The following is a 136,498-nucleotide window of genomic DNA, read 5'->3' as shown; positions in this document are numbered from 1 at the left end:
AGAGCTGGAAGCAAGATGCTGTGGGGCCCAACTCGCCCTTTGGAAAGAAGCCTGCACGTTGTGCCTTTCAGCTCTAGGGCAAAGTAGCACACCCAGAGCAGAAGTCCTACTTCAGCCAGATCAGGCTTGCAAAGAAAGTGCATTTCACAGGCCTTTGGAAGAGATGTTCCCGGTAGGCTGTAAGAGCACTGTGCAGAGCGAGTTGTTTCTTAGCTTCGCAAAGAGCTGGAAGCAAGATGCTGTGGGGCCCAACTCGCCCTTTGGAAAGAAGCCTGCACGTTGTTCCTTTCAGCTCTAGGGCAAAGTAGCACACCCACAGCAGAAGTCCTACTTCAGCCAGATCAGGCCTGCAAAGAAACTGCGTTTCACAGGCCTTTGGAAGAGATGTTCCCGGTAGGCTGTAAGAGCACTGTGCAGAGCGAGTTGTTTCTCAGCTTCCCAAAGAGCTGGAAGCAAGATGCTGTGGGGCCCAACTCGCCCTTTGGAATGAAGCCTGCACGTTGTGCCTTTCAGCTCTAGGGCAAAGTAGCACACCCAGAGCAGAAGTCCTACTTCAGCCAGATCAGGCCTGCAAAGAAACTGCGTTTCACAGGCCTTTGGAAGAGATGTTCCCGGTAGGCTGTAAGAGCACTGTGCAGAGCGAGTTGTTTCTTAGCTTCCCAAAGAGCTGGAAGCAAGATGCTGTGGGGCCCAACTCGCCCTTTGGAAAGAAGCCTGCACGTTGTGCCTTTCAGCTCTAGGGCAAAGTAGCACACCCAGAGCCGAAGTCCTACTTCAGCCAGATCAGGCCTGCAAAGAAACTGCGTTTCACAGGCCTTTGGAAGAGATGTTCCCGGTAGGCTGTAAGAGCACTGTGCAGAGCGAGTTGTTTCTCAGCTTCCCAAAGAGCTGGAAGCAAGATGCTGTGGGGCCCAACTCGCCCCTTGGAAAGAAGCCTGCACGTTGTGCCTTTCAGCTCTAGGGCAAAGTAGCACACCCAGAGCAGAAGTCCTACTTCAGCCAGATCAGGCCTGCAGAGAAACTGCGTTTCACAGGCCTTTGGAAGAGCTGTTCCCGGCAGGCTGTAAGAGCACTGTGCAGAGCGAGTTGTTTCTTAGCTTCCCAAAGAGCTGGAAGCAAGATGCTGTGGGGCCCAACTCGCCCTTTGGAAAGAAGCCTGCACGTTGTGCCTTTCAGCTATAGGGCAAAGTAGCACACCCAGAGCAGAAGTCCTACTTCACCCAGATCAGGCCTGCAAAGAAACTGCGTTTCACAGTCCTTTGGAAGAGATGTTCCCGGTAGGCTGTAAGAGCACTGTGCAGAGCGAGTTGTTTCTTAGCTTCGCAAAGAGCTGGAAGCAAGATGCTGTGGGGCCCAACTCGCCCTTTGGAAAGAAGCCTGCACGTTGTGCCTTTCAGCTCTAGGGCAAAGTAGCACACCCAGAGCAGAAGTCCTACTTCAGCCAGACCAGGCCTGCAAAGAAACTGCGTTTCACAGGCCTTTGGAAAGGATGTTCCCGGTAGGCTGTAAGAGCACTGTGCAGAGCGAGTTGTTTCTTAGCTTCCCAAAGAGCTGGAAGCAAGATGCTGTGGGGCCCAACTCGCCCTTTGGAAAGAAGCCTGCACGTTGTGCCTTTCAGCTCTAGGGCAAAGTAGCACACCCAGAGCGGAAGTCCTACTTCAGCCAGATCAGGCCTGCAAAGAAAGTGCGTTTCACAGGCCTTTGGAAGAGATGTTCCCGGTAGGCTGTAAGAGCACTGTGCAGAGCGAGTTGTTTCTTAGCTTCCCAAAGAGCTGGAAGCAAGATGCTGTGGGGCCCAACTCGCCCTTTGGAAAGAAGCCTGCACGTTGTGCCTTTCAGCTCTAGGGCAAAGTAGCACACCCAGAGCAGAAGTCCTACTTCAGCCAGATCACGCCTGCAAAGAAACTGCGTTTCACAGGCCTTTTGAAGAGATGTTCCCGGTAGGCTGTAAGAGCACTGTGCAGAGCGAGTTGTTTCTCAGCTTCCCAAAGAGCTGGAAGCAAGATGCTGTGGGGCCCAACTCGCCCTTTGGAAAGAAGCCTGCACCTTGTGCCTTTCAGCTCTAGGGCAAAGTAGCACACCCAGAGCAGAACTCCTACTTCAGCCAGATCAGGCCTGCAAAGAAACTGCGTTTCACAGGCCTTTGGAAGAGATGTTCCCACTAGGCTGTAAGAGCACTGTGCAGACCGAGTTGTTTCTTAGCTTCCCAAAGAGCTGGAAGCAAGATGCTGTGGGGCCCAACTCGCCCTTTGGAAAGAAGCCTGCACGTTGTGCCTTTCAGCTCTAGGGCAAAGTAGCACACCCAGAGCAGAAGCCCTACTTCAGCCAGATCAGGCCTGCAAAGAAACTGCGTTTCACAGGCCTTTGGAAGAGATGTTCCCGGTAGGCTGTAAGAGCACTGTGCAGAGCGAGTTGTTTCTTAGCTTCCCAAAGAGCTGGAAGCAAGATGCTGTGGGGCCCAACTCGCCCTTTGGAAAGAAGCCTGCACGTTGTGCCTTTCAGCTCTAGGGCAAAGTAGCACACCCAGAGCAGAAGTCCTACTTCAGCCAGATCAGGCCTGCAAAGAAACTGCGTTTCACAGGCCTTTGGAAGAGATGTTCCCGGTAGGCTGTAAGAGCACTGTGCAGAGCGAGTGGTTTCATAGCTTCCCAAAGAGCTGGAAGCAAGATGCTGTGGGGCCCAACTCGCCCCTTGGAAAGAAGCCTGCACGTTGTGCCTTTCAGCTCTAGGGCAATGTAGCACACCCAGAGCAGAAGTCCTACTTCAGCCAGATCAGGCCTGCAAAGAAACTGCGTTTCACAGGCCTTTGGAACATGTGTTCCCACTAGCCTGTAAGAGCACTGTGCAGAGCGAGTTGTTTCTTAGCTTCCCAAAGAGCTGGAAGCAAGATGCTGTGGGGCCCAACTCGCCATTTGCAAAGAAGCCTGCACGTTGTGCCTTTCAGCTCTAGGGCAAAGTAGCAGACCCAGAGCAGAAGTCCAACTTCAGCCAGATCAGGCCTGCAAACAAACTGCGTTTCACAACCCTTGGGAAGAGATGTTCCCACTAGGCTGTAAGAGCACTGTGCAGAGCGAGTTGTTTCTTAGCTACCCAAAGAGCTGGAAGCAAGATGCTGTGGGGCCCAACTTGCCCTTTGGAAAGAAGCCTGCACGTTGTGCCTTTCAGCTCTAGGGCAAAGTAGCACACCAAGAGCAGAAGTCCTACTTCAGCCAGATCAGGCCTGCAAAGAAACTGCGTTTCACAGGCCTTTGGAAGAGATGTTCCCGGTAGGCTGTAAGAGCACTGTGCAGAGCGACTTGTTTCTTAGCTTCCCAAAGAGCTGGAAGCAAGATGCTGTGGGGCCCAACTCGCCCTTTGGAAAGAAGCCTGCACGTTGTGCCTTTCAGCTCTAGGGCAAAGTAGCACACCCAGAGCAGAAGTCCTACTTCAGCCAGATCAGGCCTGCAAAGAAACTGCGTTTCACAGGCCTTTGGAAGAGATGTTTCCGGTAGGCTGTAAGAGCACTGTGCAGAGCGAGTTGTTTCTTAGCTTCCCAAAGAGCTGGAAGCAAGATGCTGTGGGGCCCAACTCGCCCTTTGGAAAGAAGCCTGCACGTTGTGCCTTTCAGCTCTAGGGCAATGTAGCACACCCAGAGCAGAAGCCCTACTTCAGCCAGATCAGGCCTGCAAAGAAAGTGTGTTTCACAGGCCTTTGGAAGAGATGTTCCCACTAGGCTGTAAGAGCACTGTGCAGAGCGAGTTGTTTCTTAGCTTCCCAAAGAGCTGGAAGCAAGATGCTGTGGGGCCCAACTCGCCCTTTGGAAAGAAGCCTGCACGTTGTGCCTTTCAGCTCTAGGGCAAAGTAGCACACCCAGAGCAGAAGTCCTACTTCAGCCAGATCACGCCTGCAAAGAAACTGCGTTTCACAGGCCTTTTGAAGAGATGTTCCCGGTAGGCTGTAAGAGCACTGTGCAGAGCGAGTTGTTTCTCAGCTTCCCAAAGAGCTGGAAGCAAGATGCTGTGGGGCCCAACTCGCCCTTTGGAAAGAAGCCTGCACCTTGTGCCTTTCAGCTCTAGGGCAAAGTAGCACACCCAGAGCAGAACTCCTACTTCAGCCAGATCAGGCCTGCAAAGAAACTGCGTTTCACAGGCCTTTGGAAGAGATGTTCCCACTAGGCTGTAAGAGCACTGTGCAGAGCGAGTTGTTTCTTAGCTTCCCAAAGAGCTGGAAGCAAGATGCTGTGGGGCCCAACTCGCCCTTTGGAAAGAAGCCTGCACGTTGTGCCTTTCAGCTCTAGGGCAAAGTAGCACACCCAGAGCAGAAGTCCTACTTCAGCCAGATCAGGCCTGCAAAGAAGCTGCGTTTCACAGGCCTTTGGAAGAGATGTTCCCGGTAGGCTGTAAGAGCACTGTGCAGAGCGAGTTGTTTCTTAGCTTCCCAAAGAGCTGGAAGCAAGATGCTGTGGGGCCCAACTCGCCCTTTGGAAAGAAGCCTGCACGTTGTGCCTTTCAGCTCTAGGGCAAAGTAGCACACCCAGAGCAGAAGTCCTACTTCAGCCAGATCACGCCTGCAAAGAAACTGCGTTTCACAGGCCTTTTGAAGAGATGTTCCCGGTAGGCTGTAAGAGCACTGTGCAGAGCGAGTTGTTTCTCAGCTTCCCAAAGAGCTGGAAGCAAGATGCTGTGGGGCCCAACTCGCCCTTTGGAAAGAAGCCTGCACCTTGTGCCTTTCAGCTCTAGGGCAAAGTAGCACACCCAGAGCAGAAGTCCTACTTCAGCCAGACCAGGCCTGCAAAGAAACTGCGTTTCACAGACCTTTGGAAGAGATGTTCCCAGTAGGCTGTAAGAGCACTGTGCAGAGCGAGTTGTTTCTTAGGTTCCCAAAGAGCTGGAAGCAAGATGCTGTGGGGCCCAACTCGCCCTTTGGAAAGAAGCCTGCATGTTGTGCCTTTCAGCTCTAGGGCAAAGTAGCACACCCAGAGCAGAAGTCCTACTTCAGCCAGATCAGGCCTGCAAAGAAACTGCGTTTCATTGGCCTTTGGAAGAGATGTTCCCGGTAGGCTGTAAGAGCACTGTGCAGAGCGAGTTGTTTCTTAGCTTCCCAAAGAGCTGGAAGCAAGATGCTGTGGGGCCCAACTCGCCCTTTGGAAAGAAGCCGGCACGTTGTGCCTTTCAGCTCTAGGGCAATGTAGCACACCCAGAGCAGAAGTCCTACTTCAGCCAGATCAGGCCTGCAAAGAAACTGCGTTTCACAGGCCTCTGGAAGAGATGTTCCCGGTAGGCTGTAAGAGCACTGTGTAGAGCGAGTTGTTTCTTAGCTTCCCAAAAGGCTGGAAGCAAGATGCTGTGGGGCCCAACTCGCCCTTTGGAAAGAAGCCTGCACGTTGTGCCTTTCAGCTCTAGGGCAAAGTAGCACACCCAGAGCAGAAGTCCTACTTCAGCCAGATCAGGCCTGCAAAGAAACTGCGTTTCACAGGCCTTTGGAAGAGATGTTCCCACTAGGCTGTAAGAGCACTGTGCAGAGCGAGTTGTTTCTTAGCTTCCCAAAGAGCTGGAAGCAAGATGCTGTGGGGCCCAACTCGCCCTTTGGAAAGAAGCCTGCACGTTGTGCCTTTCAGCTCTAGGGCAAAGTAGCACACCCAGAGCAGAAGCCCTACTTCAGCCAGATCAGGCCTGCAAAGAAAGTGTGTTTCACAGGCCTTTGGAAGAGATGTTCCCACTAGGCTGTAAGAGCACTGTGCAGAGCGAGTTGTTTCTTAGCTTCCCAAAGAGCTGGAAGCAAGATGCTGTGGGGCCCAACTCGCCCTTTGGAAAGAAGCCTGCACGTTGTGCCTTTCAGCTCTAGGGCAAAGTAGCACACCCAGAGCAGAAGTCCTACTTCAGCCAGATCACGCCTGCAAAGAAACTGCGTTTCACAGGCCTTTTGAAGAGATGTTCCCGGTAGGCTGTAAGAGCACTGTGCAGAGCGAGTTGTTTCTCAGCTTCCCAAAGAGCTGGAAGCAAGATGCTGTGGGGCCCAACTCGCCCTTTGGAAAGAAGCCTGCACCTTGTGCCTTTCAGCTCTAGGGCAAAGTAGCACACCCAGAGCAGAACTCCTACTTCAGCCAGATCAGGCCTGCAAAGAAACTGCGTTTCACAGGCCTTTGGAAGAGATGTTCCCACTAGGCTGTAAGAGCACTGTGCAGAGCGAGTTGTTTCTTAGCTTCCCAAAGAGCTGGAAGCAAGATGCTGTGGGGCCCAACTCGCCCTTTGGAAAGAAGCCTGCACGTTGTGCCTTTCAGCTCTAGGGCAAAGTAGCACACCCAGAGCAGAAGTCCTACTTCAGCCAGATCAGGCCTGCAAAGAAGCTGCGTTTCACAGGCCTTTGGAAGAGATGTTCCCGGTAGGCTGTAAGAGCACTGTGCAGAGCGAGTTGTTTCTTAGCTTCCCAAAGAGCTGGAAGCAAGATGCTGTGGGGCCCAACTCGCCCTTTGGAAAGAAGCCTGCACGTTGTGCCTTTCAGCTCTAGGGCAAAGTAGCACACCCAGAGCAGAAGTCCTACTTCAGCCAGATCACGCCTGCAAAGAAACTGCGTTTCACAGGCCTTTTGAAGAGATGTTCCCGGTAGGCTGTAAGAGCACTGTGCAGAGCGAGTTGTTTCTCAGCTTCCCAAAGAGCTGGAAGCAAGATGCTGTGGGGCCCAACTCGCCCTTTGGAAAGAAGCCTGCACCTTGTGCCTTTCAGCTCTAGGGCAAAGTAGCACACCCAGAGCAGAAGTCCTACTTCAGCCAGACCAGGCCTGCAAAGAAACTGCGTTTCACAGACCTTTGGAAGAGATGTTCCCAGTAGGCTGTAAGAGCACTGTGCAGAGCGAGTTGTTTCTTAGGTTCCCAAAGAGCTGGAAGCAAGATGCTGTGGGGCCCAACTCGCCCTTTGGAAAGAAGCCTGCATGTTGTGCCTTTCAGCTCTAGGGCAAAGTAGCACACCCAGAGCAGAAGTCCTACTTCAGCCAGATCAGGCCTGCAAAGAAACTGCGTTTCATTGGCCTTTGGAAGAGATGTTCCCGGTAGGCTGTAAGAGCACTGTGCAGAGCGAGTTGTTTCTTAGCTTCCCAAAGAGCTGGAAGCAAGATGCTGTGGGGCCCAACTCGCCCTTTGGAAAGAAGCCGGCACGTTGTGCCTTTCAGCTCTAGGGCAATGTAGCACACCCAGAGCAGAAGTCCTACTTCAGCCAGATCAGGCCTGCAAAGAAACTGCGTTTCACAGGCCTCTGGAAGAGATGTTCCCGGTAGGCTGTAAGAGCACTGTGTAGAGCGAGTTGTTTCTTAGCTTCCCAAAAGGCTGGAAGCAAGATGCTGTGGGGCCCAACTCGCCCTTTGGAAAGAAGCCTGCACGTTGTGCCTTTCAGCTCTAGGGCAAAGTAGCACACCCAGAGCAGAAGTCCTACTTCAGCCAGATCAGGCCTGCAAAGAAACTGCGTTTCACAGGCCTTTGGAAGAGATGTTCCCACTAGGCTGTAAGAGCACTGTGCAGAGCGAGTTGTTTCTTAGCTTCCCAAAGAGCTGGAAGCAAGATGCTGTGGGGCCCAACTCGCCCTTTGGAAAGAAGCCTGCACGTTGTGCCTTTCAGCTCTAGGGCAAAGTAGCACACCCAGAGCAGAAGCCCTACTTCAGCCAGATCAGGCCTGCAAAGAAACTGCGTTTCACAGGCCTTTGGAAGAGCTGTTCCCGGTAGGCTGTAAGAGCACTGTGCAGAGCGAGTTGTTTCTTAGCTTCCCAAAGAGCTGGAAGCAAGATGCTGTGGGGCCCAACTCGCCCTTTGGAAAGAAGCCTGCACGTTGTGCCTTTCAGCTCTAGGGCAAAGTAGCACACCAAGAGCAGAAGTCCTACTTCAGCCAGATCAGGCCTGCAAAGAAACTGCGTTTCACAGGCCTTTGGAAGAGATGTTCCCGGTAGGCTGTAAGAGCACTGTGCAGAGCGAGTGGTTTCATAGCTTCCCAAAGAGCTGGAAGCAAGATGCTGTGGGGCCCAACTCGCCCTTTGGAAAGAAGCCTGCACGTTGTGCCTTTCAGCTCTAGGGCAAAGTAGCACACCCAGAGCAGAAGTCCTACTTCAGCCAGATCAGGCCTGCAAAGAAACTGCGTTTCACAGGCCTTTGGAAGAGATGTTCCCGGTAGGCTGTAAGAGCACTGTGCAGAGCGAGTTGTTTCTCAGCTTCCCAAATAGCTGGAAGCAAGATGCTGTGGGGCCCAACTCGCCCTTTGGAAAGAAGCCTGCACGTTGTGCCTTTCAGCTCTAGGGCAAAGTAGCACACCCAGAGCAGAAGTCCTACTTCAGCCAGATCAGGCCTGCAAAGAAACTGCGTTTCACAGGCCTTTGGAAGAGCTATTCCCGGTAGGCTGTAAGAGCACTGTGCAGAGCGAGTTGTTTCTTAGCTTCCCAAAGAGCTGGAAGCAAGATGCTGTGGGGCCCAACTCGCCCTTTGGAAAGAAGCCTGCACGTTGTGCCTTTCAGCTCTAGGGCAAAGTAACACACCCAGAGCAGAAGTCCTACTTCAGCCAGACCAGGCCTGCAAAGAAACTGCGTTTCACAGGCCTTTGGAAAGGATGTTCCCGGTAGGCTGTAAGAGCACTGTGCAGAGCGAGTTGTTTCTTAGCTTCCCAAAGAGCTGGAAGCAAGATGCTGTGGGGCCCAACTCGCCCTTTGGAAAGAACCCTGCACGTTGTGCCTTTCAGCTCTAGAGCAAAGGAGCACACCCAGAGCAGAAGTCCTACTTCAGCCAGATCAGGCCTGCAAAGAAACTGCGTTTCACAGGCCTTTGGAAGAGATGTTCCCGGTAGGCTGTAAGAGCACTGTGCAGAGCGAGTTGTTTCTTAGCTTCCCAAAGAGCTGGAAGCAAGATGCTGTTGGGCCCAACTCGCCCTTTGGAAAGAAGCCAGCACGTTGTGCCTTTCAGCTCTAGGGCAATGTAGCACACCCAGAGCAGAAGTCCTACTTCAGCCAGATCAGGCCTGCAAAGAAACTGCGTTTCACAGGCCTTTGGAAGAGATGTTCCCGGTAGGCTGTAAGAGCACTGTGCAGAGCGAGTTGTTTCTTAGCTTCCCAAAGAGCTGGAAGCAAGATGCTGTGGGGCCCAACTCGCCCTTTGGAAAGAAGCCTGTACGTTGTGCCTTTCAGCTCTAGGGCAATGGAGCACACCCAGAGCAGAAGTCCTACTTCAGCCAGATCAGGCCTGCAAAGAAACTGCGTTTCACAGGCCTTTGGAAGAGATGTTCCCACTAGGCTGTAAGAGCACTGTGCAGAGCGAGTTGTTACTTAGCTTCCCAAAGAGCTGGAAGCAAGATGCTGTGGGGCCCAACTCGCCCTTTGGAAAGAAGCCTGCACGTTGTGCCTTTCAGCTCTAGGGCAAAGTAGCACACCCAGAGCAGAAGTCCTACTTCAGCCAGACCAGGCCTGCAAAGAAACTGCGTTTCACAGGCCTTTGGAAAGGATGTTCCCGGTAGGCTGTAAGAGCACTGTGCAGAGCGAGTTGTTTCTTAGCTTCCCAAAGAGCTGGAAGCAAGATGCTGTGGGGCCCAACTCGCCCTTTGCAAAGAAGCCTGCACGTTGTGCCTTTCAGCTCTAGGGCAAAGTAGCACACCCAGAGCAGAAGTCCTACTTCAGCCAGACCAGGCCTGCAAAGAAACTGCGTTTCACAGGCCTTTGGAAAGGATGTTCCCGGTAGGCTGTAAGAGCACTGTGCAGAGCGAGTTGTTTCTTAGCTTCCCAAAGAGCTGGAAGCAAGATGCTGTGGGGCCCAACTCGCCCTTTGCAAAGAAGCCTGCACGTTGTGCCTTTCAGCTCTAGGGCAAAGTAGCACACCCAGAGCAGAAGTCCTACTTCAGCCAGACCAGGCCTGCAAAGAAACTGCGTTTCACAGGCCTTTGGAAAGGATGTTCCCGGTAGGCTGTAAGAGCACTGTGCAGAGCGAGTTGTTTCTTAGCTTCCCAAAGAGCTGGAAGCAAGATGCTGTGGGGCCCAACTCGCCCTTTGGAAAGAAGCCTGCACGTTGTGCCTTTCAGCTCTAGGGCAAAGCAGCACACCCAGAGCAGAATTCCTACTTCAGCCAGATCAGGCCTGCAAAGAAACTGCGTTTCACAGGCCTTTGGAAGATATGTTCCCCGTAGGCTGTAAGAGACTGTGCAGAGCTAGTTGTTTCTTAGCTTCCCAAAGAGCTGGAAGCAAGATGCTGTGGGGCCCAACTCGCCCTTTGGAAAGAAGCCTGCACGTTGTGCCTTTCAGCTCTAGGGCAAAGTAGCACACCCAGAGCAGAAGTCCTACTTCAGCCAGATCAGGCCTGCAAAGAAACTGCGTTTCACAGGCCTTTGGAAGAGATGTTCCCGGTAGGCTGTAAGAGCACTGTGCAGAGCGAGTTGTTTCTCAGCTTCCCAAAGAGCTGGAAGCAAGATGCTGTGGGGCCCAACTCGCCCTTTGGAAAGAAGCCTGCACGTTGTGCCTTTCAGCTCTAGGGCAAAGTAGCACACCCAGAGCACAAGTCCTACTTCAGCCAGATCAGGCCTGCAAAGAAACTGCGTTTCACAGGCCTTTGGAAGAGATGTTCCCGGTAGGCTGTAAGAGCACTGTGCAGAGCGAGTTGTTTCTTAGCTTCCCAAAGAGCTGGAAGCAAGATGCTGTGGGGCCCAACTCGCCCTTTGGAAAGAAGCCTGCACGTTGTGCCTTTCAGCTCTAGGGCAAAGTAGCACACCCAGAGCAGAAGTCCTACTTCAGCCAGATCAGGCCTGCAAAGAATCTGCGTTTCACAGGCCTTTGGAAGAGATGTTCCTGGTTGGCTGTAAGAGCACTGTGCAGAGCGAGTTGTTTCTTAGCTTCCCAAAGAGCTGGAAGCAAGATGCTGTGGGGCCCAACTCGCCCTTTGGAAAGAAGCCTGCACGTTGTGCCTTTCAGCTCTAGGGCAAAGTAGCACACCCAGAGCAGAAGTCCTACTTCAGCCAGACCAGGCCTGCAAAGAAACTGCGTTTCACAGGCCTTTGGAAAGGATGTTCCCGGTAGGCTGTAAGAGCACTGTGCAGAGCGAGTTGTTTCTTAGCTTCCCAAAGAGCTGGAAGCAAGATGCTGTGGGGCCCAACTCGCCCTTTGGAAAGAAGCCTGCACGTTGTGCCTTTCAGCTCTAGGGCAAAGCAGCACACCCAGAGCAGAAGTCCTACTTCAGCCAGATCAGGCCTGCAAAGAAACTGCGTTTCACAGGCCTTTGGAAGAGATGTTCCCGGTAGGCTGTAAGAGCACTGTGCAGAGCGAGTTGTTTCTTAGCTTCCCAAAGAGCTGGAAGCAAGATGCTGTGGGGCCCAACTCGCCCTTTGGAAAGAAGCCTGCACGTTGTGCCTTTCAGCTCTAGGGCAAAGTAGCACACCCAGAGCAGAAGTCCTACTTCAGCCAGATCAGGCCTGCAAAGAAACTGCGTTTCACAGGCCTTTGGAAGAGATGTTCCCGGTAGGCTGTAAGAGCACTGTGCAGAGCGAGTTGTTTCTCAGCTTCCCAAAGAGCTGGAAGCAAGATGCTGTGGGGCCCAACTCGCCCTTTGTAAAGAAGCATGTACCTTGTGCCTTTCAGCTCTAGGGCAATGGAGCACACCCAGAGCAGAAGTCCTACTTCAGCCAGATCAGGCCTGCAAAGAAACTGCGTTTCACAGGCCTTTGGAAGAGATGTTCCCACTAGGCTGTAAGAGCACTGTGCAGAGCGAGTTGTTACTTAGCTTCCCAAAGAGCTGGAAGCAAGATGCTGTGGGGCCCAACTCGCCCTTTGGAAAGAAGCCTGTACGTTGTGCCTTTCAGGTCTAGGGCAATGGAGCACACCCAGAGCAGAAGTCCTACTTCAGCCAGATCAGGCCTGCAAAGAAACTGCGTTTCACAGGCCTTTGGAAGAGATGTTCCCACTAGGCTGTAAGAGCACTGTGCACAGCGTGTTGTTACTTAGCTTCCCAAAGAGCTGGAAGCAAGATGCTGTGGGGCCCAACTCGCCCTTTGGAAAGAAGCCTGCACGTTGTGCCTTTCAGCTCTAGGGCAAAGTAGCACACCCAGAGCAGAAGTCCTACTTCAGCCAGATCAGGCCTGCAAAGAAACTGCGTTTCACAGGCCTTTGGAAAGGATGTTCCCGGTAGGCTGTAAGAGCACTGTGCAGAGCGAGTTGTTTCTTAGCTTCCCAAAGAGCTGGAAGCAAGATGCTGTGGGGCCCAACTCGCCCTTTGGAAAGAAGCCTGCACGTTGTGCCTTTCAGCTCTAGGGCAAAGTAGCACACCCAGAGCAGAAGTCCTACTTCAGCCAGATCACGCCTGCAAAGAAACTGCGTTTCACAGGCCTCTGGAAGAGATGTTCCCGGTAGGCTGTAAGAGCACTGTGCAGAGCGAGTTGTTTCTTAGCTTCCCAAAGAGCTGGAAGCAAGATGCTGTGTGGCCCAACTCGCCCTTTGGAAAGAAGCCTGCATGTTGTGCCTTTCAGCTCTAGGGCAAAGTAGCACACCCAGAGCAGAAGTCCTACTTCAGCCAGATCAGGCCTGCAAAGAAACTGCGTTTCACAGGCCTTTGGAAGAGATGTTCCCACTAGGCTGTAAGAGCACTGTGCAGAGCGAGTTGTTTCTTAGCTTCCCAAAGAGCTGGAAGCAAGATGCTGTGGGGCCCAACTCACCCTTTGGAAAGAAGCCTGCACGTTGTGCCTTTCAGCTCTAGGGCAAAGTAGCACACCCAGAGCAGAAGTCCTACTTCAGCCAGATCACGCCTGCAAAGAAACTGCGTTTCACAGGCCTTTGGAAGAGATGTTCCCGGTAGGCTGTAAGAGCACTGTGTAGAGCAAGTTGTTTCTTAGCTTCACAAAGAGCTGGAAGCAAGATGCTGTGGGGCCCAACTAGCCCTTTGGAAAGAAGCCTGCACGTTGTGCCTTTCAGCTCTAGGGCTAAGTAGCACACCCAGAGCAGAAGTCCTACTTCAGCCAGACCAGGCCTGCAAAGAAACTGCATTTCACAGACCTTTGGAAGAGATGTTCCCAGTAGGCTGTAAGAGCACTGTGCAGAGCGAGTTGTTTCTTAGGTTCCCAAAGAGCTGGAAGCAAGATTCTGTGGGGCCCAACTCGCCCTTTGGAAAGAAGCCTGCACGTTGAGCCTTTCAGCTCTAGGGCAAAGTAGCACACCCAGAGCAGAAGTCCTACTTCAGCCAGATCAGGCCTGCAAAGAAACTGCGTTTCACAGGCCTCTGGAAGAGATGTTCCCGGTAGGCTGTAAGAGCACTGTGCAGAGCGAGTTGTTTCTTAGCTTCCCAAAGAGCTGGAAGCAAGATGCTGTGGGGCCCAACTCGCCCTTTGGAAAGAAGCCTGCACGTTGTGCCTTTCAGCTCTAGGGCAAAGTAGCACACCCAGAGCAGAAGTCCTACTTCAGCCAGATCAGGCCTGCAAAGAAATTGCGTTTCACAGGCCTTTGGAAGAGATGTTCCCGGTAGGCTGTAAGAGCATTGTGCAGAGCGAGTTGTTTCTCAGCTTCCCAAATAGCTGGAAGCAAGATGCTGTGGAGCCCTACTCGCCCTTTGGAAAGAAGCCTGCACGTTGTGCCTTTCAGCTCTAGGGCAAAGTAGCACACCCAGAGCAGAATTCCTACTTCAGCCAGATCAGGCCTGCAAAGAAACTGCGTTTCACAGGCCTTTGGAAGAGCTATTCCCGGTAGGCTGTAAGAGCACTGTGCAGAGCGAGTTGTTTCTTAGCTTCCCAAAGAGCTGGAAGCAAGATGCTGTGGGGCCCAACTCGCCCTTTGGAAAGAAGCCTGCACGTTGTGCCTTTCAGCTCTAGGGCAAAGTAGCACACCCAGAGCAGAAGTCCTACTTCAGCCAGATCAGGCCTGCAAAGAAACTGCGTTTCACAGGCCTTTGGAAGAGATGTTCCCGGTAGGCTGTAAGAGCACTGTGCAGAGCGAGTTGTTTCTTAGCTTCCCAAAGAGCTGGAAGCAAGATGCTGTGGGGCCCAACTCGCCCTTTGGAAAGAAGCCTGCACGTTGTGCCTTTCAGCTCTAGGGCAAAGCAGCACACCCAGAGCAGAAGTCCTACTTCAGCCAGATCAGGCCTGCAAAGAAACTGCGTTTCACAGGCCTTTGGAAGAGATGTTCCCGGTAGGCTGTAAGAGCACTGTGCAGAGCGACTTGTTTCTTAGCTTCCCAAAGAGCTGGAAGCAAGATGCTGTGGGGCCCAACTCGCCCTTTGGAAAGAAGCCTGCACGTTGTGCCTTTCAGCTCTATGGCAAAGTAGCACAGCCAGAGCAGAAGTCCTACTTCAGCCAGATCAGGCCTGCAAAGAAACTGCGTTTCACAGGCCTTTGGAAGAGATGTTCCCGGTAGGCTGTAAGAGCACTGTGCAGAGCGACTTGTTTCTCAGCTTCCCAAAGAGCTGGAAGCAAGATGCTGTGGGGCCCAACTCGCCCTTTGTAAAGAAGCATGTACCTTGTGCCTTTCAGCTCTAGGGCAATGGAGCACACCGAGAGCAGAAGTCCTACTTCAGCCAGATCAGGCCTGCAAAGAAACTGCGTTTCACAGGCCTTTGGAAGAGATATTCCCACTAGGCTGTAAGAGCACTGTGCAGAGCGAGTTGTTACTTAGCTTCCCAAAGAGCTGGAAGCAAGATGCTGTGGGGCCCAACTCGCCCTTTGGAAAGAAGCCTGTACGTTGTGCCTTTCAGCTCTAGGGCAATGGAGCACACCCAGAGCAGAAGTCCTACTTCAGCCAGATCAGGCCTGCAAAGAAACTGCGTTTCACAGGCCTTTGGAAGAGATGTTCCCACTAGGCTGTAAGAGCACTGTGCAGAGCGTGTTGTTAATTAGCTTCCCAAAGAGCTGGAAGCAAGATGCTGTGGGGCCCAACTCGCCCTTTGGAAAGAAGCCTGCACGTTGTGCCTTTCAGCTCTAGGGCAAAGTAGCACACCCAGAGCAGAAGTCCTACTTCAGCCAGATCAGGCCTGCAAAGAAACTGCGTTTCACAGGCCTTTGGAAGAGATGTTCCCGGTAGGCTGTAAGAGCACTGTGCAGAGCGACTTGTTTCTTAACTTCCCAAAGAGCTGGAAGCAAGATGCTGTGTGGCCCAACTCGCCCGTTGGAAAGAAGCCTGCACGTTGTGCCTTTCAGCTCTAGGGCAAAGTAGCACACCCAGAGCAGAAGTCCTACTTCAGCCAGATCAGGCCTGCAAAGAAACTGCGTTTCACAGGCCTTTGGAAGAGATGTTCCCGGTAGGCTGTAAGAGCACTGTGCAGAGCGAGTTGTTTCTCAGCTTCCCAAAGAGCTGGAAGCAAGATGCTGTGGGGCCCAACTCGCCCTTTGGAAAGAAGCCTGTACGGTGTGCCTTTCAGCTCTAGGGCAAAGTAGCACACCCAGAGCAGAAGCCCTACTTCAGCCAGATCAGGCCTGCAAAGAAACTGCGTTTCACAGGCCTTTGGAAGAGATGTTCCCGGTAGGCTGTAAGAGCACTGTGCAGAGCGAGTTGTTTCTTAGCTTCCCAAAGAGCTGGAAGCAAGATGCTGTGGGGCCCAACTCGCCCTTTGGAAAGAAGCCTGCACGTTGTGCCTTTCAGCTCTAGGGCAATGTAGCACACCCAGAGCAGAAGTCCTACTTCAGCCAGATCAGGCCTGCAAAGAAACTGCGTTTCACAGGCCTCTGGAAGAGATGTTCCCGGTAGGCTGTAAGAGCACTGTGTAGAGCGAGTTGTTTCTTAGCTTCCCAAAAGGCTGGAAGCAAGATGCTGTGGGGCCCAACTCGCCCTTTGGAAAGAAGCCTGCACGTTGTGCCTTTCAGCTCTAGGGCAAAGTAGCACACCCAGAGCAGACGTCCTACTTCAGCCAGATCAGGCCTGCAAAGAAACTGCGTTTCACAGGCCTTTGGAAGAGATGTTCCCACTAGGCTGTAAGAGCACTGTGCAGAGCGAGTTGTTTCTTAGCTTCCCAAAGAGCTGGAAGCAAGATGCTGTGGGGCCCAACTCGCCCTTTGGAAAGAAGCCTGCACGTTGTGCCTTTCAGCTCTAGGGCAAAGTAGCACACCCAGAGCAGAAGCCCTACTTCAGCCAGATCAGGCCTGCAAAGAAACTGCGTTTCACAGGCCTTTGGAAGAGATGTTCCCGGTAGGCTGTAAGAGCACTGTGCAGAGCGAGTTCTTTCTTAGCTTCCCAAAGAGCTGGAAGCAAGATGCTGTGGGGCCCAACTCGCCCTTTGGAAAGAAGACTGCCTGTTGTGCCTTTCAGCTCTAGGGCAAAGTAGCACACCAAGAGCAGAAGTCCTACTTCAGCCAGATCAGGCCTGCAAAGAAACTGCGTTTCACAGGCCTTTGGAAGAGATGTTCCCAGTAGGCTGTAAGAGCACTGTGCAGAGCGAGTGGTTTCATAGCTTCCCAAAGATCTGGAAGCAAGATGCTGTGGGGCCCAACTCGCCCCTTGGAAAGAAGCCTGCACGTTGTGCCTTTCAGCTCTAGGGCAATGTAGCACACCCAGAGCAGAAGTCCTACTTCAGCCAGATCAGGCCTGCAAAGAAACTGCGTTTCACAGGCCTTTGGAACATGTGTTCCCACTAGGCTGTAAGAGCACTGTGCAGAGCGAGTTGTTTCTTAGCTTCCCAAAGAGCTGGAAGCAAGATGCTGTGGGGCCCAACTCGCCATTTGCAAAGAAGCCTCCACGTTGTGCCTTTCAGCTCTAGAGCAAATTAGCAGACCCAGAGCAGAAGTCCAACTTCAGCCAGATCAGGCCTGCAAACAAACTGCGTTTCACAACCCTTGGGAAGAGATGTTCCCACTAGGCTGTAAGAGCACTGTGCAGAGCGAGTTGTTTCTTAGCTACCCAAAGAGCTGGAAGCAAGATGCTGTGGGGCCCAACTCGCCCTTTGGAAAGAAGCCTGCACGTTGTGCCTTTCAGCTCTAGGGCAAAGTAGCACACCAAGAGCAGAAGTCCTACTTCAGCCAGATCAGGCCTGCAAAGAAACTGCGTTTCACAGGCCTTTGGAAGAGATGTTCCCGGGAGGCTGTAAGAGCACTGTGCAGAGCGACTTGTTTCTTAACTTCCCAAAGAGCTGGAAGCAAGATGCTGTGGGGCCCAACTCGCCCTTTGGCAAGAAGCCTGCACGTTGTGCCTTTCAGCTCTAGGGCAAAGTAGCACACCCAGAGCAGAAGTCCTACTTCAGCCAGATCAGGCCTGCAAAGAAACTGCGTTTCACAGGCCTTTGGAAGAGATGTTCCCGGTAGTCTGTAAGAGCACTGTGCAGAGCGAGTTGTTTCTTAGCTTCCCAAAGAGCTGGAAGCAAGATGCTGTGGGGCCCAACTCGCCCTTTGGAAAGAAGCCTGCACGTTGTGCCTTTCAGCTCTAGGGCAAAGCAGCACACCCAGAGCAGAAGTCCTACTTCAGCCAGATAAGGCCTGCAAAGAAACTGCGTTTCACAGGCCTTTGGAAGATATGTTCCCCGTAGGCTGTAAGAGACTGTGCAGAGCGAGTTGTTTCTCAGCTTCCCAAAGAGCTGGAAGCAAGATGCTGTGGGGCCCAACTCGCCCTTTGGAAAGAAGCCTGCACGTTGTGCCTTTCAGCTCTAGGGCAAAGCAGCACGCCCAGAGCAGAAGTCCTACTTCAGCCAGATCAGGCCTGCAAAGAAACTGCATTTCACAGGCCTTTGGAAGAGATGTTCCCGGTAGGCTGTAAGAGCACTGTGCAGAGCGAGTTGTTTCTCAGCTTCCCAAAGAGCTGGAAGCAAGATGCTGTGGGGCCCAACTCGCCCCTTGGAAAGAAGCCTGCACGTTGTGCCTTTCAGCTCTAGGGCAAAGTAGCACACCCAGAGCAGAAGTCCTACTTCAGCCAGATCAGGCCTGCAGAGAAACTGCGTTTCACAGGCCTTTGGAAGAGATGTTCCCGGTAGGCTGTAAGAGCACTGTGCAGAGCGAGTTGATTCTTAGCTTCCCAAAGAGCTGGAAGCAAGATGCTGTGGGGCCCAACTCGCCCTTTGGAAAGAAGCCTGCACGTTGTGCCTTTCAGCTCTAGGGCAAAGTAGCACACCCAGAGCAGAAGTCCTACTTCAGCCAGATCAGGCTTGCAAAGAAAGTGCATTTCACAGGCCTTTGGAAGAGATGTTCCCGGTAGGCTGTAAGAGCACTGTGCAGAGCGAGTTGTTTCTTAGCTTCGCAAAGAGCTGGAAGCAAGATGCTGTGGGGCCCAACTCGCCCTTTGGAAAGAAGCCTGCACGTTGTTCCTTTCAGCTCTAGGGCAAAGTAGCACACCCACAGCAGAAGTCCTACTTCAGCCAGATCAGGCCTGCAAAGAAACTGCGTTTCACAGGCCTTTGGAAGAGATGTTCCCGGTAGGCTGTAAGAGCACTGTGCAGAGCGAGTTGTTTCTCAGCTTCCCAAAGAGCTGGAAGCAAGATGCTGTGGGGCCCAACTCGCCCTTTGGAATGAAGCCTGCACGTTGTGCCTTTCAGCTCTAGGGCAAAGTAGCACACCCAGAGCAGAAGTCCTACTTCAGCCAGATCAGGCCTGCAAAGAAACTGCGTTTCACAGGCCTTTGGAAGAGATGTTCCCGGTAGGCTGTAAGAGCACTGTGCAGAGCGAGTTGTTTCTTAGCTTCCCAAAGAGCTGGAAGCAAGATGCTGTGGGGCCCAACTCGCCCTTTGGAAAGAAGCCTGCACGTTGTGCCTTTCAGCTCTAGGGCAAAGTAGCACACCCAGAGCCGAAGTCCTACTTCAGCCAGATCAGGCCTGCAAAGAAACTGCGTTTCACAGGCCTTTGGAAGAGATGTTCCCGGTAGGCTGTAAGAGCACTGTGCAGAGCGAGTTGTTTCTCAGCTTCCCAAAGAGCTGGAAGCAAGATGCTGTGGGGCCCAACTCGCCCCTTGGAAAGAAGCCTGCACGTTGTGCCTTTCAGCTCTAGGGCAAAGTAGCACACCCAGAGCAGAAGTCCTACTTCAGCCAGATCAGGCCTGCAGAGAAACTGCGTTTCACAGGCCTTTGGAAGAGCTGTTCCCGGCAGGCTGTAAGAGCACTGTGCAGAGCGAGTTGTTTCTTAGCTTCCCAAAGAGCTGGAAGCAAGATGCTGTGGGGCCCAACTCGCCCTTTGGAAAGAAGCCTGCACGTTGTGCCTTTCAGCTATAGGGCAAAGTAGCACACCCAGAGCAGAAGTCCTACTTCACCCAGATCAGGCCTGCAAAGAAACTGCGTTTCACAGGCCTTTGGAAGAGATGTTCCCGGTAGGCTGTAAGAGCACTGTGCAGAGCGAGTTGTTTCTTAGCTTCGCAAAGAGCTGGAAGCAAGATGCTGTGGGGCCCAACTCGCCCTTTGGAAAGAAGCCTGCACGTTGTGCCTTTCAGCTCTAGGGCAAAGTAGCACACCCAGAGCAGAAGTCCTACTTCAGCCAGACCAGGCCTGCAAAGAAACTGCGTTTCACAGGCCTTTGGAAAGGATGTTCCCGGTAGGCTGTAAGAGCACTGTGCAGAGCGAGTTGTTTCTTAGCTTCCCAAAGAGCTGGAAGCAAGATGCTGTGGGGCCCAACTCGCCCTTTGGAAAGAAGCCTGCACGTTGTGCCTTTCAGCTCTAGGGCAAAGTAGCACACCCAGAGCGGAAGTCCTACTTCAGCCAGATCAGGCCTGCAAAGAAAGTGCGTTTCACAGGCCTTTGGAAGAGATGTTCCCGGTAGGCTGTAAGAGCACTGTGCAGAGCGAGTTGTTTCTTAGCTTCCCAAAGAGCTGGAAGCAAGATGCTGTGGGGCCCAACTCGCCCTTTGGAAAGAAGCCTGCACGTTGTGCCTTTCAGCTCTAGGGCAAAGTAGCACACCCAGAGCAGAAGTCCTACTTCAGCCAGATCACGCCTGCAAAGAAACTGCGTTTCACAGGCCTTTTGAAGAGATGTTCCCGGTAGGCTGTAAGAGCACTGTGCAGAGCGAGTTGTTTCTCAGCTTCCCAAAGAGCTGGAAGCAAGATGCTGTGGGGCCCAACTCGCCCTTTGGAAAGAAGCCTGCACCTTGTGCCTTTCAGCTCTAGGGCAAAGTAGCACACCCAGAGCAGAACTCCTACTTCAGCCAGATCAGGCCTGCAAAGAAACTGCGTTTCACAGGCCTTTGGAAGAGATGTTCCCACTAGGCTGTAAGAGCACTGTGCAGACCGAGTTGTTTCTTAGCTTCCCAAAGAGCTGGAAGCAAGATGCTGTGGGGCCCAACTCGCCCTTTGGAAAGAAGCCTGCACGTTGTGCCTTTCAGCTCTAGGGCAAAGTAGCACACCCAGAGCAGAAGCCCTACTTCAGCCAGATCAGGCCTGCAAAGAAACTGCGTTTCACAGGCCTTTGGAAGACATGTTCCCAGTAGGCTGTAAGAGCACTGTGCAGAGCGAGTTGTTTCTTAGCTTCCCAAAGAGCTGGAAGCAAGATGCTGTGGGGCCCAACTCGCCCTTTGGAAAGAAGCCTGCACGTTGTGCCTTTCAGCTCTAGGGCAAAGTAGCACACCCAGAGCAGAAGTCCTACTTCAGCCAGATCAGGCCTGCAAAGAAACTGCGTTTCACAGGCCTTTGGAAGAGATGTTCCCGGTAGGCTGTAAGAGCACTGTGCAGAGCGAGTGGTTTCATAGCTTCCCAAAGAGCTGGAAGCAAGATGCTGTGGGGCCCAACTCGCCCCTTGGAAAGAAGCCTGCACGTTGTGCCTTTCAGCTCTAGGGCAATGTAGCACACCCAGAGCAGAAGTCCTACTTCAGCCAGATCAGGCCTGCAAAGAAACTGCGTTTCACAGGCCTTTGGAACATGTGTTCCCACTAGCCTGTAAGAGCACTGTGCAGAGCGAGTTGTTTCTTAGCTTCCCAAAGAGCTGGAAGCAAGATGCTGTGGGGCCCAACTCGCCATTTGCAAAGAAGCCTGCACGTTGTGCCTTTCAGCTCTAGGGCAAAGTAGCAGACCCAGAGCAGAAGTCCAACTTCAGCCAGATCAGGCCTGCAAACAAACTGCGTTTCACAACCCTTGGGAAGAGATGTTCCCACTAGGCTGTAAGAGCACTGTGCAGAGCGAGTTGTTTCTTAGCTACCCAAAGAGCTGGAAGCAAGATGCTGTGGGGCCCAACTTGCCCTTTGGAAAGAAGCCTGCACGTTGTGCCTTTCAGCTCTAGGGCAAAGTAGCACACCAAGAGCAGAAGTCCTACTTCAGCCAGATCAGGCCTGCAAAGAAACTGCGTTTCACAGGCCTTTGGAAGAGATGTTCCCGGTAGGCTGTAAGAGCACTGTGCAGAGCGACTTGTTTCTTAGCTTCCCAAAGAGCTGGAAGCAAGATGCTGTGGGGCCCAACTCGCCCTTTGGAAAGAAGCCTGCACGTTGTGCCTTTCAGCTCTAGGGCAAAGTAGCACACCCAGAGCAGAAGTCCTACTTCAGCCAGATCAGGCCTGCAAAGAAACTGCGTTTCACAGGCCTTTGGAAGAGATGTTTCCGGTAGGCTGTAAGAGCACTGTGCAGAGCGAGTTGTTTCTTAGCTTCCCAAAGAGCTGGAAGCAAGATGCTGTGGGGCCCAACTCGCCCTTTGGAAAGAAGCCTGCACGTTGTGCCTTTCAGCTCTAGGGCAATGTAGCACACCCAGAGCAGAAGCCCTACTTCAGCCAGATCAGGCCTGCAAAGAAAGTGTGTTTCACAGGCCTTTGGAAGAGATGTTCCCACTAGGCTGTAAGAGCACTGTGCAGAGCGAGTTGTTTCTTAGCTTCCCAAAGAGCTGGAAGCAAGATGCTGTGGGGCCCAACTCGCCCTTTGGAAAGAAGCCTGCACGTTGTGCCTTTCAGCTCTAGGGCAAAGTAGCACACCCAGAGCAGAAGTCCTACTTCAGCCAGATCACGCCTGCAAAGAAACTGCGTTTCACAGGCCTTTTGAAGAGATGTTCCCGGTAGGCTGTAAGAGCACTGTGCAGAGCGAGTTGTTTCTCAGCTTCCCAAAGAGCTGGAGGCAAGATGCTGTGGGGCCCAACTCGCCCTTTGGAAAGAAGCCTGCACCTTGTGCCTTTCAGCTCTAGGGCAAAGTAGCACACCCAGAGCAGAACTCCTACTTCAGCCAGATCAGGCCTGCAAAGAAACTGCGTTTCACAGGCCTTTGGAAGAGATGTTCCCACTAGGCTGTAAGAGCACTGTGCAGAGCGAGTTGTTTCTTAGCTTCCCAAAGAGCTGGAAGCAAGATGCTGTGGGGCCCAACTCGCCCTTTGGAAAGAAGCCTGCACGTTGTGCCTTTCAGCTCTAGGGCAAAGTAGCACACCCAGAGCAGAAGTCCTACTTCAGCCAGATCAGGCCTGCAAAGAAGCTGCGTTTCACAGGCCTTTGGAAGAGATGTTCCCGGTAGGCTGTAAGAGCACTGTGCAGAGCGAGTTGTTTCTTAGCTTCCCAAAGAGCTGGAAGCAAGATGCTGTGGGGCCCAACTCGCCCTTTGGAAAGAAGCCTGCACGTTGTGCCTTTCAGCTCTAGGGCAAAGTAGCACACCCAGAGCAGAAGTCCTACTTCAGCCAGATCACGCCTGCAAAGAAACTGCGTTTCACAGGCCTTTTGAAGAGATGTTCCCGGTAGGCTGTAAGAGCACTGTGCAGAGCGAGTTGTTTCTCAGCTTCCCAAAGAGCTGGAAGCAAGATGCTGTGGGGCCCAACTCGCCCTTTGGAAAGAAGCCTGCACCTTGTGCCTTTCAGCTCTAGGGCAAAGTAGCACACCCAGAGCAGAAGTCCTACTTCAGCCAGACCAGGCCTGCAAAGAAACTGCGTTTCACAGACCTTTGGAAGAGATGTTCCCAGTAGGCTGTAAGAGCACTGTGCAGAGCGAGTTGTTTCTTAGGTTCCCAAAGAGCTGGAAGCAAGATGCTGTGGGGCCCAACTCGCCCTTTGGAAAGAAGCCTGCATGTTGTGCCTTTCAGCTCTAGGGCAAAGTAGCACACCCAGAGCAGAAGTCCTACTTCAGCCAGATCAGGCCTGCAAAGAAACTGCGTTTCATTGGCCTTTGGAAGAGATGTTCCCGGTAGGCTGTAAGAGCACTGTGCAGAGCGAGTTGTTTCTTAGCTTCCCAAAGAGCTGGAAGCAAGATGCTGTGGGGCCCAACTCGCCCTTTGGAAAGAAGCCGGCACGTTGTGCCTTTCAGCTCTAGGGCAATGTAGCACACCCAGAGCAGAAGTCCTACTTCAGCCAGATCAGGCCTGCAAAGAAACTGCGTTTCACAGGCCTCTGGAAGAGATGTTCCCGGTAGGCTGTAAGAGCACTGTGTAGAGCGAGTTGTTTCTTAGCTTCCCAAAAGGCTGGAAGCAAGATGCTGTGGGGCCCAACTCGCCCTTTGGAAAGAAGCCTGCACGTTGTGCCTTTCAGCTCTAGGGCAAAGTAGCACACCCAGAGCAGAAGTCCTACTTCAGCCAGATCAGGCCTGCAAAGAAACTGCGTTTCACAGGCCTTTGGAAGAGATGTTCCCACTAGGCTGTAAGAGCACTGTGCAGAGCGAGTTGTTTCTTAGCTTCCCAAAGAGCTGGAAGCAAGATGCTGTGGGGCCCAACTCGCCCTTTGGAAAGAAGCCTGCACGTTGTGCCTTTCAGCTCTAGGGCAAAGTAGCACACCCAGAGCAGAAGCCCTACTTCAGCCAGATCAGGCCTGCAAAGAAACTGCGTTTCACAGGCCTTTGGAAGAGCTGTTCCCGGTAGGCTGTAAGAGCACTGTGCAGAGCGAGTTGTTTCTTAGCTTCCCAAAGAGCTGGAAGCAAGATGCTGTGGGGCCCAACTCGCCCTTTGGAAAGAAGCCTGCACGTTGTGCCTTTCAGCTCTAGGGCAAAGTAGCACACCAAGAGCAGAAGTCCTACTTCAGCCAGATCAGGCCTGCAAAGAAACTGCGTTTCACAGGCCTTTGGAAGAGATGTTCCCGGTAGGCTGTAAGAGCACTGTGCAGAGCGAGTGGTTTCATAGCTTCCCAAAGAGCTGGAAGCAAGATGCTGTGGGGCCCAACTCGCCCCTTGGAAAGAAGCCTGCACGTTGTGCCTTTCAGCTCTAGGGCAATGTAGCACACCCAGAGCAGAAGTCCTACTTCAGCCAGATCAGGCCTGCAAAGAAACTGCGTTTCACAGGCCTTTGGAACATGTGTTCCCACTAGGCTGTAAGAGCACTGTGCAGAGCGAGTTGTTTCTTAGCATCCCAAAGAGCTGGAAGCAAGATGCTGTGGGGCCCAACTCGCCATTTGCAAAGAAGCCTCCACGTTGTGCCTTTAAGCTCTAGGGCAAAGTAGCAGACCCAGAGCAGAAGTCCAACTTCAGCCAGATCAGGCCTGCAAACAAACTGCGTTTCACAACCCTTGGGAAGAGATGTTCCCACTAGGCTGTAAGAGCACTGTGCAGAGCGAGTTGTTTCTTAGCTACCCAAAGAGCTGGAAGCAAGATGCTGTGGGGCCCAACTCGCCCTTTGGAAAGAAGCCTGCACGTTGTGCCTTTCAGCTCTAGGGCAAAGTAGCACACCCAGAGCAGAAGTCCTACTTCAGCCAGATCAGGCCTGCAAAGAAACTGCGTTTCACAGGCCTTTGGAAGAGATGTTCCCGGTAGGCTGTAAGAGCACTGTGCAGAGCGAGTTGTTTCTCAGCTTCCCAAATAGCTGGAAGCAAGATGCTGTGGGGCCCAACTCGCCCTTTGGAAAGAAGCCTGCACGTTGTGCCTTTCAGCTCTAGGGCAAAGTAGCACACCCAGAGCAGAAGTCCTACTTCAGCCAGATCAGGCCTGCAAAGAAACTGCGTTTCACAGGCCTTTGGAAGAGCTATTCCCGGTAGGCTGTAAGAGCACTGTGCAGAGCGAGTTGTTTCTTAGCTTCCCAAAGAGCTGGAAGCAAGATGCTGTGGGGCCCAACTCGCCCTTTGGAAAGAAGCCTGCACGTTGTGCCTTTCAGCTCTAGGGCAAAGTAGCACACCCAGAGCAGAAGTCCTACTTCAGCCAGACCAGGCCTGCAAAGAAACTGCGTTTCACAGGCCTTTGGAAAGGATGTTCCCGGTAGGCTGTAAGAGCACTGTGCAGAGCGAGTTGTTTCTTAGCTTCCCAAAGAGCTGGAAGCAAGATGCTGTGGGGCCCAACTCGCCCTTTGGAAAGAACCCTGCACGTTGTGCCTTTCAGCTCTAGAGCAAAGGAGCACACCCAGAGCAGAAGTCCTACTTCAGCCAGATCAGGCCTGCAAAGAAACTGCGTTTCACAGGCCTTTGGAAGAGATGTTCCCGGTAGGCTGTAAGAGCACTGTGCAGAGCGAGTTGTTTCTTAGCTTCCCAAAGAGCTGGAAGCAAGATGCTGTTGGGCCCAACTCGCCCTTTGGAAAGAAGCCAGCACGTTGTGCCTTTCAGCTCTAGGGCAATGTAGCACACCCAGAGCAGAAGTCCTACTTCAGCCAGATCAGGCCTGCAAAGAAACTGCGTTTCACAGGCCTTTGGAAGAGATGTTCCCGGTAGGCTGTAAGAGCACTGTGCAGAGCGAGTTGTTTCTTAGCTTCCCAAAGAGCTGGAAGCAAGATGCTGTGGGGCCCAACTCGCCCTTTGGAAAGAAGCCTGCACGTTGTGCCTTTCAGCTCTAGGGCAAAGCAGCACACCCAGAGCAGAATTCCTACTTCAGCCAGATCAGGCCTGCAAAGAAACTGCGTTTCACAGGCCTTTGGAAGATATGTTCCCCGTAGGCTGTAAGAGACTGTGCAGAGCTAGTTGTTTCTTAGCTTCCCAAAGAGCTGGAAGCAAGATGCTGTGGGGCCCAACTCGCCCTTTGGAAAGAAGCCTGCACGTTGTGCCTTTCAGCTCTAGGGCAAAGTAGCACACCCAGAGCAGAAGTCCTACTTCAGCCAGATCAGGCCTGCAAAGAAACTGCGTTTCACAGGCCTTTGGAAGAGATGTTCCCGGTAGGCTGTAAGAGCACTGTGCAGAGCGAGTTGTTTCTCAGCTTCCCAAAGAGCTGGAAGCAAGATGCTGTGGGGCCCAACTCGCCCTTTGGAAAGAAGCCTGCACGTTGTGCCTTTCAGCTCTAGGGCAAAGTAGCACACCCAGAGCACAAGTCCTACTTCAGCCAGATCAGGCCTGCAAAGAAACTGCGTTTCACAGGCCTTTGGAAGAGATGTTCCCGGTAGGCTGTAAGAGCACTGTGCAGAGCGAGTTGTTTCTTAGCTTCCCAAAGAGCTGGAAGCAAGATGCTGTGGGGCCCAACTCGCCCTTTGGAAAGAAGCCTGCACGTTGTGCCTTTCAGCTCTAGGGCAAAGTAGCACACCCAGAGCAGAAGTCCTACTTCAGCCAGATCAGGCCTGCAAAGAATCTGCGTTTCACAGGCCTTTGGAAGAGATGTTCCTGGTAGGCTGTAAGAGCACTGTGCAGAGCGAGTTGTTTCTTAGCTTCCCAAAGAGCTGGAAGCAAGATGCTGTGGGGCCCAACTCGCCCTTTGGAAAGAAGCCTGCACGTTGTGCCTTTCAGCTCTAGGGCAAAGTAGCACACCCAGAGCAGAAGTCCTACTTCAGCCAGACCAGGCCTGCAAAGAAACTGCGTTTCACAGGCCTTTGGAAAGGATGTTCCCGGTAGGCTGTAAGAGCACTGTGCAGAGCGAGTTGTTTCTTAGCTTCCCAAAGAGCTGGAAGCAAGATGCTGTGGGGCCCAACTCGCCCTTTGGAAAGAAGCCTGCACGTTGTGCCTTTCAGCTCTAGGGCAAAGCAGCACACCCAGAGCAGAAGTCCTACTTCAGCCAGATCAGGCCTGCAAAGAAACTGCGTTTCACAGGCCTTTGGAAGAGATGTTCCCGGTAGGCTGTAAGAGCACTGTGCAGAGCGAGTTGTTTCTTAGCTTCCCAAAGAGCTGGAAGCAAGATGCTGTGGGGCCCAACTCGCCCTTTGGAAAGAAGCCTGCACGTTGTGCCTTTCAGCTCTAGGGCAAAGTAGCACACCCAGAGCAGAAGTCCTACTTCAGCCAGATCAGGCCTGCAAAGAAACTGCGTTTCACAGGCCTTTGGAAGAGATGTTCCCGGTAGGCTGTAAGAGCACTGTGCAGAGCGAGTTGTTTCTCAGCTTCCCAAAGAGCTGGAAGCAAGATGCTGTGGGGCCCAACTCGCCCTTTGTAAAGAAGCATGTACCTTGTGCCTTTCAGCTCTAGGGCAATGGAGCACACCCAGAGCAGAAGTCCTACTTCAGCCAGATCAGGCCTGCAAAGAAACTGCGTTTCACAGGCCTTTGGAAGAGATGTTCCCACTAGGCTGTAAGAGCACTGTGCAGAGCGAGTTGTTACTTAGCTTCCCAAAGAGCTGGAAGCAAGATGCTGTGGGGCCCAACTCGCCCTTTGGAAAGAAGCCTGTACGTTGTGCCTTTCAGGTCTAGGGCAATGGAGCACACCCAGAGCAGAAGTCCTACTTCAGCCAGATCAGGCCTGCAAAGAAACTGCGTTTCACAGGCCTTTGGAAGAGATGTTCCCACTAGGCTGTAAGAGCACTGTGCACAGCGTGTTGTTACTTAGCTTCCCAAAGAGCTGGAAGCAAGATGCTGTGGGGCCCAACTCGCCCTTTGGAAAGAAGCCTGCACGTTGTGCCTTTCAGCTCTAGGGCAAAGTAGCACACCCAGAGCAGAAGTCCTACTTCAGCCAGATCAGGCCTGCAAAGAAACTGCGTTTCACAGGCCTTTGGAAAGGATGTTCCCGGTAGGCTGTAAGAGCACTGTGCAGAGCGAGTTGTTTCTTAGCTTCCCAAAGAGCTGGAAGCAAGATGCTGTGGGGCCCAACTCGCCCTTTGGAAAGAAGCCTGCACGTTGTGCCTTTCAGCTCTAGGGCAAAGTAGCACACCCAGAGCAGAAGTCCTACTTCAGCCAGATCACGCCTGCAAAGAAACTGCGTTTCACAGGCCTCTGGAAGAGATGTTCCCGGTAGGCTGTAAGAGCACTGTGCAGAGCGAGTTGTTTCTTAGCTTCCCAAAGAGCTGGAAGCAAGATGCTGTGTGGCCCAACTCGCCCTTTGGAAAGAAGCCTGCATGTTGTGCCTTTCAGCTCTAGGGCAAAGTAGCACACCCAGAGCAGAAGTCCTACTTCAGCCAGATCAGGCCTGCAAAGAAACTGCGTTTCACAGGCCTTTGGAAGAGATGTTCCCACTAGGCTGTAAGAGCACTGTGCAGAGCGAGTTGTTTCTTAGCTTCCCAAAGAGCTGGAAGCAAGATGCTGTGGGGCCCAACTCACCCTTTGGAAAGAAGCCTGCACGTTGTGCCTTTCAGCTCTAGGGCAAAGTAGCACACCCAGAGCAGAAGTCCTACTTCAGCCAGATCACGCCTGCAAAGAAACTGCGTTTCACAGGCCTTTGGAAGAGATGTTCCCGGTAGGCTGTAAGAGCACTGTGTAGAGCAAGTTGTTTCTTAGCTTCACAAAGAGCTGGAAGCAAGATGCTGTGGGGCCCAACTCGCCCTTTGGAAAGAAGCCTGCACGTTGTGCCTTTCAGCTCTAGGGCAAAGTAGCACACCCAGAGCAGAAGTCCTACTTCAGCCAGACCAGGCCTGCAAAGAAACTGCATTTCACAGACCTTTGGAAGAGATGTTCCCAGTAGGCTGTAAGAGCACTGTGCAGAGCGAGTTGTTTCTTAGGTTCCCAAAGAGCTGGAAGCAAGATTCTGTGGGGCCCAACTCGCCCTTTGGAAAGAAGCCTGCACGTTGAGCCTTTCAGCTCTAGGGCAAAGTAGCACACCCAGAGCAGAAGTCCTACTTCAGCCAGACCAGGCCTGCAAAGAAACTGCGTTTCACAGGCCTTTGGAAAGGCTGTTCCCGGTAGGCTGTAAGAGCACTGTGCAGAGCGAGTTGTTTCTTAGCTTCCCAAAGAGCTGGAAGCAAGATGCTGTGGGGCCCAACTCGCCCTTTGGAAAGAAGCCTGCACGTTGTGCCTTTCAGCTCTAGGGCAAAGTAGCACACCAAGAGCAGAAGTCCTACTTCACCAGATCAGGCCTGCAAAGAAACTGCGTTTCACAGGCCTTTGGAAGAGATGTTCCCGGTAGGCTGTAAGAGCACTGTGCAGAGCGAGTGGTTTCATAGCTTCCCAAAGAGTTGGAAGCATGATGCTGTGGGGCCCAACTCGCCCGTTGGAAAGAAGCCTGCACGTTGTGCCTTTCAGCTCTAGGGCAATGTAGCACACCCAGAGCAGAAGTCCTACTTCAGCCAGATCAGGCCTGCAAAGAAACTGCGTTACACAGGCCTTTGGAACATGTGTTCCCACTAGGCTGTAAGAGCACTGTGCAGAGCGAGTTGTTTCTTAGCTTCCCAAAGAGCTGGAAGCAAGATGCTGTCGGGCCCAACTCGCCATTTGCAAAGAAGCCTGCACGTTGTGCCTTTCAGCTCTAGGGCAAAGTAGCACACCCAGAGCAGAAGTCCTACTTCAGCCAGATCAGGCCTGCAAAGAAACTGCGTTTCACAACCCTTGGGAAGAGATGTTCCCACTAGGCTGTAAGAGCACTGTGCAGAGCGAGTTGTTTCTTAGCTACACAAAGAGCTGGAAGCAAGATGCTGTGGGGCCCAACTCGCCCTTTGGAAAGAAGCCTGCATGTTGTGCCTTTCAGCTCTAGGGCAAAGTATCACACCAAGAGTGAAGTCCTACTTCAGCCAAATCAGGCCTGCAAAGAAACTGCGTTTCACAGGCCTTTGGAAGAGATGTTCCCGGTAGGCTGTAAGAGCACTGTGCAGAGCGAGTTGTTTCTTAGCTTCCCAAAGAGCTGGAAGCAAGATGCTGTGGGGCCCAACTCGCCCTTTGGAAAGAAGGCTGCACGTTGTGCCTTTCAGCTATAGGGCAAAGTAGCACACCCAGAGCAGAAGTCCTACTTCAGCCAGATCAGGCCTGCAAAGAAACTGCGTTTCACAGGCCTTTGGAAGAGATGTTCCCGGTAGGCTGTAAGAGCACTGTGCAGAGCGAGCTGTTTCCTAGCTTCGCAAAGAGCTGGAAGCAAGATGCTGTGGGGCCCAACTCGCCCTTTGGAAAGAAGCCTGCACGTTGTGCCTTTCAGCTCTAGGGCAAAGTAGCACACCCAGAGCAGAAGTCCTACTTCAGCCAGATCAGGCCTGCAAAGAAACTGCGTTTCACAGGCCTTTGGAAGAGATGTTCCCGGTAGGCTGTAAGAGCACTGTGCAGAGCGAGTTGTTTCTTAGCTTCCCAAAGAGCTGGAAGCAAGATGCTGTGGGGCCCAACTCGCCCTTTGGAAAGAAGCCTGCACGTTGTGCCTTTCAGCTCTAGGGCAATGTAGCACACCCAGAGCAGAATCCCTACTTCAGCCAGATCAGGCCTGCAAAGAAAGTGCATTTCACAGGCCTTTGGAAGAGATGTTCCGACTAGGCTGTAAGAGCACTGTGCAGAGCGAGTTGTTTCTTAGCTTCCCAAAGAGCTGGAAGCAAGATGCTGTGGGGCCCAACTCGCCCTTTGGAAAGAAGCCTGCACGTTGTGCCTTTCAGCTCTAGGGCAAAGTAGCACACCCAGAGCAGAAGTCCTACTTCAGCCAGACCAGGCCTGCAAAGAAACTGCGTTTCATAGGCCTTTGGAAGAGATGTTCCCGGTAGGCTGTAAGAGCACTGTGCAGAGCGAGTTGTTTCTTAGCTTCCCAAAGAGCTGGAAGCAAGATGCTGTGGGGCCCAACTCGCCCTTTGGAAAGAAGCCTGCACGTTGTGCCTTTCAGCTCTAGGGCAAAGTAGCACACCCAGAGCAGAAGTCCTACTTCAGCCAGATCAGGCCTGCAAAGAAACTGCGTTTCACAGGCCTTTGGAAGAGATGTTCCCACTAGGCTGTAAGAGCACTGTGCAGAGCGAGTTGTTTCTTAGCTTCCCAAAGAGCTGGAAGCAAGATGCTGTGGGGCCCAACTCGGCCTTTGGAAAGAAGCCTGCACGTTGTGCCTTTCAGCTCTAGGGCAAAGTAGCATACCCAGAGCAGAAGTCCTACTTCAGCCAGACCAGGCCTGCAAAGAAACTGCGTTTCACAGACCTTTGGAAGAGATGTTCCCAGTAGGCTGTAAGAGCACTGTGCAGAGCGAGTTGTTTCTTAGGTTCCCAAAGAGCTGGAAGCAAGATGCTGTGGGGCCCAACTCGCCCTTTGGAAAGAAGCCTGCATGTTGTGCCTTTCAGCTCTAGGGCAAAGTAGCACACCCAGAGCAGAAGTCCTACTTCAGGCAGATCAGGCCTGCAAAGAAACTGCGTTTCACAGGCCTTTGTAACAGATGTTCCCGGTAGGCTGTAAGAGCACTGTGCAGAGCGAGTTGTTTCTTAGCTTCCCAAAGAGCTGGAAGCAAGATGCTGTGGGGCCCAACTCGCCCTTTGGAAAGAAGCCTGCACGCTGTGCCTTTCAGCTCTAGGGCAATGTAGCACACCCAGAGCAGAAGTCCTACTTCAGCCAGATCAGGCCTGCAAAGAAACTGCGTTTCACAGGCCTCTGGAAGAGTTGTTCCCGGTAGGCTGTAAGAGCACTGTGTAGAGCGAGTTGTTTCTTAGCTTCCCAAAAGGCTGGAAGCAAGATGCTGTGGGGCCCAACTCGCCCTTTGGAAAGAAGCCTGCACGTTGTGCCTTTCAGCTCTAGGGCAAAGTAGCACACCCAGAGCAGAAGTCCTACTTCAGCCAGATCAGGCCTGCAAAGAAACTGCGTTTCACAGGCCTTTGGAAGAGATGTTCCCGGTAGGCTGTAAGAGCACTGTGCAGAGCGAGTTGTTTCTTAGCTTCCCAAAGAGCTGGAAGCAAGATGCTGTGGGGCCCAACTCGCCCTTTGGAAAGAAGCCTGCACGTTGTGCCTTTCAGCTCTAGGGCAATGGAGCACACCCAGAGCAGAAGTCCTACTTCAGCCAGATCAGGCCTGCAAAGAAACTGCGTTTCACAGGCCTTTGGAAGAGATGTTCCCACTAGGCTGTAAGAGCACTGTGCAGAGCGAGTTGTTACTTAGCTTCCCAAAGAGCTGGAAGCAAGATGCTGTGGGGCCCAACTCGCCCTTTGGAAAGAAGTCTGCACGTTGTGCCTTTCAGCTCCAGGGCAAAGTAGCACACCCAGAGCAGAAGTCCTACTTCAGCCAGACCAGGCCTGCAAAGAAACTGCGTTACACAGGCCTTTGGAAAGGATGTTCCCGGTAGGCTGTAAGAGCACTGTGCAGAGCGAGTTGTTTCTTAGCTTCCCAAAGAGCTGGAAGCAAGATGCTGTGGGGCCCAACTCGCCCTTTGGAAAGAAGCCTGCACGTTGTGCCTTTCAGCTCCAGGGCAAAGTAGCACACCCAGAGCAGAAGTCCTACTTCAGCCAGACCAGGCCTGCAAAGAAACTGCGTTTCACAGGCCTTCGGAAAGGATGTTCCCGGTAGGATGTAAGAGCACTGTGCAGAGCGAGTTGTTTCTTAGCTTCCCAAAGAGCTGGAAGCAAGATGCTGTGGGGCCCAAATCGCCCTTTGGAAAGAAGCCTGCATGTTGTGCCTTTCAGCTCTAGGGCAATGTAGCACACCCAGAGCAGAAGTCCTACTTCAGCCAGATCAGGCCTGCAAAGAAACTGCGTTTCACAGGCCTCTGGAAGAGATGTTCCCGGTAGGCTGTAAGAGCACTGTGTAGAGCGAGTTGTTTCTTAGCTTCCCAAAAGGCTGGAAGCAAGATGCTGTGGGGCCCAACTCGCCCTTTGGAAAGAAGCCTGCACGTTGTGCCTTTCAGCTCTAGGGCAAAGTAGCACACCCAGAGCAGAAGTCCTACTTCAGCCAGATCAGGCCTGCAAAGAAACTGCGTTTCACAGGCCTTTGGAAGAGATGTTCCCACTAGGCTGTAAGAGCACTGTGCAGAGCGAATTGTTTCTTAGCTTCCCAAAGAGCTGGAAGCAAGATGCTGTGGGGCCCAACTCGCCCTTTGGAAAGAAGCCTGCACGTTGTGCCTTTCAGCTCTTGGGCAAAGTAGCACACCCAGAGCAGAAGCCCTACTTCAGCCAGATCAGGCCTGCAAAGAAACTGCGTTTCACAGGCCTTTGGAAGAGATGTTCCCGGTAGGCTGTAAGAGCACTGTGCAGAGCGAGTTGTTTCTTAGCTTCCCAAAGAGCTGGAAGCAAGATGCTGTGGGGCCCAACTCGCCCTTTGGAAAGAAGCCTGCACGTTGTGCCTTTCAGCTCTAGGGCAATGTAGCACACCCAGAGCAGAAGTCCTACTTCAGCCAGATCAGGCCTGCAAAGAAACTGCGTTTCACAGGCCTTTGGAACATGTGTTCCCACTAGCCTGTAAGAGCACTGTGCAGAGCGAGTTGTTTCTTAGCTTCCCAAAGAGCTGGAAGCAAGATGCTGTGGGGCCCAACTCGCCATTTGCAAAGAAGCGTGCACGTTGTGCCTTTCAGCTCTAGGGCAAAGTAGCACACCCAGAGCAGAAGTCCTACTTCAGCCAGACCAGGCCTGCAAAGAAACTGCGTTTCACAGGCCTTTGGAAGAGATGTTCCCGGTAGGCTGTAAGAGCACTGTGCAGAGCGAGTTGTTTCTTAGCTTCCCAAAGAGCTGGAAGCAAGATGCTGTGGGGCCCAACTCGCCCTTTGGAAAGAAGCCTGCACGTTGTGCCTTTCAGCTCTAGGGCAAAGTAGCACACCCAGAGCAGAAGTCCTACTTCAGCCAGACCAGGCCTGCAAAGAAACTGCGTTTCACAGGCCTTTGGAAGAGATGTTCCCGGTAGGCTGTAAGAGCACTGTGCAGAGCGAGTTGTTTCTTAGCTTCCCAAAGAGCTGGAAGCAAGATGCTGTGGGGCCCAACTCGCCCTTTGGAAAGAAGCCTGCACGTTGTGCCTTTCAGCTCTAGGGCAATGGAGCACACCCAGAGCAGAAGTCCTACTCCAGCCAGATCAGGCCTGCAAAGAAACTGCGTTTCACAGGCCTTTGGAAGAGATGTTCCCACTAGGCTGTAAGAGCACTGTGCAGAGCGAGTTGTTTCTTAGCTTCCCAAAGAGCTGGAAGCAAGATGCTGTGGGGCCCAACTCGCCCTTTGGAAAGAAGCCTGCACGTTGTGCCTTTCAGCTCTAGGGCAAAGTAGCACACCCAGAGCAGAAGTCCTACTTCAGCCAGACCAGGCCTGCAAAGAAACTGCGTTTCACAGGCCTTTGGAAGAGATGTTCCCACTAGGCTGTAAGAGCACTGTGCAGAGCGAGTTGTTTCTTAGCTTCCCAAAGAGCTGGAAGCAAGATGTTGTGGGGCCCAACTCGCCCTTTGGAAAGAAGCCTGCACGTTGTGCCTTTCAGCTCTAGGGCAAAGTAGCACACCCAGAGCAGAAGCCCTACTTCAGCCAGATCAGGCCTGCAAAGAAACTGCGTTTCACAGGCCTTTGGAAGACATGTTCCCGGTAGGCTGTAAGAGCACTGTGCAGAGCGAGTTGTTTCTTAGCTTCCCAAAGAGCTGGAAGCAAGATGCTGTGGGGCCCAACTCGGCCTTTGGAAAGAAGCCTGCACGTTGTGCCTTTCAGCTCTAGGGCAAAGTAGCATACCCAGAGCAGAAGTCCTACTTCAGCCAGACCAGGCCTGCAAAGAAACTGCGTTTCACAGACCTTTGGAAGAGATGTTCCCAGTAGGCTGTAAGAGCACTGTGCAGAGCGAGTTGTTTCTTAGGTTCCCAAAGAGCTGGAAGCAAGATGCTGTGGGGCCCAACTCGCCCTTTGGAAAGAAGCCTGCATGTTGTGCCTTTCAGCTCTAGGGCAAAGTAGCACACCCAGAGCAGAAGTCCTACTTCAGGCAGATCAGGCCTGCAAAGAAACTGCGTTTCACAGGCCTTTGTAACAGATGTTCCCGGTAGGCTGTAAGAGCACTGTGCAGAGCGAGTTGTTTCTTAGCTTCCCAAAGAGCTGGAAGCAAGATGCTGTGGGGCCCAACTCGCCCTTTGGAAAGAAGCCTGCACGCTGTGCCTTTCAGCTCTAGGGCAATGTAGCACACCCAGAGCAGAAGTCCTACTTCAGCCAGATCAGGCCTGCAAAGAAACTGCGTTTCACAGGCCTCTGGAAGAGTTGTTCCCGGTAGGCTGTAAGAGCACTGTGTAGAGCGAGTTGTTTCTTAGCTTCCCAAAAGGCTGGAAGCAAGATGCTGTGGGGCCCAACTCGCCCTTTGGAAAGAAGCCTGCACGTTGTGCCTGTCAGCTCTAGGGCAAAGTAGCACACCCAGAGCAGAAGTCCTACTTCAGCCAGATCAGGCCTGCAAAGAAACTGCGTTTCACAGGCCTTTGGAAGAGAAGTTCCCACTAGGCTGTAAGAGCACTGTGCAGAGCGAGTTGTTTCTTAGCTTCCCAAAGAGCTGGAAGCAAGATGCTGTGGGGCCCAACTCGCCCTTTGGAAAGAAGCCTGCACGTTGTGCCTTTCAGCTCTAGGGCAAAGTAGCAAACCCAGAGCAGAAGCCCTACTTCAGCCAGATCAGGCCTGCAAAGAAACTGCGTTTCACAGGCCTTTGGAAGACATGTTCCCGGTAGGCTGTAAGAGCACTGTGCAGAGCGAGTTGTTTCTTAGCTTCCCAAAGAGCTGGAAGCAAGATGCTGTGGGGCCCAACTCGCCCTTTGGAAAGAAGCCTGCACGTTGTGCCTTTCAGCTCTAGGGCAAAGTAGCACACCCAGAGCAGAAGTCCTACTTCAGCCAGATCAGGCCTGCAAAGAAACTGCGTTTCACAGGCCTTTGGAAGAGATGTTCCCGGTAGGCTGTAAGAGCACTGTGCAGAGCGAGTTGTTTCTTAGCTTCCCAAAGAGCTGGAAGCAAGATGCTGTGGGGCCCAACTCGCCCTTTGGAAAGAAGCCTGCACGTTGTGCCTTTCAGCTCTAGGGCAATGGAGCACACCCAGAGCAGAAGTCCTACTTCAGCCAGATCAGGCCTGCAAAGAAACTGCGTTTCACAGGCCTTTGGAAGAGATGTTCCCACTAGGCTGTAAGAGCACTGTGCAGAGCGAGTTGTTACTTAGCTTCCCAAAGAGCTGGAAGCAAGATGCTGTGGGGCCCAACTCGCCCTTTGGAAAGAAGTCTGCACGTTGTGCCTTTCAGCTCCAGGGCAAAGTAGCACACCCAGAGCAGAAGTCCTACTTCAGCCAGACCAGGCCTGCAAAGAAACTGCGTTACACAGGCCTTTGGAAAGGATGTTCCCGGTAGGCTGTAAGAGCACTGTGCAGAGCGAGTTGTTTCTTAGCTTCCCAAAGAGCTGGAAGCAAGATGCTGTGGGGCCCAACTCGCCCTTTGGAAAGAAGCCTGCACGTTGTGCCTTTCAGCTCCAGGGCAAAGTAGCACACCCAGAGCAGAAGTCCTACTTCAGCCAGACCAGGCCTGCAAAGAAACTGCGTTTCACAGGCCTTTGGAAGAGATGTTCCCGGTAGGCTGTAAGAGCACTGTGCAGAGCGAGTTGTTTCTTAGCTTCCCAAAGAGCTGGAAGCAAGATGCTGTGGGGCCCAACTCGCCCTTTGGAAAGAAGCCTGCACGTTGTGCCTTTCAGCTCTAGGGCAATGGAGCACACCCAGAGCAGAAGTCCTACTCCAGCCAGATCAGGCCTGCAAAGAAACTGCGTTTCACAGGCCTTTGGAAGAGATGTTCCCACTAGGCTGTAAGAGCACTGTGCAGAGCGAGTTGTTTCTTAGCTTCCCAAAGAGCTGGAAGCAAGATGCTGTGGGGCCCAACTCGCCCTTTGGAAAGAAGCCTGCACGTTGTGCCTTTCAGCTCTAGGGCAAAGTAGCACACCCAGAGCAGAAGTCCTACTTCAGCCAGACCAGGCCTGCAAAGAAACTGCGTTTCACAGGCCTTTGGAAGAGATGTTCCCACTAGGCTGTAAGAGCACTGTGCAGAGCGAGTTGTTTCTTAGCTTCCCAAAGAGCTGGAAGCAAGATGTTGTGGGGCCCAACTCGCCCTTTGGAAAGAAGCCTGCACGTTGTGCCTTTCAGCTCTAGGGCAAAGTAGCACACCCAGAGCAGAAGCCCTACTTCAGCCAGATCAGGCCTGCAAAGAAACTGCGTTTCACAGGCCTTTGGAAGACATGTTCCCGGTAGGCTGTAAGAGCACTGTGCAGAGCGAGTTGTTTCTTAGCTTCCCAAACAGCTGGAAGCAAGATGCTGTGGGGCCCAACTCGCCCTTTGGAAAGAAGCCTGCACGTTGTGCCTTTCAGCTCTAGGGCAAAGTAGCACACCCAGAGCAGAAGTCCTACTTCAGCCAGATCAGGCCTGCAAAGAAACTGCGTTTCACAGGCCTTTGGAAGAGATGTTCCCGGTAGGCTGTAAGAGCACTGTGCAGAGCGAGTGGTTTCATAGCTTCCCAAAGAGCTGGAAGCAAGATGCTGTGGGGCCCAACTCGCCCTTTGGAAAGAAGCCTGCACGTTGTGCCTTTCAGCTCTAGGGCAATGTGGCACACCCAGAGCAGAAGTCCTACTTCAGCCAGATCAGGCCTGCAAAGAAACTGCGTTTCACAGGCCTTTGGAACATGTGTTCCCACTAGCCTGTAAGAGCACTGTGCAGAGCGAGTTGTTTCTTAGCTTCCCAAAGAGCTGGAAGCAAGATGCTGTGGGGCCCAACTCGCCATTTGCAAAGAAGCCTGCACGTTGTGCCTTTCAGCTCTAGGGCAAAGTAGCAGACCCAGAGCAGAAGTCCAACTTCAGCCAGATCAGGCCTGCAAACAAACTGCGTTTCACAACCCTTGGGAAGAGATGTTCCCACTAGGCTGTAAGAGCACTGTGCAGAGCGAGTTGTTTCTTAGCTACCCAAAGAGCTGGAAGCAAGATGCTGTGGGGCCCAACTTGCCCTTTGGAAAGAAGCCTGCACGTTGTGCCTTTCAGCTCTAGGGCAAAGTAGCACACCAAGAGCAGAAGTCCTACTTCAGCCAGATCAGGCCTGCAAAGAAACTGCGTTTCACAGGCCTTTGGAAGAGATGTTCCCGGTAGGCTGTAAGAGCACTGTGCAGAGCGACTTGTTTCTTAGCTTCCCAAAGAGCTGGAAGCAAGATGCTGTGGGGCCCAACTCGCCCTTTGGAAAGAAGCCTGCACGTTGTGCCTTTCAGCTCTAGGCCAAAGTAGCACACCCAGAGCAGAAGTCCTACTTCAGCCAGATCAGGCCTGCAAAGAAACTGCGTTTCACAGGCCTTTGGAAGAGATGTTTCCGGTAGGCTGTAAGAGCACTGTGCAGAGCGAGTTGTTTCTTAGCTTCCCAAAGAGCTGGAAGCAAGATGCTGTGGGGCCCAACTCGCCCTTTGGAAAGAAGCCTGCACGTTGTGCCTTTCAGCTCTAGGGCAATGTAGCACACCCAGAGCAGAAGCCCTACTTCAGCCAGATCAGGCCTGCAAAGAAAGTGCGTTTCACAGGCCTTTGGAAGAGATGTTCCCACTAGGCTGTAAGAGCACTGTGCAGAGCGAGTTGTTTCTTAGCTTCCCAAAGAGCTGGAAGCAAGATGCTGTGGGGCCCAACTCGCCCTTTGGAAAGAAGCCTGCATGTTGTGCCTTTCAGCTCTAGGGCAAAGTAGCACACCCAGAGCAGAAGTCCTACTTCAGCCAGATCAGGCCTGCAAAGAAACTGCGTTTCACAGGCCTTTGGAAGAGATGTTCCCGGTAGGCTGTAAGAGCACTGTGCAGAGCGAGTTGTTTCTTAGTTTCGCAAAAAGCTGGAAGCAAGATGCTGTGGGGCCCAACTCGCCCTTTGGAAAGAAGCCTGCACGTTGTGCCTTTCAGCTCTAGGGCAATGTAGCACACCCAGAGCAGAAGTCCTACTTCAGCCAGATCAGGCCTGCAAAGAAACTGCGTTTCACAGGCCTCTGGAAGAGATGTTCCCGGTAGGCTGTAAGAGCACTGTGTAGAGCGAGTTGTTTCTTAGCTTCCCAAAAGGCTGGAAGCAAGATGCTGTGGGGCCCAACTCGCCCTTTGGAAAGAAGCCTGCACGTTGTGCCTTTCAGCTCTAGGGCAAAGTAGCACACCCAGAGCAGAAGTCCTACTTCAGCCAGATCAGGCCTGCAAAGAAACTGCGTTTCACAGGCCTTTGGAAGAGATGTTCCCACTAGGCTGTAAGAGCACTGTGCAGAGCGAATTGTTTCTTAGCTTCCCAAAGAGCTGGAAGCAAGATGCTGTGGGGCCCAACTCGCCCTTTGGAAAGAAGCCTGCACGTTGTGCCTTTCAGCTCTTGGGCAAAGTAGCACACCCAGAGCAGAAGCCCTACTTCAGCCAGATCAGGCCTGCAAAGAAACTGCGTTTCACAGGCCTTTGGAAGAGATGTTCCCGGTAGGCTGTAAGAGCACTGTGCAGAGCGAGTTGTTTCTTAGCTTCCCAAAGAGCTGGAAGCAAGATGCTGTGGGGCCCAACTCGCCCTTTGGAAAGAAGCCTGCACGTTGTGCCTTTCAGCTCTAGGGCAAAGTAGCACACCCAGAGCAGAAGTCCTACTTCAGCCAGATCAGGCCTGCAAAGAAACTGCGTTTCACAGGCCTTTGGAACATGTGTTCCCACTAGCCTGTAAGAGCACTGTGCAGAGCGAGTTGTTTCTTAGCTTCCCAAAGAGCTGGAAGCAAGATGCTGTGGGGCCCATCTCGCCATTTGCAAAGAAGCGTGCACGTTGTGCCTTTCAGCTCTAGGGCAAAGTAGCACACCCAGAGCAGAAGTCCTACTTCAGCCAGACCAGGCCTGCAAAGAAACTGCGTTTCACAGGCCTTTGGAAGAGATGTTCCCGGTAGGCTGTAAGAGCACTGTGCAGAGCGAGTTGTTTCTTAGCTTTCCAAAGAGCTGGAAGCAAGATGCTGTGGGGCCCAACTCGCCCTTTGGAAAGAAGCCTGCACGTTGTGCCTTTCAGCTCTAGGGCAAAGTAGCACACCCAGAGCAGAAGTCCTACTTCAGCCAGACCAGGCCTGCAAAGAAACTGCGTTTCACAGGCCTTTGGAAGAGATGTTCCCGGTAGGCTGTAAGAGCACTTTGCAGAGCGAGTTGTTTCTTAGCTTCCCAAAGAGCTGGAAGCAAGATGCTGTGGGGCCCAACTCGCCCTTTGGAAAGAAGCCTGCACGTTGTGCCTTTCAGCTCTAGGGCAATGGAGCACACCCAGAGCAGAAGTCCTACTCCAGCCAGATCAGGCCTGCAAAGAAACTGCGTTTCACAGGCCTTTGGAAGAGATGTTCCCACTAGGGTGTAAGAGCACTGTGCAGAGCGAGTTGTTTCTTAGCTTCCCAAAGAGCTGGAAGCAAGATGCTGTGGGGCCCAACTCGCCCTTTGGAAAGAAGCCTGCACGTTGTGCCTTTCAGCTCTAGGGCAAAGTAGCACACCCAGAGCAGAAGTCCTACTTCAGCCAGACCAGGCCTGCAAAGAAACTGCGTTTCACAGGCCTTTGGAAGAGATGTTCCCACTAGGCTGTAAGAGCACTGTGCAGAGCGAGTTGTTTCTTAGCTTCCCAAAGAGCTGGAAGCAAGATGTTGTGGGGCCCAACTCGCCCTTTGGAAAGAAGCCTGCACGTTGTGCCTTTCAGCTCTAGGGCAAAGTAGCACACCCAGAGCAGAAGCCCTACTTCAGCCAGATCAGGCCTGCAAAGAAACTGCGTTTCACAGGCCTTTGGAAGACATGTTCCCGGTAGGCTGTAAGAGCACTGTGCAGAGCAAGTTGTTTCTTAGCTTCCCAAAGAGCTGGAAGCAAGATGCTGTGGGGCCCAACTCGCCCTTTGGAAAGAAGCCTGCACGTTGTGCCTTTCAGCTCTAGGGCAAAGTAGCACACCCAGAGCAGAAGTCCTACTTCAGCCAGATCAGGCCTGCAAAGAAACTGCGTTTCACAGGCCTTTGGAAGAGATGTTCCCGGTAGACTGTAAGAGCACTGTGCAGAGCGAGTGGTTTCATAGCTTCCCAAAGAGCTGGAAGCAAGATGCTGTGGGGCCCAACTCGCCCCTTGGAAAGAAGCCTGCACGTTGTGCCTTTCAGCTCTAGGGCAATGTGGCACACCCAGAGCAGAAGTCCTACTTCAGCCAGATCAGGCCTGCAAAGAAACTGCGTTTCACAGGCCTTTGGAACATGTGTTCCCACTAGCCTGTAAGAGCACTGTGCAGAGCGAGTTGTTTCTTAGCTTCCCAAAGAGCTGGAAGCAAGATGCTGTGGGGCCCAACTCGCCATTTGCAAAGAAGCCTGCACGTTGTGCCTTTCAGCTCTAGGGCAAAGTAGCAGACCCAGAGCAGAAGTCCAACTTCAGCCAGATCAGGCCTGCAAACAAACTGCGTTTCACAACCCTTGGGAAGAGATGTTCCCACTAGGCTGTAAGAGCACTGTGCAGAGCGAGTTGTTTCTTAGCTACCCAAAGAGCTGGAAGCAAGATGCTGTGGGGCCCAACTTGCCCTTTGGAAAGAAGCCTGCACGTTGTGCCTTTCAGCTCTAGGGCAAAGTAGCACACCCAGAGCAGAAGTCCTACTTCAGCCAGATCAGGCCTGCAAAGAAACTGCGTTTCACAGGCCTTTGGAAGAGATGTTCCCGGTAGGCTGTAAGAGCACTGTGCAGAGCGACTTGTTTCTTAGCTTCCCAAAGAGCTGGAAGCAAGATGCTGTGGGGCCCAACTCGCCCTTTGGAAAGAAGCCTGCACGTTGTGCCTTTCAGCTCTAGGCCAAAGTAGCACACCCAGAGCAGAAGTCCTACTTCAGCCAGATCAGGCCTGCAAAGAAACTGCGTTTCACAGGCCTTTGGAAGAGATGTTTCCGGTAGGCTGTAAGAGCACTGTGCAGAGCGAGTTGTTTCTTAGCTTCCCAAAGAGCTGGAAGCAAGATGCTGTGGGGCCCAACTCGCCCTTTGGAAAGAAGCCTGCACGTTGTGCCTTTCAGCTCTAGGGCAATGTAGCACACCCAGAGCAGAAGCCCTACTTCAGCCAGATCAGGCCTGCAAAGAAAGTGCGTTTCACAGGCCTTTGGAAGAGATGTTCCCACTAGGCTGTAAGAGCACTGTGCAGAGCGAGTTGTTTCTTAGCTTCCCAAAGAGCTGGAAGCAAGATGCTGTGGGGCCCAACTCGCCCTTTGGAAAGAAGCCTGCACGTTGTGCCTTTCAGCTCTAGGGCAAAGTAGCACACCCAGAGCAGAAGTCCTACTTCAGCCAGACCAGGCCTGCAAAGAAACTGCGTTTCACAGGCCTTTGGAAGAGATGTTCCCGGTAGGCTGTAAGAGCACTGTGCAGAGCGAGTTGTTTCTTAGCTTCCCAAAGAGCTGGAAGCAAGATGCTGTGGGGCCCAACTCGCCCTTTGGAAAGAAGCCTGCACGTTGTGCCTTTCAGCTCTAGGGCAAAGTAGCACACCCAGAGCAGAAGTCCTACTTCAGCCAGACCAGGCCTGCAAAGAAACTGCGTTTCACAGACCTTTGGAAGAGATGTTCCCGGTAGGCTATAAGAGCACTGTGCAGAGCGAGTTGTTTCTTAGCTTCCCAAAGAGCTGGAAGCAAGATGCTGTGGGGCCCAACTCGCCCTTTGGAAAGAAGCCTGCACGTTGTGCCTTTCAGCTCTAGGGCAAAGTAGCACACCCAGAGCAGAAGTCCTACTTCAGCCAGATCAGGCCTGCAAAGAAACTGCGTTTCACAGGCTTTTGGAAGAGATGTTCCCGGTAGGCTTTAAGAGCACTGTGCAGAGCGAGTTGTTTCTTAGCTTCCCAAAGAGCTGGAAGCAAGATGCTGTGGGGCCCAACTCGCCCTTTGGAAAGAAGCCTGTACGTTGTGCCTTTCAGCTCTAGGGCAATGGAGCACACCCAGAGCAGAAGTCCTACTCCAGCCAGATCAGGCCTGCAAAGAAACTGCGTTTCACAGGCCTTTGGAAGAGATGTTCCCACTAGGCTGTAAGAGCACTGTGCAGAGCGAGTTGTTACTTAGCTTCCCAAAGAGCTGGAAGCAAGATGCTGTGGGGCCCAACTCGCCCTTTGGAAAGAAGCCTGCACGTTGTGCCTTTCAGCTCTAGGGCAAAGTAGCACACCCAGAGCAGAAGTCCTACTTCAGCCAGACCAGGCCTGCAAAGAAACTGCGTTTCACAGGCCTTTGGAAAGGATGTTCCCGGTAGGCTGTAAGAGCACTGTGCAGAGCGAGTTGTTTCTTAGCTTCCCAAAGAGCTGGAAGCAAGATGCTGTGGGGCCCAACTCGCCCTTTGGAAAGAAGCCTGCACGTTGTGCCTTTCAGCTCTAGGGCAAAGTAGCACACCCAGAGCAGAAGTCCTACTTCAGCCAGACCAGGCCTGCAAAGAAACTGCGTTTCACTGGCCTTTGGAAGAGATGTTCCCGGTAGGCTGTAAGAGCACTGTGCAGAGCGAGTTGTTTCTTAGCTTCCCAAAGAGCTGGAAGCAAGATGCTGTGGGGCCCAACTCGCCCTTTGGAAAGAAGCCTGCACGTTGTGCCTTTCAGCTCTAGGGCAAAGTAGCACACCCAGAGGAGAAGTCCTACTTCAGCCAGATCACGCCTGCAAAGAAACTGCGTTTCACAGGCCTTTTGAAGAGATGATCCCGGTAGGCTGTAAGAGCACTGTGCAGAGCGAGTTGTTTCTCAGCTTCCCAAAGAGCTGGAAGCAAGATGCTGTGGGGCCCAACTCGCCCTTTGGAAAGAAGCCTGCACGTTGTGCCTTTCAGCTCTAGGGCAAAGTAGCACACCCAGAGCAGAAGTCCTACTTCAGCCAGACCAGGCCTGCAAAGAAACTGCGTTTCACAGACCTTTGGAAGAGATGTTCCCGGTAGGCTGTAAGAGCACTGTGCAGAGCGAGTTGTTTCTTAGGTTCCCAAAGAGCTGGAAGCAAGATGCTGTGGGGCCCAACTCGCCCTTTGGAAAGAAGCCTGCATGTTGTGCCTTTCAGCTCTAGGGCAAAGTAGCACACCCAGAGCAGAAGTCCTACTTCAGCCAGATCAGGCCTGCAAAGAAACTGCGTTTCATTGGCCTTTGGAAGACATGTTCCCGGTAGGCTGTAAGAGCACTGTGCAGAGCGAGTTGTTTCTTAGCTTCCCAAAGAGCTGGAAGCAAGATGCTGTGGGGCCCAACTCGCCCTTTGGAAAGAAGCCGGCACGTTGTGCCTTTCAGCTCTAGGGCAATGTAGCACACCCAGAGCAGAAGTCCTACTTCAGCCAGATCAGGCCTGCAAAGAAACTGCGTTTCACAGGCCTCTGGAAGAGATGTTCCCGGTAGGCTGTAAGAGCACTGTGCAGAGCGAGTTGTTTCTTAGCTTCCCAGAGAGCTGGAAGCAAGATGCTGTGGGGCCCAACTCGCCCTTTGGAAAGAAGCCTGCACGTTGTGCCTTTCAGCTCTAGGGCAAAGTAGCACACCCAGAGCAGAAGTCCTACTTCAGCCAGATCAGGCCTGCAAAGAAACTGCGTTTCACAGGCCTTTGGAAGAGATGTTCCCGGTAGGCTGTAAGAGCACTGTGCAGAGCGAGATGTTTCTTAGCTTCCCAAAGAGCTGGAAGCAAGATGCTGTGGGGCCCAACTCGCCCTTTGGAAAGAAGCCTGCACGTTGTGCCTTTCAGCTCTAGGGCAAAGTAGCACACCCAGAGCAGAAGTCCTACTTCAGCCAGATCAGGCCTGCAAACAAACTGCGTTTCACAGGCCTTTGGAAGAGATGTTCCCGGTAGGCTGTAAGAGCACTGTGCAGAGCGAGTTGTTTCTTAGCTTCCCAAAGAGCTGGAAGCAAGATGCTGTGGGGCCCAACTCGCCCTTTGGAAAGAAGCCTGCACGTTGTGCCTTTCAGATCTAGGGCAAAGTAGCACACCCAGAGCAGAAGTCCTACTTCAGCCAGATCAGGCCTGCAAAGAAACTGCGTTTCACAGGCCTCTGGAAGAGATGTTCCCGGTAGGCTGTAAGAGCACTGTGCAGAGCGAGTTGTTTCTTAGCTTCCCAAAGAGCTGGAAGCAAGATGCTGTGGGGCCCAACTCGCCCTTTGGAAAGAAGCCTGCACGTTGTGCCTTTCAGCTCTAGGGCAAAGTAGCACACCCAGAGCAGAAGTCCTACTTCAGCCAGATCAGGCCTGCAAAGAAACTGCGTTTCACAGGCCTCTGGAAGAGATGTTCCCGGTAGGCTGTAAGAGCACTGTGCAGAGCGAGTTGTTTCTTAGCTTCCCAAAGAGCTGGAAGCAAGATGCTGTGGGGCCCAACTCGCCCTTTGGAAAGAAGCCTGCACGTTGTGCCTTTCAGCTCTAGGGCAAAGTAGCACACCCAGAGCAGAAGTCCTACTTCAGCCAGATCAGGCCTACAAAGAAACTGCGTTTCACAGGCCTCTGGAAGAGATGTTCCCGGTAGGCTGTAAGAGCACTGTGCAGAGCGAGTTGTTTCTTAGCTTCCCAAAGAGCTGGAAGCAAGATGCTGTGGGGCCCAACTCGCCCTTTGGAAAGAAGCCTGCACGTTGTGCCTTTCAGCTCTAGGGCAAAGTAGCACACCCAGAGCAGAAGTCCTACTTCAGCCAGATCAGGCCTGCAAAGAAACTGCGTTTCACAGGCCTCTGGAAGAGATGTTCCCGGTAGGCTGTAAGAGCACTGTGCAGAGCGAGTTGTTTCTTAGCTTCCCAAAGAGCTGGAAGCAAGATGCTGTGGGGCCCAACTCGCCCTTTGGAAAGAAGCCTGCACGTTGTGCCTTTCAGCTCTAGGGCAAAGTAGCACACCCAGAGCAGAAGTCCTACTTCAGCCAGATCAGGCCTGCAAAGAAACTGCGTTTCACAGGCCTCTGGAAGAGATGTTCCCGGTAGGCTGTAAGAGCACTGTGCAGAGCGAGTTGTTTCTCAGCTTCCCAAAGAGCTGGAAGCAAGATGCTGTGGGGCCCAACTCGCCCTTTGGAAAGAAGCCTGCACGTTGTGCCTTTCAGCTCTAGGGCAAAGTAGCACACCCAGAGCAGAAGTCCTACTTCAGCCAGATCAGGCCTGCAAAGAAACTGCGTTTCACAGGCCTTTGGAAGAGATGTTCCCGGTAGGCTGTAAGAGCACTGTGCAGAGCGACTTGTTTCTTAGCTTCCCAAAGAGCTGGAAGCAAGATGCTGTGGGGCCCAACTCGCCCTTTGGAAAGAAGCCTGCACGTTGTGCCTTTCAGCTCTAGGGCAAAGCAGCACACCCAGAGCAGAATTCCTACTTCAGCCAGATCAGGCCTGCAAAGAAACTGCGTTTCACAGGCCTTTGGAAGAGATGTTCCCGGTAGGCTGTAAGAGCACTGTGCAGAGCGAGTTGTTTCTTAGCTTCCCAAAGAGCTGGAAGCAAGATGCTGTGGGGCCCAACTCGCCCTTTGGAAAGAAGCCTGCACGTTGTGCCTTTCAGCTCTAGGGCAATGGAGCACACCCAGAGCAGAAGTCCTACTCCAGCCAGATCAGGCCTGCAAAGAAACTGCGTTTCACAGGCCTTTGGAAGAGATGTTCCCACTAGGCTGTAAGAGCACTGTGCAGAGCGAGTTGTTTCTTAGCTTCCCAAAGAGCTGGAAGCAAGATGCTGTGGGGCCCAACTCGCCCTTTGGAAAGAAGCCTGCACGTTGTGCCTTTCAGCTCTAGGGCAAAGTAGCACACCCAGAGCAGAAGTCCTACTTCAGCCAGACCAGGCCTGCAAAGAAACTGCGTTTCACAGGCCTTTGGAAGAGATGTTCCCACTAGGCTGTAAGAGCACTGTGCAGAGCGAGTTGTTTCTTAGCTTCCCAAAGAGCTGGAAGCAAGATGTTGTGGGGCCCAACTCGCCCTTTGGAAAGAAGCCTGCACGTTGTGCCTTTCAGCTCTAGGGCAAAGTAGCACACCCAGAGCAGAAGCCCTACTTCAGCCAGATCAGGCCTGCAAAGAAACTGCGTTTCACAGGCCTTTGGAAGACATGTTCCCGGTAGGCTGTAAGAGCACTGTGCAGAGCGAGTTGTTTCTTAGCTTCCCAAAGAGCTGGAAGCAAGATGCTGTGGGGCCCAACTCGGCCTTTGGAAAGAAGCCTGCACGTTGTGCCTTTCAGCTCTAGGGCAAAGTAGCATACCCAGAGCAGAAGTCCTACTTCAGCCAGACCAGGCCTGCAAAGAAACTGCGTTTCACAGACCTTTGGAAGAGATGTTCCCAGTAGGCTGTAAGAGCACTGTGCAGAGCGAGTTGTTTCTTAGGTTCCCAAAGAGCTGGAAGCAAGATGCTGTGGGGCCCAACTCGCCCTTTGGAAAGAAGCCTGCATGTTGTGCCTTTCAGCTCTAGGGCAAAGTAGCACACCCAGAGCAGAAGTCCTACTTCAGGCAGATCAGGCCTGCAAAGAAACTGCGTTTCACAGGCCTTTGTAACAGATGTTCCCGGTAGGCTGTAAGAGCACTGTGCAGAGCGAGTTGTTTCTTAGCTTCCCAAAGAGCTGGAAGCAAGATGCTGTGGGGCCCAACTCGCCCTTTGGAAAGAAGCCTGCACGCTGTGCCTTTCAGCTCTAGGGCAATGTAGCACACCCAGAGCAGAAGTCCTACTTCAGCCAGATCAGGCCTGCAAAGAAACTGCGTTTCACAGGCCTCTGGAAGAGTTGTTCCCGGTAGGCTGTAAGAGCACTGTGTAGAGCGAGTTGTTTCTTAGCTTCCCAAAAGGCTGGAAGCAAGATGCTGTGGGGCCCAACTCGCCCTTTGGAAAGAAGCCTGCACGTTGTGCCTGTCAGCTCTAGGGCAAAGTAGCACACCCAGAGCAGAAGTCCTACTTCAGCCAGATCAGGCCTGCAAAGAAACTGCGTTTCACAGGCCTTTGGAAGAGAAGTTCCCACTAGGCTGTAAGAGCACTGTGCAGAGCGAGTTGTTTCTTAGCTTCCCAAAGAGCTGGAAGCAAGATGCTGTGGGGCCCAACTCGCCCTTTGGAAAGAAGCCTGCACGTTGTGCCTTTCAGCTCTAGGGCAAAGTAGCAAACCCAGAGCAGAAGCCCTACTTCAGCCAGATCAGGCCTGCAAAGAAACTGCGTTTCACAGGCCTTTGGAAGACATGTTCCCGGTAGGCTGTAAGAGCACTGTGCAGAGCGAGTTGTTTCTTAGCTTCCCAAAGAGCTGGAAGCAAGATGCTGTGGGGCCCAACTCGCCCTTTGGAAAGAAGCCTGCACGTTGTGCCTTTCAGCTCTAGGGCAAAGTAGCACACCCAGAGCAGAAGTCCTACTTCAGCCAGATCAGGCCTGCAAAGAAACTGCGTTTCACAGGCCTTTGGAAGAGATGTTCCCGGTAGGCTGTAAGAGCACTGTGCAGAGCGAGTTGTTTCTTAGCTTCCCAAAGAGCTGGAAGCAAGATGCTGTGGGGCCCAACTCGCCCTTTGGAAAGAAGCCTGCACGTTGTGCCTTTCAGCTCTAGGGCAATGGAGCACACCCAGAGCAGAAGTCCTACTTCAGCCAGATCAGGCCTGCAAAGAAACTGCGTTTCACAGGCCTTTGGAAGAGATGTTCCCACTAGGCTGTAAGAGCACTGTGCAGAGCGAGTTGTTACTTAGCTTCCCAAAGAGCTGGAAGCAAGATGCTGTGGGGCCCAACTCGCCCTTTGGAAAGAAGTCTGCACGTTGTGCCTTTCAGCTCCAGGGCAAAGTAGCACACCCAGAGCAGAAGTCCTACTTCAGCCAGACCAGGCCTGCAAAGAAACTGCGTTACACAGGCCTTTGGAAAGGATGTTCCCGGTAGGCTGTAAGAGCACTGTGCAGAGCGAGTTGTTTCTTAGCTTCCCAAAGAGCTGGAAGCAAGATGCTGTGGGGCCCAACTCGCCCTTTGGAAAGAAGCCTGCACGTTGTGCCTTTCAGCTCCAGGGCAAAGTAGCACACCCAGAGCAGAAGTCCTACTTCAGCCAGACCAGGCCTGCAAAGAAACTGCGTTTCACAGGCCTTTGGAAGAGATGTTCCCGGTAGGCTGTAAGAGCACTGTGCAGAGCGAGTTGTTTCTTAGCTTCCCAAAGAGCTGGAAGCAAGATGCTGTGGGGCCCAACTCGCCCTTTGGAAAGAAGCCTGCACGTTGTGCCTTTCAGCTCTAGGGCAATGGAGCACACCCAGAGCAGAAGTCCTACTCCAGCCAGATCAGGCCTGCAAAGAAACTGCGTTTCACAGGCCTTTGGAAGAGATGTTCCCACTAGGCTGTAAGAGCACTGTGCAGAGCGAGTTGTTTCTTAGCTTCCCAAAGAGCTGGAAGCAAGATGCTGTGGGGCCCAACTCGCCCTTTGGAAAGAAGCCTGCACGTTGTGCCTTTCAGCTCTAGGGCAAAGTAGCACACCCAGAGCAGAAGTCCTACTTCAGCCAGACCAGGCCTGCAAAGAAACTGCGTTTCACAGGCCTTTGGAAGAGATGTTCCCACTAGGCTGTAAGAGCACTGTGCAGAGCGAGTTGTTTCTTAGCTTCCCAAAGAGCTGGAAGCAAGATGTTGTGGGGCCCAACTCGCCCTTTGGAAAGAAGCCTGCACGTTGTGCCTTTCAGCTCTAGGGCAAAGTAGCACACCCAGAGCAGAAGCCCTACTTCAGCCAGATCAGGCCTGCAAAGAAACTGCGTTTCACAGGCCTTTGGAAGACATGTTCCCGGTAGGCTGTAAGAGCACTGTGCAGAGCGAGTTGTTTCTTAGCTTCCCAAACAGCTGGAAGCAAGATGCTGTGGGGCCCAACTCGCCCTTTGGAAAGAAGCCTGCACGTTGTGCCTTTCAGCTCTAGGGCAAAGTAGCACACCCAGAGCAGAAGTCCTACTTCAGCCAGATCAGGCCTGCAAAGAAACTGCGTTTCACAGGCCTTTGGAAGAGATGTTCCCGGTAGGCTGTAAGAGCACTGTGCAGAGCGAGTGGTTTCATAGCTTCCCAAAGAGCTGGAAGCAAGATGCTGTGGGGCCCAACTCGCCCTTTGGAAAGAAGCCTGCACGTTGTGCCTTTCAGCTCTAGGGCAATGTGGCACACCCAGAGCAGAAGTCCTACTTCAGCCAGATCAGGCCTGCAAAGAAACTGCGTTTCACAGGCCTTTGGAACATGTGTTCCCACTAGCCTGTAAGAGCACTGTGCAGAGCGAGTTGTTTCTTAGCTTCCCAAAGAGCTGGAAGCAAGATGCTGTGGGGCCCAACTCGCCATTTGCAAAGAAGCCTGCACGTTGTGCCTTTCAGCTCTAGGGCAAAGTAGCAGACCCAGAGCAGAAGTCCAACTTCAGCCAGATCAGGCCTGCAAACAAACTGCGTTTCACAACCCTTGGGAAGAGATGTTCCCACTAGGCTGTAAGAGCACTGTGCAGAGCGAGTTGTTTCTTAGCTACCCAAAGAGCTGGAAGCAAGATGCTGTGGGGCCCAACTTGCCCTTTGGAAAGAAGCCTGCACGTTGTGCCTTTCAGCTCTAGGGCAAAGTAGCACACCAAGAGCAGAAGTCCTACTTCAGCCAGATCAGGCCTGCAAAGAAACTGCGTTTCACAGGCCTTTGGAAGAGATGTTCCCGGTAGGCTGTAAGAGCACTGTGCAGAGCGACTTGTTTCTTAGCTTCCCAAAGAGCTGGAAGCAAGATGCTGTGGGGCCCAACTCGCCCTTTGGAAAGAAGCCTGCACGTTGTGCCTTTCAGCTCTAGGCCAAAGTAGCACACCCAGAGCAGAAGTCCTACTTCAGCCAGATCAGGCCTGCAAAGAAACTGCGTTTCACAGGCCTTTGGAAGAGATGTTTCCGGTAGGCTGTAAGAGCACTGTGCAGAGCGAGTTGTTTCTTAGCTTCCCAAAGAGCTGGAAGCAAGATGCTGTGGGGCCCAACTCGCCCTTTGGAAAGAAGCCTGCACGTTGTGCCTTTCAGCTCTAGGGCAATGTAGCACACCCAGAGCAGAAGCCCTACTTCAGCCAGATCAGGCCTGCAAAGAAAGTGCGTTTCACAGGCCTTTGGAAGAGATGTTCCCACTAGGCTGTAAGAGCACTGTGCAGAGCGAGTTGTTTCTTAGCTTCCCAAAGAGCTGGAAGCAAGATGCTGTGGGGCCCAACTCGCCCTTTGGAAAGAAGCCTGCATGTTGTGCCTTTCAGCTCTAGGGCAAAGTAGCACACCCAGAGCAGAAGTCCTACTTCAGCCAGATCAGGCCTGCAAAGAAACTGCGTTTCACAGGCCTTTGGAAGAGATGTTCCCGGTAGGCTGTAAGAGCACTGTGCAGAGCGAGTTGTTTCTTAGTTTCGCAAAAAGCTGGAAGCAAGATGCTGTGGGGCCCAACTCGCCCTTTGGAAAGAAGCCTGCACGTTGTGCCTTTCAGCTCTAGGGCAATGTAGCACACCCAGAGCAGAAGTCCTACTTCAGCCAGATCAGGCCTGCAAAGAAACTGCGTTTCACAGGCCTCTGGAAGAGATGTTCCCGGTAGGCTGTAAGAGCACTGTGTAGAGCGAGTTGTTTCTTAGCTTCCCAAAAGGCTGGAAGCAAGATGCTGTGGGGCCCAACTCGCCCTTTGGAAAGAAGCCTGCACGTTGTGCCTTTCAGCTCTAGGGCAAAGTAGCACACCCAGAGCAGAAGTCCTACTTCAGCCAGATCAGGCCTGCAAAGAAACTGCGTTTCACAGGCCTTTGGAAGAGATGTTCCCACTAGGCTGTAAGAGCACTGTGCAGAGCGAATTGTTTCTTAGCTTCCCAAAGAGCTGGAAGCAAGATGCTGTGGGGCCCAACTCGCCCTTTGGAAAGAAGCCTGCACGTTGTGCCTTTCAGCTCTTGGGCAAAGTAGCACACCCAGAGCAGAAGCCCTACTTCAGCCAGATCAGGCCTGCAAAGAAACTGCGTTTCACAGGCCTTTGGAAGAGATGTTCCCGGTAGGCTGTAAGAGCACTGTGCAGAGCGAGTTGTTTCTTAGCTTCCCAAAGAGCTGGAAGCAAGATGCTGTGGGGCCCAACTCGCCCTTTGGAAAGAAGCCTGCACGTTGTGCCTTTCAGCTCTAGGGCAAAGTAGCACACCCAGAGCAGAAGTCCTACTTCAGCCAGATCAGGCCTGCAAAGAAACTGCGTTTCACAGGCCTTTGGAACATGTGTTCCCACTAGCCTGTAAGAGCACTGTGCAGAGCGAGTTGTTTCTTAGCTTCCCAAAGAGCTGGAAGCAAGATGCTGTGGGGCCCATCTCGCCATTTGCAAAGAAGCGTGCACGTTGTGCCTTTCAGCTCTAGGGCAAAGTAGCACACCCAGAGCAGAAGTCCTACTTCAGCCAGACCAGGCCTGCAAAGAAACTGCGTTTCACAGGCCTTTGGAAGAGATGTTCCCGGTAGGCTGTAAGAGCACTGTGCAGAGCGAGTTGTTTCTTAGCTTTCCAAAGAGCTGGAAGCAAGATGCTGTGGGGCCCAACTCGCCCTTTGGAAAGAAGCCTGCACGTTGTGCCTTTCAGCTCTAGGGCAAAGTAGCACACCCAGAGCAGAAGTCCTACTTCAGCCAGACCAGGCCTGCAAAGAAACTGCGTTTCACAGGCCTTTGGAAGAGATGTTCCCGGTAGGCTGTAAGAGCACTTTGCAGAGCGAGTTGTTTCTTAGCTTCCCAAAGAGCTGGAAGCAAGATGCTGTGGGGCCCAACTCGCCCTTTGGAAAGAAGCCTGCACGTTGTGCCTTTCAGCTCTAGGGCAATGGAGCACACCCAGAGCAGAAGTCCTACTCCAGCCAGATCAGGCCTGCAAAGAAACTGCGTTTCACAGGCCTTTGGAAGAGATGTTCCCACTAGGGTGTAAGAGCACTGTGCAGAGCGAGTTGTTTCTTAGCTTCCCAAAGAGCTGGAAGCAAGATGCTGTGGGGCCCAACTCGCCCTTTGGAAAGAAGCCTGCACGTTGTGCCTTTCAGCTCTAGGGCAAAGTAGCACACCCAGAGCAGAAGTCCTACTTCAGCCAGACCAGGCCTGCAAAGAAACTGCGTTTCACAGGCCTTTGGAAGAGATGTTCCCACTAGGCTGTAAGAGCACTGTGCAGAGCGAGTTGTTTCTTAGCTTCCCAAAGAGCTGGAAGCAAGATGTTGTGGGGCCCAACTCGCCCTTTGGAAAGAAGCCTGCACGTTGTGCCTTTCAGCTCTAGGGCAAAGTAGCACACCCAGAGCAGAAGCCCTACTTCAGCCAGATCAGGCCTGCAAAGAAACTGCGTTTCACAGGCCTTTGGAAGACATGTTCCCGGTAGGCTGTAAGAGCACTGTGCAGAGCAAGTTGTTTCTTAGCTTCCCAAAGAGCTGGAAGCAAGATGCTGTGGGGCCCAACTCGCCCTTTGGAAAGAAGCCTGCACGTTGTGCCTTTCAGCTCTAGGGCAAAGTAGCACACCCAGAGCAGAAGTCCTACTTCAGCCAGATCAGGCCTGCAAAGAAACTGCGTTTCACAGGCCTTTGGAAGAGATGTTCCCGGTAGACTGTAAGAGCACTGTGCAGAGCGAGTGGTTTCATAGCTTCCCAAAGAGCTGGAAGCAAGATGCTGTGGGGCCCAACTCGCCCCTTGGAAAGAAGCCTGCACGTTGTGCCTTTCAGCTCTAGGGCAATGTGGCACACCCAGAGCAGAAGTCCTACTTCAGCCAGATCAGGCCTGCAAAGAAACTGCGTTTCACAGGCCTTTGGAACATGTGTTCCCACTAGCCTGTAAGAGCACTGTGCAGAGCGAGTTGTTTCTTAGCTTCCCAAAGAGCTGGAAGCAAGATGCTGTGGGGCCCAACTCGCCATTTGCAAAGAAGCCTGCACGTTGTGCCTTTCAGCTCTAGGGCAAAGTAGCAGACCCAGAGCAGAAGTCCAACTTCAGCCAGATCAGGCCTGCAAACAAACTGCGTTTCACAACCCTTGGGAAGAGATGTTCCCACTAGGCTGTAAGAGCACTGTGCAGAGCGAGTTGTTTCTTAGCTACCCAAAGAGCTGGAAGCAAGATGCTGTGGGGCCCAACTTGCCCTTTGGAAAGAAGCCTGCACGTTGTGCCTTTCAGCTCTAGGGCAAAGTAGCACACCCAGAGCAGAAGTCCTACTTCAGCCAGATCAGGCCTGCAAAGAAACTGCGTTTCACAGGCCTTTGGAAGAGATGTTCCCGGTAGGCTGTAAGAGCACTGTGCAGAGCGACTTGTTTCTTAGCTTCCCAAAGAGCTGGAAGCAAGATGCTGTGGGGCCCAACTCGCCCTTTGGAAAGAAGCCTGCACGTTGTGCCTTTCAGCTCTAGGCCAAAGTAGCACACCCAGAGCAGAAGTCCTACTTCAGCCAGATCAGGCCTGCAAAGAAACTGCGTTTCACAGGCCTTTGGAAGAGATGTTTCCGGTAGGCTGTAAGAGCACTGTGCAGAGCGAGTTGTTTCTTAGCTTCCCAAAGAGCTGGAAGCAAGATGCTGTGGGGCCCAACTCGCCCTTTGGAAAGAAGCCTGCACGTTGTGCCTTTCAGCTCTAGGGCAATGTAGCACACCCAGAGCAGAAGCCCTACTTCAGCCAGATCAGGCCTGCAAAGAAAGTGCGTTTCACAGGCCTTTGGAAGAGATGTTCCCACTAGGCTGTAAGAGCACTGTGCAGAGCGAGTTGTTTCTTAGCTTCCCAAAGAGCTGGAAGCAAGATGCTGTGGGGCCCAACTCGCCCTTTGGAAAGAAGCCTGCACGTTGTGCCTTTCAGCTCTAGGGCAAAGTAGCACACCCAGAGCAGAAGTCCTACTTCAGCCAGACCAGGCCTGCAAAGAAACTGCGTTTCACAGGCCTTTGGAAGAGATGTTCCCGGTAGGCTGTAAGAGCACTGTGCAGAGCGAGTTGTTTCTTAGCTTCCCAAAGAGCTGGAAGCAAGATGCTGTGGGGCCCAACTCGCCCTTTGGAAAGAAGCCTGCACGTTGTGCCTTTCAGCTCTAGGGCAAAGTAGCACACCCAGAGCAGAAGTCCTACTTCAGCCAGACCAGGCCTGCAAAGAAACTGCGTTTCACAGACCTTTGGAAGAGATGTTCCCGGTAGGCTATAAGAGCACTGTGCAGAGCGAGTTGTTTCTTAGCTTCCCAAAGAGCTGGAAGCAAGATGCTGTGGGGCCCAACTCGCCCTTTGGAAAGAAGCCTGCACGTTGTGCCTTTCAGCTCTAGGGCAAAGTAGCACACCCAGAGCAGAAGTCCTACTTCAGCCAGATCAGGCCTGCAAAGAAACTGCGTTTCACAGGCTTTTGGAAGAGATGTTCCCGGTAGGCTTTAAGAGCACTGTGCAGAGCGAGTTGTTTCTTAGCTTCCCAAAGAGCTGGAAGCAAGATGCTGTGGGGCCCAACTCGCCCTTTGGAAAGAAGCCTGTACGTTGTGCCTTTCAGCTCTAGGGCAATGGAGCACACCCAGAGCAGAAGTCCTACTCCAGCCAGATCAGGCCTGCAAAGAAACTGCGTTTCACAGGCCTTTGGAAGAGATGTTCCCACTAGGCTGTAAGAGCACTGTGCAGAGCGAGTTGTTACTTAGCTTCCCAAAGAGCTGGAAGCAAGATGCTGTGGGGCCCAACTCGCCCTTTGGAAAGAAGCCTGCACGTTGTGCCTTTCAGCTCTAGGGCAAAGTAGCACACCCAGAGCAGAAGTCCTACTTCAGCCAGACCAGGCCTGCAAAGAAACTGCGTTTCACAGGCCTTTGGAAAGGATGTTCCCGGTAGGCTGTAAGAGCACTGTGCAGAGCGAGTTGTTTCTTAGCTTCCCAAAGAGCTGGAAGCAAGATGCTGTGGGGCCCAACTCGCCCTTTGGAAAGAAGCCTGCACGTTGTGCCTTTCAGCTCTAGGGCAAAGTAGCACACCCAGAGCAGAAGTCCTACTTCAGCCAGACCAGGCCTGCAAAGAAACTGCGTTTCACTGGCCTTTGGAAGAGATGTTCCCGGTAGGCTGTAAGAGCACTGTGCAGAGCGAGTTGTTTCTTAGCTTCCCAAAGAGCTGGAAGCAAGATGCTGTGGGGCCCAACTCGCCCTTTGGAAAGAAGCCTGCACGTTGTGCCTTTCAGCTCTAGGGCAAAGTAGCACACCCAGAGGAGAAGTCCTACTTCAGCCAGATCACGCCTGCAAAGAAACTGCGTTTCACAGGCCTTTTGAAGAGATGATCCCGGTAGGCTGTAAGAGCACTGTGCAGAGCGAGTTGTTTCTCAGCTTCCCAAAGAGCTGGAAGCAAGATGCTGTGGGGCCCAACTCGCCCTTTGGAAAGAAGCCTGCACGTTGTGCCTTTCAGCTCTAGGGCAAAGTAGCACACCCAGAGCAGAAGTCCTACTTCAGCCAGACCAGGCCTGCAAAGAAACTGCGTTTCACAGACCTTTGGAAGAGATGTTCCCGGTAGGCTGTAAGAGCACTGTGCAGAGCGAGTTGTTTCTTAGGTTCCCAAAGAGCTGGAAGCAAGATGCTGTGGGGCCCAACTCGCCCTTTGGAAAGAAGCCTGCATGTTGTGCCTTTCAGCTCTAGGGCAAAGTAGCACACCCAGAGCAGAAGTCCTACTTCAGCCAGATCAGGCCTGCAAAGAAACTGCGTTTCATTGGCCTTTGGAAGACATGTTCCCGGTAGGCTGTAAGAGCACTGTGCAGAGCGAGTTGTTTCTTAGCTTCCCAAAGAGCTGGAAGCAAGATGCTGTGGGGCCCAACTCGCCCTTTGGAAAGAAGCCGGCACGTTGTGCCTTTCAGCTCTAGGGCAATGTAGCACACCCAGAGCAGAAGTCCTACTTCAGCCAGATCAGGCCTGCAAAGAAACTGCGTTTCACAGGCCTCTGGAAGAGATGTTCCCGGTAGGCTGTAAGAGCACTGTGCAGAGCGAGTTGTTTCTTAGCTTCCCAGAGAGCTGGAAGCAAGATGCTGTGGGGCCCAACTCGCCCTTTGGAAAGAAGCCTGCACGTTGTGCCTTTCAGCTCTAGGGCAAAGTAGCACACCCAGAGCAGAAGTCCTACTTCAGCCAGATCAGGCCTGCAAAGAAACTGCGTTTCACAGGCCTTTGGAAGAGATGTTCCCGGTAGGCTGTAAGAGCACTGTGCAGAGCGAGATGTTTCTTAGCTTCCCAAAGAGCTGGAAGCAAGATGCTGTGGGGCCCAACTCGCCCTTTGGAAAGAAGCCTGCACGTTGTGCCTTTCAGCTCTAGGGCAAAGTAGCACACCCAGAGCAGAAGTCCTACTTCAGCCAGATCAGGCCTGCAAACAAACTGCGTTTCACAGGCCTTTGGAAGAGATGTTCCCGGTAGGCTGTAAGAGCACTGTGCAGAGCGAGTTGTTTCTTAGCTTCCCAAAGAGCTGGAAGCAAGATGCTGTGGGGCCCAACTCGCCCTTTGGAAAGAAGCCTGCACGTTGTGCCTTTCAGATCTAGGGCAAAGTAGCACACCCAGAGCAGAAGTCCTACTTCAGCCAGATCAGGCCTGCAAAGAAACTGCGTTTCACAGGCCTCTGGAAGAGATGTTCCCGGTAGGCTGTAAGAGCACTGTGCAGAGCGAGTTGTTTCTTAGCTTCCCAAAGAGCTGGAAGCAAGATGCTGTGGGGCCCAACTCGCCCTTTGGAAAGAAGCCTGCACGTTGTGCCTTTCAGCTCTAGGGCAAAGTAGCACACCCAGAGCAGAAGTCCTACTTCAGCCAGATCAGGCCTGCAAAGAAACTGCGTTTCACAGGCCTCTGGAAGAGATGTTCCCGGTAGGCTGTAAGAGCACTGTGCAGAGCGAGTTGTTTCTTAGCTTCCCAAAGAGCTGGAAGCAAGATGCTGTGGGGCCCAACTCGCCCTTTGGAAAGAAGCCTGCACGTTGTGCCTTTCAGCTCTAGGGCAAAGTAGCACACCCAGAGCAGAAGTCCTACTTCAGCCAGATCAGGCCTACAAAGAAACTGCGTTTCACAGGCCTCTGGAAGAGATGTTCCCGGTAGGCTGTAAGAGCACTGTGCAGAGCGAGTTGTTTCTTAGCTTCCCAAAGAGCTGGAAGCAAGATGCTGTGGGGCCCAACTCGCCCTTTGGAAAGAAGCCTGCACGTTGTGCCTTTCAGCTCTAGGGCAAAGTAGCACACCCAGAGCAGAAGTCCTACTTCAGCCAGATCAGGCCTGCAAAGAAACTGCGTTTCACAGGCCTCTGGAAGAGATGTTCCCGGTAGGCTGTAAGAGCACTGTGCAGAGCGAGTTGTTTCTTAGCTTCCCAAAGAGCTGGAAGCAAGATGCTGTGGGGCCCAACTCGCCCTTTGGAAAGAAGCCTGCACGTTGTGCCTTTCAGCTCTAGGGCAAAGTAGCACACCCAGAGCAGAAGTCCTACTTCAGCCAGATCAGGCCTGCAAAGAAACTGCGTTTCACAGGCCTCTGGAAGAGATGTTCCCGGTAGGCTGTAAGAGCACTGTGCAGAGCGAGTTGTTTCTCAGCTTCCCAAAGAGCTGGAAGCAAGATGCTGTGGGGCCCAACTCGCCCTTTGGAAAGAAGCCTGCACGTTGTGCCTTTCAGCTCTAGGGCAAAGTAGCACACCCAGAGCAGAAGTCCTACTTCAGCCAGATCAGGCCTGCAAAGAAACTGCGTTTCACAGGCCTTTGGAAGAGATGTTCCCGGTAGGCTGTAAGAGCACTGTGCAGAGCGACTTGTTTCTTAGCTTCCCAAAGAGCTGGAAGCAAGATGCTGTGGGGCCCAACTCGCCCTTTGGAAAGAAGCCTGCACGTTGTGCCTTTCAGCTCTAGGGCAAAGCAGCACACCCAGAGCAGAATTCCTACTTCAGCCAGATCAGGCCTGCAAAGAAACTGCGTTTCACAGGCCTTTGGAAGATATGTTCCCCGTAGGCTGTAAGAGACTGTGCAGAGCGAGTTGTTTCTTAGCTTCCCAAAGAGCTGGAAGCAAGATGCTGTGGGGCCCAACTCGCCCTTTGGAAAGAAGCCTGCACGTTGTGCCTTTCAGCTCTAGGGCAAAGTAGCACACCCAGAGCAGAAGTCCTACTTCAGCCAGATCAGGCCTGCAAAGAAACTGCGTTTCACAGGCCTTTGGAAGAGATGTTCCCGGTAGGCTGTAAGAGCACTGTGCAGAGCGAGTTGTTTCTCAGCTTCCCAGAGAGCTGGAAGCAAGATGCTGTGGGGCCCTACTCGCCCTTTGGAAAGAAGCCTGCACGTTGTGCCTTTCAGCTCTAGGGCAATGTAGCACACCCAGAGCAGAAGTCCTACTTCAGCCAGATCAGGCCTGCAAAGAAACTGCGTTTCACAGGCCTTTGGAAGAGATGTTCCCACTAGGCTGTAAGAGCACTGTGCAGAGCGAGTTGTTTCTTAGCTTCCCAAAGAGCTGGAAGCAAGATGCTGTGGGGCCCAACTCGCCCTTTGGAAAGAAGCCTGCACGTTGTGCCTTTCAGCTCTAGGGCAAAGTAGCACACCCAGAGCAGAAGTCCTACTTCAGCCAGACTAGGCCTGCAAAGAAACTGCGTTTCACAGGCCTTTGGAAGAGATGTTCCCGGTAGGCTGTAAGAGCACTGTGCAGAGCGAGTTGTTTCTTAGCTTCCCAAAGAGCTGGAAGCAAGATGCTGTGGGGCCCAACTCGCCCTTTGGAAAGAACCCTGCACGTTGTGCCTTTCAGCTCTAGGGCAAAGTAGCACACCCAGAGCACAAGTCCTACTTCAGCCAGATCAGGCCTGCAAAGAAACTGCGTTTCACAGGCCTTTGGAAGAGATGTTCCCGGTAGGCTGTAAGAGCACTGAGCAGAGCGAGTTGTTTCTTAGCTTCCCAAAGAGCTGGAAGCAAGATGCTGTTGGGCCCAACTCGCCCTTTGGAAAGAAGCCAGCACGTTGTGCCTTTCAGCTCTAGGGCAATGTAGCACACCTAGAGCAGAATTCCTACTTCAGCCAGACCAGGCCTGCAAAGAAACTGCGTTTCACAGGCCTTTGGAAGATATGTTCCCCGTAGGCTGTAAGAGACTGTGCAGAGCGAGTTGTTTCTTAGCTTCCCAAAGAGCTGGAAGCAAGATGCTGTGGGGCCCAACTCGCCCTTTGCAAAGAAGCCTACACGTTGTGCCTATCAGCTCTAGGGCAAAGTAGCACACCCAGAGCAGAAGTCCTACTTCAGCCAGATCAGGCATGCAAAGAAACTGCGTTTCACAGGCCTTTGGAAGAGATGTTCCCGATAGGCTGTAAGAGCACTGTGCAGAGCGAGTTGTTTCTCAGCTTCCCAAAGAGCTGGAAGCAAGATGCTGTGGGGCCCAACTCGCCCTTTGGAAGGAAGCCTGTACGTTGTGCCTTTCAGCTCTAGGGCAATGGAGCACACCCAGAGCAGAAGTCCTACTTCAGCCAGATCAGGCCTGCAAAGAAACTGCGTTTCACAGGCCTTTGGAAGAGATGTTCCCACTAGGCTGTAAGAGCACTATGCAGAGCGAGTTGTTTCTTAGCTTCCCAAAGAGCTGGAAGCAAGATGCTGTGGGGCCCAACTCGCCCTTTGGAAAGAAGCCTGCACGTTGTGCCTTTCAGCTCTAGGGCAAAGTAGCACACCCAGAGCAGAAGCCCTACTTCAGCCAGATCAGGCCTGCAAAGAAACTGCGTTTCACAGGCCTCTGGAAGAGATGTTCCCGGTAGGCTGTAAGAGCACTGTGCAGAGCGAGTTGTTTCTTAGCTTCCCAAAGAGCTGGAAGCAAGATGCTGTGGGGCCCAACTCGCCCTTTGGAAAGAGGCCTGCACGTTGTGCCTTTCAGCTCTAGGGCAAAGTAGCACACCCAGAGCAGAAGTCCTACTTCAGCCAGATCAGGCCTGCAAAGAAATTGCGTTTCACAGGCCTTTGGAAGAGATGTTCCCGGTAGGCTGTAAGAGCACTGTGCAGAGCGAGTTGTTTCTCAGCTTCCCAAATAGCTGGAAGCAAGATGCTGTGGAGCCCTACTCGCCCTTTGGAAAGAAGCCTGCACGTTGTGCCTTTCAGCTCTAGGGCAAAGTAGCACACCCAGAGCAGAAGTCCTACTTCAGCCAGATCAGGCCTGCAAACAAACTGCGTTTCACAGGCCTTTGGAAGAGATGTTCCCGGTAGGCTGTAAGAGCACTGTGCAGAGCGAGTTGTTTCTTAGCTTCCCAAAGAGCTGGAAGCAAGATGCTGTGGGGCCCAACTCGCCCTTTGGAAAGAAGCCTGCACGTTGTGCCTTTCAGCTCTAGGGCAAAGTAGCACACCCAGAGCAGAAGTCCTACTTCAGCCAGACCAGGCCTGCAAAGAAACTGCGTTTCCCAGGCCTTTGGAAAGGATGTTCCCGGTAGGCTGTAAGAGCACTGTGCAGAGCGAGTTGTTTCTTAGCTTCCCAAAGAGCTGGAAGCAAGATGCTGTGGGGCCCAACTCGCCCTTTGGAAAGAAGCCTGCACGTTGTGCCTTTCAGCTCTAGGGCAAAGTAGCACACCCAGAGCAGAAGTCCTACTTCAGCCAGATCAGGCCTGCAAAGAAACTGCGTTTCACAGGCCTTTGGAAGAGATGTTCCCGGTAGGCTGTAAGAGCACTGTGCAGAGCGAGTTGTTTCTTAGCTTCCCAAAGAGCTGGAAGCAAGATGCTGTGGGGCCCAACTCGCCCTTTGGAAAGAAGCCTGCACGTTGTGCCTTTCAGCTCTAGGGCAATGTAGCACACCCAGAGCAGAAGTCCTACTTCAGCCAGACCAGGCCTGCAAAGAAACTGCGTATCACAGGCCTTTGGAAAGGATGTTCCCGGTAGGCTGTAAGAGCACTGTGCAGAGCGAGTTGTTTCTTAGCTTCCCAAAGAGCTGGAAGCAAGATGCTGTGGGGCCCAACTCGCCCTTTGGAAAGAAGCCTGTACGTTGTGCCTTTCAGCTCTAGGGCAATGGAGCACACCCAGAGCAGAAGTCCTACTTCAGCCAGATCAGGCCTGCAAAGAAACTGCGTTTCACAGGCCTTTGGAAGAGATGTTCCCACTAGGCTGTAAGAGCACTGTGCAGAGCGTGTTGTTAATTAGCTTCCCAAAGAGCTGGAAGCAAGATGCTGTGGGGCCCAACTCGCCCTTTGGAAAGAAGCCTGCACGTTGTGCCTTTCAGCTCTAGGGCAAAGTAGCACACCCAGAGCAGAAGTCCTACTTCAGCCAGATCAGGCCTGCAAAGAAACTGCGTTTCACAGGCCTTTGGAAGAGATGTTCCCGGTAGGCTGTAAGAGCACTGTGCAGAGCGACTTGTTTCTTAACTTCCCAAAGAGCTGGAAGCAAGATGCTGTGTGGCCCAACTCGCCCGTTGGAAAGAAGCCCGCACGTTGTGCCTTTCAGCTCTAGGGCAAAGTAGCACACCCAGAGCAGAAGTCCTACTTCAGCCAGATCAGGCCTGCAAAGAAACTGCGTTTCACAGGCCTTTGGAAGAGATGTTCCCGGTAGGCTGTAAGAGCACTGTGCAGAGCGAGTTGTTTCTCAGCTTCCCAAAGAGCTGGAAGCAAGATGCTGTGGGGCCCAACTCGCCCTTTGGAAAGAAGCCTGTACGGTGTGCCTTTCAGCTCTAGGGCAAAGTAGCACACCCAGAGCAGAAGCCCTACTTCAGCCAGATCAGGCCTGCAAAGAAACTGCGTTTCACAGGCCTTTGGAAGAGATGTTCCCGGTAGGCTGTAAGAGCACTGTGCAGAGCGAGTTGTTTCTTAGCTTCCCAAAGAGCTGGAAGCAAGATGCTGTGGGGCCCAACTCGCCCTTTGGAAAGAAGCCTGCACGTTGTGCCTTTCAGCTCTAGGGCAATGTAGCACACCCAGAGCAGAAGTCCTACTTCAGCCAGATCAGGCCTGCAAAGAAACTGCGTTTCACAGGCCTCTGGAAGAGATGTTCCCGGTAGGCTGTAAGAGCACTGTGTAGAGCGAGTTGTTTCTTAGCTTCCCAAAAGGCTGGAAGCAAGATGCTGTGGGGCCCAACTCGCCCTTTGGAAAGAAGCCTGCACGTTGTGCCTTTCAGCTCTAGGGCAAAGTAGCACACCCAGAGCAGACGTCCTACTTCAGCCAGATCAGGCCTGCAAAGAAACTGCGTTTCACAGGCCTTTGGAAGAGATGTTCCCACTAGGCTGTAAGAGCACTGTGCAGAGCGAGTTGTTTCTTAGCTTCCCAAAGAGCTGGAAGCAAGATGCTGTGGGGCCCAACTCGCCCTTTGGAAAGAAGCCTGCACGTTGTGCCTTTCAGCTCTAGGGCAAAGTAGCACACCCAGAGCAGAAGCCCTACTTCAGCCAGATCAGGCCTGCAAAGAAACTGCGTTTCACAGGCCTTTGGAAGAGATGTTCCCGGTAGGCTGTAAGAGCACTGTGCAGAGCGAGTTCTTTCTTAGCTTCCCAAAGAGCTGGAAGCAAGATGCTGTGGGGCCCAACTCGCCCTTTGGAAAGAAGCCTGCACGTTGTGCCTTTCAGCTCTAGGGCAAAGTAGCACACCAAGAGCAGAAGTCCTACTTCAGCCAGATCAGGCCTGCAAAGAAACTGCGTTTCACAGGCCTTTGGAAGAGATGTTCCCAGTAGGCTGTAAGAGCACTGTGCAGAGCGAGTGGTTTCATAGCTTCCCAAAGAGCTGGAAGCAAGATGCTGTGGGGCCCAACTCGCCCCTTGGAAAGAAGCCTGCACGTTGTGCCTTTCAGCTCTAGGGCAATGTAGCACACCCAGAGCAGAAGTCCTACTTCAGCCAGATCAGGCCTGCAAAGAAACTGCGTTTCACAGGCCTTTGGAACATGTGTTCCCACTAGGCTGTAAGAGCACTGTGCAGAGCGAGTTGTTTCTTAGCTTCCCAAAGAGCTGGAAGCAAGATGCTGTGGGGCCCAACTCGCCATTTGCAAAGAAGCCTCCACGTTGTGCCTTTCAGCTCTAGGGCAAATTAGCAGACCCAGAGCAGAAGTCCAACTTCAGCCAGATCAGGCCTGCAAACAAACTGCGTTTCACAACCCTTGGGAAGAGATGTTCCCGGTAGGCTGTAAGAGCACTGTGCAGAGCGAGTTGATTCTTAGCTTCCCAAAGAGCTGGAAGCAAGATGCTGTGGGGCCCAACTCGCCCTTTGGAAAGAAGCCTGCACGTTGTGCCTTTCAGCTCTAGGGCAAAGTAGCACACCCAGAGCAGAAGTCCTACTTCAGCCAGATCAGGCCTGCAAAGAAAGTGCATTTCACAGGCCTTTGGAAGAGATGTTCCCGGTAGGCTGTAAGAGCACTGTGCAGAGCGAGTTGTTTCTTAGCTTCGCAAAGAGCTGGAAGCAAGATGCTGTGGGGCCCAACTCGCCCTTTGGAAAGAAGCCTGCACGTTGTGCCTTTCAGCTCTAGGGCAAAGTAGCACACCCACAGCAGAAGTCCTACTTCAGCCAGATCAGGCCTGCAAAGAAACTGCGTTTCACAGGCCTTTGGAAGAGATGTTCCCGGTAGGCTGTAAGAGCACTGTGCAGAGCGAGTTGTTTCTCAGCTTCCCAAAGAGCTGGAAGCAAGATGCTGTGGGGCCCAACTCGCCCTTTGGAATGAAGCCTGCACGTTGTGCCTTTCAGCTCTAGGGCAAAGTAGCACACCCAGAGCAGAAGTCCTACTTCAGCCAGATCAGGCCTGCAAAGAAACTGCGTTTCACAGGCCTTTGGAAGAGATGTTCCCGGTAGGCTGTAAGAGCACTGTGCAGAGCGAGTTGTTTCTTAGCTTCCCAAAGAGCTGGAAGCAAGATGCTGTGGGGCCCAACTCGCCCTTTGGAAAGAAGCCTGCACGTTGTGCCTTTCAGCTCTAGGGCAAAGTAGCACACCCAGAGCCGAAGTCCTACTTCAGCCAGATCAGGCCTGCAAAGAAACTGCGTTTCACAGGCCTTTGGAAGAGATGTTCCCGGTAGGCTGTAAGAGCACTGTGCAGAGCGAGTTGTTTCTCAGCTTCCCAAAGAGCTGGAAGCAAGATGCTGTGGGGCCCAACTCGCCCCTTGGAAAGAAGCCTGCACGTTGTGCCTTTCAGCTCTAGGGCAAAGTAGCACACCCAGAGCAGAAGTCCTACTTCAGCCAGATCAGGCCTGCAGAGAAACTGCGTTTCACAGGCCTTTGGAAGAGCTGTTCCCGGCAGGCTGTAAGAGCACTGTGCAGAGCGAGTTGTTTCTTAGCTTCCCAAAGAGCTGGAAGCAAGATGCTGTGGGGCCCAACTCGCCCTTTGGAAAGAAGCCTGCACGTTGTGCCTTTCAGCTATAGGGCAAAGTAGCACACCCAGAGCAGAAGTCCTACTTCAGCCAGATCAGGCCTGCAAAGAAACTGCGTTTCACAGGCCTTTGGAAGAGATGTTCGCACTAGGCTGTAAGAGCACTGTGCAGAGCGAGTTGTTACTTAGCTTCCCAAAGAGCTGGAAGCAAGATGCTGTGGGGCCCAACTCGCCCTTTGGAAAGAGGCCTGCACGTTGTGCCTTTCAGCTCTAGGGCAAAGTAGCACACCCAGAGCAGAAGTCCTACTTCAGCCAGATCACGCCTGCAAAGAAACTGCGTTTCACAGGCCTTTGGAAGAGATGTTCCCGGTAGGCTATAAGAGCACTGTGCAGAGCGAGTTGTTTCTTAGCTTCCCAAAGAGCTGGAAGCAAGATGCTGTGGGGCCCAACTCGCCCTTTGGAAAGAAGCCTGCACGTTGTGCCTTTCAGCTCTAGGGCAAAGCAGCACACCCAGAGCAGAAGTCCTACTTCAGCCAGATAAGGCCTGCAAAGAAACTGCGTTTCACAGGCCTTTGGAAGAGATGTTCCCGGTAGGCTGTAAGAGCACTGTGCAGAGCGAGTTGTTTCTTAGCTTCCCAAAGAGCTGGAAGCAAGATGCTGTGGGGCCCAACTCGCCCTTTGGAAAGAAGCCTGCACGTTGTGCCTTTCAGCTCTAGGGCAAAGTAGCACACCCAGAGCCGAAGTCCTACTTCAGCCAGATCAGGCCTGCAAAGAAACTGCGTTTCACAGGCCTTTGGAAGAGATGTTCCCGGTAGGCTGTAAGAGCACTGTGCAGAGCGAGTTGTTTCTCAGCTTCCCAAAGAGCTGGAAGCAAGATGCTGTGGGGCCCAACTCGCCCCTTGGAAAGAAGCCTGCACGTTGTGCCTTTCAGCTCTAGGGCAAAGTAGCACACCCAGAGCAGAAGTCCTACTTCAGCCAGATCAGGCCTGCAGAGAAACTGCGTTTCACAGGCCTTTGGAAGAGCTGTTCCCGGCAGGCTGTAAGAGCACTGTGCAGAGCGAGTTGTTTCTTAGCTTCCCAAAGAGCTGGAAGCAAGATGCTGTGGGGCCCAACTCGCCCTTTGGAAAGAAGCCTGCACGTTGTGCCTTTCAGCTCTAGGGCAAAGTAGCACACCCAGAGCAGAAGTCCTACTTCACCCAGATCAGGCCTGCAAAGAAACTGCGTTTCACAGGCCTTTGGAAGAGATGTTCCCGGTAGGCTGTAAGAGCACTGTGCAGAGCGAGTTGTTTCTTAGCTTCGCAAAGAGCTGGAAGCAAGATGCTGTGGGGCCCAACTCGCCCTTTGGAAAGAAGCCTGCACGTTGTGCCTTTCAGCTCTAGGGCAAAGTAGCACACCCACAGCAGAAGTCCTACTTCAGCCAGATCAGGCCTGCAAAGAAACTGCGTTTCACAGGCCTTTGGAAGAGATGTTCCCGGTAGGCTGTAAGAGCACTGTGCAGAGCGAGTTGTTTCTCAGCTTCCCAAAGAGCTGGAAGCAAGATGCTGTGGGGCCCAACTCGCCCCTTTGAAAAAAGCCTGCACGTTGTGCCTTTCAGCTCTAGGGCAAAGTAGCACACCCAGAGCAGAAGTCCTACTTCAGCCAGATCAGGCCTGCAGAGAAACTGCGTTTCACAGGCCTTTGGAAGAGCTGTTCTCGGTAGGCTGTAAGAGCACTGTGCAGAGCGAGTTGTTTCTTAGCTTCCCAAAGAGCTGGAAGCAAGATGCTGTGGGGCCCAACTCGCCCTTTGGAAAGAAGCCTGCACGTTGTGCCTTTCAGCTATAGGGCAAAGTAGCACACCCAGAGCAGAAGTCCTACTTCAGCCAGACCAGGCCTGCAAAGAAACTGCGTTTCACAGGCCTTTGGAAGAGATGTTCCCGGTAGGCTGTAAGAGCACTGTGCAGAGCGAGTTGTTTCTTAGCTTCCCAAAGAGCTGGAAGCAAGATGCTGTGGGGCCCAACTCGCCCTTTGGAAAGAAGCCTGCACGTTGTGCCTTTCAGCTCTAGGGCAAAGTAGCACACCCACAGCAGAAGTCCTACTTCAGCCAGATCAGGCCTGCAAAGAAACTGCGTTTCACAGGCCTTTGGAAGAGATGTTCCCGGTAGGCTGTAAGAGCACTGTGCAGAGCGAGTTGTTTCTTAGCTTCCCAAAGAGCTGGAAGCAAGATGCTGTGGGGCCCAACTCGCCCTTTGGAAAGAAGCCTGCACGTTGTGCCTTTCAGCTCTAGGGCAATGTAGCACACCCAGAGCAGAAGCCCTACTTCAGCCAGATCAGGCCTGCAAAGAATGTGCGTTTCACAGGCCTTTGGAAGAGATGTTCCCACTAGGCTGTAAGAGCACTGTGCAGAGCGAGTTGTTTCTTAGCTTCCCAAAGAGCTGGAAGCAAGATGCTGTGGGGCCCAACTCGCCCTTTGGAAAGAAGCCTGCACGTTGTGCCTTTCAGCTCTAGGGCAAAGTAGCACACCCAGAGCAGAAGTCCTACTTCAGCCAGACCAGGCCTTCAAAGAAACTGCGTTTCACAGGCCTTTGGAAGAGATGTTCCCGGTAGGCTGTAAGAGCACTGTGCAGAGCGAGTTGTTTCTTAGCTTCCCAAAGAGCTGGAAGCAAGATGCTGTGGGGCCCAACTCGCCCTTTGGAAAGAAGCCTGCACGTTGTGCCTTTCAGCTCTAGGGCAAAGTAGCACACCCAGAGCAGAAGTCCTACTTCAGCCAGATCAGGCCTGCAAAGAAACTGCATTTCACAGGCCTTTGGAAGAGATGTTCCCGGTAGGCTGTAAGAGCACTGTGCAGAGCGAGTTGTTTCTTAGCTTCCCAAAGAGCTGGAAGCAAGATGCTGTGGGGCCCAACTCGCCCTTTGGAAAGAAGACTGCACGTTGTGCCTTTCAGCTCTAGGGCAAAGTAGCACACCCAGAGCAGAAGTCCTACTTCAGCCAGACCAGGCCTGCAAAGAAACTGCGTTTCACAGGCCTTTGGAAGTGATGTTCCCACTAGGCTGTAAGAGCACTGTGCAGAGCGAGTTGTTACTTAGCTTCCCAAAGAGCTGGAAGCAAGATGCTGTGGGGCCCAACTCGCCCTTTGGAAAGAAGCCTGCACGTTGTGCCTTTCAGCTCTAGGGCAAAGTAGCACACCCAGAGCAGAAGTCCTACTTCAGCCAGACCAGGCCTGCAAAGAAACTGCGTTTCACAGGCCTTTGGAAAGGATGTTCCCGGTAGGCTGTAAGAGCACTGTGCAGAGCGAGTTGTTTCTTAGCTTCCCAAAGAGCTGGAAGCAAGATGCTGTGGGGCCCAACTCGCCCTTTGGAAAGAAGCCTGCACGTTGTGCCTTTCAGCTATAGGGCAAAGTAGCACACCCAGAGCAGAAGTCCTACTTCAGCCAGACCAGGCCTGCAAAGAAACTGCGTTTCACAGGCCTTTGGAAGAGATGTTCCCGGTAGGCTGTAAGAGCACTGTGCAGAGCGAGTTGTTTCTTAGCTTCCCAAAGAGCTGGAAGCAAGATGCTGTGGGGCCCAACTCGCCCTTTGGAAAGAAGCCTGCACGTTGTGCCTTTCAGCTCTAGGGCAAAGTAGCACACCCAGAGCAGAAGTCCTACTTCAGCCAGACCAGGCCTGCAAAGAAACTGCGTTTCACAGACCTTTGGAAGAGATGTTCCCAGTAGGCTGTAAGAGCACTGTGCAGAGCGAGTTGTTTCTTAGGTTCCCAAAGAGCTGGAAGCAAGATGCTGTGGGGCCCAACTCACCCTTTGGAAAGAAGCCTGCACGTTGTGCCTTTCAGCTCTAGGGCAAAGTAGCACACCCACAGCAGAAGTCCTACTTCAGCCAGATCAGGCCTGCAAAGAAACTGCGTTTCACAGGCCTTTGGAAGAGATGTTCCCGGTAGGCTATAAGAGCACTGTGCAGAGCGAGTTGTTTCTTAGCTTCCCAAAGAGCTGGAAGCAAGATGCTGTGGGGCCCAACTCGCCCTTTGGAAAGAAGCCTGTACCTTGTGCCTTTCAGCTCTAGGGCAATGGAGCACACCCAGAGCAGAAGTCCTACTTCAGCCAGATCAGGCCTGCAAAGAAACTGCGTTTCACAGGCCTTTGGAAGAGATGTTCGCACTAGGCTGTAAGAGCACTGTGCAGAGCGAGTTGTTACTTAGCTTCCCAAAGAGCTGGAAGCAAGATGCTGTGGGGCCCAACTCGCCCTTTGGAAAGAGGCCTGCACGTTGTGCCTTTCAGCTCTAGGGCAAAGTAGCACACCCAGAGCAGAAGTCCTACTTCAGCCAGATCACGCCTGCAAAGAAACTGCGTTTCACAGGCCTTTGGAAGAGATGTTCCCGGTAGGCTATAAGAGCACTGTGCAGAGCGAGTTGTTTCTTAGCTTCCCAAAGAGCTGGAAGCAAGATGCTGTGGGGCCCAACTCGCCCTTTGGAAAGAAGCCTGCACGTTGTGCCTTTCAGCTCTAGGGCAAAGTAGCACACCCAGAGCAGAAGTCCTACTTCAGCCAGATCAGGCCTGCAAAGAAACTGGGTTTCACAGGCCTTTGGAAGAGATGTTCCCGGTAGTCTGTAAGAGCACTGTGCAGAGCGAGTTGTTTCTTAGCTTCCCAAAGAGCTGGAAGCAAGATGCTGTGGAGCCCAACTCGCCCTTTGGAAAGAAGCCTGCACGTTGTGCCTTTCAGCTCTAGGGCAAAGCAGCACACCCAGAGCAGAAGTCCTACTTCAGCCAGATAAGGCCTGCAAAGAAACTGCGTTTCACAGGCCTTTGGAACATGTGTTCCCGGTAGGCTGTAAGAGCACTGTGCAGAGCGAGTTGTTTCTTAGCTTCCCAAAGAGCTGGAAGCAAGATGCTGTGGGGCCCAACTCGCCCTTTGGAAAGAAGCCTGCACGTTGTGCCTTTCAGCTATAGGGCAAAGTAGCACACCCAGAGCAGAAGTCCTACTTCAGCCAGACCAGGCCTGCAAAGAAACTGCGTTTCACAGGCCTTTGGAAGAGATGTTCCCGGTAGGCTGTAAGAGCACTGTGCAGAGCGAGTTGTTTCTTAGCTTCGCAAAGAGCTGGAAGCAAGATGCTGTGGGGCCCAACTCGCCCTTTGGAAAGAAGCCTGCACGTTGTGCCTTTCAGCTCTAGGGCAAAGTAGCACACCCACAGCAGAAGTCCTACTTCAGCCAGATCAGGCCTGCAAAGAAACTGCGTTTCACAGGCCTTTGGAAGAGATGTTCCCGGTAGGCTGTAAGAGCACTGTGCAGAGCGAGTTGTTTCTTAGCTTCCCAAAGAGCTGGAAGCAAGATGCTGTGGGGCCCAACTCGCCCTTTGGAAAGAAGCCTGCACGTTGTGCCTTTCAGCTCTAGGGCAATGTAGCACACCCAGAGCAGAAGCCCTACTTCAGCCAGATCAGGCCTGCAAAGAATGTGCGTTTCACAGGCCTTTGGAAGAGATGTTCCCACTAGGCTGTAAGAGCACTGTGCAGAGCGAGTTGTTTCTTAGCTTCCCAAAGAGCCGGAAGCAAGATGCTGTGGGGCCCAGCTCGCCCTTTGGAAAGAAGCCTGCACGTTGTGCCTTTCAGCTCTAGGGCAAAGTAGCACACCCAGAGCAGAAGTCCTACTTCAGCCAGACCAGGCCTTCAAAGAAACTGCGTTTCACAGGCCTTTGGAAGAGATGTTCCCGGTAGGCTGTAAGAGCACTGTGCAGAGCGAGTTGTTTCTTAGCTTCCCAAAGAGCTGGAAGCAAGATGCTGTGGGGCCCAACTCGCCCTTTGGAAAGAAGCCTGCACGTTGTGCCTTTCAGCTCTAGGGCAAAGTAGCACACCCAGAGCAGAAGTCCTACTTCAGCCAGATCAGGCCTGCAAAGAAACTGCATTTCACAGGCCTTTGGAAGAGATGTTCCCGGTAGGCTGTAAGAGCACTGTGCAGAGCGAGTTGTTTCTTAGCTTCCCAAAGAGCTGGAAGCAAGATGCTGTGGGGCCCAACTCGCCCTTTGTAAAGAAGCCTGCACGTTGTGCCTTTCAGCTCTAGGGCACAGTAGCACACCCAGAGCAGAAGTCCTACTTCAGCCAGACCAGGCCTGCAAAGAAACTGCGTTTCACAGACCTTTGGAAGAGATGCTCCCGGTAGGCTGTAAGAGCACTGTGCAGAGCGAGTTGTTTCTTAGCTTCCCAAAGAGCTGGAAGCAAGATGCTGTGGGGCCCAACTCGCCCTTTGGAAAGAAGCCTGCACGTTGTGCCTTTCAGCTCTAGGGCAAAGTAGCACACCCAGAGCAGAAGTCCTACTTCAGCCAGATCAGGCCTGCAAAGAAACTGCGTTTCACAGGCCTCTGGAAGAGATGTTCCCGGTTGGCTGTAAGAGCACTGTGCAGAGCGAGTTGTTTCTTAGATTCCCAAAGAGCTGGAAGCAAGATGCTGTGGGGCCCAACTCGCCCCTTGGAAAGAAGGAGGCACGTTGTGCCTTTCAGCTCTAGGGCAAAGTAGCACACCCAGAGCAGAAGTCCTACTTCAGCCAGATCAGGCCTGCAAAGAAACTGCGTTTCACAGGCCTTTGGAAGAGATGTTCCCACTAGGCTGTAAGAGCACTGTGCAGAGCGAGTTGTTTCTCAGCTTCCCAAAGAGCTGGAAGCAAGATGCTGTGGGGCCCAACTCGCCCTTTGGAAAGAAGCCTGCACGTTGTGCCTTTCAGCTCTAGGGCAAAGTAGCACACCCAGAGCAGAAGCCCTACTTCAGCCAGATCAGGCCTGCAAACAAACTGCGTTTCACAGGCCTTTGGAAGAGATGTTCCCGGTAGGCTGTAAGAGCACTGTGCAGAGCGAGTTGTTTCTTAGCTTCCCAAAGAGCTGGAAGCAAGATGCTGTGGGGCCCAACTCGCCCTTTGGAAAGAAGCCTGTACGTTGTGCCTTTCAGCTCTAGGGCAATGGAGCACACCCAGAGCAGAAGTCCTACTTCAGCCAGATCAGGCCTGCAAAGAAACTGCGTTTCACAGGCCTTTGGAAGTGATGTTCCCACTAGGCTGTAAGAGCACTGTGCAGAGCGAGTTGTTACTTAGCTTCCCAAAGAGCTGGAAGCAAGATGCTGTGGGGCCCAACTCGCCCTTTGGAAAGAAGCCTGCACGTTGTGCCTTTCAGCTCTAGGGCAAAGTAGCACACCCAGAGCAGAAGTCCTACTTCAGCCAGACCAGGCCTGCAAAGAAACTGCGTTTCACAGGCCTTTGGAAAGGATGTTCCCGGTAGGCTGTAAGAGCACTGTGCAGAGCGAGTTGTTTCTTAGGTTCCCAAAGAGCTGGAAGCAAGATGCTGTGGGGCCCAACTCACCCTTTGGAAAGAAGCCTGCACGTTGTGCCTTTCAGCTCTAGGGCAAAGTAGCACACCCACAGCAGAAGTCCTACTTCAGCCAGATCAGGCCTGCAAAGAAACTGCGTTTCACAGGCCTTTGGAAGAGATGTTCCCGGTAGGCTGTAAGAGCACTGTGCAGAGCGAGTTGTTTCTTAGCTTCCCAAAGAGCTGGAAGCAAGATGCTGTGGGGCCCAACTCGCCCTTTATAAAGAAGCCTGCACGTTGTGCCTTTCAGCTCTAGGGCAATGTAGCACACCCAGAGCAGAAGCCCTACTTCAGCCAGATCAGGCCTGCAAAGAAAGTGCATTTCACAGGCCTTTGGAAGAGATGTTCCCACTAGGCTGTAAGAGCACTGTGCAGAGCGAGTTGTTTCTTAGCTTCCCAAAGAGCTGGAAGCAAGATGCTGTGGGGCCCAACTCGCCCTTTGGAAAGAAGCCTGCACTTTGTGCCTTTCAGCTCTAGGGCAAAGTAGCACACCCAGAGCAGAAGACCTACTTCAGCCAGACCAGGCCTGCAAAGAAACTGCGTTTCACAGGCCTTTGGAACAGATGTTCCCGGTAGGCTGTAAGAGTACTGTGCAGAACGAGTTGTTTCTTAGCTTCCCAAAGAGCTGGAAGCAAGATGCTGTGGGGCCCAACTCGCCCTTTGGAAAGAAGCCGGCACGTTGTGCCTTTCAGCTCTAGGGCAAAGCAGCACACCCAGAGCAGAAGTCCTACTTCAGCCAGATCAGGCCTGCAAAGAAACTGCATTTCACAGGCCTTTGGAAGAGATGTTCCGGTAGGCTGTAAGAGCACTGTGCAGAGCGAGTTGTCTCTTAGCTTCCCAAAGAGCTGGAAGCAAGATGCTGTGGGGCCCAACTCGCCCTTTGGAAAGAAGCCTGCACGTTGTGCCTTTCAGCTCTAGGGCAAAGTAGCACACCCAGAGCAGAAGTCCTACTTCAGCCAGACCAGCCCTGCAAAGAAACTGCGTTTCACAGACCTTTGGAAGAGATGTTCCCGGTAGGCTGTAAGAGCACTGTGCAGAGCGAGTTGTTTCTTAGCTTCCCAAAGAGCTGGAAGCAAGATGCTGTGGGGCCCAACTCGCCCTTTGGAAAGAAGCCTGCACGTTGTGCCTTTCAGCTCTAGGGCAAAGTAGCACACCCAGAGCAGAAGTCCTACTTCAGCCAGATCAGGCCTGCAAAGAAACTGCGTTTCACAGGCCTTTGGAAGAGCTGTTCCCGGTAGGCTGTAAGAGCACTGTGCAGAGCGAGTTGTTTCTTAGCTTCCCAAAGAGCTGGAAGCAAGATGCTGTGGGGCCCAACTCGCCCTTTGGAAAGAAGCCTGCACGTTGTGCCTTTCAGCTCTAGGGCAAAGTAGCACACCCAGAGCAGAAGTCCTACTTCAGCCAGATCACGCCTGCAAAGAAACTGCGTTTCACAGGCCTTTGGAAGAGATGTTCCCGGTAGGCTGTAAGAGCACTGTGCAGAGCGAGTTGTTTCTTAGCTTCCCAAAGAGCTGGAAGCAAGATGCTGTGGGGCCCAACTCGCCCTTTGGAAAGAAGCCTGCACGTTGTGCCTTTCAGCTCTAGGGCAAAGTAGCACACCCAGAGCAGAAGTCCTACTTCAGCCAGATCAGGCCTGCAAAGAAACTGCGTTTCACAGACCTTTGGAAGAGATGTTCCCAGTAGGCTGTAAGAGCACTGTGCAGAGCGAGTTGTTTCTTAGGTTCCCAAAGAGCTGGAAGCAAGATGCTGTGGGGCCCAACTCGCCCTTTGCAAAGAAGCCTGCATGTTGTGCCTTTCATCTCTAGGGCAAAGTAGCACACCCAGAGCAGAAGTCCTACTTCAGCCAGATCAGGCCTGCAAAGAAACTGCGTTTCACAGGCCTTTGGAAGAGATGTTCCCGGTAGGCTGTAAGAGCACTGTGCAGAGCGAGTTGTTTCTTAGCTTCCCAAAGAGCTGGAAGCAAGATGCTGTGGGGCCCAACTCGCCCTTTGGAAAGAAGCCTGCACGTTGTGCCTTTCAGCTCTAGGGCAAAGTAGCACACCCAGAGCAGAAGTCCTACTTCAGCCAGATCAGGCCTGCAAAGAAACTGCGTTTCACAGGCCTTTGGAAAGGATGTTCCCGGTCGGCTGTAAGAGCACTGTGCAGAGCGAGTTGTTTCTTACCTTCCCAAAGAGCTGGAAGCAAGATGCTGTGGGGCCCAACTCGCCCTTTGGAAAGAAGCCTGCACGTTGTGCCTTTCAGCTCTAGGGCAATTTAGCACACCCAGAGCAGAAGTCCTACTTCAGCCAGATCAGGCCTGCAAAGAAACTGCGTTTCACAGGCCTCTGGAAGAGATGTTCCCGGTAGGCTGTAAGAGCACTGTGCAGAGCGAGTTGTTTCTTAGCTTCCCAAAGAGCTGGAAGCAAGATGCTGTGGGGCCCAACTCGCCCTTTGGAAAGAAGCCTGCACGTTGTGCCTTTCAGCTCTAGGGCAAAGTAGCACACCCAGAGCAGAAGTCCTACTTCAGCCAGATCAGGCCTGCAAAGAAACTGCGTTTCACAACCCTTGGGAAGAGATGTTCCCACTAGGCTGTAAGAGCAGTGTGCAGAGCGAGTTGTTTGTTAGCTACCCAAAGAGCTGGAAGCAAGATGCTGTGGGGCCCAACTCGCCCTTTGGAAAGAAGCCTGCATGTTGTGCCTTTCAGCTCTAGGGCAAAGTATCACACCAAGAGCAGAAGTCCTACTTCAGCCAGATCAGGCCTGCAAAGAAACTGCGTTTCACAGGCCTTTGGAAGAGATGTTCCCGGTAGGCTGTAAGAGCACTGTGCAGAGCGACTTGTTTCTTAGCTTCCCAAAGAGCTGGAAGCAAGATGCTGTGGGGCCCAACTCGCCCTTTCGAAAGAAGCCTGCACGTTGTGCCTTTCAGCTATAGGGCAAAGTAGCACACCCAGAGCAGAAGTCCTACTTCAGCCAGATCAGGCCTGCAAAGAAACTGCGTTTCACAGGCCTTTGGAAGAGATGTTCCCGGTAGGCTGTAAGAGCACTGTGCAGAGCGAGCTGTTTCCTAGCTTCGCAAAGAGCTGGAAGCAAGATGCTGTGGGGCCCAACTCGCCCTTTGGAAAGAAGCCTGCACGTTGTGCCTTTCAGCTCTAGGGCAAAGTAGCACACCCAGAGCAGAAGTCCTACTTCAGCCAGATCAGGCCTGCAAAGAAACTGCGTTTCACAGGCCTTTGGAAGAGATGTTCCCGGTAGGCTGTAAGAGCACTGTGCAGAGCGAGTTGTTTCTTAGCTTCCCAAAGAGCTGGAAGCAAGATGCTGTGGGGCCCAACTCGCCCTTTGGAAAGAAGCCTGCACGTTGTGCCTTTCAGCTCTAGGGCAATGTAGCACACCCAGAGCAGAAGCCCTACTTCAGCCAGATCAGGCCTGCAAAGAAAGTGCATTTCACAGGCCTTTGGAAGAGATGTTCCCACTAGGCTGTAAGAGCACTGTGCAGAGCGAGTTGTTTCTTAGCTTCCCAAAGAGCTGGAAGCAAGATGCTGTGGGGCCCAACTCGCCCTTTGGAAAGAAGCCTGCACGTTGTGCCTTTCAGCTCTAGGGCAAAGTAGCACACCCAGAGCAGAAGTCCTACTTCAGCCAGACCAGGCCTGCAAAGAAACTGCGTTTCACAGGCCTTTGGAAGAGATGTTCCCGGTAGGGTGTAAGAGCACTGTGCAGAGCGAGTTGTTTCTTAGCTTCCCAAAGAGCTGGAAGCAAGATGCTGTGGGGCCCAACTCGCCCTTTGGAAAGAAGCCTGCACGTTGTGCCTTTCAGCTCTAGGGCAAAGTAGCACACCCAGAGCAGAAGTCCTACTTCAGCCAGATCAGGCCTGCAAAGAAACTGCGTTTCACAGGCCTTTGGAAGAGATGTTCCCACTAGGCTGTAAGAGCACTGTGCAGAGCGAGTTGTTACTTAGCTTCCCAAAGAGCTGGAAGCAAGATGCTGTGGGGCCCAACTCGGCCTTTGGAAAGAAGCCTGCACGTTGTGCCTTTCAGCTCTAGGGCAAAGTAGCATACCCAGAGCAGAAGTCCTACTTCAGCCAGACCAGGCCTGCAAAGAAACTGCGTTTCACAGACCTTTGGAAGAGATGTTCCCAGTAGGCTGTAAGAGCACTGTGCAGAGCGAGTTGTTTCTTAGGTTCCCAAAGAGCTGGAAGCAAGATGCTGTGGGGCCCAACTCGCCCTTTGGAAAGAAGCCTGCATGTTGTGCCTTTCAGCTCTAGGGCAAAGTAGCACACCCAGAGCAGAAGTCCTACTTCAGCCAGATCAGGCCTGAAAAGAAACTGCGTTTCACAGGCCTTTGGAAGAGATGTTCCCGGTAGGCTGTAAGAGCACTGTGCAGAGCGAGTTGTTTCTTAGCTTCCCAAAGAGCTGGAAGCAAGATGCTGTGGGGCCCAACTCGCCCTTTGGAAAGAAGCCTGCACGTTGTGCCTTTCAGCTCTAGGGCAATGTAGCACACCCAGAGCAGAAGTCCTACTTCAGCCAGATCAGGCCTGCAAAGAAACTGCGTTTCACAGGCCTCTGGAAGTGTTGTTCCCGGTAGGCTGTAAGAGCACTGTGCAGAGCGAGTTGTTTCTTAGCTTCCCAAAAGGCTGGAAGCAAGATGCTGTGGGGCCCAACTCGCCCTTTGGAAAGAAGCCTGCACGTTGTGCCTTTCAGCTCTAGGGCAAAGTAGCACACCCAGAGCAGAAGTCCTACTTCAGCCAGATCAGGCCTGCAAAGAAACTGCGTTTCACAGGCCTTTGGAAGAGGAGTTCCCACTAGGCTGTAAGAGCACTGTGCAGAGCGAGTTGTTTCTTAGCTTCCCAAAGAGCTGGAAGCAAGATGCTGTGGGGCCCAACTCGCCCTTTGGAAAGAAGCCTGCACGTTGTGCCTTTCAGCTCTAGGGCAAAGTAGCACACCCAGAGCAGAAGTCCTACTTCAGCCAGATCAGGCCTGCAAAGAAACTGCGTTTCACAGGCCTTTGGAAGAGATGTTCCCGGTAGGCTGTAAGAGCACTGTGCAGAGCGAGTTGTTTCTTAGCTTCCCAAAGAGCTGGAAGCAAGATGCTGTGGGGCCCAACTCGCCCTTTGGAAAGAAGCCTGTACGTTGTGCCTTTCAGCTCTAGGGCAAAGCAGCACACCCAGAGCAGAAGTCCTACTTCAGCCAGATCAGGCCTGCAACGAAACTGCGTTTCACAGGCCTTTGGAAGTGATGTTCCCACTAGGCTGTAAGAGCACTGTGCAGAGCGAGTTGTTACTTAGCTTCCCAAAGAGCTGGAAGCAAGATGCTGTGGGGCCCAACTCGCCCTTTGCAAAGAAGCCTGCACGTTGTGCCTTTCAGCTCTAGGGCAAAGTAGCACACCCAGAGCAGAAGTCCTACTTCAGCCAGACCAGGCCTGCAAAGAAACTGCGTTTCACAGGCCTTTGGAAAGGATGTTCCCGGTAGGCTGTAAGAGCACTGTGCAGAGCGAGTTGTTTCTTAGGTTCCCAAAGAGCTGGAAGCAAGATGCTGTGGGGCCCAACTCACCCTTTGGAAAGAAGCCTGCACGTTGTGCCTTTCAGCTCTAGGGCAAAGTAGCACACCCAGAGCAGAAGTCCTACTTCAGCCAGACCAGGCCTGCAAAGAAACTGCGTTTCACAGGCCTTTGGAAGAGATGTTCCCGGTAGGCTGTAAGAGCACTGTGCAGAGCGAGTTGTTTCTTAGCTTCCCAAAGAGCTGGAAGCAAGATGCTGTGGGGCCCAACTCGCCCTTTGGAAAGAAGCCTGCACGTTGTGCCTTTCAGCTCTAGGGCAAAGTAGCACACCCAGAGCAGAAGTCCTACTTCAGCCAGATCACGCCTGCAAAGAAACTGCGTTTCACAGGCCTTTGGAAGAGATGTTCCCGGTAGGCTGTAAGAGCACTGTGCAGAGCGAGTTGTTTCTCAGCTTCCCAAAGAGCTGGAAGCAAGATGCTGTGGGGCCCAACTCGCCCTTTGGAAAGAAGCCTGCACGTTGTGCCTTTCAGCTCTAGGGCAAAGTAGCACACCCAGAGCAGAAGTCCTACTTCAGCCAGACCAGGCCTGCAAAGAAACTGCGTTTCACAGACCTTTGGAAGAGATGTTCCCAGTAGGCTGTAAGAGCACTGTGCAGAGCGAGTTGTTTCTTAGGTTCCCAAAGAGCTGGAAGCAAGATGCTGTGGGGCCCAACTCACCCTTTGGAAAGAAGCCTGCACGTTGTGCCTTTCAGCTCTAGGGCAAAGTAGCACACCCACAGCAGAAGTCCTACTTCAGCCAGATCAGGCCTGCAAAGAAACTGCGTTTCACAGGCCTTTGGAAGAGATGTTCCCGGTAGGCTGTAAGAGCACTGTGCAGAGCGAGTTGTTTCTTAGCTTCCCAAAGAGCTGGAAGCAAGATGCTGTGGGGCCCAACTCGCCCTTTATAAAGAAGCCTGCACGTTGTGCCTTTCAGCTCTAGGGCAATGTAGCACACCCAGAGCAGAAGCCCTACTTCAGCCAGATCAGGCCTGCAAAGAAAGTGCATTTCACAGGCCTTTGGAAGAGATGTTCCCACTAGGCTGTAAGAGCACTGTGCAGAGCGAGTTGTTTCTTAGCTTCCCAAAGAGCTGGAAGCAAGATGCTGTGGGGCCCAACTCGCCCTTTGGAAAGAAGCCTGCACTTTGTGCCTTTCAGCTCTAGGGCAAAGTAGCACACCCAGAGCAGAAGACCTACTTCAGCCAGACCAGGCCTGCAAAGAAACTGCGTTTCACAGGCCTTTGGAAGAGATGTTCCCGGTAGGCTGTAAGAGTACTGTGCAGAACGAGTTGTTTCTTAGCTTCCCAAAGAGCTGGAAGCAAGATGCTGTGGGGCCCAACTCGCCCTTTGGAAAGAAGCCTGCACGTTGTGCCTTTCAGCTCTAGGGCAAAGCAGCACACCCAGAGCAGAAGTCCTACTTCAGCCAGATCAGGCCTGCAAAGAAACTGCATTTCACAGGCCTTTGGAAGAGATGTTCCGGTAGGCTGTAAGAGCACTGTGCAGAGCGAGTTGTCTCTTAGCTTCCCAAAGAGCTGGAAGCAAGATGCTGTGGGGCCCAACTCGCCCTTTGGAAAGAAGCCTGCACGTTGTGCCTTTCAGCTCTAGGGCAAAGTAGCACACCCAGAGCAGAAGTCCTACTTCAGCCAGACCAGCCCTGCAAAGAAACTGCGTTTCACAGACCTTTGGAAGAGATGTTCCCGGTAGGCTGTAAGAGCACTGTGCAGAGCGAGTTGTTTCTTAGCTTCCCAAAGAGCTGGAAGCAAGATGCTGTGGGGCCCAACTCGCCCTTTGCAAAGAAGCCTGCACGTTGTGCCTTTCAGCTCTAGGGCAAAGTAGCACACCCAGAGCAGAAGTCCTACTTCAGCCAGACCAGGCCTGCAAAGAAACTGCGTTTCACAGGCCTTTGGAAAGGATGTTCCCGGTAGGCTGTAAGAGCACTGTGCAGAGCGAGTTGTTTCTTAGCTTCCCAAAGAGCTGGAAGCAAGATGCTGTGGGGCCCAACTCGCCCTTTGGAAAGAAGCCTGCACGTTGTGCCTTTCAGCTCTAGGGCAAAGTAGCACACCCAGAGCAGAAGTCCTACTTCAGCCAGATCAGGCCTTCAAAGAAACTGCGTTTCACAGGCCTTTGGAAGAGATGTTCCCGGTAGGCTGTAAGAGCACTGTGCAGAGCGAGTTGTTTCTTAGCTTCCCAAAGAGCTGGAAGCAAGATGCTGTGGGGCCCAACTCGCCCTTTGGAAAGAAGCCTGCACGTTGTGCCTTTCAGCTCTAGGGCAAAGTAGCACACCCAGAGCAGAAGTCCTACTTCAGCCAGATCACGCCTGCAAAGAAACTGCGTTTCACAGGCCTCTGGAAGAGATGTTCCCGGTAGGCTGTAAGAGCACTGTGCAGAGCGAGTTGTTTCTTAGCTTCCCAAAGAGCTGGAAGCAAGATGCTGTGGGGCCCAACTCGCCCTTTGGAAAGAAGCCTGCACGTTGTGCCTTTCAGCTCTAGGGCAAAGTAGCACACCCAGAGCAGAAGTCCTACTTCAGCCAGATCAGGCCTGCAAAGAAACTGCGTTTCACAACCCTTGGGAAGAGATGTTCCCACTAGGCTGTAAGAGCAGTGTGCAGAGCGAGTTGTTTGTTAGCTACCCAAAGAGCTGGAAGCAAGATGCTGTGGGGCCCAACTCGCCCTTTGGAAAGAAGCCTGCATGTTGTGCCTTTCAGCTCTAGGGCAAAGTATCACACCAAGAGCAGAAGTCCAACTTCAGCCAGATCAGGCCTGCAAAGAAACTGCGTTTCACAGGCATTTGGAAGAGATGTTCCCGGTAGGCTGTAAGAGCACTGTGCTGAGCGACTTGTTTCTTAGCTTCCCAAAGAGCTGGAAGCAAGATGCTGTGGGGCCCAACTCGCCCTTTCGAAAGAAGCCTGCACGTTGTGCCTTTCAGCTATAGGGCAAAGTAGCACACCCAGAGCAGAAGTCCTACTTCAGCCAGATCAGGCCTGCAAAGAAACTGCGTTTCACAGGCCTTTGGAAGAGATGTTCCCGGTAGGCTGTAAGAGCACTGTGCAGAGCGAGCTGTTTCCTAGCTTCGCAAAGAGCTGGAAGCAAGATGCTGTGGGGCCCAACTCGCCCTTTGGAAAGGAGCCTGCACGTTGTGCCTTTCAGCTCTAGGGCAAAGTAGCACACCCAGAGCAGAAGTCCTACTTCAGCCAGATCAGGCCTGCAAAGAAACTGCGTTTCACAGGCCTTTGGAAGAGATGTTCCCGGTAGGCTGTAAGAGCACTGTGCAGAGCGAGTTGTTTCTTAGCTTCCCAAAGAGCTGGAAGCAAGATGCTGTGGGGCCCAACTCGCCCTTTGGAAAGAAGCCTGCACGTTGTGCCTTTCAGCTCTAGGGCAATGTAGCACACCCAGAGCAGAAGCCCTACTTCAGCCAGATCAGGCCTGCAAAGAAAGTGCATTTCACAGGCCTTTGGAAGAGATGTTCCCACTAGGCTGTAAGAGCACTGTGCAGAGCGAGTTGTTTCTTAGCTTCCCAAAGTGCTGGAAGCAAGATGCTGTGGGGCCCAACTCGCCCTTTGGAAAGAAGCCTGCACGTTGTGCCTTTCAGCTCTAGGGCAAAGTAGCACACCCAGAGCAGAAGTCCTACTTCAGCCAGACCAGGCCTGCAAAGAAACTGCGTTTCACAGGCCTTTGGAAGAGATGTTCCCGGTAGGGTGTAAGAGCACTGTGCAGAGCGAGTTGTTTCTTAGCTTCCCAAAGAGCTGGAAGCAAGATGCTGTGGGGCCCAACTCGCCCTTTGGAAAGAAGCCTGCACGTTGTGCCTTTCAGCTCTAGGGCAAAGTAGCACACCCAGAGCAGAAGTCCTACTTCAGCCAGACCAGGCCTGCAAAGAAACTGCGTTTCACAGACCTTTGGAAGAGATGTTCCCAGTAGGCTGTAAGAGCACTGTGCAGAGCGAGTTGTTTCTTAGGTTCCCAAAGAGCTGGAAGCAAGATGCTGTGGGGCCCAACTCACCCTTTGGAAAGAAGCCTGCACGTTGTGCCTTTCAGCTCTAGGGCAAAGTAGCACACCCACAGCAGAAGTCCTACTTCAGCCAGATCAGGCCTGCAAAGAAACTGCGTTTCACAGGCCTTTGGAAGAGATGTTCCCGGTAGGCTGTAAGAGCACTGTGCAGAGCGAGTTGTTTCTTAGCTTCCCAAAGAGCTGGAAGCAAGATGCTGTGGGGCCCAACTCGCCCTTTATAAAGAAGCCTGCACGTTGTGCCTTTCAGCTCTAGGGCAATGTAGCACACCCAGAGCAGAAGCCCTACTTCAGCCAGATCAGGCCTGCAAAGAAAGTGCATTTCACAGGCCTTTGGAAGAGATGTTCCCACTAGGCTGTAAGAGCACTGTGCAGAGCGAGTTGTTTCTTAGCTTCCCAAAGAGCTGGAAGCAAGATGCTGTGGGGCCCAACTCGCCCTTTGGAAAGAAGCCTGCACTTTGTGCCTTTCAGCTCTAGGGCAAAGTAGCACACCCAGAGCAGAAGACCTACTTCAGCCAGACCAGGCCTGCAAAGAAACTGCGTTTCACAGGCCTTTGGAAGAGATGTTCCCGGTAGGCTGTAAGAGTACTGTGCAGAACGAGTTGTTTCTTAGCTTCCCAAAGAGCTGGAAGCAAGATGCTGTGGGGCCCAACTCGCCCTTTGGAAAGAAGCCTGCACGTTGTGCCTTTCAGCTCTAGGGCAAAGCAGCACACCCAGAGCAGAAGTCCTACTTCAGCCAGATCAGGCCTGCAAAGAAACTGCATTTCACAGGCCTTTGGAAGAGATGTTCCGGTAGGCTGTAAGAGCACTGTGCAGAGCGAGTTGTCTCTTAGCTTCCCAAAGAGCTGGAAGCAAGATGCTGTGGGGCCCAACTCGCCCTTTGGAAAGAAGCCTGCACGTTGTGCCTTTCAGCTCTAGGGCAAAGTAGCACACCCAGAGCAGAAGTCCTACTTCAGCCAGACCAGCCCTGCAAAGAAACTGCGTTTCACAGACCTTTGGAAGAGATGTTCCCGGTAGGCTGTAAGAGCACTGTGCAGAGCGAGTTGTTTCTTAGCTTCCCAAAGAGCTGGAAGCAAGATGCTGTGGGGCCCAACTCGCCCTTTGCAAAGAAGCCTGCACGTTGTGCCTTTCAGCTCTAGGGCAAAGTAGCACACCCAGAGCAGAAGTCCTACTTCAGCCAGACCAGGCCTGCAAAGAAACTGCGTTTCACAGGCCTTTGGAAAGGATGTTCCCGGTAGGCTGTAAGAGCACTGTGCAGAGCGAGTTGTTTCTTAGCTTCCCAAAGAGCTGGAAGCAAGATGCTGTGGGGCCCAACTCGCCCTTTGGAAAGAAGCCTGCACGTTGTGCCTTTCAGCTCTAGGGCAAAGTAGCACACCCAGAGCAGAAGTCCTACTTCAGCCAGATCAGGCCTTCAAAGAAACTGCGTTTCACAGGCCTTTGGAAGAGATGTTCCCGGTAGGCTGTAAGAGCACTGTGCAGAGCGAGTTGTTTCTTAGCTTCCCAAAGAGCTGGAAGCAAGATGCTGTGGGGCCCAACTCGCCCTTTGGAAAGAAGCCTGCACGTTGTGCCTTTCAGCTCTAGGGCAAAGTAGCACACCCAGAGCAGAAGTCCTACTTCAGCCAGATCACGCCTGCAAAGAAACTGCGTTTCACAGGCCTCTGGAAGAGATGTTCCCGGTAGGCTGTAAGAGCACTGTGCAGAGCGAGTTGTTTCTTAGCTTCCCAAAGAGCTGGAAGCAAGATGCTGTGGGGCCCAACTCGCCATTTGGAAAGAAGCCTGCACGTTGTGCCTTTCAGCTCTAGGGCAAAGTAGCACACCCAGAGCAGAAGTCCTACTTCAGCCAGATCAGGCCTGCAAAGAAACTGCGTTTCACAACCCTTGGGAAGAGATGTTCCCACTAGGCTGTAAGAGCAGTGTGCAGAGCGAGTTGTTTGTTAGCTACCCAAAGAGCTGGAAGCAAGATGCTGTGGGGCCCAACTCGCCCTTTGGAAAGAAGCCTGCATGTTGTGCCTTTCAGCTCTAGGGCAAAGTATCACACCAAGAGCAGAAGTCCAACTTCAGCCAGATCAGGCCTGCAAAGAAACTGCGTTTCACAGGCATTTGGAAGAGATGTTCCCGGTAGGCTGTAAGAGCACTGTGCTGAGCGACTTGTTTCTTAGCTTCCCAAAGAGCTGGAAGCAAGATGCTGTGGGGCCCAACTCGCCCTTTCGAAAGAAGCCTGCACGTTGTGCCTTTCAGCTATAGGGCAAAGTAGCACACCCAGAGCAGAAGTCCTACTTCAGCCAGATCAGGCCTGCAAAGAAACTGCGTTTCACAGGCCTTTGGAAGAGATGTTCCCGGTAGGCTGTAAGAGCACTGTGCAGAGCGAGCTGTTTCCTAGCTTCGCAAAGAGCTGGAAGCAAGATGCTGTGGGGCCCAACTCGCCCTTTGGAAAGGAGCCTGCACGTTGTGCCTTTCAGCTCTAGGGCAAAGTAGCACACCCAGAGCAGAAGTCCTACTTCAGCCAGATCAGGCCTGCAAAGAAACTGCGTTTCACAGGCCTTTGGAAGAGATGTTCCCGGTAGGCTGTAAGAGCACTGTGCAGAGCGAGTTGTTTCTTAGCTTCCCAAAGAGCTGGAAGCAAGATGCTGTGGGGCCCAACTCGCCCTTTGGAAAGAAGCCTGCACGTTGTGCCTTTCAGCTCTAGGGCAATGTAGCACACCCAGAGCAGAAGCCCTACTTCAGCCAGATCAGGCCTGCAAAGAAAGTGCATTTCACAGGCCTTTGGAAGAGATGTTCCCACTAGGCTGTAAGAGCACTGTGCAGAGCGAGTTGTTTCTTAGCTTCCCAAAGTGCTGGAAGCAAGATGCTGTGGGGCCCAACTCGCCCTTTGGAAAGAAGCCTGCACGTTGTGCCTTTCAGCTCTAGGGCAAAGTAGCACACCCAGAGCAGAAGTCCTACTTCAGCCAGACCAGGCCTGCAAAGAAACTGCGTTTCACAGGCCTTTGGAAGAGATGTTCCCGGTAGGCTGTAAGAGCACTGTGCAGAGCGAGTTGTTTCTTAGCTTCCCAAAGAGCTGGAAGCAAGATGCTGTGGGGCCCAACTCGCCCTTTGGAAAGAAGCCTGCACGTTGTGCCTTTCAGCTCTAGGGCAAAGTAGCACACCCAGAGCAGAAGTCCTACTTCAGCCAGATCAGGCCTGCAAAGAAACTGCGTTTCACAGGCCTTTGGAAGAGATGTTCCCACTAGGCTGTAAGAGCACTGTGCAGAGCGAGTTGTTACTTAGCTTCCCAAAGAGCTGGAAGCAAGATGCTGTGGGGCCCAACTCGGCCTTTGGAAAGAAGCCTGCACGTTGTGCCTTTCAGCTCTAGGGCAAAGTAGCACACCCAGAGCAGAAGTCCTACTTCAGCCAGACCAGGCCTGCAAAGAAACTGCGTTTCACAGACCTTTGGAAGAGATGTTCCCAGTAGGCTGTAAGAGCACTGTGCAGAGCGAGTTGTTTCTTAGGTTCCCAAAGAGCTGGAAGCAAGATGCTGTGGGGCCCAACTCGCCCTTTGGAAAGAAGCCTGCATGTTGTGCCTTTCAGCTCTAGGGCAAAGTAGCACACCCAGAGCAGAAGTCCTACTTCAGCCAGATCAGGCCTGCAAAGAAACTGCGTTTCACAGGCCTTTGGAAGAGATGTTCCCGGTAGGCTGTAAGAGCACTGTGCAGAGCGAGTTGTTTCTTAGCTTCCCAAAGAGCTGGAAGCAAGATGCTGTGGGGCCCAACTCGCCATTTGCAAAGAAGCCTGCACGTTGTGCCTTTCAGCTCTAGGGCAATGTAGCACACCCAGAGCAGAAGTCCTACTTCAGCCAGATCAGGCCTGCAAAGAAACTGCGTTTCACAGGCCTCTGGAAGTGTTGTTCCCGGTAGGCTGTAAGAGCACTGTGTAGAGCGAGTTGTTTCTTAGCTTCCCAAAAGGCTGGAAGCAAGATGCTGTGGGGCCCAACTCGCCCTTTGGAAAGAAGCCTGCATATTGTGCCTTTCAGCTCTAGGGCAAAGTAGCACACCCAGAGCAGAAGTCCTACTTCAGCCAGACAAGGCCTGCAAAGAAACTGCGTTTCACAGGCCTTTGGAAGAGATGTTCCCGGTAGGCTGTAAGAGCACTGTGCAGAGCGAGTTGTTTCTTAGCTTCCCAAAGAGCTGGAAGCAAGATGCTGTGGGGCCCAACTCGCCCTTTGGAAAGAAGCCTGCACGTTGTGCCTTTCAGCTCTAGGGCAAAGTAGCACACCCAGAGCAGAAGTCCTACTTCAGCCAGATCACGCCTGCAAAGAAACTGCGTTTCACAGGCCTTTGGAAGAGATGTTCCCGGTAGGCTGTAAGAGCACTGTGCAGAGCGAGTTGTTTCTCAGCTTCCCAAAGAGCTGGAAGCAAGATGCTGTGGGGCCCAACTCGCCCTTTGGAAAGAAGCCTGCACGTTGTGCCTTTCAGCTCTAGGGCAAAGTAGCACACCCAGAGCAGAAGTCCTACTTCAGCCAGACCAGGCCTGCAAAGAAACTGCGTTTCACAGACCTTTGGAAGAGATGTTCCCAGTAGGCTGTAAGAGCACTGTGCAGAGCGAGTTGTTTCTCAGGTTCCCAAAGAGCTGGAAGCAAGATGCTGTGGGGCCCAACTCACCCTTTGGAAAGAAGCCTGCACGTTGTGCCTTTCAGCTCTAGGGCAAAGTAGCACACCCACAGCAGAAGTCCTACTTCAGCCAGATCAGGCCTGCAAAGAAACTGCGTTTCACAGGCCTTTGGAAGAGATGTTCCCGGTAGGCTGTAAGAGCACTGTGCAGAGCGAGTTGTTTCTTAGCTTCCCAAAGAGCTGGAAGCAAGATGCTGTGGGGCCCAACTCGCCCTTTATAAAGAAGCCTGCACGTTGTGCCTTTCAGCTCTAGGGCAATGTAGCACACCCAGAGCAGAAGCCCTACTTCAGCCAGATCAGGCCTGCAAAGAAAGTGCATTTCACAGGCCTTTGGAAGAGATGTTCCCACTAGGCTGTAAGAGCACTGTGCAGAGCGAGTTGTTTCTTAGCTTCCCAAAGAGCTGGAAGCAAGATGCTGTGGGGCCCAACTCGCCCTTTGGAAAGAAGCCTGCACTTTGTGCCTTTCAGCTCTAGGGTAAAGTAGCACACCCAGAGCAGAAGACCTACTTCAGCCAGACCAGGCCTGCAAAGAAACTGCGTTTCACAGGCCTTTGGAAGAGATGTTCCCGGTAGGCTGTAAGAGTACTGTGCAGAACGAGTTGTTTCTTAGCTTCCCAAAGAGCTGGAAGCAAGATGCTGTGGGGCCCAACTCGCCCTTTGGAAAGAAGCCTGCACGTTGTGCCTTTCAGCTCTAGGGCAAAGCAGCACACCCAGAGCAGAAGTCCTACTTCAGCCAGATCAGGCCTGCAAAGAAACTGCATTTCACAGGCCTTTGGAAGAGATGTTCCGGTAGGCTGTAAGAGCACTGTGCAGAGCGAGTTGTCTCTTAGCTTCCCAAAGAGCTGGAAGCAAGATGCTGTGGGGCCCAACTCGCCCTTTGGAAAGAAGCCTGCACGTTGTGCCTTTCAGCTCTAGGGCAAAGTAGCACACCCAGAGCAGAAGTCCTACTTCAGCCAGACCAGCCCTGCAAAGAAACTGCGTTTCACAGACCTTTGGAAGAGATGTTCCCGGTAGGCTGTAAGAGCACTGTGCAGAGCGAGTTGTTTCTTAGCTTCCCAAAGAGCTGGAAGCAAGATGCTGTGGGGCCCAACTCGCCCTTTGGAAAGAAGCCTGCACGTTGTGCCTTTCAGCTCTAGGGCAAAGTAGCACACCCAGAGCAGAAGTCCTACTTCAGCCAGACCAGGCCTGCAAAGAAACTGCGTTTCACAGGCCTTTGGAAAGGATGTTCCCGGTAGGCTGTAAGAGCACTGTGCAGAGCGAGTTGTTTCTTAGCTTCCCAAAGAGCTGGAAGCAAGATGCTGTGGGGCCCAACTCGCCCTTTGGAAAGAAGCCTGCACGTTGTGCCTTTCAGCTCTAGGGCAAAGTAGCACACCCAGAGCAGAAGTCCTACTTCAGCCAGATCAGGCCTTCAAAGAAACTGCGTTTCACAGGCCTTTGGAAGAGATGTTCCCGGTAGGCTGTAAGAGCACTGTGCAGAGCGAGTTGTTTCTTAGCTTCCCAAAGAGCTGGAAGCAAGATGCTGTGGGGCCCAACTCGCCCTTTGGAAAGAAGCCTGCACGTTGTGCCTTTCAGCTCTAGGGCAAAGTAGCACACCCACAGCAGAAGTCCTACTTCAGCCAGATCAGGCCTGCAAAGAAACTGCGTTTCACAGGCCTCTGGAAGAGATGTTCCCGGTAGGCTGTAAGAGCACTGTGCAGAGCGAGTTGTTTCTTAGCTTCCCAAAGAGCTGGAAGCAAGATGCTGTGGGGCCCAACTCGCCATTTGGAAAGAAGCCTGCACGTTGTGCCTTTCAGCTCTAGGGCAAAGTAGCACACCCAGAGCAGAAGTCCTACTTCAGCCAGATCAGGCCTGCAAAGAAACTGCGTTTCACAACCCTTGGGAAGAGATGTTCCCACTAGGCTGTAAGAGCAGTGTGCAGAGCGAGTTGTTTGTTAGCTACCCAAAGAGCTGGAAGCAAGATGCTGTGGGGCCCAACTCGCCCTTTGGAAAGAAGCCTGCATGTTGTGCCTTTCAGCTCTAGGGCAAAGTATCACACCAAGAGCAGAAGTCCTACTTCAGCCAGATCAGGCCTGCAAAGAAACTGCGTTTCACAGGCCTTTGGAAGAGATGTTCCCGGTAGGCTGTAAGAGCACTGTGCAGAGCGACTTGTTTCTTAGCTTCCCAAAGAGCTGGAAGCAAGATGCTGTTGGGCCCAACTCGCCCTTTCGAAAGAAGCCTGCACGTTGTGCCTTTCAGCTATAGGGCAAAGTAGCACACCCAGAGCAGAAGTCCTACTTCAGCCAGATCAGGCCTGCAAAGAAACTGCGTTTCACAGGCCTTTGGAAGAGATGTTCCCGGTAGGCTGTTAGAGCACTGTGCAGAGCGAGCTGTTTCCTAGCTTCGCAAAGAGCTGGAAGCAAGATGCTGTGGGGCCCAACTCGCCCTTTGGAAAGGAGCCTGCACGTTGTGCCTTTCAGCTCTAGGGCAAAGTAGCACACCCAGAGCAGAAGTCCTACTTCAGCCAGATCAGGCCTGCAAAGAAACTGCGTTTCACAGGCCTTTGGAAGAGATGTTCCCGGTAGGCTGTAAGAGCACTGTGCAGAGCGAGTTGTTTCTTAGCTTCCCAAAGAGCTGGAAGCAAGATGCTGTGGGGCCCAACTCGCCCTTTGGAAAGAAGCCTGCACGTTGTGCCTTTCAGCTCTAGGGCAATGTAGCACACCCAGAGCAGAAGCCCTACTTCAGCCAGATCAGGCCTGCAAAGAAAGTGCATTTCACAGGCCTTTGGAAGAGATGTTCCCACTAGGCTGTAAGAGCACTGTGCAGAGCGAGTTGTTTCTTAGCTTCCCAAAGTGCTGGAAGCAAGATGCTGTGGGGCCCAACTCGCCCTTTGGAAAGAAGCCTGCACGTTGTGCCTTTCAGCTCTAGGGCAAAGTAGCACACCCAGAGCAGAAGTCCTACTTCAGCCAGACCAGGCCTGCAAAGAAACTGCGTTTCACAGGCCTTTGGAAGAGATGTTCCGGGTAGGGTGTAAGAGCACTGTGCAGAGCGAGTTGTTTCTTAGCTTCCCAAAGAGCTGGAAGCAAGATGCTGTGGGGCCCAACTCGCCCTTTGGAAAGAAGCCTGCACGTTGTGCCTTTCAGCTCTAGGGCAAAGTAGCACACCCAGAGCAGAAGTCCTACTTCAGCCAGATCAGGCCTGCAAAGAAACTGCGTTTCACAGGTCTTTGGAAGAGATGTTCCCACTAGGCTGTAAGAGCACTGTGCAGAGCGAGTTGTTACTTAGCTTCCCAAAGAGCTGGAAGCAAGATGCTGTGGGGCCCAACTCGGCCTTTGGAAAGAAACCTGCACGTTGTGCCTTTCAGCTCTAGGGCAAAGTAGCACACCCAGAGCAGAAGTCCTACTTCAGCCAGACCAGGCCTGCAAAGAAACTGCGTTTCACAGACCTTTGGAAGAGATGTTCCCAGTAGGCTGTAAGAGCACTGTGCAGAGCGAGTTGTTTCTTAGGTTCCCAAAGAGCTGGAAGCAAGATGCTGTGGGGCCCAACTCGCCCTTTGGAAAGAAGCCTGCATGTTGTGCCTTTCAGCTCTAGGGCAAAGTAGCACACCCAGAGCAGAAGTCCTACTTCAGCCAGATCAGGCCTGCAAAGAAACTGCGTTTCACAGGCCTTTGGAAGAGATGTTCCCGGTAGGCTGTAAGAGCACTGTGCAGAGCGAGTTGTTTCTTAGCTTCCCAAAGAGCTGGAAGCAAGATGCTGTGGGGCCCAACTCGCCCTTTGGAAAGAAGCCTGCACGTTGTGCCTTTCAGCTCTAGGGCAATGTAGCACACCCAGAGCAGAAGTCCTACTTCAGCCAGATCAGGCCTGCAAAGAAACTGCGTTTCACAGGCCTCTGGAAGTGTTGTTCCCGGTAGGCTGTAAGAGCACTGTGTAGAGCGAGTTGTTTCTTAGCTTCCCAAAAGGCTGGAAGCAAGATGCTGTGGGGCCCAACTCGCCCTTTGGAAAGAAGCCTGCACGTTGTGCCTTTCAGCTCTAGGGCAAAGTAGCACACCCAGAGCAGAAGTCCTACTTCAGCCAGATCAGGCCTGCAAAGAAACTGCGTTTCACAGCCCTTTGGAAGAGAAGTTCCCACTAGGCTGTAAGAGCACTGTGCAGAGCGAGTTGTTTCTTAGCTTCCCAAAGAGCTGGAAGCAAGATGCTGTGGGGCCCAACTCGCCCTTTGGAAAGAAGACTGCACGTTGTGCCTTTCAGCTCTAGGGCAAAGTAGCACACCCAGAGCAGAAGCCCTACTTCAGCCAGATCAGGCCTGCAAAGAAACTGCGTTTCACAGGCCTTTGGAAGACATGTTCCCAGTAGGCTGTAAGAGCACTGTGCAGAGCGAGTTGTTTCTTAGCTTCCCAAAGAGCTGGAAGCAAGATGCTGTGGGGCCCAACTCGCCCTTTGGAAAGAAGCCTGCACGTTGTGCCTTTCAGCTCTAGGGCAATGTAGCACACCCAGAGCAGAAGTCCTACTTCAGCCAGATCAGGCCTGCAAAGAAACTGCGTTTCACAGGCCTTTGGAACATGTGTTCCCACTAGCCTGTAAGAGCACTGTGCAGAGCGAGTTGTTTCTTAGCTTCCCAAAGAGCTGGAAGCAAGATGCTGTGGGGCCCAACTCGCCATTTGCAAAGAAGCCTGCACGTTGTGCCTTTCAGCTCCAGGGCAAAGTAGCACACCCAGAGCAGAAGTCCTACTTCAGCCAGACCAGGCCTGCAAAGAAACTGCGTTTCACAGGCCTTCGGAAAGGATGTTCCCGGTAGGCTGTAAGAGCACTGTGCAGAGCGAGTTGTTTCTTAGCTTCCCAAAGAGCTGGAAGCAAGATGCTGTGGGGCCCAACTCGCCCTTTGGAAAGAAGCCTGCACGTTGTGCCTTTCAGCTCCAGGGCAAAGTAGCACACCCAGAGCAGAAGTCCTACTTCAGCCAGACCAGGCCTGCAAAGAAACTGCGTTTCACAGGCCTTCGGAAAGGATGTTCCCGGTAGGCTGTAAGAGCACTGTGCAGAGCGAGTTGTTTCTTAGCTTCCCAAAGAGCTGGAAGCAAGATGCTGTGGGGCCCAACTCGCCCTTTGGAAAGAAGCCTGCACGTTGTGCCTTTCAGCTCTAGGGCAAAGTAGCACAACCAGAGCAGAAGTCCTACTCAGCCAGATCAGGCCTGCAAAGAAACTGCGTTTCACAGGCCTTTGGAAGAGATGTTCCCGGTAGGCTGTATGAGCACTGTGCAGAGCGAGATGTTTCTTAGCTTCCCAAAGAGCTGGAAGCAAGATGCTGTGGGGCCCAACTCGCCCTTTGGAAAGAAGCCTGCACGTTGTGCCTTTCAGCTCTAGGGCAAAGTAGCACACCCAGAGCAGAAGTCCTACTTCAGCCAGACCAGGCCTGCAAAGAAACTGCGTTTCACAGACCTTTGGAAGAGATGTTCCCAGTAGGCTGTAAGAGCACTGTGCAGAGCGAGTTGTTTCTTAGGTTCCCAAAGAGCTGGAAGCAAGATGCTGTGGGGCCCAACTCGCCCTTTGGAAAGAAGCCTGCACGTTGTGCCTTTCAGCTCTAGGGCAAAGTAGCACACCCAGAGCAGAAGTCCTACTTCAGCCAGATCAGGCCTGCAAAGAAACTGCGTTTCACAGGCCTTTGGAAGAGATGTTCCCGGTAGGCTGTAAGAGCACTGTGCAGAGCGAGTTGTTTCTTAGCTTCCCAAAGAGCTGGAAGCAAGATGCTGTGGGGCCCAACTCGCCCTTTGGAAAGAAGCCTGCACGTTGTGCCTTTCAGCTCTAGGGCAATGTAGCACACCCAGAGCAGAAGTCCTACTTCAGCCAGATCAGGCCTACAAAGAAACTGCGTTTCACAGGCCTCTGGAAGAGATGTTCCCGGTAGGCTGTAAGAGCACTGTGTAGAGCGAGTTGTTTCTTAGCTTCCCAAAAGGCTGGAAGCAAGATGCTGTGGGGCCCAACTCGCCCTTTGGAAAGACGCCTGCACGTTGTGCCTTTCAGCTCTAGGGCAATGTAGCACACCCAGAGCAGAAGTCCTACTTCAGCCAGATCAGGCCTGCAAAGAAACTGCGTTTCACAGGCCTCTGGAAGAGATGTTCCCGGTAGGCTGTAAGAGCACTGTGCAGAGCGAGTTGTTTCTTAGCTTCCCAAAGAGCTGGAAGCAAGATGCTGTGGGGCCCAACTCGCCATTTGGAAAGAAGCCTGCACGTTGTGCCTTTCAGCTCTAGGGCAAAGTAGCACACCCAGAGCAGAAGTCCTACTTCAGCCAGATCAGGCCTGCAAAGAAACTGCGTTTCACAACCCTTGGGAAGATATGTTCCCACTAGGCTGTAAGAGCAGTGTGCAGAGCGAGTTGTTTGTTAGCTACCCAAAGAGCTGGAAGCAAGATGCTGTGGGGCCCAACTCGCCCTTTGGAAAGAAGCCTGCATGTTGTGCCTTTCAGCTCTAGGGCAAAGTATCACACCAAGAGCAGAAGTCCTACTTCAGCCAGATTAGGCCTGCAAAGAAACTGCGTTTCACAGGCCTTTGGAAGAGATGTTCCCGGTAGGCTGTAAGAGCACTGTGCAGAGCGACTTGTTTCTTAGCTTCCCAAAGAGCTGGAAGCAAGATGCTGTGGGGCCCAACTCGCCCTTTCGAAAGAAGCCTGCACGTTGTGCCTTTCAGCTATAGGGCAAAGTAGCACACCCAGAGCAGAAGTCCTACTTCAGCCAGATCAGGCCTGCAAAGAAACTGCGTTTCACAGGCCTTTGGAAGAGATGTTCCCGGTAGGCTGTAAGAGCACTGTGCAGAGCGAGCTGTTTCCTAGCTTCGCAAAGAGCTGGAAGCAAGATGCTGTGGGGCCCAACTCGCCCTTTGGAAAGAAGCCTGCACGTTGTGCCTTTCAGCTCTAGGGCAAAGTAGCACACCCAGAGCAGAAGTCCTACTTCAGCCAGATCAGGCCTGCAAAGAAACTGCGTTTCACAGGCCTTTGGAAGAGATGTTCCCGGTAGGCTGTAAGAGCACTGTGCAGAGCGAGTTGTTTCTTAGCTTCCCAAAGAGCTGGAAGCAAGATGCTGTGGGGCCCAACTCGCCCTTTGGAAAGAAGCCTGCACGTTGTGCCTTTCAGCTCTAGGGCAATGTAGCACACCCAGAGCAGAAGCCCTACTTCAGCCAGATCAGGCCTGCAAAGAAAGTGCATTTCACAGGCCTTTGGAAGAGATGTTCCCACTAGGCTGTAAGAGCACTGTGCAGAGCGAGTTGTTTCTTAGCTTCCCAAAGAGCTGGAAGCAAGATGCTGTGGGGCCCAACTCGCCCTTTGGAAAGAAGCCTGCACGTTGTGCCTTTCAGCTCTAGGGCAAAGTAGCACACCCAGAGCAGAAGTCCTACTTCAGCCAGACCAGGCCTGCAAAGAAACTGCGTTTCACAGGCCTTTGGAAGAGATGTTCCCGGTAGGGTGTAAGAGCACTGTGCAGAGCGAGTTGTTTCTTAGCTTCCCAAAGAGCTGGAAGCAAGATGCTGTGGGGCCCAACTCGCCCTTTGGAAAGAAGCCTGCACGTTGTGCCTTTCAGCTCTAGGGCAAAGTAGCACACCCAGAGCAGAAGTCCTACTTCAGCCAGATCAGGCCTGCAAAGAAACTGCGTTTCACAGGCCTTTGGAAGAGATGTTCCCACTAGGCTGTAAGAGCACTGTGCAGAGCGAGTTGTTACTTAGCTTCCCAAAGAGCTGGAAGCAAGATGCTGTGGGGCCCAACTCGGCCTTTGGAAAGAAGCCTGCACGTTGTGCCTTTCAGCTCTAGGGCAAAGTAGCACACCCAGAGCAGAAGTCCTACTTCAGCCAGATCAGGCCTGCAAAGAAACTGCGTTTCACAGACCTTTGGAAGAGATGTTCCCAGTAGGCTGTAAGAGCACTGTGCAGAGCGAGTTGTTTCTTAGGTTCCCAAAGAGCTGGAAGCAAGATGCTGTGGGGCCCAACTCGCCCTTTGGAAAGAAGCCTGCATGTTGTGCCTTTCAGCTCTAGGGCAAAGTAGCACACCCAGAGCAGAAGTCCTACTTCAGCCAGATCAGGCCTGCAAAGAAACTGCGTTTCACAGGCCTTTGGAAGAGATGTTCCCGGTAGGCTGTAAGAGCACTGTGCAGAGCGAGTTGTTTCTTAGCTTCCCAAAGAGCTGGAAGCAAGATGCTGTGGGGCCCAACTCGCCCTTTGGAAAGAAGCCTGCACGTTGTGCCTTTCAGCTCTAGGGCAATGTAGCACACCCAGAGCAGAAGTCCTACTTCAGCCAGATCAGGCCTGCAAAGAAACTGCGGTTCACAGGCCTCTGGAAGTGTTGTTCCCGGTAGGCTGTAAGAGCACTGTGTAGAGCGAGTTGTTTCTTAGCTTCCCAAAAGGCTGGAAGCAAGATGCTGTGGGGCCCAACTCGCCCTTTGGAAAGAAGCCTGCACGTTGTGCCTTTCAGCTCTAGGGCAAAGTAGCACACCCAGAGCAGAAGTCCTACTTCAGCCAGATCAGGCCTGCAAAGAAACTGCGTTTCACAGGCCTTTGGAAGAGAAGTTCCCACTAGGCTGTAAGAGCACTGTGCAGAGCGAGTTGTTTCTTTGCTTCCCAAAGAGCTGGAAGCAAGATGCTGTGGGGCCCAACTCGCCCTTTGGAAAGAAGACTGCACGTTGTGCCTTTCAGCTCTAGGGCAAAGTAGCACACCCAGAGCAGAAGCCCTACTTCAGCCAGATCAGGCCTGCAAAGAAACTGCGTTTCACAGGCCTTTGGAAGACATGTTCCCGGTAGGCTGTAAGAGCACTGTGCAGAGCGAGTTGTTTCTTAGCTTCCCAAAGAGCTGGAAGCAAGATGCTGTGGGGCCCAACTCACCCTTTGGAAAGAAGCCTGCACGTTGTGCCTTTCAGCTCTAGGGCAATGTAGCACACCCAGAGCAGAAGTCCTACTTCAGCCAGATCAGGCCTGCAAAGAAACTGCGTTTCACAGGCCTTTGGAACATGTGTTCCCACTAGCCTGTAAGAGCACTGTGCAGAGCGAGTTGTTTCTTAGCTTCCCAAAGAGCTGGAAGCAAGATGCTGTGGGGCCCAACTCGCCATTTGCAAAGAAGCCTGCACGTTTTGCCTTTCAGCTCCAGGGCAAAGTAGCACACCCAGAGCAGAAGTCCTACTTCAGCCAGACCAGGCCTGCAAAGAAACTGCGTTTCACAGGCCTTCGGAAAGGATGTTCCCGGTAGGCTGTAAGAGCACTGTGCAGAGCGAGTTGTTTCTTAGCTTCCCAAAGAGCTGGAAGCAAGATGCCGTGGGGCCCAACTCGCCCTTTGGAAAGAAGCCTGCACGTTGTGCCTTTCAGCTCCAGGGCAAAGTAGCACACCCAGAGCAGAAGTCCTACTTCAGCCAGACCAGGCCTGAAAAGAAACTGCGTTTCACAGGCCTTCGGAAAGGATGTTCCCGGTAGGCTGTAAGAGCACTGTGCAGAGCGAGTTGTTTCTTAGCTTCCCAAAGAGCTGGAAGCAAGATGCTGTGGGGCCCAACTCGCCCTTTGGAAAGAAGCCTGCACGTTGTGCCTTTCAGCTCTAGGGCAAAGTAGCACAACCAGAGCAGAAGTCCTACTCAGCCAGATCAGGCCTGCAAAGAAACTGCGTTTCACAGGCCTTTGGAAGAGATGTTCCCGGTAGGCTGTATGAGCACTGTGCAGAGCGAGTTGTTTCTTAGCTTCCCAAAGAGCTGGAAGCAAGATGCTGTGGGGCCCAACTCGCCCTTTGGAAAGAAGCCTGCATGTTGTGCCTTTCAGCTCTAGGGCAAAGTAGCACACCCAGAGCAGAAGTCCTACTTCAGCCAGACCAGGCCTGCAAAGAAACTGCGTTTCACAGACCTTTGGAAGAGATGTTCCCAGTAGGCTGTAAGAGCACTGTGCAGAGCGAGTTGTTTCTTAGGTTCCCAAAGAGCTGGAAGCAAGATGCTGTGGGGCCCAACTCGCCCTTTGGAAAGAAGCCTGCACGTTGTGCCTTTCAGCTCTAGGGCAAAGTAGCACACCCAGAGCAGAAGTCCTACTTCAGCCAGATCAGGCCTGCAAAGAAACTGCGTTTCACAGGCCTTTGGAGGAGATGTTCCCGGTAGGCTGTAAGAGCACTGTGCAGAGCGAGTTGTTTCTTAGCTTCCCAAAGAGCTGGAAGCAAGATGCTGTGGGGCCCAACTCGCCCTTTGGAAAGAAGCCTGCACGTTGTGCCTTTCAGCTCTAGGGCAATGTAGCACACCCAGAGCAGAAGTCCTACTTCAGCCAGATCAGGCCTGCAAAGAAACTGCGTTTCACAGGCCTTTGGAAGAGATGTTCCCGGTAGGCTGTAAGAGCACTGTGCAGAGCGAGTTGTTTCTTAGATTCCCAAAGAGCTGGAAGCAAGATGCTGTGGGGCCCAACTCGCCCCTTGGAAAGAAGGAGGCACGTTGTGCCTTTCAGCTCTAGGGCAAAGTAGCACACCCAGAGCAGAAGTCCTACTTCAGCCAGATCAGGCCTGCAAAGAAACTGCGTTTCACAGGCCTTTGGAAGAGATGTTCCCACTAGGCTGTAAGAGCACTGTGCAGAGCGAGTTGTTTCTCAGCTTCCCAAAGAGCTGGAAGCAAGATGCTGTGGGGCCCAACTCGCCCTTTGGAAAGAAGCCTGCACGTTGTGCCTTTCAGCTCTAGGGCAAAGTAGCACACCCAGAGCAGAAGCCCTACTTCAGCCAGATCAGGCCTGCAAAGAAACTGCGTTTCACAGGCCTTTGGAAGAGATGCTCCCGGTAGGCTGTAAGAGCACTGTGCAGAGCGAGTTGTTTCTTAGCTTCCCAAAGAGCTGGAAGCAAGATGCTGTGGGGCCCAACTCGCCCTTTGGAAAGAAGCCTGCACGTTGTGCCTTTCAGCTCTAGGGCAAAGTAGCACACCCAGAGCAGAAGTCCTACTTCAGCCAGATCAGGCCTGCAAAGAAACTGCGTTTCACAGGCCTTTGGAACATGTGTTCCCACTAGCCTGTAAGAGCACTGTGCAGAGCGAGTTGTTTCTTAGCTTCCCAAAGAGCTGGAAGCAAGATGCTGTGGGGCCCAACTCGCCCTTTGGAAAGAAGCCTGCACGTTGTGCCTTTCAGCTCTAGGGCAAAGTAGCACACCCAGAGCAGAAGTCCTACTTCAGCCAGATCAGGCCTGCAAAGAAACTGCGTTTCACAGGCCTTTGGAAGAGATGTTCCCGGTAGACTGTAAGAGCACTGTGCAGAGCGAGTTGTTTCTTAGCTTCCCAAAGAGCTGGAAGCAAGATGCTGTGGGGCCCAACTCGCCCTTTGGAAAGAAGCCTGCACGTTGTTCCTTTCAGCTCTAGGGCAAAGGAGCACACCCAGAGCAGAAGTCCTACTTCAGCCAGATCAGGCCTGCAAAGAAACTGCGTTTCACAGGCCTTTGGAAGAGATGTTCCCGGTAGGCTGTAAGAGCACTGTGCAGAGCGAGTTGTTTCTTAGCTTCCCAAAGAGCTGGAAGCAAGATGCTGTGGGGCCCAACTCGCCCTTTGGAAAGAAGCCTGCACGTTGTGCCTTTCAGCTCTAGGGCAAAGTAGCACACCCAGAGCAGAAGTCCTACTTCAGCCAGATCAGTCCTGCAAAGAAACTGCGTTTCACAGGCCTCTGGAAGAGATGTTCCCGGTAGGCTGTAAGAGCACTGTGCAGAGCGAGTTGTTTCTTAGCTTCCCTAAGAGCTGGAAGCAAGATGCTGTGGGGCCCAACTCGCCCTTTGGAAAGAAGCCTGCACGTTGTGCCTTTCAGCTATAGGGCAAAGTAGCACACCCAGAGCAGAAGTCCTACTTCAGCCAGATCAGGCCTGCAAAGAAACTGCGTTTCACAGGCCTTTGGAAGAGATGTTCCCGGTAGGCTGTAAGAGCACTGTGCAGAGCGAGTTGTTTCTTAGCTTCGCAAAGAGCTGGAAGCAAGATGCTGTGGGGCCCAACTCGCCCTTTGGAAAGAAGCCTGCACGTTGTGCCTTTCAGCTCTAGGGCAAAGTAGCACACCCAGAACAGAAGTCCTACTTCAGCCAGATCAGGCCTGCAAAGAAACTGCGTTTCACAGGCCTTTGGAAGAGATGTTCCCGGTAGGCTGTAAGAGCACTGTGCAGAGCGAGTTGTTTCTTAGCTTCCCAAAGAGCTGGAAGCAAGATGCTGTGGGGCCCAACTCGCCCCTTGGAAAGAAGCCTGCACGTTGTGCCTTTCAGCTCTAGGGCAATGTAGCACACCCAGAGCAGAAGTCCTACTTCAGCCAGATCAGGCCTGCAAAGAAACTGCGTTTCACAGGCCTTTGGAAGAGATGTTCCCGGTAGGCTGTAAGAGCACTGTGCAGAGCGAGTTGTTTCTTAGATTCCCAAAGAGCTGGAAGCAAGATGCTGTGGGGCCCAACTCGCCCTTTGGAAAGAAGCCTGCACGTTGTGCCTTTCAGCTCTAGGGCAATGTAGCACACCCAGAGCAGAAGTCCTACTTCAGCCAGATCAGGCCTGCAAAGAAACTGCATTTCACAGGCCTTTGGAATAGATGTTCCCACTAGGCTGTAAGAGCACTGTGCAGAGCGAGTTGTTACTTAGCTTCCCAAAGAGCTGGAAGCAAGATGCTGTGGGGCCCAACTCGCCCTTTGGAAAGAAGCCTGCACGTTGTGCCTTTCAGCTCTAGGGCAATGTAGCACAACGAGAGCAGAAGCCCTACTTCAGCCAAATCAGGCCTGCAAAAAAACTGCGTTTCACAGGCCTTTGGAAGAGATGTTCCCGATAGGCTGTAAGAGCACTGAGCAGAGCGAGTTGTTTCTTAGCTTCCCAAAGAGCTGGAAGCAAGATGCTGTGGGGCCCAACTCGCCCTTTGGAAAGAAGCCTGCACGTTGTACCTTTCAGCTCTAGGGCAAAGTAGCACACCCAGAGCAGAAGTCCTACTTCAGCCAGATCAGGCCTGCAAAGAAACTGCGTTTCACAGGCCGTTGGAAGAGATGTTCCCGGTAGGCTGTAAGAGCACTGTGGAGAGCGAGTTGTTTCTTAGCTTCCCAAAGAGCTGGAAGCAAGATGCTGTGGGGCCCAACTCGCCCTTTGGAAAGAAGCCTGCACGTTGTGCCTTTCAGCTCTAGGGCAATGTAGCACACCAAGAGCAGAGGTCCAACATCAGCCAGATCAGGCCTGCAAAGAAACTGCGTTTCCCAGGCCTTTGGAAGAGCTGTTCCCGGTAGGCTGTAAGAGCACTGTGCAGAGCGAGTTGTTTCTTAGCTTACCAAAGAGCTGGAAGCAAGATGCTGTGGGGCCCAAGTCGCCCTTTGGAAAGAAGCCTGCACGTTGTGCCTTTCAGCTCTAGGGCAAAGTAGCACACCCAGAGCAGAAGTCCTACTTCAGCCACATCAGGCCTGCAAAGAAACTGCGTTTCACAGACCTTTGGAAGAGATGTTCCCGGTAGGCTGTAAGAGCACTGTGCAGAGCGAGTTGTTTCTTAGCTTCGCAAAGAGCAGGAAGCAAGATGCTGTGGGGCCCAACTCGCCCTATGGAAAGAAGCCTGCACGTTGTGCCTTTCAGCTCTAGGGCAAAGTAGCACACCAAGAGCAGAAGTCCTACTTCAGCCAGATCAGGCCTGCAAAGAAACTGCGTTTCACAGGCCTTTGGAAGAGATGTTCCCGGTAGGCTGTAAGAGCACTGTGCAGAGCAAGTTGTTTCTTAGCTTCCCAAAGAGCTGGAAGCAAGATGCTGTGGGGCCCAACTCGCCCCTTGGAAAGAAGCCTGCACGTTGTGCCTTTCAGCTCTAGGTCAATGTAGCACACCCAGAGCAGAAGTCCTACTTCAGCCAGATCAGGCCTGCAAAGAAACTGCGTTTCACAGGCCTTTGGAAGAGATGTTCCCGGTAGGCTGTAAGAGCACTGTGCAGAGCGAGTTGTTTCTTAGCTTCCCAAAGAGCTGGAAGCAAGATGCTGTGGGGCCCAACTCGCCCTTTGGAAAGAAGCCTGCACGTTGTGCCTTTCAGCTCTAGGGCAAAGTAGCACACCCAGAGCAGAAGTCCTACTTCAGCCAGATCAGGCCTGCAAAGAAACTGCGTTTCACAGACCTTTGGAAGAGATGTTCCCGGTAGGCTGTAAGAGCACTGTGCAGAGCGAGTTGTTTCTTAGCTTCCCAAAGAGCTGGAAGCAAGATGCTGTGGGGCCCAACTCGCCCTTTGGAAAGAAGCCTGCACGTTGTGCCTTTCAGCTCTAGGGCAAAGTAGCACACCCAGAGCAGAAGTCCTACTTCAGCCAGATCAGGCCTGCAAAGAAACTGCGTTTCACAGGCCTCTGGAACAGATGTTCCCGGTAGGCTATAAGAGCACTGTGTAGAGCGAGTTGTTTCTTAGCTTCCCAAAGAGCTGGAAGCAAGATGCTGTGGGGCCCAACTCGCCCTTTGGAAAGAAGCCTGCACGTTGTGCCTTTCAGCTCTAGGGCAAAGTAGCACACCCACAGCAGAAGTCCTACTTCAGCCAGATCAGGCCTGCAAAGAAACTGCGTTTCACAGGCCTTTGGAAGAGATGTTCCCGGTAGACTCTAAGAGCACTGTGCAGAGCGAGTTGTTTCTTAGCTTCCCAAAGAGCTGGAAGCAAGATGCTGTGGGGCCCAACTCGCCCTTTGGAAAGAAGCCTGCACGTTGTTCCTTTCAGCTCTAGAGCAAAGGAGCACACCCAGAGCAGAAGTCCTACTTCAGCCAGATCAGGCCTGCAAAGAAACTGCGTTTCACAGGCCTTTGGAAGAGATGTTCCCGGTAGGCTGTAAGAGCACTGTGCAGAGCGAGTTGTTTCTTAGCTTCCCAAAGAGCTGGAAGCAAGATGCTGTGGGGCCCAACTCGCCCCTTGGAAAGAAGCCTGCACGTTGTGCCTTTCAGCTCTAGGTCAATGTAGCACACCCAGAGCAGAAGTCCTACTTCAGCCAGATCAGGCCTGCAAAGAAACTGCGTTTCACAGGCCTTTGGAAGAGATGTTCCCGGTAGGCTGTAAGAGCACTGTGCAGAGCGAGTTGTTTCTTAGCTTCCCAAAGAGCTGGAAGCAAGATGCTGTGGGGCCCAACTCGCCCTTTGGAAAGAAGCCTGCACGTTGTGCCTTTCAGCTCTAGGGCAAAGTAGCACACCCAGAGCAGAAGTCCTACTTCAGCCAGATCAGGCCTGCAAAGAAACTGCGTTTCACAGGCCTCTGGAAGTGTTGTTCCCGGTAGGCTGTAAGAGCACTGTGTAGAGCGAGTTGTTTCTTAGCTTCCCAAAAGGCTGGAAGCAAGATGCTGTGGGGCCCAACTCGCCCTTTGGAAAGAAGCCTGCACGTTGTGCCTTTCAGCTCTAGGGCAAAGTAGCACACCCAGAGCAGAAGTCCTACTTCAGCCAGATCAGGCCTGCAAAGAAACTGCGTTTCACAGGCCTTTGGAAGAGAAGTTCCCACTAGGCTGTAAGAGCACTGTGCAGAGCGAGTTGTTTCTTAGCTTCCCAAAGAGCTGGAAGCAAGATGCTGTGGGGCCCAACTCGCCCTTTGGAAAGAAGACTGCACGTTGTGCCTTTCAGCTCTAGGGCAAAGTAGCACACCCAGAGCAGAAGCCCTACTTCAGCCAGATCAGGCCTGCAAAGAAACTGCGTTTCACAGGCCTTTGGAAGACATGTTCCCGGTAGGCTGTAAGAGCACTGTGCAGAGCGAGTTGTTTCTTAGCTTCCCAAAGAGCTGGAAGCAAGATGCTGTGGGGCCCAACTCGCCCTTTGGAAAGAAGCCTGCACGTTGTGCCTTTCAGCTCTAGGGCAATGTAGCACACCCAGAGCAGAAGTCCTACTTCAGCCAGATCAGGCCTGCAAAGAAACTGCGTTTCACAGGCCTTTGGAACATGTGTTCCCAGTAGCCTGTAAGAGCACTGTGCAGAGCGAGTTGTTTCTTAGCTTCCCAAAGAGCTGGAAGCAAGATGCTGTGGGGCCCAACTCGCCATTTGCAAAGAAGCCTGCACGTTGTGCCTTTCAGCTCCAGGGCAAAGTAGCACACCCAGAGCAGAAGTCCTACTTCAGCCAGACCAGGCCTGCAAAGAAACTGCGTTTCACAGGCATTCGGAAAGGATGTTCCCGGTAGGCTGTAAGAGCACTGTGCAGAGCGAGTTGTTTCTTAGCTTCCCAAAGAGCTGGAAGCAAGATGCTGTGGGGCCCAACTCGCCCTTTGGAAAGAAGCCTGCACGTTGTGCCTTTCAGCTCCAGGGCAAAGTAGCACACCCAGAGCAGAAGTCCTACTTCAGCCAGACCAGGCCTGCAAAGAAACTGCGTTTCACAGGCCTTCGGAAAGGATGTTCCCGGTAGGCTGTAAGAGCACTGTGCAGAGCGAGTTGTTTCTTAGCTTCCCAAAGAGCTGGAAGCAAGATGCTGTGGGGCCCAACTCGCCCTTTGGAAAGAAGCCTGCACGTTGTGCCTTTCAGCTCTAGGGCAAAGTAGCACAACCAGAGCAGAAGTCCTACTCAGCCAGATCAGGCCTGCAAAGAAACTGAGTTTCACAGGCCTTTGGAAGAGATGTTCCCGGTAGGCTGTATGAGCACTGTGCAGAGCGAGTTGTTTCTTAGCTTCCCAAAGAGCTGGAAGCAAGATGCTGTGGGGCCCAACTCGCCCTTTGGAAAGAAGCCTGCACGTTGTGCCTTTCAGCTCTAGGCTAAAGTAGCACACCCAGAGCAGAAGTCCTACTTCAGCCAGGCCAGACCTGCAAAGAAACTGCGTTTCACAGACCTTTGGAAGAGCTGTTCCCAGTAGGCTGTAAGAGCACTGTGCAGAGCGAGTTGTTTCTTAGGTTCCCAAAGAGCTGGAAGCAAGATGCTGTGGGGCCCAACTCGCCCTTTGGAAAGAAGCCTGCACGTTGTGCCTTTCAGCTCTAGGGCAAAGTAGCACACCCAGAGCAGAAGTCCTACTTCAGCCAGATCAGGCCTGCAAAGAAACTGCGTTTCACAGGCCTTTGGAAGAGATGTTCCCGGTAGGCTGTAAGAGCACTGTGCAGAGCGAGTTGTTTCTTAGCTTCCCAAAAGGCTGGAAGCAAGATGCTGTGGGGCCAAACTCGCCCTTTGGAAAGAAGCCTGCACGTTGTGCCTTTCAGCTCTAGGGCAAAGTAGCACACCCAGGGCAGAAGCCCTACTTCAGCCAGATCAGGCCTGCAAAGAAACGGCGTTTCACAGGCCTTTGGAAGAGATGTTCCCGGTAGGCTGTAAGAGCACTGTGCAGAGCGAGTTGTTTCTTAGCTTCCCAAAGAGCTGGAAGCAAGATGCTGTGGGGCCCAACTCGCCCTTTGGAAAGAAGCCTGCACGTTGTGCCTTTCAGCTCTAGGGCAATGTAGCACACCCAGAGCAGAAGTCCTACTTCAGCCAGACCAGGCCTGCAAAGAAACTGCGTTTCACAGGCCTTTGGAACATGTGTTCCCACTAGCCTGTAAGAGCACTGTGCAGAGCGAGTTGTTTCTTAGATTCCCAAAGAGCTGGAAGCAAGATGCTGTGGGGCCCAACTCGCCATTTGCAAAGAAGCCTGCACGTTGTGCCTTTCAGCTCTAGGGCAAAGTAGCACACCCAGAGCAGAAGTCCTACTGCAGCCAGACCAGGCCTGCAAAGAAACTGCGTTTCACAGGCCTTTGGAAGAGATGTTCCCGGTAGGCTGTAAGAGCACTGTGCAGAGCGAGTTGTTTCTTAGCTTCCCAAAGAGCTGGAAGCAAGATGCTGTGGGGCCCAACTCGCCCTTTGGAAAGAAGCCTGCACGTTGTGCCTTTCAGCTCTAGGGCAAAGTAGCACACCCAGAGCAGAAGTCCTACTTCAGCCAGACCAGGCCTGCAAAGAAACTGCGTTTCACAGGCCTTTGGAAGAGATGTTCCCGGTAGGCTGTAAGAGCACTGTGCAGAGCGAGTTGTTTCTTAGCTTCCCAAAGAGCTGGAAGCAAGATGCTGTGGGGCCCAACTCGCCCTTTGGAAAGAAGCCTGCACGTTGTGCCTTTCAGCTCTAGGGCAATGTAGCACACCCAGAGCAGAAGTCCTACTTCAGCCAGATCAGGCCTGCAAAGAAACTGCGTTTCACAGGCCTTTGGAACATGTGTTCCCACTAGCCTGTAAGAGCACTGTGCAGAGCGAGTTGTTTCTTAGCTTCCCAAAGAGCTGGAAGCAAGATGCTGTGGGGCCCAACTCGCCCTTTGGAAAGAAGCCTGCACGTTGTGCCTTTCAGCTCTAGGGCAAAGTAGCACACCCAGAGCAGAAGTCCTACTTCAGCCAGACCAGGCCTGCAAAGAAACTGCGTTTCACAGGCCTTTGGAAAGGATGTTCCCGGTAGGCTGTAAGAGCACTGTGCAGAGCGAGTTGTTTCTTAGCTTCCCAAAGAGCTGGAAGCAAGATGCTGTGGGGCCCAACTCGCCCTTTGGAAAGAAGCCTGCACGTTGTGCCTTTCAGCTCTAGGGCAAAGTAGCACACCCAGAGCAGAAGTCCTACTTCAGCCAGACCAGGCCTGCAAAGAAACTGCGTTTCACAGGCCTTTGGAAGAGATGTTCCTGGTAGGCTGTAAGAGCACTGTGCAGAGCGAGTTGTTTCTTAGCTTCCCAAAGAGCTGGAAGCAAGATGCTGTGGGGCCCAACTCGCCCTTTGGAAAGAAGCCTGCACGTTGTGCCTTTCAGCTCTAGGGCAAAGTAGCACACCCAGAGCAGAAGTCCTACTTCAGCCAGATCAGGCCTGCAAAGAAACTGCGTTTCACAGGCCTTTGGAAGAGATGTTCCCGGTAGGCTGTAAGAGCACTGTGCAGAGCGAGTTGTTTCTCAGCTTCCCAAAGAGCTGGAAGCAAGATGCTGTGGGGCCCAACTCGCCCTTTGGAAAGAAGCCTGCACGTTGTGCCTTTCAGCTCTAGGGCAAAGTAGCACACCCAGAGCAGAAGTCCTACTTCAGCCAGACCAGGCCTGCAAAGAAACTGCGTTTCACAGGCCTTTGGAAAGGATGTTCCCGGTCGGCTGTAAGAGCACTGTGCAGAGCGAGTTGTTTCTTACCTTCCCAAAGAGCTGGAAGCAAGATGCTGTGGGGCCCAACTCGCCCTTTGGAAAGAAGCCTGCACGTTGTGCCTTTCAGCTCTAGGGCAATGTAGCACACCCAGAGCAGAAGCCCTACTTCAGCCAGATCAGGCCTGCAAAGAAAGTGCATTTCACAGGCCTTTGGAAGAGATGTTCCCACTAGGCTGTAAGAGCACTGTGCAGAGCGAGTTGTTTCTTAGCTTCCCAAAGAGCTGGAAGCAAGATGCTGTGGGGCCCAACTCGCCCTTTGGAAAGAAGCCTGCACGTTGTGCCTTTCAGCTCTAGGGCAAAGTAGCACACCCAGAGCAGAAGTCCTACTTCAGCCAGACCAGGCCTGCAAAGAAACTGCGTTTCACAGGCCTTTGGAAGAGATGTTCCCGGTAGGGTGTAAGAGCACTGTGCAGAGCGAGTTGTTTCTTAGCTTCCCAAAGAGCTGGAAGCAAGATGCTGTGGGGCCCAACTCGCCCTTTGGAAAGAAGCCTGCACGTTGTGCCTTTCAGCTCTAGGGCAGAGTAGCACACCCAGAGCAGAAGTCCTACTTCAGCCAGATCAGGCCTGCAAAGAAACTGCGTTTCACAGGCCTTTGGAAGAGATGTTCCCACTAGGCTGTAAGAGCACTGTGCAGAGCGAGTTGTTACTTAGCTTCCCAAAGAGCTGGAAGCAAGATGCTGTGGGGCCCAACTCGGCCTTTGGAAAGAAGCCTGCACGTTGTGCCTTTCAGCTCTAGGGCAAAGTAGCACACCCAGAGCAGAAGTCCTACTTCAGCCAGACCAGGCCTGCAAAGAAACTGCGTTTCACAGACCTTTGGAAGAGATGTTCCCAGTAGGCTGTAAGAGCACTGTGCAGAGCGAGTTGTTTCTTAGGTTCCCAAAGAGCTGGAAGCAAGATGCTGTGGGGCCCAACTCGCCCTTTGGAAAGAAGCCTGCATGTTGTGCCTTTCAGCTCTAGGGCAAAGTAGCACACCCAGAGCAGAAGTCCTACTTCAGCCAGATCAGGCCTGCAAAGAAACTGCGTTTCACAGGCCTCTGGAACAGATGTTCCCGGTAGGCTGTAAGAGCACTGTGCAGAGCGAGTTGTTTCTTAGCTTCCCAAAGAGCTAGAAGCAAGATGCTGTGGGGCCCAACTCGCCCTTTGGAAAGAAGCCTGCACGTTGTGCCTTTCAGCTCTAGGGCAATGTAGCACACCCAGAGCAGAAGTCCTACTTCAGCCAGATCAGGCCTGCAAAGAAACTGCGTTTCACAGGCCTCTGGAAGTGTTGTTCCCGGTAGGCTGTAAGAGCACTGTGTAGAGCGAGTTGTTTCTTAGCTTCCCAAAAGGCTGGAAGCAAGATGCTGTGGGGCCCAACTCGCCCTTTGGAAAGAAGCCTGCACGTTGTGCCTTTCAGCTCTAGGGCAAAGTAGCACACCCAGAGCAGAAGTCCTACTTCAGCCAGATCAGGCCTGCAAAGAAACTGCGTTTCACAGGCCTTTGGAAGAGAAGTTCCCACTAGGCTGTAAGAGCACTGTGCAGAGCGAGTTGTTTCTTAGCTTCCCAAAGAGCTGGAAGCAAGATGCTGTGGGGCCCAACTCGCCCTTTGGAAAGAAGACTGCACGTTGTGCCTTTCAGCTCTAGGGCAAAGTAGCACACCCAGAGCAGAAGCCCTACTTCAGCCAGATCAGGCCTGCAAAGAAACTGCGTTTCACAGGCCTTTGGAAGACATGTTCCCGGTAGGCTGTAAGAGCACTGTGCAGAGCGAGTTGTTTCTTAGCTTCCCAAAGAGCTGGAAGCAAGATGCTGTGGGGCCCAACTCGCCCTTTGGAAAGAAGCCTGCACGTTGTGCCTTTCAGCTCTAGGGCAATGTAGCACACCCAGAGCAGAAGTCCTACTTCAGCCAGATCAGGCCTGCAAAGAAACTGCGTTTCACAGGCCTTTGGAACATGTGTTCCCACTAGCCTGTAAGAGCACTGTGCAGAGCGAGTTGTTTCTTAGCTTCCCAAAGAGCTGGAAGCAAGATGCTGTGGGGCCCAACTCGCCCTTTGGAAAGAAGCCTGCACGTTGTGCCTTTCAGCTCCAGGGCAAAGTAGCACACCCAGAGCAGAAGTCCTACTTCAGCCAGACCAGGCCTGCAAAGAAACTGCGTTTCACAGGCCTTCGGAAAGGATGTTCCCGGTAGGCTGTAAGAGCACTGTGCAGAGCGAGTTGTTTCTTAGCTTCCCAAAGAGCTGGAAGCAAGATGCTGTGGGGCCCAACTCGCCCTTTGGAAAGAAGCCTGCACGTTGTGCCTTTCAGCTCCAGGGCAAAGTAGCACACCCAGAGCAGAAGTCCTACTTCAGCCAGATCAGGCCTGCAAAGAAACTGCGTTTCACAGGCCTTCGGAAAGGATGTTCCCGGTAGGCTGTAAGAGCACTGTGCAGAGCGAGTTGTTTCTTAGCTTCCCAAAGAGCTGGAAGCAAGATGCTGTGGGGCCCAACTCGCCCTTTGGAAAGAAGCCTGCACGTTGTGCCTTTCAGCTCTAGGGCAAAGTAGCACAACCAGAGCAGAAGTCCTACTCAGCCAGATCAGGCCTGCAAAGAAACTGCGTTTCACAGGCCTTTGGAAGAGATGTTCCCGGTAGGCTGTATGAGCACTGTGCAGAGCGAGTTGTTTCTTAGCTTCCCAAAGAGCTGGAAGCAAGATGCTGTGGGGCCCAACTCGCCCTTTGGAAAGAAGCCTGCACGTTGTGCCTTTCAGCTCTAGGGCAAAGTAGCACACCCAGAGCAGAAGTCCTACTTCAGCCAGACCAGGCCTGCAAAGAAACTGCGTTTCACAGACCTTTGCAAGAGATGTTCCCAGTAGGCTGTAAGAGCACTGTGCAGAGCGAGTTGTTTCTTAGGTTCCCAAAGAGCTGGAAGCAAGATGCTGTGGGGCCCAACTCGCCCTTTGGAAAGAAGCCTGCACGTTGTGCCTTTCAGCTCTAGGGCAAAGTAGCACACCCAGAGCAGAAGTCCTACTTCAGCCAGATCAGGCCTGCAAAGAAACTGCGTTTCACAGGCCTTTGGAACATGTGTTCCCACTAGCCTGTAAGAGCACTGTGCAGAGCGAGTTGTTTCTTAGCTTCCCAAAGAGCTGGAAGCAAGATGCTGTGGGGCCCAACTCGCCCTTTGGAAAGAAGCCTGCACGTTGTGCCTTTCAGCTCTAGGGCAATGTAGCACACCCAGAGCAGAAGTCCTACTTCAGCCAGATCAGGCCTGCAAAGAAACTGCGTTTCACAGGCCTCTGGAAGAGATGTTCCCGGTAGGCTGTAAGAGCACTGTGTAGAGCGAGTTGTTTCTTAGCTTCCCAAAAGGCTGGAAGCAAGATGCTGTGGGGCCCAACTCGCCCTTTGGAAAGAAGCCTGCACGTTGTGCCTTTCAGCTCTAGGGCAATGTAGCACACCCAGAGCAGAAGTCCTACTTCAGCCAGATCAGGCCTGCAAAGAAACTGCGTTTCACAGGCCTCTGGAAGAGATGTTCCCGGTAGGCTGTAAGAGCACTGTGCAGAGCGAGTTGTTTCTTAGCTTCCCAAAGAGCTGGAAGCAAGATGCTGTGGGGCCCAACTCGCCATTTGGAAAGAAGCCTGCACGTTGTGCCTTTCAGCTCTAGGGCAAAGTAGCACACCCAGAGCAGAAGTCCTACTTCAGCCAGATCAGGCCTGCAAAGAAACTGCGTTTCACAACCCTTGGGAAGAGATGTTCCCACTAGGCTGTAAGAGCAGTGTGCAGAGCGAGTTGTTTGTTAGCTACCCAAAGAGCTGGAAGCAAGATGCTGTGGGGCCCAACTCGCCCTTTGGAAAGAAGCCTGCATGTTGTGCCTTTCAGCTCTAGGGCAAAGTATCACACCAAGAGCAGAAGTCCTACTTCAGCCAGATCAGGCCTGCAAAGAAACTGCGTTTCACAGGCCTTTGGAAGAGATGTTCCCGGTAGGCTGTAAGAGCACTGTGCAGAGCGACTTGTTTCTTAGCTTCCCAAAGAGCTGGAAGCAAGATGCTGTGGGGCCCAACTCGCCCTTTCGAAAGAAGCTTGCACGTTGTGCCTTTCAGCTATAGGGCAAAGTAGCACACCCAGAGCAGAAGTCCTACTTCAGCCAGATCAGGCCTGCAAAGAAACTGCGTTTCACAGGCCTTTGGAAGAGATGTTCCCGGTAGGCTGTAAGAGCACTGTGCAGAGCGAGCTGTTTCCTAGCTTCGCAAAGAGCTGGAAGCAAGATGCTGTGGGGCCCAACTCGCCCTTTGGAAAGAAGCCTGCACGTTGTGCCTTTCAGCTCTAGGGCAAAGTAGCACACCCAGAGCAGAAGTCCTACTTCAGCCAGATCAGGCCTGCAAAGAAACTGCGTTTCACAGGCCTTTGGAAGAGATGTTCCCGGTAGGCTGTAAGAGCACTGTGCAGAGCGAGTTGTTTCTTAGCTTCCCAAAGAGCTGGAAGCAAGATGCTGTGGGGCCCAACTCGCCCTTTGGAAAGAAGCCTGCACGTTGTGCCTTTCAGCTCTAGGGCAATGTAGCACACCCAGAGCAGAAGCCCTACTTCAGCCAGATCAGGCCTGCAAAGAAAGTGCATTTCACAGGCCTTTGGAAGAGATGTTCCCACTAGGCTGTAAGAGCACTGTGCAGAGCGAGTTGTTTCTTAGCTTCCCAAAGAGCTGGAAGCAAGATGCTGTGGGGCCCAACTCGCCCTTTGGAAAGAAGCCTGCACGTTGTGCCTTTCAGCTCTAGGGCAAAGTAGCACACCCAGAGCAGAAGTCCTACTTCAGCCAGACCAGGCCTGCAAAGAAACTGCGTTTCACAGGCCTTTGGAAGAGATGTTCCCGGTAGGGTGTAAGAGCACTGTGCAGAGCGAGTTGTTTCTTAGCTTCCCAAAGAGCTGGAAGCAAGATGCTGTGGGGCCCAACTCGCCCTTTGGAAAGAAGCCTGCACGTTGTGCCTTTCAGCTCTAGGGCAAAGTAGCACACCCAGAGCAGAAGTCCTACTTCAGCCAGATCAGGCCTGCAAAGAAACTGCGTTTCACAGGCCTTTGGAAGAGATGTTCCCGGTAGGCTGTAAGAGCACTGTGCAGAGCGAGTTGTTTCTTAGCTTCCCAAAGAGCTGGAAGCAAGATGCTGTGGGGCCCAACTCGCCCTTTGGAAAGAAGCCTGCACGTTGTGCCTTTCAGCTCTAGGGCAATGTAGCACACCCAGAGCAGAAGTCCTACTTCAGCCAGTTCAGGCCTGCAAAGAAACTGCGTTTCACAGGCCTCTGGAAGTGTTGTTCCCGGTAGGCTGTAAGAGCACTGTGTAGAGCGAGTTGTTTCTTAGCTTCCCAAAAGGCTGGAAGCAAGATGCTGTGGGGCCCAACTCGCCCTTTGGAAAGAAGCCTGCACGTTGTGCCTTTCAGCTCTAGGGCAAAGTAGCACACCCAGAGCAGAAGTCCTACTTCAGCCAGATCAGGCCTGCAAAGAAACTGCGTTTCACAGGCCTTTGGAAGAGAAGTTCCCACTAGGCTGTAAGAGCACTGTGCAGAGCGAGTTGTTTCTTTGCTTCCCAAAGAGCTGGAAGCAAGATGCTGTGGGGCCCAACTCGCCCTTTGGAAAGAAGACTGCACGTTGTGCCTTTCAGCTCTAGGGCAAAGTAGCACACCCAGAGCAGAAGCCCTACTTCAGCCAGATCAGGCCTGCAAAGAAACTGCGTTTCACAGGCCTTTGGAAGACATGTTCCCGGTAGGCTGTAAGAGCACTGTGCAGAGCGAGTTGTTTCTTAGCTTCCCAAAGAGCTGGAAGCAAGATGCTGTGGGGCCCAACTCGCCCTTTGGAAAGAAGCCTGCACGTTGTGCCTTTCAGCTCTAGGGCAATGTAGCACACCCAGAGCAGAAGTCCTACTTCAGCCAGATCAGGCCTGCAAAGAAACTGCGTTTCACAGGCCTTTGGAACATGTGTTCCCACTAGCCTGTAAGAGCACTGTGCAGAGCGAGTTGTTTCTTAGCTTCCCAAAGAGCTGGAAGCAAGATGCTGTGGGGCCCAACTCGCCATTTGCAAAGAAGCCTGCACGTTGTGCCTTTCAGCTCCAGGGCAAAGTAGCACACCCAGAGCAGAAGTCCTACTTCAGCCAGACCAGGCCTGCAAAGAAACTGCGTTTCACAGGCCTTCGGAAAGGATGTTCCCGGTAGGCTGTAAGAGCACTGTGCAGAGCGAGTTGTTTCTTAGCTTCCCAAAGAGCTGGAAGCAAGATGCTGTGGGGCCCAACTCGCCCTTTGGAAAGAAGCCTGCACGTTGTGCCTTTCAGCTCCAGGGCAAAGTAGCACACCCAGAGCAGAAGTCCTACTTCAGCCAGACCAGGCCTGCAAAGAAACTGCGTTTCACAGGCCTTCGGAAAGGATGTTCCCGGTAGGCTGTAAGAGCACTGTGCAGAGCGAGTTGTTTCTTAGCTTCCCAAAGAGCTGGAAGCAAGATGCTGTGGGGCCCAACTCGCCCTTTGGAAAGAAGCCTGCACGTTGTGCCTTTCAGCTCTAGGGCAAAGTAGCACAACCAGAGCAGAAGTCCTACTCAGCCAGATCAGGCCTGCAAAGAAACTGCGTTTCACAGGCCTTTGGAAGAGATGTTCCCGGTAGGCTGTATGAGCACTGTGCAGAGCGAGTTGTTTCTTAGCTTCCCAAAGAGCTGGAAGCAAGATGCTGTGGGGCCCAACTCGCCCTTTGGAAAGAAGCCTGCACGTTGTGCCTTTCAGCTCTAGGGCAAAGTAGCACACCCAGAGCAGAAGTCCTACTTCAGCCAGACCAGGCCTGCAAAGAAACTGCGTTTCACAGACCTTTGGAAGAGATGTTCCCAGTAGGCTGTAAGAGCACTGTGCAGAGCGAGTTGTTTCTTAGGTTCCCAAAGAGCTGGAAGCAAGATGCTGTGGGGCCCAACTCGCCCTTTGGAAAGAAGCCTGCACGTTGTGCCTTTCAGCTCTAGGGCAAAGTAGCACACCCAGAGCAGAAGTCCTACTTCAGCCAGATCAGGCCTGCAAAGAAACTGCGTTTCACAGGCCTTTGGAAGAGATGTTCCCGGTAGGCTGTAAGAGCACTGTGCAGAGCGAGTTGTTTCTTAGCTTCCCAAAGAGCTGGAAGCAAGATGCTGTGGGGCCCAACTCGCCCTTTGGAAAGAAGCCTGCACGTTGTGCCTTTCAGCTCTAGGGCAATGTAGCACACCCAGAGCAGAAGTCCTACTTCAGCCAGATCAGGCCTGCAAGAAACTGCGTTTCACAGGCCTCTGGAAGAGATGTTCCCGGTAGGCTGTAAGAGCACTGTGTAGAGCGAGTTGTTTCTTAGCTTCCCAAAAGGCTGGAAGCAAGATGCTGTGGGGCCCAACTCGCCCTTTGGAAAGACGCCTGCACGTTGTGCCTTTCAGCTCTAGGGCAAAGTAGCACACCCAGAGCAGAAGTCCTACTTCAGCCAGATCAGGCCTGCAAAGAAACTGCGTTTCACAGGCCTTTGGAAGAGATGTTCCCACTAGGCTGTAAGAGCACTGTGCAGAGCGAGTTGTTTCTTAGCTTCCCAAAGAGCTGGAAGCAAGATGCTGTGGGGCCCAACTCGCCCTTTGGAAAGAAGCCTGCACGTTGTGCCTTTCAGCTCTAGGGCAAAGTAGCACACCCAGAGCAGAAGCCCTACTTCAGCCAGATCAGGCCTGCAAAGAAACTGCGTTTCACAGGCCTTTGGAAGAGATGTTCCCGGTAGGCTGTAAGAGCACTGTGCAGAGCGAGTTGTTTCTTAGCTTCCCAAAGAGCTGGAAGCAAGATGCTGTGGGGCCCAACTCGCCCTTTGGAAAGAAGCCTGCACGTTGTGCCTTTCAGCTCTAGGGCAATGTAGCACACCCAGAGCAGAAGTCCTACTTCAGCCAGATCAGGCCTGCAAAGAAACTGCGTTTCACAGGCCTTTGGAACATGTGTTCCCACTAGCCTGTAAGAGCACTGTGCAGAGCGAGTTGTTTCTTAGATTCCCAAAGAGCTGGAAGCAAGATGCTGTGGGGCCCAACTCGCCATTTGCAAAGAAGCCTGCACGTTGTGCCTTTCAGCTCTAGGGCAAAGTAGCACACCCAGAGCAGAAGTCCTACTTCAGCCAGACCAGGCCTGCAAAGAAACTGCGTTTCACAGGCCTTTGGAAGAGATGTTCCCGGTAGGCTGTAAGAGCACTGTGCAGAGCGAGTTGTTTCTTAGCTTCCCAAAGAGCTGGAAGCAAGATGCTGTGGGGCCCAACTCGCCCTTTGGAAAGAAGCCTGCACGTTGTGCCTTTCAGCTCTAGGGCAAAGTAGCACAACCAGAGCAGAAGTCCTACTCAGCCAGATCAGGCCTGCAAAGAAACTGCGTTTCACAGGCCTTTGGAAGAGATGTTCCCGGTAGGCTGTATGAGCACTGTGCAGAGCGAGTTGTTTCTTAGCTTCCCAAAGAGCTGGAAGCAAGATGCTGTGGGGCCCAACTCGCCCTTTGGAAAGAAGCCTGCACGTTGTGCCTTTCAGCTCTAGGGCAAAGTAGCACACCCAGAGCAGAAGTCCTACTTCAGCCAGACCAGGCCTGCAAAGAAACTGCGTTTCACAGACCTTTGGAAGAGATGTTCCCAGTAGGCTGTAAGAGCACTGTGCAGAGCGAGTTGTTTCTTAGGTTCCCAAAGAGCTGGAAGCAAGATGCTGTGGGGCCCAACTCGCCCTTTGGAAAGAAGCCTGCACGTTGTGCCTTTCAGCTCTAGGGCAAAGTAGCACACCCAGAGCAGAAGTCCTACTTCAGCCAGATCAGGCCTGCAAAGAAACTGCGTTTCACAGGCCTTTGGAAGAGATGTTCCCGGTAGGCTGTAAGAGCACTGTGCAGAGCGAGTTGTTTCTTAGCTTCCCAAAGAGCTGGAAGCAAGATGCTGTGGGGCCCAACTCGCCCTTTGGAAAGAAGCCTGCACGTTGTGCCTTTCAGCTCTAGGGCAATGTAGCACACCCAGAGCAGAAGTCCTACTTCAGCCAGATCAGGCCTGCAAGAAACTGCGTTTCACAGGCCTCTGGAAGAGATGTTCCCGGTAGGCTGTAAGAGCACTGTGTAGAGCGAGTTGTTTCTTAGCTTCCCAAAAGGCTGGAAGCAAGATGCTGTGGGGCCCAACTCGCCCTTTGGAAAGACGCCTGCACGTTGTGCCTTTCAGCTCTAGGGCAAAGTAGCACACCCAGAGCAGAAGTCCTACTTCAGCCAGATCAGGCCTGCAAAGAAACTGCGTTTCACAGGCCTTTGGAAGAGATGTTCCCACTAGGCTGTAAGAGCACTGTGCAGAGCGAGTTGTTTCTTAGCTTCCCAAAGAGCTGGAAGCAAGATGCTGTGGGGCCCAACTCGCCCTTTGGAAAGAAGCCTGCACGTTGTGCCTTTCAGCTCTAGGGCAAAGTAGCACACCCAGAGCAGAAGCCCTACTTCAGCCAGATCAGGCCTGCAAAGAAACTGCGTTTCACAGGCCTTTGGAAGAGATGTTCCCGGTAGGCTGTAAGAGCACTGTGCAGAGCGAGTTGTTTCTTAGCTTCCCAAAGAGCTGGAAGCAAGATGCTGTGGGGCCCAACTCGCCCTTTGGAAAGAAGCCTGCACGTTGTGCCTTTCAGCTCTAGGGCAATGTAGCACACCCAGAGCAGAAGTCCTACTTCAGCCAGATCAGGCCTGCAAAGAAACTGCGTTTCACAGGCCTTTGGAACATGTGTTCCCACTAGCCTGTAAGAGCACTGTGCAGAGCGAGTTGTTTCTTAGATTCCCAAAGAGCTGGAAGCAAGATGCTGTGGGGCCCAACTCGCCATTTGCAAAGAAGCCTGCACGTTGTGCCTTTCAGCTCTAGGGCAAAGTAGCACACCCAGAGCAGAAGTCCTACTTCAGCCAGACCAGGCCTGCAAAGAAACTGCGTTTCACAGGCCTTTGGAAGAGATGTTCCCGGTAGGCTGTAAGAGCACTGTGCAGAGCGAGTTGTTTCTTAGCTTCCCAAAGAGCTGGAAGCAAGATGCTGTGGGGCCCAACTCGCCCTTTGGAAAGAAGCCTGCACGTTGTGCCTTTCAGCTCTAGGGCAAAGTAGCACACCCAGAGCAGAAGTCCTACTTCAGCCAGACCAGGCCTGCAAAGAAACTGCGTTTCACAGGCCTTTGGAAGAGATGTTCCCGGTAGGCTGTAAGAGCACTGTGCAGAGCGAGTTGTTTCTTAGCTTCCCAAAGAGCTGGAAGCAAGATGCTGTGGGGCCCAACTCGCCCTTTGGAAAGAAGCCTGCACGTTGTGCCTTTCAGCTCTAGGGCAATGTAGCACACCCAGAGCAGAAGTCCTACTTCAGCCAGATCAGGCCTGCAAAGAAACTGCGTTTCACAGGCCTTTGGAACATGTGTTCCCACTAGCCTGTAAGAGCACTGTGCAGAGCGAGTTGTTTCTTAGCTTCCCAAAGAGCTGGAAGCAAGATGCTGTGGGGCCCAACTCGCCCTTTGGAAAGAAGCCTGCACGTTGTGCCTTTCAGCTCTAGGGCAAAGTAGCACACCCAGAGCAGAAGTCCTACTTCAGCCAGATCAGGCCTGCAAAGAAACTGCGTTTCACAGGCCTTTGGAAGAGATGTTCCCGGTAGGCTGTAAGAGCACTGTGCAGAGCGAGTTGTTTCTTAGATTCCCAAAGAGCTGGAAGCAAGATGCTGTGGGGCCCAACTCGCCCCTTGGAAAGAAGGAGGCACGTTGTGCCTTTCAGCTCTAGGGCAAAGTAGCACACCCAGAGCAGAAGTCCTACTTCAGCCAGATCAGGCCTGCAAAGAAACTGCGTTTCACAGGCCTTTGGAAGAGATGTTCCCACTAGGCTGTAAGAGCACTGTGCAGAGCGAGTTGTTTCTCAGCTTCCCAAAGAGCTGGAAGCAAGATGCTGTGGGGCCCAACTCGCCCTTTGGAAAGAAGCCTGCACGTTGTGCCTTTCAGCTCTAGGGCAAAGTAGCACACCCAGAGCAGAAGCCCTACTTCAGCCAGATCAGGCCTGCAAAGAAACTGCGTTTCACAGGCCTTTGGAAGAGATGTTCCCGGTAGGCTGTAAGAGCACTGTGCAGAGCGAGTTGTTTCTTAGCTTCCCAAAGAGCTGGAAGCAAGATGCTGTGGGGCCCAACTCGCCCTTTGGAAAGAAGCCTGCACGTTGTGCCTTTCAGCTCTAGGGCAAAGTAGCACACCCAGAGCAGAAGTCCTACTTCAGCCAGACCAGGCCTGCAAAGAAACTGCGTTTCACAGGCCTTTGGAAGAGATGTTCCCGGTAGGCTGTAAGAGCACTGTGCAGAGCGAGTTGTTTCTTAGCTTCCCAAAGAGCTGGAAGCAAGATGCTGTGGGGCCCAACTCGCCCTTTGGAAAGAAGCCTGCACGTTGTGCCTTTCAGCTCTAGGGCAAAGTAGCACACCCAGAGCAGAAGTCCTACTTCAGCCAGATCAGGCCTGCAAAGAAACTGCGTTTCACAGGCCTTTGGAACATGTGTTCCCACTAGCCTGTAAGAGCACTGTGCAGAGCGAGTTGTTTCTTAGCTTCCCAAAGAGCTGGAAGCAAGATGCTGTGGGGCCCAACTCGCCCTTTGGAAAGAAGCCTGCACGTTGTGCCTTTCAGCTCTAGGGCAAAGTAGCACACCCAGAGCAGAAGTCCTACTTCAGCCAGATCAGGCCTGCAAAGAAACTGCGTTTCACAGGCCTTTGGAAGAGATGTTCCCGGTAGGCTGTAAGAGCACTGTGCAGAGCGAGTTGTTTCTTAGCTTCCCAAAGAGCTGGAAGCAAGATGCTGTGGGGCCCAACTCGCCCCTTGGAAAGAAGCCTGCACGTTGTGCCTTTCAGCTTTAGGGCAATGTAGCACACCCAGAGCAGAAGTCCTACTTCAGCCAGATCAGGCCTGCAAAGAAACTGCGTTTCACAGGCCTTTGGAAGAGATGTTCCCGGTAGGCTGTAAGAGCACTGTGCAGAGCGAGTTGTTTCTTAGTTTCCCAAAGAGCTGGAAGCAAGATGCTGTGGGGCCCAACTCGCCCTTTTGAAAGAAGCCTGCACGTTGTGCCTTTCAGCTCTAGGGCAATGTAGCACACCCAGAGCAGAAGTCCTACTTCAGCCAGATCAGGCCTGCAAAGAAACTGCGTTTCACAGGCCTTTGGAATAGATGTTCCCACTAGGCTGTAAGAGCACTGTGCAGAGCGAGTTGTTACTTAGCTTCCCAAAGAGCTGGAAGCAAGATGCTGTGGGGCCCAACTCGCCCTTTGGAAAGAAGCCTGCACGTTGTGCCTTTCAGCTCTAGGGCAATGTAGCACAACGAGAGCAGAAGCCCTACTTCAGCCAAATCAGGCCTGCAAAGAAACTGCGTTTCACAGGCCTTTGGAAGAGATGTTCCCGATAGGCTGTAAGAGCACTGAGCAGAGCGAGTTGTTTCTTAGCTTCCCAAAGAGCTGGAAGCAAGATGCTGTGGGGCCCAACTCGCCCTTTGGAAAGAAGCCTGCATGTTGTGCCTTTCAGCTCTAGGGCAAAGTATCACACCAAGAGCAGAAGTCCTACTTCAGCCAGATCAGGCCTGCAAAGAAACTGCGTTTCACAGGCCTTTGGAAGAGATGTTCCCGGTAGGCTGTAAGAGCACTGTGCAGAGCGAGTTGTTTCTTAGCTTCCCAAAGAGCTGGAAGCAAGATGCTGTGGGGCCCAACTCGCCCTTTGGAAAGAAGCCTGCACGTTGTGCCTTTCAGCTGTACGGCAAAGTATCACACCAAGAGCAAAAGTCCTACTTCAGCCAGATCAGGCCTGCAAAGAAACTGCGTTTCACAGGCCTTTGGAAGAGATGTTCCCGGTAGGCTGTAAGAGCACTGTGCAGAGCGAGTTGTTTCTTAGCTTCCCAAAGAGCTGGAAGCAAGATGCTGTGGGGCCCAACTCGCCCTTTCGAAAGAAGCCTGCACGTTGTGCCTTTCAGCTATAGGGCAAAGTAGCACACCCAGAGCAGAAGTCCTACTTCAGCCAGATCAGGCCTGCAAAGAAACTGCGTTTCACAGGCCTTTGGAAGAGATGTTCCCGGTAGGCTGTAAGAGCACTGTGCAGAGCGAGCTGTTTCCTAGCTTCGCAAAGAGCTGGAAGCAAGATGCTGTGGGGCCCAACTCGCCCTTTGGAAAGAAGCCTGCACGTTGTGCCTTTCAGCTCTAGGGCAAAGTAGCACACCCAGAGCAGAAGTCCTACTTCAGCCAGATCAGGCCTGCAAAGAAACTGCGTTTCACAGGCCTTTGGAAGAGATGTTCCCGGTAGGCTGTAAGAGCACTGTGCAGAGCGAGTTGTTTCTTAGCTTCCCAAAGAGCTGGAAGCAAGATGCTGTGGGGCCCAACTCGCCCTTTGGAAAGAAGCCTGCACGTTGTGCCTTTCAGCTCTAGGGCAATGTAGCACACCCAGAGCAGAAGCCCTACTTCAGCCAGATCAGGCCTGCAAAGAAAGTGCATTTCACAGGCCTTTGGAAGAGATGTTCCCACTAGGCTGTAAGAGCACTGTGCAGAGCGAGTTGTTTCTTAGCTTCCCAAAGAGCTGGAAGCAAGATGCTGTGGGGCCCAACTCGCCCTTTGGAAAGAAGCCTGCACGTTGTGCCTTTCAGCTCTAGGGCAAAGTAGCACACCCAGAGCAGAAGTCCTACTTCAGCCAGACCAGGCCTGCAAAGAAACTGCGTTTCACAGGCCTTTGGAAGAGATGTTCCCACTAGGCTGTAAGAGCACTGTGCAGAGCGAGTTGTTACTTAGCTTCCCAAAGAGCTGGAAGCAAGATGCTGTGGGGCCCAACTCGCCCTTTGGAAAGAAGCCTGCACGTTGTGCCTTTCAGCTCTAGGGCAAAGTAGCATACCCAGAGCAGAAGTCCTACTTCAGCCAGATCAGGCCTGCAAAGAAACTGCGTTTCACAGACCTTTGGAAGAGATGTTCCCAGTAGGCTGTAAGAGCACTGTGCAGAGCGAGTTGTTTCTTAGGTTCCCAAAGAGCTGGAAGCAAGATGCTGTGGGGCCCAACTCGCCCTTTGGAAAGAAGCCTGCATGTTGTGCCTTTCAGCTCTAGGGCAAAGTAGCACACCCAGAGCAGAAGTCCTACTTCAGCCAGATCAGGCCTGCAAAGAAACTGCGTTTCACAGGCCTTTGGATGAGATGTTCCCGGTAGGCTGTAAGAGCACTGTGCAGAGCGAGTTGTTTCTTAGCTTCCCAAAGAGCTGGAAGCAAGATGCTGTGGGGCCCAACTCGCCCTTTGGAAAGAAGCCTGCACGTTGTGCCTTTCAGCTCTAGGGCAATGTAGCACACCCAGAGCAGAAGTCCTACTTCAGCCAGATCAGGCCTGCAAAGAAACTGCGTTTCACAGGCCTCTGGAAGTGTTGTTCCCGGTAGGCTGTAAGAGCACTGTGTAGAGCGAGTTGTTTCTTAGCTTCCCAAAAGGCTGGAAGCAAGATGCTGTAGGGCCCAACTCGCCCTTTGGAAAGAAGCCTGCACGTTGTGCCTTTCAGCTCTAGGGCAAAGTAGCACACCCAGAGCAGAAGTCCTACTTCAGCCAGATCAGGCCTGCAAAGAAACTGCGTTTCACAGGCCTTTGGAAGAGAAGTTCCCACTAGGCTGTAAGAGCACTGTGCAGAGCGAGTTGTTTCTTAGCTTCCCAAAGAGCTGGAAGCAAGATGCTGTGGGGCCCAACTCGCCCTTTGGAAAGAAGACTGCACGTTGTGCCTTTCAGCTCTAGGGCAAAGTAGCACACCCAGAGCAGAAGCCCTACTTCAGCCAGATCAGGCCTGCAAAGAAACTGCGTTTCACAGGCCTTTGGAAGACATGTTCCCGGTAGGCTGTAAGAGCACTGTGCAGAGCGAGTTGTTTCTTAGCTTCCCAAAGAGCTGGAAGCAAGATGCTGTGGGGCCCAACTCGCCCTTTGGAAAGAAGCCTGCACGTTGTGCCTTTCAGCTCTAGGGCAATGTAGCACACCCAGAGCAGAAGTCCTACTTCAGCCAGATCAGGCCTGCAAAGAAACTGCGTTTCACAGGCCTTTGGAACATGTGTTCCCACTAGCCTGTATGAGCACTGTGCAGAGCGAGTTGTTTCTTAGCTTCCCAAAGAGCTGGAAGCAAGATGCTGTGGGGCCCAACTCGCCATTTGCAAAGAAGCCTGCACGTTGTGCCTTTCAGCTCCAGGGCAAAGTAGCACACCCAGAGCAGAAGTCCTACTTCAGCCAGACCAGGCCTGCAAAGAAACTGCGTTTCACAGGCCTTCGGAAAGGATGTTCCCGGTAGGCTGTAAGAGCACTGTGCAGAGCGAGTTGTTTCTTAGCTTCCCAAAGAGCTGGAAGCAAGATGCTGTGGGGCCCAACTCGCCCTTTGGAAAGAAGCCTGCACGTTGTGCCTTTCAGCTCCAGGGCAAAGTAGCACACCCAGAGCAGAAGTCCTACTTCAGCCAGATCAGGCCTGCAAAGAAACTGCGTTTCACAGGCCTTTGGAAGAGATGTTCCCGGTAGGCTGTAAGAGCACTGTGCAGAGCGAGTTGTTTCTTAGCTTCCCAAAGAGCTGGAAGCAAGATGCTGTGGGGCCCAACTCGCCCTTTGGAAAGAAGCCTGCACGTTGTGCCTTTCAGCTCTATGGCAAAGTAGCACACCCAGAGCAGAAGTCCTACTTCAGCCAGATCAGGCCTGCAAAGAAACTGCGTTTCACAGGCCTCTGGAAGAGATGTTCCCGGTAGGCTGTAAGAGCACTGTGCAGAGCGAGTTGTTTCTTAGCTTCCCAAAGAGCTGGAAGCAAGATGCTGTGGGGCCCAACTCGCCCTTTGGAAAGAAGCCTGCACGTTGTGACTTTCAGCTCTAGGGCAAAGTAGCACACCCAGAGCAGAAGTCCTACTTCAGCCAGATCAGGCCTGAAAAGAAACTGCCTTTCACAGGCCTTTGGAAGAGATGTTCCCGGTAGGCTGTAAGAGCACTGTGCAGAGCGAGTTGTTTCTTAGCTTCGCAAAGAGCTGGAAGCAAGATGCTGTGGGGCCCAACTCGCCCTTTGGAAAGAAGCCTGCACGTTGTGCCTTTCAGCTCTAGGGCAAAGTAGCACACCCAGAGCAGAAGTCCTACTTCAGCCAGATCAGGCCTGCAAAGAAACTGCGTTTCACAGGCCTTTGGAAGAGATGTTCCCGGTAGGCTGTAAGAGCACTGTGCAGAGCGAGTTGTTTCTTAGCTTCCCAAAGAGCTGGAAGCAAGATGCTGTGGGGCCCAACTCGCCCCTTGGAAAGAAGCCTGCACGTTGTGCCTTTCAGCTTTAGGGCAATGTAGCACACCCAGAGCAGAAGTCCTACTTTAGCCAGATCAGGCCTGCAAAGAAACTGCGTTTCACAGGCCTTTGGAAGAGATGTTCCCGGTAGGCTGTAAGAGCACTGTGCAGAGCGAGTTGTTTCTTAGTTTCCCAAAGAGCTGGAAGCAAGATGCTGTGGGGCCCAACTCGCCCTTTTGAAAGAAGCCTGCACGTTGTGCCTTTCAGCTCTAGGGCAATGTAGCACACCCAGAGCAGAAGTCCTACTTCAGCCAGATCAGGCCTGCAAAGAAACTGCGTTTCACAGGCCTTTGGAATAGATGTTCCCACTAGGCTGTAAGAGCACTGTGCAGAGCGAGTTGTTACTTAGCTTCCCAAAGAGCTGGAAGCAAGATGCTGTGGGGCACAACTCGCCCTTTGGAAAGAAGCCTGCACGTTGTGCCTTTCAGCTCTAGGGCAATGTAGCACAACGAGAGCAGAAGCCCTACTTCAGCCAAATCAGGCCTGCAAAGAAACTGCGTTTCACAGGCCTTTGGAAGAGATGTTCCCGATAGGCTGTAAGAGCACTGAGCAGAGCGAGTTGTTTCTTAGCTTCCCAAAGAGCTGGAAGCAAGATGCTGTGGGGCCCAACTCGCCCTTTGGAAAGAAGCCTGCATGTTGTGCCTTTCAGCTCTAGGGCAAAGTATCACACCAAGAGCAGAAGTCCTACTTCAGCCAGATCAGGCCTGCAAAGAAACTGCGTTTCACAGGCCTTTGGAAGAGATGTTCCCGGTAGGCTGTAAGAGCACTGTGCAGAGCGAGTTGTTTCTTAGCTTCCCAAAGAGCTGGAAGCAAGATGCTGTGGGGCCCAACTCGCCCTTTGGAAAGAAGCCTGCACGTTGTGCCTTTCAGCTCTAGGGCAAAGTATCACACCAAGAGCAGAAGTCCTACTTCAGCCAGATCAGGCCTGCAAAGAAACTGCGTTTCACAGGCCTTTGGAAGAGATGTTCCCGGTAGGCTGTAAGAGCACTGTGCAGAGCGACTTGTTTCTTAGCTTCCCAAAGAGCTGGAAGCAAGATGCTGTGGGGCCCAACTCGCCCTTTCGAAAGAAGCCTGCACGTTGTGCCTTTCAGCTATAGGGCAAAGTAGCACACCCAGAGCAGAAGTCCTACTTCAGCCAGATCAGGCCTGCAAAGAAACTGCGTTTCACAGGCCTTTGGAAGAGATGTTCCCGGTAGGCTGTAAGAGCACTGTGCAGAGCGAGCTGTTTCCTAGCTTCGCAAAGAGCTGGAAGCAAGATGCTGTGGGGCCCAACTCGCCCTTTGGAAAGAAGCCTGCACGTTGTGCCTTTCAGCTCTAGGGCAAAGTAGCACACCCAGAGCAGAAGTCCTACTTCAGCCAGATCAGGCCTGCAAAGAAACTGCGTTTCACAGGCCTTTGGAAGAGATGTTCCCGGTAGGCTGTAAGAGCACTGTGCAGAGCGAGTTGTTTCTTAGCTTCCCAAAGAGCTGGAAGCAAGATGCTGTGGGGCCCAACTCGCCCTTTGGAAAGAAGCCTGCACGTTGTGCCTTTCAGCTCTAGGGCAATGTAGCACACCCAGAGCAGAAGCCCTACTTCAGCCAGATCAGGCCTGCAAAGAAAGTGCATTTCACAGGCCTTTGGAAGAGATGTTCCCACTAGGCTGTAAGAGCACTGTGCAGAGCGAGTTGTTTCTTAGCTTCCCAAAGAGCTGGAAGCAAGATGCTGTGGGGCCCAACTCGCCCTTTGGAAAGAAGCCTGCACGTTGTGCCTTTCAGCTCTAGGGCAAAGTAGCACACCCAGAGCAGAAGTCCTACTTCAGCCAGACCAGGCCTGCAAAGAAACTGCGTTTCACAGGCCTTTGGAAGAGATGTTCCCGGTAGGGTGTAAGAGCACTGTGCAGAGCGAGTTGTTTCTTAGCTTCCCAAAGAGCTGGAAGCAAGATGCTGTGGGGCCCAACTCGCCCTTTGGAAAGAAGCCTGCACGTTGTGCCTTTCAGCTCTAGGGCAAAGTAGCACACCCAGAGCAGAAGTCCTACTTCAGCCAGATCAGGCCTGCAAAGAAACTGCGTTTCACAGGCCTTTGGAAGAGATGTTCCCACTAGGCTGTAAGAGCACTGTGCAGAGCGAGTTGTTACTTAGCTTCCCAAAGAGCTGGAAGCAAGATGCTGTGGGGCCCAACTCGCCCTTTGGAAAGAAGCCTGCACGTTGTGCCTTTCAGCTCTAGGGCAAAGTAGCATACCCAGAGCAGAAGTCCTACTTCAGCCAGACCAGGCCTGCAAAGAAACTGCGTTTCACAGACCTTTGGAAGAGATGTTCCCAGTAGGCTGTAAGAGCACTGTGCAGAGCGAGTTGTTTCTTAGGTTCCCAAAGAGCTGGAAGCAAGATGCTGTGGGGCCCAACTCGCCCTTTGGAAAGAAGCCTGCATGTTGTGCCTTTCAGCTCTAGGGCAAAGTAGCACACCCAGAGCAGAAGTCCTACTTCAGCCAGATCAGGCCTGCAAAGAAACTGCGTTTCACAGGCCTTTGGAAGAGATGTTCCCGGTAGGCTGTAAGAGCACTGTGCAGAGCGAGTTGTTTCTTAGCTTCCCAAAGAGCTGGAAGCAAGATGCTGTGGGGCCCAACTCGCCCTTTGGAAAGAAGCCTGCACGTTGTGCCTTTCAGCTCTAGGGCAATGTAGCACACCCAGAGCAGAAGTCCTACTTCAGCCAGATCAGGCCTGCAAAGAAACTGCGTTTCACAGGCCTCTGGAAGTGTTGTTCCCGGTAGGCTGTAAGAGCACTGTGTAGAGCGAGTTGTTTCTTAGCTTCCCAAAAGGCTGGAAGCAAGATGCTGTAGGGCCCAACTCGCCCTTTGGAAAGAAGCCTGCACGTTGTGCCTTTCAGCTCTAGGGCAAAGTAGCACACCCAGAGCAGAAGTCCTACTTCAGCCAGATCAGGCCTGCAAAGAAACTGCGTTTCACAGGCCTTTGGAAGAGAAGTTCCCACTAGGCTGTAAGAGCACTGTGCAGAGCGAGTTGTTTCTTAGCTTCCCAAAGAGCTGGAAGCAAGATGCTGTGGGGCCCAACTCGCCCTTTGGAAAGAAGACTGCACGTTGTGCCTTTCAGCTCTAGGGCAAAGTAGCACACCCAGAGCAGAAGCCCTACTTCAGCCAGATCAGGCCTGCAAAGAAACTGCGTTTCACAGGCCTTTGGAAGACATGTTCCCGGTAGGCTGTAAGAGCACTGTGCAGAGCGAGTTGTTTCTTAGCTTCCCAAAGAGCTGGAAGCAAGATGCTGTGGGGCCCAACTCGCCCTTTGGAAAGAAGCCTGCACGTTGTGCCTTTCAGCTCTAGGGCAATGTAGCACACCCAGAGCAGAAGTCCTACTTCAGCCAGATCAGGCCTGCAAAGAAACTGCGTTTCACAGGCCTCTGGAAGTGTTGTTCCCGGTAGGCTGTAAGAGCACTGTGTAGAGCGAGTTGTTTGTTAGCTTCCCAAAAGGCTGGAAGCAAGATGCTGTAGGGCCCAACTCGCCCTTTGGAAAGAAGCCTGCACGTTGTGCCTTTCAGCTCTAGGGCAAAGTAGCACACCCAGAGCAGAAGTCCTACTTCAGCCAGATCAGGCCTGCAAAGAAACTGCGTTTCACAGGCCTTTGGAAGAGAAGTTCCCACTAGGCTGTAAGAGCACTGTGCAGAGCGAGTTGTTTCTTAGCTTCCCAAAGAGCTGGAAGCAAGATGCTGTGGGGCCCAACTCGCCCTTTGGAAAGAAGACTGCACGTTGTGCCTTTCAGCTCTAGGGCAAAGTAGCACACCCAGAGCAGAAGCCCTACTTCAGCCAGATCAGGCCTGCAAAGAAACTGCGTTTCACAGGCCTTTGGAAGACATGTTCCCGGTAGGCTGTAAGAGCACTGTGCAGAGCGAGTTGTTTCTTAGCTTCCCAAAGAGCTGGAAGCAAGATGCTGTGGGGCCCAACTCGCCCTTTGGAAAGAAGCCTGCACGTTGTGCCTTTCAGCTCTAGGGCAATGTAGCACACCCAGAGCAGAAGTCCTACTTCAGCCAGATCAGGCCTGCAAAGAAACTGCGTTTCACAGGCCTTTGGAACATGTGTTCCCACTAGCCTGTATGAGCACTGTGCAGAGCGAGTTGTTTCTTAGCTTCCCAAAGAGCTGGAAGCAAGATGCTGTGGGGCCCAACTCGCCATTTGCAAAGAAGCCTGCACGTTGTGCCTTTCAGCTCCAGGGCAAAGTAGCACACCCAGAGCAGAAGTCCTACTTCAGCCAGACCAGGCCTGCAAAGAAACTGCGTTTCACAGGCCTTCGGAAAGGATGTTCCCGGTAGGCTGTAAGAGCACTGTGCAGAGCGAGTTGTTTCTTAGCTTCCCAAAGAGCTGGAAGCAAGATGCTGTGGGGCCCAACTCGCCCTTTGGAAAGAAGCCTGCACGTTGTGCCTTTCAGCTCCAGGGCAAAGTAGCACACCCAGAGCAGAAGTCCTACTTCAGCCAGACCAGGCCTGCAAAGAAACTGCGTTTCACAGGCCTTCGGAAAGGATGTTCCCGGTAGGCTGTAAGAGCACTGTGCAGAGCGAGTTGTTTCTTAGCTTCCCAAAGAGCTGGAAGCAAGATGCTGTGGGGCCCAACTCGCCCTTTGGAAAGAAGCCTGCACGTTGTGCCTTTCAGCTCTAGGGCAAAGTAGCACAACCAGAGCAGAAGTCCTACTCAGCCAGATCAGGCCTGCAAAGAAACTGAGTTTCACAGGCCTTTGGAAGAGATGTTCCCGGTAGGCTGTATGAGCACTGTGCAGAGCGAGTTGTTTCTTAGCTTCCCAAAGAGCTGGAAGCAAGATGCTGTGGGGCCCAACTCGCCCTTTGGAAAGAAGCCTGCACGTTGTGCCTTTCAGCTCTAGGGCAAAGTAGCACACCCAGAGCAGAAGTCCTACTTCAGCCAGACCAGGCCTGCAAAGAAACTGCGTTTCACAGACCTTTGGAAGAGATGTTCCCAGTAGGCTGTAAGAGCACTGTGCAGAGCGAGTTGTTTCTTAGGTTCCCAAAGAGCTGGAAGCAAGATGCTGTGGGGCCCAACTCGCCCTTTGGAAAGAAGCCTGCACGTTGTGCCTTTCAGCTCTAGGGCAAAGTAGCACACCCAGAGCAGAAGTCCTACTTCAGCCAGATCAGGCCTGCAAAGAAACTGCGTTTCACAGGCCTTTGGAAGAGATGTTCCCGGTAGGCTGTAAGAGCACTGTGCAGAGCGAGTTGTTTCTTAGCTTCCCAAAGAGCTGGAAGCAAGATGCTGTGGGGCCCAACTCGCCCTTTGGAAAGAAGCCTGCACGTTGTGCCTTTCAGCTCTAGGGCAATGTAGCACACCCAGAGCAGAAGTCCTACTTCAGCCAGATCAGGCCTGCAAAGAAACTGCGTTTCACAGGCCTCTGGAAGAGATGTTCCCGGTAGGCTGTAAGAGCACTGTGTAGAGCGAGTTGTTTCTTAGCTTCCCAAAAGGCTGGAAGCAAGATGCTGTGGGGCCCAACTCGCCCTTTGGAAAGACGCCTGCACGTTGTGCCTTTCAGCTCTAGGGCAAAGTAGCACACCCAGAGCAGAAGTCCTACTTCAGCCAGATCAGGCCTGCAAAGAAACTGCATTTCACAGGCCTTTGGAAGAGATGTTCCCACTAGGCTGTAAGAGCACTGTGCAGAGCGAGTTGTTTCTTAGCTTCCCAAAGAGCTGGAAGCAAGATGCTGTGGGGCCCAACTCGCCCTTTGGAAAGAAGCCTGCACGTTGTGCCTTTCAGCTCTAGGGCAAAGTAGCACACCCAGAGCAGAAGCCCTACTTCAGCCAGATCAGGCCTGCAAAGAAACTGCGTTTCACAGGCCTTTGGAAGAGATGTTCCCGGTAGGCTGTAAGAGCACTGTGCAGAGCGAGTTGTTTCTTAGCTTCCCAAAGAGCTGGAAGCAAGATGCTGTGGGGCCCAACTCGCCCTTTGGAAAGAAGCCTGCACGTTGTGCCTTTCAGCTCTAGGGCAATGTAGCACACCCAGAGCAGAAGTCCTACTTCAGCCAGATCAGGCCTGCAAAGAAACTGCGTTTCACAGGCCTTTGGAACATGTGTTCCCACTAGCCTGTAAGAGCACTGTGCAGAGCGAGTTGTTTCTTAGATTCCCAAAGAGCTGGAAGCAAGATGCTGTGGGGCCCAACTCGCCATTTGCAAAGAAGCCTGCACGTTGTGCCTTTCAGCTCTAGGGCAATGTAGCACACCCAGAGCAGAAGTCCTACTTCAGCCAGACCATGCCTGCAAAGAAACTGCGTTTCACAGGCCTTTGGAACATGTGTTCCCACTAGCCTGTAAGAGCACTGTGCAGAGCGAGTTGTTTCTTAGCTTCCCAAAGAGCTGGAAGCAAGATGCTGTGGGGCCCAACTCGCCCTTTGGAAAGAAGCCTGCACGTTGTGCCTTTCAGCTCTAGGGCAAAGTAGCACACCCAGAGCAGAAGTCCTACTTCAGCCAGATCAGGCCTGCAAAGAAACTGCGTTTCACAGGCCTTTGGAAGAGATGTTCCCGGTAGGCTGTAAGAGCACTGTGCAGAGCGAGTTGATTCTTAGCTTCCCAAAGAGCTGGAAGCAAGATGCTGTGGGGCCCAACTCGCCCTTTGGAAAGAAGCCTGCACGTTGTGCCTTTCAGCTCTAGGGCAAAGTAGCACACCCAGAGCAGAAGTCCTACTTCAGCCAGACCAGGCCTGCAAAGAAACTGCGTTTCACAGGCCTTTGGAAGAGATGTTCCCGGTAGGCTGTAAGAGCACTGTGCAGAGCGAGTTGTTTCTTAGCTTCCCAAAGAGCTGGAAGCAAGATGCTGTGGGGCCCAACTCGCCCTTTGGAAAGAAGCCTGCACGTTGTGCCTTTCAGCTCTAGGGCAAAGTAGCACACCCAGAGCAGAAGTCCTACTTCAGCCAGATCAGGCCTGCAAAGAAACTGCGTTTCACAGGCCTTTGGAACATGTGTTCCCACTAGCCTGTAAGAGCACTGTGCAGAGCGAGTTGTTTCTTAGCTTCCCAAAGAGCTGGAAGCAAGATGCTGTGGGGCCCAACTCGCCCTTTGGAAAGAAGCCTGCACGTTGTGCCTTTCAGCTCTAGGGCAATGTAGCACACCCAGAGCAGAAGTCCTACTTCAGCCAGATCAGGCCTGCAAAGAAACTGCGTTTCACAGGCCTCTGGAAGTGTTGTTCCCGGTAGGCTGTAAGAGCACTGTGTAGAGCGAGTTGTTTCTTAGCTTCCCAAAAGGCTGGAAGCAAGATGCTGTGGGGCCCAACTCGCCCTTTGGAAAGAAGCCTGCACGTTGTGCCTTTCAGCTCTAGGGCAAAGTAGCACACCCAGAGCAGAAGTCCTACTTCAGCCAGATCAGGCCTGCAAAGAAACTGCGTTTCACAGGCCTTTGGAAGAGAAGTTCCCACTAGGCTGTAAGAGCACTGTGCAGAGCGAGTTGTTTCTTAGCTTCCCAAAGAGCTGGAAGCAAGATGCTGTGGGGCCCAACTCGCCCTTTGGAAAGAAGACTGCCCGTTGTGCCTTTCAGCTCTAGGGCAAAGTAGCACACCCAGAGCAGAAGCCCTACTTCAGCCAGATCAGGCCTGCAAAGAAACTGCGTTTCACAGGCCTTTGGAAGACATGTTCCCGGTAGGCTGTAAGAGCACTGTGCAGAGCGAGTTGTTTCTTAGCTTCCCAAAGAGCTGGAAGCAAGATGCTGTGGGGCCCAACTCGCCCTTTGGAAAGAAGCCTGCACGTTGTGCCTTTCAGCTCTAGGGCAATGTAGCACACCCAGAGCAGAAGTCCTACTTCAGCCAGATCAGGCCTGCAAAGAAACTGCGTTTCACAGGCCTTTGGAACATGTGTTCCCACTAGCCTGTATGAGCACTGTGCAGAGCGAGTTGTTTCTTAGCTTCCCAAAGAGCTGGAAGCAAGATGCTGTGGGGCCCAACTCGCCATTTGCAAAGAAGCCTGCACGTTGTGCCTTTCAGCTCCAGGGCAAAGTAGCACACCCAGAGCAGAAGTCCTACTTCAGCCAGACCAGGCCTGCAAAGAAACTGCGTTTCACAGGCCTTCGGAAAGGATGTTCCCGGTAGGCTGTAAGAGCACTGTGCAGAGCGAGTTGTTTCTTAGCTTCCCAAAGAGCTGGAAGCAAGATGCTGTGGGGCCCAACTCGCCCTTTGGAAAGAAGCCTGCACGTTGTGCCTTTCAGCTCCAGGGCAAAGTAGCACACCCAGAGCAGAAGTCCTACTTCAGCCAGACCAGGCCTGCAAAGAAACTGCGTTTCACAGGCCTTCGGAAAGGATGTTCCCGGTAGGCTGTAAGAGCACTGTGCAGAGCGAGTTGTTTCTTAGCTTCCCAAAGAGCTGGAAGCAAGATGCTGTGGGGCCCAACTCGCCCTTTGGAAAGAAGCCTGCACGTTGTGCCTTTCAGCTCTAGGGCAAAGTAGCACAACCAGAGCAGAAGTCCTACTCAGCCAGATCAGGCCTGCAAAGAAACTGAGTTTCACAGGCCTTTGGAAGAGATGTTCCCGGTAGGCTGTATGAGCACTGTGCAGAGCGAGTTGTTTCTTAGCTTCCCAAAGAGCTGGAAGCAAGATGCTGTGGGGCCCAACTCGCCCTTTGGAAAGAAGCCTGCACGTTGTGCCTTTCAGCTCTAGGGCAAAGTAGCACACCCAGAGCAGAAGTCCTACTTCAGCCAGACCAGGCCTGCAAAGAAACTGCGTTTCACAGACCTTTGGAAGAGATGTTCCCAGTAGGCTGTAAGAGCACTGTGCAGAGCGAGTTGTTTCTTAGGTTCCCAAAGAGCTGGAAGCAAGATGCTGTGGGGCCCAACTCGCCCTTTGGAAAGAAGCCTGCACGTTGTGCCTTTCAGCTCTAGGGCAAAGTAGCACACCCAGAGCAGAAGTCCTACTTCAGCCAGATCAGGCCTGCAAAGAAACTGCGTTTCACAGGCCTTTGGAAGAGATGTTCCCGGTAGGCTGTAAGAGCACTGTGCAGAGCGAGTTGTTTCTTAGCTTCCCAAAGAGCTGGAAGCAAGATGCTGTGGGGCCCAACTCGCCCTTTGGAAAGAAGCCTGCACGTTGTGCCTTTCAGCTCTAGGGCAATGTAGCACACCCAGAGCAGAAGTCCTACTTCAGCCAGATCAGGCCTGCAAAGAAACTGCGTTTCACAGGCCTCTGGAAGAGATGTTCCCGGTAGGCTGTAAGAGCACTGTGTAGAGCGAGTTGTTTCTTAGCTTCCCAAAAGGCTGGAAGCAAGATGCTGTGGGGCCCAACTCGCCCTTTGGAAAGACGCCTGCACGTTGTGCCTTTCAGCTCTAGGGCAAAGTAGCACACCCAGAGCAGAAGTCCTACTTCAGCCAGATCAGGCCTGCAAAGAAACTGCATTTCACAGGCCTTTGGAAGAGATGTTCCCACTAGGCTGTAAGAGCACTGTGCAGAGCGAGTTGTTTCTTAGCTTCCCAAAGAGCTGGAAGCAAGATGCTGTGGGGCCCAACTCGCCCTTTGGAAAGAAGCCTGCACGTTGTGCCTTTCAGCTCTAGGGCAAAGTAGCACACCCAGAGCAGAAGCCCTACTTCAGCCAGATCAGGCCTGCAAAGAAACTGCGTTTCACAGGCCTTTGGAAGAGATGTTCCCGGTAGGCTGTAAGAGCACTGTGCAGAGCGAGTTGTTTCTTAGCTTCCCAAAGAGCTGGAAGCAAGATGCTGTGGGGCCCAACTCGCCCTTTGGAAAGAAGCCTGCACGTTGTGCCTTTCAGCTCTAGGGCAATGTAGCACACCCAGAGCAGAAGTCCTACTTCAGCCAGATCAGGCCTGCAAAGAAACTGCGTTTCACAGGCCTTTGGAACATGTGTTCCCACTAGCCTGTAAGAGCACTGTGCAGAGCGAGTTGTTTCTTAGATTCCCAAAGAGCTGGAAGCAAGATGCTGTGGGGCCCAACTCGCCATTTGCAAAGAAGCCTGCACGTTGTGCCTTTCAGCTCTAGGGCAATGTAGCACACCCAGAGCAGAAGTCCTACTTCAGCCAGACCATGCCTGCAAAGAAACTGCGTTTCACAGGCCTTTGGAACATGTGTTCCCACTAGCCTGTAAGAGCACTGTGCAGAGCGAGTTGTTTCTTAGCTTCCCAAAGAGCTGGAAGCAAGATGCTGTGGGGCCCAACTCGCCCTTTGGAAAGAAGCCTGCACGTTGTGCCTTTCAGCTCTAGGGCAATGTAGCACACCCAGAGCAGAAGTCCTACTTCAGCCAGATCAGGCCTGCAAAGAAACTGCGTTTCACAGGCCTTTGGAAGAGATGTTCCCGGTAGGCTGTAAGAGCACTGTGCAGAGCGAGTTGATTCTTAGCTTCCCAAAGAGCTGGAAGCAAGATGCTGTGGGGCCCAACTCGCCCTTTGGAAAGAAGCCTGCACGTTGTGCCTTTCAGCTCTAGGGCAAAGTAGCACACCCAGAGCAGAAGTCCTACTTCAGCCAGACCAGGCCTGCAAAGAAACTGCGTTTCACAGGCCTTTGGAAGAGATGTTCCCGGTAGGCTGTAAGAGCACTGTGCAGAGCGAGTTGTTTCTTAGCTTCCCAAAGAGCTGGAAGCAAGATGCTGTGGGGCCCAACTCGCCCTTTGGAAAGAAGCCTGCACGTTGTGCCTTTCAGCTCTAGGGCAAAGTAGCACACCCAGAGCAGAAGTCCTACTTCAGCCAGATCAGGCCTGCAAAGAAACTGCGTTTCACAGGCCTTTGGAACATGTGTTCCCACTAGCCTGTAAGAGCACTGTGCAGAGCGAGTTGTTTCTTAGCTTCCCAAAGAGCTGGAAGCAAGATGCTGTGGGGCCCAACTCGCCCTTTGGAAAGAAGCCTGCACGTTGTGCCTTTCAGCTCTAGGGCAATGTAGCACACCCAGAGCAGAAGTCCTACTTCAGCCAGATCAGGCCTGCAAAGAAACTGCGTTTCACAGGCCTCTGGAAGTGTTGTTCCCGGTAGGCTGTAAGAGCACTGTGTAGAGCGAGTTGTTTCTTAGCTTCCCAAAAGGCTGGAAGCAAGATGCTGTGGGGCCCAACTCGCCCTTTGGAAAGAAGCCTGCACGTTGTGCCTTTCAGCTCTAGGGCAAAGTAGCACACCCAGAGCAGAAGTCCTACTTCAGCCAGATCAGGCCTGCAAAGAAACTGCGTTTCACAGGCCTTTGGAAGAGAAGTTCCCACTAGGCTGTAAGAGCACTGTGCAGAGCGAGTTGCTTCTTAGCTTCCCAAAGAGCTGGAAGCAAGATGCTGTGGGGCCCAACTCGCCCTTTGGAAAGAAGACTGCCCGTTGTGCCTTTCAGCTCTAGGGCAAAGTAGCACACCCAGAGCAGAAGCCCTACTTCAGCCAGATCAGGCCTGCAAAGAAACTGCGTTTCACAGGCCTTTGGAAGACATGTTCCCGGTAGGCTGTAAGAGCACTGTGCAGAGCGAGTTGTTTCTTAGCTTCCCAAAGAGCTGGAAGCAAGATGCTGTGGGGCCCAACTCGCCCTTTGGAAAGAAGCCTGCACGTTGTGCCTTTCAGCTCTAGGGCAATGTAGCACACCCAGAGCAGAAGTCCTACTTCAGCCAGATCAGGCCTGCAAAGAAACTGCGTTTCACAGGCCTTTGGAACATGTGTTCCCACTAGCCTGTATGAGCACTGTGCAGAGCGAGTTGTTTCTTAGCTTCCCAAAGAGCTGGAAGCAAGATGCTGTGGGGCCCAACTCGCCATTTGCAAAGAAGCCTGCACGTTGTGCCTTTCAGCTCCAGGGCAAAGTAGCACACCCAGAGCAGAAGTCCTACTTCAGCCAGACCAGGCCTGCAAAGAAACTGCGTTTCACAGGCCTTCGGAAAGGATGTTCCCGGTAGGCTGTAAGAGCACTGTGCAGAGCGAGTTGTTTCTTAGCTTCCCAAAGAGCTGGAAGCAAGATGCTGTGGGGCCCAACTCGCCCTTTGGAAAGAAGCCTGCACGTTGTGCCTTTCAGCTCCAGGGCAAAGTAGCACACCCAGAGCAGAAGTCCTACTTCAGCCAGACCAGGCCTGCAAAGAAACTGCGTTTCACAGGCCTTCGGAAAGGATGTTCCCGGTAGGCTGTAAGAGCACTGTGCAGAGCGAGTTGTTTCTTAGCTTCCCAAAGAGCTGGAAGCAAGATGCTGTGGGGCCCAACTCGCCCTTTGGAAAGAAGCCTGCACGTTGTGCCTTTCAGCTCTAGGGCAAAGTAGCACAACCAGAGCAGAAGTCCTACTCAGCCAGATCAGGCCTGCAAAGAAACTGAGTTTCACAGGCCTTTGGAAGAGATGTTCCCGGTAGGCTGTATGAGCACTGTGCAGAGCGAGTTGTTTCTTAGCTTCCCAAAGAGCTGGAAGCAAGATGCTGTGGGGCCCAACTCGCCCTTTGGAAAGAAGCCTGCACGTTGTGCCTTTCAGCTCTAGGGCAAAGTAGCACACCCAGAGCAGAAGTCCTACTTCAGCCAGACCAGGCCTGCAAAGAAACTGCGTTTCACAGACCTTTGGAAGAGATGTTCCCAGTAGGCTGTAAGAGCACTGTGCAGAGCGAGTTGTTTCTTAGGTTCCCAAAGAGCTGGAAGCAAGATGCTGTGGGGCCCAACTCGCCCTTTGGAAAGAAGCCTGCACGTTGTGCCTTTCAGCTCTAGGGCAAAGTAGCACACCCAGAGCAGAAGTCCTACTTCAGCCAGATCAGGCCTGCAAAGAAACTGCGTTTCACAGGCCTTTGGAAGAGATGTTCCCGGTAGGCTGTAAGAGCACTGTGCAGAGCGAGTTGTTTCTTAGCTTCCCAAAGAGCTGGAAGCAAGATGCTGTGGGGCCCAACTCGCCCTTTGGAAAGAAGCCTGCACGTTGTGCCTTTCAGCTCTAGGGCAATGTAGCACACCCAGAGCAGAAGTCCTACTTCAGCCAGATCAGGCCTGCAAAGAAACTGCGTTTCACAGGCCTCTGGAAGAGATGTTCCCGGTAGGCTGTAAGAGCACTGTGTAGAGCGAGTTGTTTCTTAGCTTCCCAAAAGGCTGGAAGCAAGATGCTGTGGGGCCCAACTCGCCCTTTGGAAAGACGCCTGCACGTTGTGCCTTTCAGCTCTAGGGCAAAGTAGCACACCCAGAGCAGAAGTCCTACTTCAGCCAGATCAGGCCTGCAAAGAAACTGCGTTTCACAGGCCTTTGGAAGAGATGTTCCCACTAGGCTGTAAGAGCACTGTGCAGAGCGAGTTGTTTCTTAGCTTCCCAAAGAGCTGGAAGCAAGATGCTGTGGGGCCCAACTCGCCCTTTGGAAAGAAGCCTGCACGTTGTGCCTTTCAGCTCTAGGGCAAAGTAGCACACCCAGAGCAGAAGCCCTACTTCAGCCAGATCAGGCCTGCAAAGAAACTGCGTTTCACAGGCCTTTGGAAGAGATGTTCCCGGTAGGCTGTAAGAGCACTGTGCAGAGCGAGTTGTTTCTTAGCTTCCCAAAGAGCTGGAAGCAAGATGCTGTGGGGCCCAACTCGCCCTTTGGAAAGAAGCCTGCACGTTGTGCCTTTCAGCTCTAGGGCAATGTAGCACACCCAGAGCAGAAGTCCTACTTCAGCCAGATCAGGCCTGCAAAGAAACTGCGTTTCACAGGCCTTTGGAACATGTGTTCCCACTAGCCTGTAAGAGCACTGTGCAGAGCGAGTTGTTTCTTAGATTCCCAAAGAGCTGGAAGCAAGATGCTGTGGGGCCCAACTCGCCATTTGCAAAGAAGCCTGCACGTTGTGCCTTTCAGCTCTAGGGCAAAGTAGCACACCCAGAGCAGAAGTCCTACTTCAGCCAGACCATGCCTGCAAAGAAACTGCGTTTCACAGGCCTTTGGAAGAGATGTTCCCGGTAGGCTGTAAGAGCACTGTGCAGAGCGAGTTGTTTCTTAGCTTCCCAAAGAGCTGGAAGCAAGATGCTGTGGGGCCCAACTCGCCCTTTGGAAAGAAGCCTGCACGTTGTGCCTTTCAGCTCTAGGGCAATGTAGCACACCCAGAGCAGAAGTCCTACTTCAGCCAGATCAGGCCTGCAAAGAAACTGCGTTTCACAGGCCTTTGGAACATGTGTTCCCACTAGCCTGTAAGAGCACTGTGCAGAGCGAGTTGTTTCTTAGCTTCCCAAAGAGCTGGAAGCAAGATGCTGTGGGGCCCAACTCGCCCTTTGGAAAGAAGCCTGCACGTTGTGCCTTTCAGCTCTAGGGCAAAGTAGCACACCCAGAGCAGAAGTCCTACTTCAGCCAGATCAGGCCTGCAAAGAAACTGCGTTTCACAGGCCTTTGGAAGAGATGTTCCCGGTAGGCTGTAAGAGCACTGTGCAGAGCGAGTTGTTTCTTAGCTTCCCAAAGAGCTGGAAGCAAGATGCTGTGGGGCCCAACTCGCCCTTTGGAAAGAAGCCTGCACGTTGTGCCTTTCAGCTCTAGGGCAATGTAGCACACCCAGAGCAGAAGTCCTACTTCAGCCAGATCAGGCCTGCAAAGAAACTGCGTTTCACAGGCCTCTGGAAGAGATGTTCCCGGTAGGCTGTAAGAGCACTGTGTAGAGCGAGTTGTTTCTTAGCTTCCCAAAAGGCTGGAAGCAAGATGCTGTGGGGCCCAACTCGCCCTTTGGAAAGACGCCTGCACGTTGTGCCTTTCAGCTCTAGGGCAAAGTAGCACACCCAGAGCAGAAGTCCTACTTCAGCCAGATCAGGCCTGCAAAGAAACTGCGTTTCACAGGCCTTTGGAAGAGATGTTCCCACTAGGCTGTAAGAGCACTGTGCAGAGCGAGTTGTTTCTTAGCTTCCCAAAGAGCTGGAAGCAAGATGCTGTGGGGCCCAACTCGCCCTTTGGAAAGAAGCCTGCACGTTGTGCCTTTCAGCTCTAGGGCAAAGTAGCACACCCAGAGCAGAAGCCCTACTTCAGCCAGATCAGGCCTGCAAAGAAACTGCGTTTCACAGGCCTTTGGAAGAGATGTTCCCGGTAGGCTGTAAGAGCACTGTGCAGAGCGAGTTGTTTCTTAGCTTCCCAAAGAGCTGGAAGCAAGATGCTGTGGGGCCCAACTCGCCCTTTGGAAAGAAGCCTGCACGTTGTGCCTTTCAGCTCTAGGGCAATGTAGCACACCCAGAGCAGAAGTCCTACTTCAGCCAGATCAGGCCTGCAAAGAAACTGCGTTTCACAGGCCTTTGGAACATGTGTTCCCACTAGCCTGTAAGAGCACTGTGCAGAGCGAGTTGTTTCTTAGATTCCCAAAGAGCTGGAAGCAAGATGCTGTGGGGCCCAACTCGCCATTTGCAAAGAAGCCTGCACGTTGTGCCTTTCAGCTCTAGGGCAAAGTAGCACACCCAGAGCAGAAGTCCTACTTCAGCCAGACCATGCCTGCAAAGAAACTGCGTTTCACAGGCCTTTGGAAGAG

This window comes from Equus caballus, chromosome 6, assembly GCF_041296265.1.
Source record: "Equus caballus isolate H_3958 breed thoroughbred chromosome 6, TB-T2T, whole genome shotgun sequence".
In the NCBI taxonomy this organism is placed as follows: domain Eukaryota; kingdom Metazoa; phylum Chordata; class Mammalia; order Perissodactyla; family Equidae; genus Equus; species Equus caballus.
This window is presented reverse-complemented; position numbering follows the sequence as displayed.